This window comes from Theobroma cacao, chromosome 1 (genome assembly GCF_000208745.1).
Source record: "Theobroma cacao cultivar B97-61/B2 chromosome 1, Criollo_cocoa_genome_V2, whole genome shotgun sequence".
Classification (NCBI taxonomy): Eukaryota; Viridiplantae; Streptophyta; class Magnoliopsida; order Malvales; family Malvaceae; genus Theobroma; species Theobroma cacao.
The window spans coordinates 4,468,659-4,579,113 of NC_030850.1; the positions used below are offsets into that span (position 1 = coordinate 4,468,659).

The 110,455-nt window shown below is 35.3% G+C and overlaps 17 protein-coding genes and 2 non-coding genes across 24 annotated transcripts; 8 read left to right on the plus strand and 11 right to left on the minus strand.

Moving 5' to 3' along the window:
* Positions 2,074-6,021, plus strand: LOC18611441 (probable 1-deoxy-D-xylulose-5-phosphate synthase 2, chloroplastic). Its single transcript, XM_018114317.1, has 10 exons — positions 2,074-2,261; positions 2,476-2,640; positions 2,875-3,039; positions 3,146-3,296; positions 3,415-3,686; positions 3,784-4,057; positions 4,131-4,438; positions 4,564-4,845; positions 4,932-5,216; positions 5,457-6,021. The coding sequence occupies exons 1-10, from the start codon at positions 2,175-2,177 to the stop codon at positions 5,601-5,603; spliced, it is 2,136 nt and encodes a 711-aa protein (XP_017969806.1). The 5' UTR covers positions 2,074-2,174; the 3' UTR covers positions 5,604-6,021.
* LOC18611442 (probable 1-deoxy-D-xylulose-5-phosphate synthase 2, chloroplastic) lies at positions 13,164-17,830 on the plus strand. The gene is made up of 10 exons (XM_007047690.2): positions 13,164-13,312; positions 13,523-13,687; positions 13,912-14,076; positions 15,223-15,373; positions 15,496-15,767; positions 15,869-16,142; positions 16,219-16,526; positions 16,653-16,934; positions 17,021-17,305; positions 17,423-17,830. The coding sequence occupies exons 1-10, from the start codon at positions 13,223-13,225 to the stop codon at positions 17,573-17,575; spliced, it is 2,145 nt and encodes a 714-aa protein (XP_007047752.2). The 5' UTR covers positions 13,164-13,222; the 3' UTR covers positions 17,576-17,830.
* Positions 18,937-24,110, minus strand: LOC18611443 (KH domain-containing protein HEN4). 4 transcript variants are annotated; one of them, XM_018114063.1, is made up of 8 exons: positions 23,241-24,110; positions 22,210-22,653; positions 21,761-22,030; positions 20,899-21,165; positions 20,498-20,794; positions 20,326-20,387; positions 19,765-19,873; positions 18,937-19,640 (listed from the first exon to the last, which is right to left on the minus strand). In XM_018114063.1, exons 1-8 carry the CDS (start codon positions 23,772-23,774, stop codon positions 19,506-19,508), a joined length of 2,118 nt encoding a protein of 705 aa, XP_017969552.1. In that variant the 5' UTR covers positions 23,775-24,110; the 3' UTR covers positions 18,937-19,505. The 4 variants fall into 4 exon arrangements, with proteins under 4 accessions (XP_017969552.1, XP_017969553.1, XP_007047753.2 ...); XM_018114064.1 differs by having other exon boundaries at positions 19,765-19,876; positions 20,498-20,788; positions 23,241-24,109; XM_007047691.2 differs by having other exon boundaries at positions 19,765-19,876; positions 23,241-24,109.
* Positions 30,176-34,780, plus strand: LOC18611444 (pentatricopeptide repeat-containing protein At5g65560). The gene is made up of 3 exons (XM_007047697.2): positions 30,176-33,409; positions 34,326-34,435; positions 34,534-34,780. Exon 1 carries the CDS (start codon positions 30,382-30,384, stop codon positions 33,139-33,141), a length of 2,760 nt encoding a protein of 919 aa, XP_007047759.2. The 5' UTR covers positions 30,176-30,381; the 3' UTR covers positions 33,142-33,409; positions 34,326-34,435; positions 34,534-34,780.
* LOC18611445 (UDP-glycosyltransferase 91A1) lies at positions 35,099-37,728 on the minus strand. Its single transcript, XM_018113945.1, is given in 6 exon segments — positions 35,099-35,426; positions 35,428-35,652; positions 35,654-35,958; positions 35,961-36,108; positions 36,110-36,274; positions 36,277-37,728. Coding segments are annotated over 6 exon segments (1,422 nt in total). The 5' UTR covers positions 36,553-37,728; the 3' UTR covers positions 35,099-35,123.
* Positions 38,868-40,851, minus strand: LOC18611447 (UDP-glycosyltransferase 91A1). The gene has a single exon (XM_018115082.1). The coding sequence runs from the start codon at positions 40,669-40,671 to the stop codon at positions 39,067-39,069; it is 1,605 nt and encodes a 534-aa protein (XP_017970571.1). The 5' UTR covers positions 40,672-40,851; the 3' UTR covers positions 38,868-39,066.
* On the minus strand, positions 43,080-46,920 carry LOC18611448. Its single transcript, XM_007047701.2, has 6 exons — positions 46,530-46,920; positions 46,361-46,449; positions 45,187-45,971; positions 44,416-44,548; positions 43,651-43,988; positions 43,080-43,561 (listed from the first exon to the last, which is right to left on the minus strand). Exons 1-6 carry the CDS (start codon positions 46,840-46,842, stop codon positions 43,438-43,440), a joined length of 1,782 nt encoding a protein of 593 aa, XP_007047763.2. The 5' UTR covers positions 46,843-46,920; the 3' UTR covers positions 43,080-43,437.
* Positions 47,039-47,111, minus strand: TRNAR-CCU. Its single transcript has one exon. It is a non-coding gene; the product is annotated as a tRNA-Arg (tRNA).
* On the plus strand, positions 52,810-57,176 carry LOC18611449 (receptor-like cytosolic serine/threonine-protein kinase RBK1). Its single transcript, XM_007047704.2, has 8 exons — positions 52,810-53,204; positions 53,423-53,866; positions 55,246-55,503; positions 55,684-55,838; positions 55,936-56,015; positions 56,121-56,256; positions 56,354-56,503; positions 56,608-57,176. The coding sequence occupies exons 1-8, from the start codon at positions 53,192-53,194 to the stop codon at positions 56,764-56,766; spliced, it is 1,395 nt and encodes a 464-aa protein (XP_007047766.2). The 5' UTR covers positions 52,810-53,191; the 3' UTR covers positions 56,767-57,176.
* Positions 57,281-58,652, plus strand: LOC18611450. The gene has a single exon (XM_007047705.2). It carries the CDS (start codon positions 57,835-57,837, stop codon positions 58,483-58,485), a length of 651 nt encoding a protein of 216 aa, XP_007047767.2. The 5' UTR covers positions 57,281-57,834; the 3' UTR covers positions 58,486-58,652.
* On the minus strand, positions 59,063-63,991 carry LOC18611451 (AP2-like ethylene-responsive transcription factor AIL6). Its single transcript, XM_018114290.1, has 9 exons — positions 63,177-63,991; positions 62,246-62,825; positions 61,986-62,068; positions 60,741-60,749; positions 60,539-60,627; positions 60,336-60,409; positions 60,189-60,239; positions 59,984-60,060; positions 59,063-59,838 (listed from the first exon to the last, which is right to left on the minus strand). The coding sequence occupies exons 1-9, from the start codon at positions 63,325-63,327 to the stop codon at positions 59,390-59,392; spliced, it is 1,563 nt and encodes a 520-aa protein (XP_017969779.1). The 5' UTR covers positions 63,328-63,991; the 3' UTR covers positions 59,063-59,389.
* Positions 70,888-70,960, minus strand: TRNAA-CGC. Its single transcript has one exon. It is a non-coding gene; the product is annotated as a tRNA-Ala (tRNA).
* LOC18611453 (putative U-box domain-containing protein 50) lies at positions 73,661-77,337 on the plus strand. 2 transcript variants are annotated; one of them, XM_018127696.1, is made up of 8 exons: positions 73,661-74,024; positions 74,113-74,225; positions 74,365-74,492; positions 74,578-74,989; positions 75,395-75,535; positions 75,622-76,161; positions 76,269-76,985; positions 77,081-77,337. In XM_018127696.1, exons 1-8 carry the CDS (start codon positions 73,862-73,864, stop codon positions 77,276-77,278), a joined length of 2,412 nt encoding a protein of 803 aa, XP_017983185.1. In that variant the 5' UTR covers positions 73,661-73,861; the 3' UTR covers positions 77,279-77,337. The 2 variants fall into 2 exon arrangements, with proteins under 2 accessions (XP_017983185.1, XP_017983186.1); XM_018127697.1 differs by lacking the exon at positions 73,661-74,024 and having other exon boundaries at positions 74,124-74,203.
* On the minus strand, positions 77,680-83,893 carry LOC18611454 (nucleobase-ascorbate transporter 11). Of its 2 annotated transcripts, XM_007047709.2 has the most exons (10): positions 82,954-83,889; positions 82,142-82,239; positions 81,846-82,016; positions 81,466-81,566; positions 80,984-81,119; positions 80,796-80,846; positions 79,500-79,787; positions 78,993-79,227; positions 78,365-78,645; positions 77,680-78,175 (listed from the first exon to the last, which is right to left on the minus strand). In XM_007047709.2, exons 1-10 carry the CDS (start codon positions 83,606-83,608, stop codon positions 77,957-77,959), a joined length of 2,235 nt encoding a protein of 744 aa, XP_007047771.2. In that variant the 5' UTR covers positions 83,609-83,889; the 3' UTR covers positions 77,680-77,956. The 2 variants fall into 2 exon arrangements, 1 of the variants encoding a protein (XP_007047771.2); XR_001929507.1 differs by lacking the exon at positions 77,680-78,175 and having other exon boundaries at positions 78,554-78,645; positions 78,747-79,227; positions 82,954-83,893.
* Positions 87,352-88,118, minus strand: LOC18611455 (protein SKIP34). Its single transcript, XM_007047712.2, has one exon. The coding sequence runs from the start codon at positions 87,939-87,941 to the stop codon at positions 87,660-87,662; it is 282 nt and encodes a 93-aa protein (XP_007047774.1). The 5' UTR covers positions 87,942-88,118; the 3' UTR covers positions 87,352-87,659.
* On the plus strand, positions 89,557-93,886 carry LOC18611456 (protein ecdysoneless homolog). The gene is made up of 5 exons (XM_007047713.2): positions 89,557-90,739; positions 91,413-91,751; positions 91,938-92,068; positions 92,942-93,099; positions 93,449-93,886. The coding sequence occupies exons 1-5, from the start codon at positions 89,640-89,642 to the stop codon at positions 93,626-93,628; spliced, it is 1,908 nt and encodes a 635-aa protein (XP_007047775.2). The 5' UTR covers positions 89,557-89,639; the 3' UTR covers positions 93,629-93,886.
* Positions 94,801-98,353, plus strand: LOC18611457 (nicotinamidase 1). Its single transcript, XM_007047718.2, has 5 exons — positions 94,801-95,306; positions 95,446-95,629; positions 95,726-95,859; positions 96,005-96,190; positions 97,960-98,353. Exons 1-5 carry the CDS (start codon positions 95,166-95,168, stop codon positions 98,062-98,064), a joined length of 750 nt encoding a protein of 249 aa, XP_007047780.2. The 5' UTR covers positions 94,801-95,165; the 3' UTR covers positions 98,065-98,353.
* On the minus strand, positions 98,556-103,045 carry LOC18611458 (protein NETWORKED 2D). Its single transcript, XM_007047719.2, has 2 exons — positions 102,488-103,045; positions 98,556-101,767 (listed from the first exon to the last, which is right to left on the minus strand). The coding sequence occupies exons 1-2, from the start codon at positions 102,579-102,581 to the stop codon at positions 98,766-98,768; spliced, it is 3,096 nt and encodes a 1,031-aa protein (XP_007047781.2). The 5' UTR covers positions 102,582-103,045; the 3' UTR covers positions 98,556-98,765.
* LOC18611459 lies at positions 104,922-108,283 on the minus strand. Its single transcript, XM_018113904.1, has 2 exons — positions 106,945-108,283; positions 104,922-105,523 (listed from the first exon to the last, which is right to left on the minus strand). Exons 1-2 carry the CDS (start codon positions 107,411-107,413, stop codon positions 105,474-105,476), a joined length of 519 nt encoding a protein of 172 aa, XP_017969393.1. The 5' UTR covers positions 107,414-108,283; the 3' UTR covers positions 104,922-105,473.

Consider the following 110,455-nt stretch of genomic DNA (forward strand, 5'->3'; position numbering starts at 1 on the left):
AATCTAGGCTTCGGCAATTCTTGTTTTTTTGGTTTATGATGTAGATATTGCTAGTTTTTTGTTAGGAAAACACAAGACGTGGAAAGAGATCTTGGGTTGCTAATGCTTTGCCCATATACCAATAAATAATGAATATACAGTTATCGTCTCCTTCTTTTATTAGAATTATGATTATTGTTAATATTGTTGATTTAGATGGTAATAGGATGAGTTGAGTCAGTTTCAGGTTTAAATTATTTCGAGTTTTATCGGATCATATATTGTTTTGAGTAAAGTTATTGAGTTTGAGTTGTTCAATTATTACGGATTTCGATAATTTGGATCAAATTAAGTTAAATTCAAATAAATTCCATGTCGGGGTCGTTTTAAATAAAATAATTTCAAATCATTTTGAGATATAATTTTTAGTAATATATAATAATTTATAAAAATATAACTATAAGATCTAAGAATTACTATTTATATTTAACTTAATTTTTTCTACTTAAAAAAACTTACATATTAACATTAAATAAATAAATAATAATCAAATAAGTTTTATGCACCAACTATCAACTCTCTGAGCTTTCTCTCAAGATTCTTGCTTCAATTTCATTTGTAATTTGTGGTGCTTAGCTAAGTAGAGCATTTCAATTTCATTTCAACCGGTTATTGTCCGATGCATGTAAAATAAACCATCGATCCTTTGCAGTTTGCCCCAAAAAAAAAAAAAAACAAAACAAAACAAAGAAAATGATAAAAACTGGTAATGGATTGGGTTTACATCTATATATCATTACCAACTAGACGGCATCTTCACACTTTTTTAATGATTTAATTTTGTTGGACTAACTGGAAAGTAATTTTTTTCTTACCAAATCACTAAGTAGACAACTATTGGAATATTATATATATATATATATATACACCACTAATGTGATAATAAAATGGACGACGAATATGTTAAAAGAGCAATTATCTTGCAACTTCTACAAGGAGCAAAATTTTTATTTTTTCTTTTTCCCCCCTTTATGCATGTGTGCATGCACATATAGGTGTAGAATTTTAATCAATACAATATCTCAATTATATGGCCTTGGGCCAAAGTGTATTTAAGGAGATTTTTGTATTTTACTTTGGAATTTTCTTTTGTATTTATATACTATGGGAATTAGTCAAAATCACATTAGTTTGGAAACAGTTGCTTTTGTTTTTGAAAATCCAAACTGAGTAAAAATAATTTGGAGAAAGAATTAAACAGATAAGATGGTCCAAATTGAATTCCAAAAATGGAAATACGACAAACTCTGCGGCATGAGGAACAAGAAACATGCATGTGATCACGCAGCCAACTTTAGATGTTTTTGGGTGCCTCTGCCAACGAGCTGCTCCTTTATAAGATCATATGCATTTAATGTATTTAGCCGCCCAATTTGTACCCCAACATTAAATCCAAGCACGACTCTAAATTTTGGTAGTGTATTAACCCTCCATTTGTTTTTCTATTAAAGACAAAAGCAATAAATAATATTACAAATAAAACGTCATACATTATTTACAAATGATAAGAATATATATATAGCTTTATGTTCAGTTAAACTATAAATATAAAAATAGCTTAATTTATAATTCCATCTTTTCAACTTGTTTTTCATTATATTCATATATAACACATCCAAAACATTGAACGAAAATTATGTTTTGTGAAATTAAATCAACAAATTTATTTCCCTTAATTTCCCCTTTTGTGCAATTATTTAAAATATAAAAAAATCATTTTATATTTCTTAGAATAGTGAAACAAAAATAATCGAAGATCTAAAATTCCGAAATCTTAATTTAAATTAACCATATATATGAATAGAAAATATGATGCTATTTTAAAAAATATATTATAGTTGTCATTTATAATTTTTCATGATATTCATTTAAGGTGCCAATGAATTCACAATAATTATTCATCTTAAGAGTGAAACAAAGTTTTTGGAAAGGTATTAATAATTTTCTCATGCCAGTAACAAAAATACCCATTTTTCAGCCAAAAAGGCAAAAGCAATAAATTCTAATTATATATATATTTGACTGTCAATCAACCCTCCCTCTCCCCATCTCTCTCTGTCTCGATTACACTGTTAACTTGATTCCAGGCTCCGTTTATAATAAGCTTTCTGTCTACTCCTCATTTTTCTCAAAAAATGGCGTCTGGGTCTTTGGTTAGACCAAGCCAATCCCCTGCACCATTTCTGAAACCTACAAGGCCAAACCTTAGTTGCAAAAAACAGGTTAGTCAATCTAATGATAAGTTTTCTTTACCATAATTGCCATATTCTGTCTGCTTTTCTTCGTCTAAGATAAAGATGGTTTTCTGATTCTCATTTATTTTTGGTTTTGTTTTGTTTTTAAAACATTTCTGGTTTTGTTATCTGTAATGTGGGTTTTCTTTAATGTTCATGTCTTATGGATGGTGCAAATGATCGTTGCTCTTTGCGCTTTCAGTTTTGTCTGAGAGCCTCTGCCGGAAGCTTGGACGATGAGGAACGTAAAACGATGATAACGAAACAAAATGGTGGCTGGAAGATCGATTTCTTCGGGAAGAAACCGGCTACGCCATTGTTGGACATCATCAAGTACCCTGTTCATATGAAGAATTTATCCACAAGGGTAAACTAGAGGATCATCATGGGATCCTTTGTCTCTCTGTTAATCTGTTTACCGGATTCTTCATTTCTTATCTTATGATTAGCCAGCTTGTTCCTGTTATATGTTTTTTGTTCGCTTCCGTACTGTCTTTCTTCTGTCATAACCAGCTATCTGCACAATTCCCTCTTATATTGTTTTTGTTTTCTACATTTTCTGCTGGCTTTTTTGTTAATTTCAATATTGAAATACCTCTAGGACCTTGAACAACTGGCAGCAGAGCTTCGAGCTGATATTGTGCACACTGTATCAGAGACCGGTGGGCATCTTAGTTCAAGCTTGGGTGTAGTGGAGCTAACAGTAGCTTTACACCATGTATTCAACACACCTGAAGACAAAATTATATGGGATGTCGGCCATCAGGTGAGAGTCTCGAGCGACTCATATTCATATGCAAGTTCAGAAGTAGGTAGCATATTTAAATGCCTTAAAATCGTAGAAGATGGTTCTGAAAGCAATAAAATTGCAGGCATACGCACATAAAATTCTGACAGGAAGAAGGTCGAGAATGCACACGATAAGAAAAACTTCAGGGCTTGCAGGTTTTCCTAAAAGGGATGAGAGTGTTTATGATGCTTTTGGTGCTGGACATAGTTCTACAAGCATATCTGCCGGACTTGGTATATGGTTCTCACTCTAAACTCTTTCATTCCATGACCATGAGCTGTAAAACATAAAATTTAAGATACATAACTGAGAACTTGAGAATATAACCAACATTCAATGAAAAAAATGTAGGCATGGCAGTGGCAAGAGATCTTCTAGGGAAGAAGAACAATGTCGTTTCAGTGATTGGAGATGGAGCCATGACTGCAGGACTTGCATTTGAGGCCATGAATAATGCAGGATTCCTTGATGCTAACCTAATTGTCATATTGAACGATAATAAACAAGTATCTCTGCCAACTGCAACTCTAGATGGTCCTTCGACCCCTGTTGGAGCTCTCAGCAGGGCTTTCACCAAGATTCAAGCAAGCACAAAGTTACGCAAACTTCGTGAAAAAGCAAAAGTAAACCTCTAAGCTTTCTTTTATTTCGGTCTTCCATCCCAATTCTTCTCCCATCTTTGTATCAACAGAAGTCTGACCGGCACTACTTGTGTTGAAGGACCTCGCTAAACAAATTGGCGTACAAGCACATGAACTTGCAGCAAAGATAGATGAGTATGCAAGAGGAATGATCAGTGCTTCTGGCTCCACCCTTTTTGAGGAGTTAGGGCTATATTACATTGGTCCAGTTAATGGACACAATATTGAAGATTTAGTATTGATCTTTGAAAAGGTGAAAGCCATGCCTGCCCCAGGGCCAGTCCTAATCCATATCGTGACAGAGAAAGGAAAGGGCTATCCCCCAGCTGAGGCATCGGCTGATAAAATGCATGGTAAGATTCCAACTCGTATATAAATGGTGATGTTATGACCTATCAAAATGATCATTATTCTATATGCTCTCAGGTGTTGTAAAGTTCGACACCAAAACAGGCAAGCAATTTAAGCCTAAGTCCTCTACACTGTCATATACACAGTACTTCGCTGAATCGCTTATAAAAGAAGCTGAGGATGATGACAAGATTGTAGCCATCCACGCAGCTATGGGTGGGGGAACAGGTCTGAATTTCTTCCAAAAAAGGTTCCCAGAGCGCTGCTTTGATGTAGGGATTGCCGAGCAACATGCAGTTACTTTTGCAGCTGGCTTAGCCACTGAGGGTCTCAAGCCATTCTGTGCCATCTACTCATCATTCTTGCAAAGAGGGTATGATCAGGTGAGCTCACCACAATATATATACTAAATTGTATATGACCGGATTTCATTCTGAAGCAATATTCTCTCATTTCTCACTTTCTCCTGATTGGCACTTTTGTTGGAATATTTTAACTCCAATGGTAGGTGGTGCACGATGTGGATCTTCAAAAATTACCTGTCCGCTTTGCCATGGATCGAGCTGGTTTGGTTGGTGCAGATGGACCGACCCACTGTGGGGCATTTGATATCACATACATGGCTTGCTTGCCCAACATGGTGGTAATGGCCCCATCTGATGAGGCTGAGCTTATGCATATGGTTGCAACAGCAGCAGCCATTGATGACAGACCCAGCTGCTTCAGGTTCCCCAGGGGAAATGGCACTGGAGTAGCTCTTCCACCTAATTACAAAGGAACTCCTCTTGAGGTAAGCATAATGAATTTTAGGATATCCAAACAGATTAGTACAGAGCAAAAAAACTGATTAGTGTTTCTTCTTCAATGGTTCAATAGATTGGGAGAGGAAGAATTATCATGGAAGGCAATAGAGTAGCTATTTTGGGATATGGCTCTATAATTCAACAATGTATTGAAGCAGCACACGTGCTCAGATCTCAAGACATTTATATTACAGTAGCTGATGCAAGATTTTGCAAGCCTTTAGATAGAGATCTCATCAAGCAACTAGCACATGAGCATGAGATTCTTATTACTGTAGAAGAGGGTTCTATTGGAGGTTTTGGCTCTCATGTTTCACATTTCCTGAGCTTGACGGGTATTTTGGATGGATCTCTTAAGGTATATATATATATATATATATATATATTTATTTTTTTTTTTTCTTTAAATTAATTAAATTTACTTAGTCTTTCCTTTTACTAAAATTTAGTCCTTCTTCNATATATATATATATATATATATATATTATTTTTTTTTTTTTCTAAATATAAATTTCTAGCTTCCTTTTCAAAAATTTGCCTTCTTCACATTTAGGGTTTGTTTGTTCAGAATCTAAATAGTTTTTGAGCCTCATTGCAGTTGAGAGCAATGGTGCTTCCTGATAGATATATTGATCATGGATCACCCAAAGATCAGATTGAAGAAGCAGGGCTCTCCTCAAGACATATCGCTACAACGGTCCTATCTATGCTAGGAAGGCCAAAAGAAGCCCTGCAGTTCAACTAAGCACAAATAAACATCAGAATCTAGCAGTGGAAGTAATTGCAAAAACATTCAGTAGGAAGTTATCCACCACATTAAATATGATGGGAGACTCACCTAGAGTCCAAACTGACATTAGATCTGGACTCTGCTTTCCAGGCGTAGAGAAAATTGTACAAATCTGACTTAAAGATTCATATATGGGTTGTTGATATAGAAAGGTCAGAACTCCTTTCGGGATCACAAATGAACTAGTCAAAACCATAGTTTTTGTTTTTGTATATTCATCAACCCCTGCCCCACCAATTAAAAGTTTCCTGCAGCATAATGTATTATCAATAGACTAGTTTATTAATTCTAGTAGATTCTCAACTATCTCAGATTTTGTAAATAATTCATGTAGATAATCAATGCCCCAACAAAAATTTCCAACTGGAGTTAAGGCTTTTCTAAGAGGAGTTGATTTTTAATTGATAGATGACTTATCGTCGATCAAGCTCAATGAGCAGCAATTCAAATTGGATAGTAGAATTGGCAGCAAATTATTTTTCTTTTCTGAAGTGCAAGAAGAGGGAAAGAACTGGATGAGTCAGTTGAGGAGGATGGTTGCTGCACTTGAAAGGCATACGAACATCTATAGTCTGTACTAATAAACTAAATGAGGCTTTAGTTCACTCTTTACATCAACTTGACCTCATTTTAAACTTTTAAAGTGACCTTAGCCTCTCCCCATCAGATTTTATGTGAATTCCTTAGCATGTTAAAATTCTAAATTTTCCTACTTTATCTTCACTTTTCTCTACTTGTATGAAAAAACTCTTTTCTATATCCTATGCCAATAACAAGGTAAAACATATCACCATGTGAGGAGTTAAGTTCTGTAAGTACCCTATTATCTCCTATGTTCTGTTTGTTCAAGTTTAATCAGCAGCAAACCATGGCCAAAAAGCGTATTTACATCAACTTTCATAATACCACAGGAAAACCTTCTAACAATAGTGTAAATTGAAATAAAATTCCATCAAATTTAATATGCCTCTTTAATCCAGGTCCTCCGCAAATTGTTGAGGCGCATCCATGTCAATTGAAAGACAGCAGCTTTTGATCCACTAGTGTCAATCCACTGGTATGTAAAGAAAGAATCAGTTTAGTTGATCAGTCCAATATAATTGGATAGATCTGCCCCGGCTGAACCTAGAAGGAAGGATAGATATCATTTACAAAGTATGATTCACCATTAATCTCCACAGGAACAGAATCCATCTTTAAAATGATGAAATCATTTTGCATCTCGGGCAATTATTTCTCTTTGAACAACATTGGAGACCAATTTTATCTATGAGTGACAAACCCCACAAACTCTAAGGTTTTTAAAAATCCTGATGTTAGCAGTCCAGTTACTAGCCTTCCATCAAGCAAAAGCAACGGCAAGTTTGTCACTGTGATAATACAGTAACCTTTCCTTCTTATCCTTACCTATATCTTGCAACAAGAGTTTTGTATCAGGAAGATAACCCAAAATTTTGAACCCCTCAATCAATTCCTCAAATGTTTTAAATATCTCTGTTGAATTCGGGTGGGACCAATCCCCAGCCGTGAAAGTATGGACCTCCTTAATAACATCAACCCCACTCACTGCAGGATTCTTTTTCAATCTCATCTCCCTCATTGTGCTTTATCTCAATAACAAGGCTTCATTTACATGTTGAAGCATAGATGTTTGACAGCAGAACACGAGATGCTTCATCCCCATGAGCAAGCTCAAGCACTCTGTTTTCAATTCTGTCTGCCATCCCCTACCTCTCCATGAAAACTACAGGCACTGAGAAGTCTCCTCCATGATACCAAAAATGGATTACTGACCTGCTTTATTAAAGTTTCTGCTTCTTCAAGTCTCCCAGAACATCCCAGCAAATCAACCTTGCAAGCATAGTGATTTACGGATATATAATACAACTTAGTATTAACGTGTTAATATAACTCGTAAAGTCTAATCAACAAATATATACATATATAATATTCGATCTTCATTGATTTTATTGAATAAATTAATAACTCTATTGTATCCTATGAATTCAACTTATATACTATTTTGGGGTATTCAAGGTTCAGATTTACATGAAGGTAAATCAAATTTACCATATAACTTTGAGTAAGTGTAATTTTGTCACTATTTTTTTAATTTTATTCAAATGTAATCAAAATTTAAATATTTTATTAAAAATATCCTTTTATTTTCTTAAGATTATTTTTTTTGCCATTAACTTAATTTTAATTTTTTTAATCAAATTAAAAATATATAGAATGATAAAATTTCATATGTTCAAAAATATATGATAAATTTGAGTCATCATTATAAGTAGAGTGATAAATTTAAATTCTATCTCATTACCCTATACATAATAGTGCTCTCACAGTTTTTCTCCTGAATAAGAACTAATAAATTTAAAACAAAAAAAGTAAGACAAATTTACAACAAAAAGGAAAAAGAAAAATCATGATAAGAAGAAAAGAAATAACAATTTAGAAGTTTATATCCGAACATTTTACTCATTAATTGGTGTACGATCTCTCTATTTAAAAAGTAAAGTTTGAATTTTTTTTTCCTAATTAAAAAAAAATAATTTTAGAAGTTTAGTTGGCATTTCATTTAAATTTCTTTACATATTTCCCTCAATTCCAAAAAAAAAAAAACCAATTTTGGAAGTTTAGCCGGCATTCCATTTGAATTTCTTTACATATTAGAAATTTCATTCACGTGCTTTAATTACTGTACATAAAGCACCATGGATTATTTTTCCTTAAAAAAGTTAGATTCAAATCTAATTTTTTTTAAAGATTAATGCTAAATCCTAGCAATTGAGCATTTAATTCATTAGTTGATGAATGATCTCCTTATTTAAAAAGTAAAAAAATTAAAAAAAAATACTAAATCCTAAAAAATTTAAATTGACGGTTAATTTTTTCTTTTCATTTTCACTTTATTTTTATTTATACGGATTTATATTTGATGCATTGACAGTGTATATCTTCTTATACACTATCAGGCCACCAAAATATGAAACCTCATCAATGAGGTAAAATTAAAATCCATTAGGGATGTAAAACCAAATATTAATAATTTTTTTAAAAAAAATCTTTTTTTTCACTCTCCAACATCCTTTCAATTGTTTGTTTTTTGTTTTTTTCATCTCTCTCCAATTCCATCATCTTCTTCTCCTTTTTTTCTTCCATTAAGATTAAATTTGATAAAATTATACAATTTCAAGAGCAATGATAATTAAAAGTTTTTATTCTCTCTAAACTCTCCTTCATGAGTTCTTCCCCTTTGCACTATTATCATCTCTACTTGTCCCTAAATCGAGATCTAGGGCAATTGCAAAAACAATATAACATACCTAACTTATGTCTAGTACCATAGGAATTAATCAAAATGAAATTCTTGCGTGTTTCATGTTTTAAGGAATCAAGATTGTTAAATCAATCCATGAGTACTCTTTAGAAAAAAAAAAATCAATCCATGAGTTCCCTTGTTATAAAACATATAAGAAAGTAATACCCCATTATAGTCCTATAAAAATATCTAAGACTCAATCTCAAATCTCACACTCTAAATTGAAAATTTCATTGTTGATTTTAAATTTTAATCAATCACATGTAAAGTAAAGCTAAACTTAAATAAATTTTCATTTGTTTAAAGAGAAGAAGAGAAAGGTTAAAGGAAAAAGTGGATTAGAGTTTAGAGAGAAAGTTTCTCTTTCCTTTTGCACTTTAAACCCGAAAGAAAAAATAACTTTAAACCAAAAAAAAGAAGAAAAACAAAATCTTAAAGATTTTTTAGAGAGACATGGAAGATCTGTAAAAATTTTTGAGATTAGAAAAGTTAAAGAGAAACATGAAAGAGATTTTAGATTCAGTAAAAAAAATTTTAATTTTTTACCTCGTTAAATGTTAAAATTTTTTTAATATTTAGTTTTAGGTCCCTAATGAATTATAGTTTTATCTCATTAATGAGGTGGCACATTTTGGTGGCGTGACAATGTATAGCTTCTATACACTGTTAGTGCATTAAATATAAATCCTTATACAAAGGATTTCTATTTGATGCACTGATAGTGTATATCTTCCTATATACAATTAGGCCTCCAAAATGTGACATCTCATTAATGAAGTAAAATTAAAATCGACTTAAAACTAAATATTAATTTTTTTAAAAAAAATCTTATTTTTCTATCTCCAACGTCCTCTCAATTGTTCGTTTCTTGTTTTTTTTAATCTCTCTCCAACTCTATCATCTTCTTCTCCTCTTTTTCGTCCATTAAGATTAACTTTGATAAAATTATACAATTTCAAAAGCAATGATAATTAAAAGTTTTTACTTTCTTTCTAAACTTTCCTTCATGAGTTCTTCCCCTTTGCACTATTATCATCTCTACTTGTTCTTAGATCTAGATCTAGGGCGATTGCAAAAACAATACAACATACCTAACTTATGTCTAGTACCATAGGAACTAAACAAAATGAAAATCTTGCATATCTCATATTTTAAGGAATCAAGATTGTTAAATTAATCCATGAGTACTCTCCAAAAAAAAAAATCAATCCATGAGTTCTTTCATTATAAAACATATAAAAAAGTAATACCCTATTATGATCCTATGAAAATATCTAATTGAATCAATAACAAGAACATAAACTGAAGACTTTCAATCTCAAATCTCACACTGTAAATTGAAAATTTCATTATCAATTTCAAATCTTAATCAATTACATGTAAAGTAAAGCTGAATTTGAATAAATTTTTTATTGTTTAAAAAGAACTTGAGACAGGTTAGAGGGGAAAGTGGATTAGAGTTTAGAGAGAAAGTTACTATTTTTTTTTGCACTTTAAACTCGAAAGAAAAAAACAACCTTAAATCGAAAAGAAGAAAAACAACATCTTAAAGATTTTTAGAGAGACATGGAAGATCTGTAAAAATTTTGAAATCAAAAAGGTGAGAGTGAAACGTGGAAGAGATTTTAGAGAGAGTAAAAAAATATTAATTTTTTACCTCATTAAATGTTAAAAACTTTTTAATATTTAGTTTTAGGTCCTTAATAAATTATGGTTTTATTTCATTAATGAGATGGCACATTTTGGTAACTTGACCATGTATATATTAAATATAAACCTTATACAAAAGGTATAATCAGTCACTTTATTGGATTCCAATCCCATTTTTCTTAAAATTATAATTCTTTCTCAAAAATTTTTAAATTGACGTTAAATTTTCCTTTCCAATTTCACTTTATTGCCTTTTTGCGCAGAAGGATAATGATAATTTTGTTAGGCTAGTAATAAAAAATGATCAAAAGACCTATCCAATCCCTATACTCTTCAATTTTATTCAATTTAGTCACTGTACTCAAAATCGAAGCAATTTAATCCCTTGAGTTTAGAAATTGCGTCAATTTAGTTCCTTTCCTTAATAGCATCCAATTTTACCGTTAAATGATGATGTCATTGTTGACGTGTCACATTTTGATGATGTGACATTTAAGATGATGACGTGGCATGCTATATGGCACCAAGTGATGACGTGGCAATGGTAGATGGCACTATACGATGACATGGCAGTGCTGGCGTGGCATTAACATACTGACATGGCAATGCCACGTGGTAGATCAAAAAAAATTTAAAAAAAAAAAATCACCATGTCATAAGGACTAAATTGAACAAAAATATATAGTATAGGGATTAAATTGACCACAATTGAGATGTTGAGAGACTAAACTAAAAAAAATTTAAAAAATATAAATCTTTAAGTATATTATTGATATGCTTATTAATAAGCCAAATATTCAAGTGTAAAAGATTTATGGTGTTAAAAAATATATATAAATATTTTCTTACTTGATTATTTAATTCTAGAATATATAAATTAATTTATCTTTTTTACAAAAAAAAAATTAAGTTTGAATTCTCCTTCTATAAAAAAATTTTGAAAAAATTTCATACTTAAAGTTAAATTTAGATGAATAACTTACATTATATTAAAATAAAATAATATAAAATAACTAAATATGTTGATTTAGTTACAACATTCACAATTTACAAATACACATTCTTTTGAAATTATTCAACTCTTACCCAATTTACCTTTTATTTAAATTTACTCAAATTAGCAAAATATCTTGATTTAGTTACAATATCCACAATTTACAAATACATATTCTTTTGAAATTATTCAACTCTTACCTAATTTACCTTTTATTTAAATTTACTCAAAATTTCTTATAAAACGATTTTATTTAAATTCAAATACTAGAATCAAATTCTACTAAATTTAAATTTAAATTATTAATTTGGATCTACAAAAAATTTATTAACAAAATAAAATGGTACAAATATTTATAGTTATATTTTACTTTATTAACTATAGATGCAGTCTTTAATATAGAAAATTTCAACTTAAAAAATATAACTTGAAATTTTAAACAAAATAAAAACATAAAAAATAAATAAACAATTCAAAGGGTCGAGCTTAGATTCTATGGTTGTAATAAGAGGTTTGTTATGTCCAAATTAAGCAAGTCAGAATGAAAAATTATTTTTATAATCATCGCTAACTTTATATCTCCGTTCTTCATTTTTTTAAAAGAAAAAACTAAATCAACATATTTTTGACTTTAGCTCAAGTTAAAAACTAAGTTCAATAAATTTCAAATTTTTATACTATTATAAATAAAAGAAAAATAAATCTATTTAGTCATTTTATATTATTTTATTTTAACGTAATATAATTTATTCATCTAAATTTGACTTAAAGTATAAATTTTTTTTAAAATTTTTTTTATAGAAAGAGAATTCAAACTTAATTTTTATAAAAAAGATAAATTAATTTGCATATTCTAGAATCAAATAATCAAATAAGAAAATATTTATATATATTTTTTAACACCATAAATCTTTTACACTTAAATATTTGACTTATTAATAAGTATATCAATAATTTACTTAAAATTTTATATTTTTCAAATAATTTTTCAATTTAATCCCTCAACATCTCAATTTTGTTCAATTTAGTTCATGTGCTATATATTTTTGTTTAATTTAATCCCTATGTCGTGGTAAAATTTTTTTTGAAAATTTTTTTAAGCTACCGCGAGGCACTAACATGCTGACATAGTAGTGCCACGTCAGCATTATCATGTCATCGTATAGTGTCACGTGGCATTGCCACAACATCACTCGATGCCATGTGGCATGCCACGTCATCATCTCAAATGACACATCAACAAAATGTGATACATCAGTCATAATGTTATTATTTAACGGTAAAATTGGATATCGTTAAAAAAAGAGACTAAATTGACATAATTCCTAAAATTAAAAGACTAAATTACTTCAATTTTAAGTATAGAGATTAAATTGAACAACATTGAATAGTATAGGGATTGAATAGTCTTTTGACCAACAAAATACTCTCATTTTTCACTCAGAAGGAAAAAAAATAAATTCTAATTATATATTTGGCTGTCCGAACAGTTATGACAATCCAACTGCCTCTCTCTCTCTCGCTTGCACTGTTAACTTCATTCCAGGCTCCGTCGATGTTAAGCTCTCTGACTACTCGTTTCTCTCAAAATATTTTGATCAAAAAATGGCGGTTTCTGGGTGTTTGGTTAGACCAAGCCAATCCTCTGCACCATTTCTGAGACCCACAAAGCCAAGCCTTAGTCGCAAAAAACATGTTAGTCAATCTAATGCTAAGTTTTCTTTACCATAATTGCCATACTCTGTCTGCGTTTCTTCATCTAAAATAAGATGTTTGCTGATTCTCATTTATTTTTTGTTTGCTTTGTTTTTAAAAGATTCTGGTTTTGATATCTGTGATGTGGGATTTCTTTAATGTTCATGTCTTATGGATGGTGCAAATGGTGGTTGCTCTTCGCGTCTTCAGTTCTGTCTGAGAGCCTCTGCCGAAAACTTGGACGATGAGGGATCTAAAACGATGATAACGAAACAAAATGATGGCTGGAAGATCGAATTCTCCAGGAAGAAACCGGCTACGCCATTGTTGGACACCATCAACTACCCTGTTCATCTGAAGAATTTATCCACAAGCGTAAACTACAGGATCATCATGGGATCCTTTGTCTCTCTGTTAATCTGTTTATGGGATTCTTCATTTTCTTCTCTTATGATTAGCCAGCTAGTTCCTGTTATTTGTTTCCTTGCTCACTTTCGTCTGTCATAACCAGCTATCTGCACAGTTCCTTCTTATGTTCTTTTTGTTTTCTAAATTTTCTGCTGGCTTTTTTGTTAATTTCCATGTTGATAAACCTCTAGGACCTTGAACAACTGGCAGCAGAGCTTCGAGCCGAAATTGTGCACTCTCTATCAGAGACCGGTGGGCATCTTAGCTCAAGCTTGGGAGTAGTGGAGCTCACAATAGTTTTGCACCATGTATTCAACACACCTCAAGATAAAATTATATGGGATGTCGGCCATCAGGTAAGAGTCTCGAGCGACTCTGGTCTATTTCGTTATCGGAAAATAATTTTTATGGTAATTTTTTTATAAAATATTTTATTGAAAATTTTAATATTCTTTTGTAGTTTGAATAAACTATGAAAAATATTTTTTATTGTTAGAATAAATTGAGGGAAATATTTTCTGTTCACTTATAAATTTTTCTACCATAATCTATATTAAAAAATTTTCCACTAATAATTATAATAAACTAAAAAATAAATTACTCTTTCTCTTAATTTTTTAAATAAACAAAAAAAATACTAACCCTGACTTCCTTTTTATCATCTTCTCTATCTCTCCAATAAACACTTTCAAATACTATAAGCAAAAAAATTCCAATTATCTAAAGAAGAGAAAAAATGAAAGTTTATTATTTTATTTTTGCTTTAATTTTTTTTTTATTTTCAATTTTTGAGAGAGTTAGACTAAACTTCCAACAATGAAAGCAAGAAATCTCCATTTTTCACCTTTCATAGTTGAGTCCAATTCATGACTTGTTCTCCAAGAAGTCTTCGGATAATTTTTCATGAGGTCGATCCCTCTGCCTTTGCCGACGAAGCATATTAAGGGCATGCTTGCACGGTGGCACGGGTCTGTGAAGCTGAATGAGGTCACAGGTTCTGAAGGAAGCGAGGCGAAGCTGCGACCACGGGCAGAAGTTAGCGATACTGGACTAGATAGCAGCTTTTTTTTTTTTTTTGAGCCATTAAATTCATTTCCAGTGCTTAGAAGATCAATTTTACATATATATATGTATCTGACCAACATTTGGTTTCTTGACTTGCATCTCAACAATGTTTAATCTTTTCTTAATGCAAAAAATGAGGGTGGTTTTATTTTGTTTTCAACCTTAAGCACTTTGGGAGCAAGTATGAGTTTAGATAGGAGGGATTAAATTGTCTTACGCCCTTGGCGGGATTAAATCGTGTTTACTCGAAAATGTTTTAAACCCAACAAATATTTTCAGCCTTCCAAACAACAGAAAATGGTGAAAAAGTTTTCCGAAATGCAATTTACAGCATACCAAACTGACCCTCATTTCCATATGGAAGTTCACAAGTAGGTAGCAGATTTAAATGCCTCTTACAATCGTAGAAGATGGTCCTGAAAGCAATAAAATTGCAGGCATACGCTCATAAAATTCTGACAGGAAGAAGGTCGAGGATGCACACGATAAGAAAAACTTCAGGGCTTGCAGGCTTCCCTAAAAGGGATGAGAGTGTTTATGATGCTTTTGGTGCAGGACATAGTTCTACAAGCATATCCGCTGGACTTGGTATTTGGTTCTCACTGTAAACTCTTTCATTCCATTACCATGAGCTAGTTGTAAAACGTAAAATTTAAGATACATAACTGAGAACTTGAGAATATAACTAACATTCAATGTAAAAAATATAGGCATGGCAGTGGGAAGAGATCTTCTAGGGAAGACGAACAACGTCGTTTCAGTGATTGGAGATGGAGCCATGACTGCAGGACTTGCATTTGAGGCTATGAATAATGCAGGATTCCTTAATGCTAACCTAATTGTCATATTGAATGACAACAAACAAGTATCTCTACCAACTGCAACTCTAGATGGTCCTGCGACCCCTGTTGGAGCTCTCAGCAGGGCTTTAACCAAGATTCAAGCAAGCACCAAGTTCCGCAAACTTCGTGAAAAAGCAAAAGTAAACCTCTAAGCTTTCTTCTATTTCGGTCTTCTATCCCAATTATTCTTCTCCCAATCTTTGTATCAACAGAAATCTGACTGGGACTACTGGTGTTGAAGGGCCTCACTAAACAAGTTGGTGGACAAGCACATGAACTTGCAGCAAAGGTAGATGAGTATGCAAGAGGAATGATCAGTGCTTCTGGCTCCACCCTGTTTGAGAAGTTAGGGCTATATTACATTGGTGCAGTTGATGGACACAATATTAAAGATTTAATATCGACCTTTGAAAAGGTGAAAGCCATACCTGTCGCAGGGCCAGTCCTAATCCATATCGTGACAGAGAAAGGAAAGGGCTATCCCCCAGCTGAGGCATCCGCTGATAGAATGCATAGTAAGATTGCAACTCGTAAAATATATATGGTGATGTTCGGACCTATCAAAATGTTCATTTTTCTATCTGCTCTCAGGTGTTGTAAAGTTTGACACAAAAACAGGCAAGCAATTTAAGCCCAAATCCTCTACACTGTCATTTACACAGTTCTTTGCTGACTCGCTCATAAAACAAGCTGAGGGTAATGAAAAGATTGTAGCCATCCACGCAGCTATGGGTGGCGGAACAGGTCTGAATATCTTCCAGAAAAGGTTCCCAGACCGCTGCTTTGATGTAGGGATTGCCGAGCAACATGCAGTTACTTTTGCAGCTGGTTTTGCCGCTGAGGGTTTCAAGCCATTTTGTGCCATCTACTCATCATTCTTGCAACGAGGGTATGATCAGGTGAGCTCACAACAATAGATATGCTACATTGGATATGACGGTGTTTCGTTCTAAAAACAATATTCTCTCATTTTTCACTGCTTCCTGATTGGCACTTTTGTTGGCATATTTTAACTCCAATGGTAGGTGGTGCATGATGTGGATCTTCAAAAATTACCTGTCCGCTTTGCAATAGATCGAGCTGGTTTGGTTGGTGCAGATGGACCGTCCCACTGTGGGGCATTTGATATCACGTACATGGCTTGCTTGCCCAACATGGTGGTAATGGCCCCATCTGATGAGGCTGAGCTTATGCATATGGTTGCAACAGCAGCAGCCATTGATGACAGACCCAGCTGCTTCAGGTTCCCCAGGGGAAATGGTATTGGAGTAGCTCTTCCACCTAATTACGAAGGAACTCCTCTTGAGGTGAGGATAATGAATTTTAGGGTATCCCAACAGATTAGTACAGAGCAAATAAACTGATTAATGTTTCTTCTTCAATGGTTAAATAGATTGGGAGAGGCAGAATTATCATGGAAGGCAATAGAGTAGCTATTTTGGGATATGGCTTTATAGCTCAACAATGTATTGAAGCAGCACACATGCTCAGATCTCAAGACATTTATATAACAGTAGCTGACGCAAGATTTTGCAAGCCTCTAGATAAAGATCTCATCAAGCAACTAGCACATGAGCATGAGATTCTTATTACTGTTGAAGAGGGTTCTATTGGAGGTTTTGGCTCACATGTTTCACATTTCCTGAGCTTGACGGATATTTTGGATGGATCTCTTAAGGTATACATATATATATTTTCTAAATATAAAATTCTAGCTTCCTTTCCCAAAAATTGCCTTGTTCGCTTGTAGATTTTGTTTGTTCAGAATCTAATTAGTTTTAGAGCCTCGTTGCAGTTGAGAGCAATGGTGCTTCCTGATAGATATATTGATCATGGATCACACGAAGATCAGTTAGAAGCAGCAGGGCTTTCCGCAAGACATATCGCTGCAATGGTCCTATTTATGCTAGAAAGGCCAAAAGAAGCCCTGCAGTTCAAGCACAAGTAAACATCAGAATCTAGTAGTGGGAGTAATTGAAAAAGCATTCAGCAGATACATTATATGTGATGGGAAACTCACCTAGTGTCCTAGCCGATATTACATCTGGACTTTGCTTTCTAGGCGTAGAGAAATTTGTACAAATCCAACTTAAAAGATTTATACAAAGGTCAGAACTCCTTTTGGGATCAATCCCCCCCTCCAATTAAAAGTTTCCTGCAGCATAATGTATTACCAATCGACTAGTTTATTATTTGTAGTAGCTTCTCAACTGTCTCAGATTTTATAAATAATTCATGTGGATAATCACTGCCCATCAAAAATTAATTTCCAACTGGAGTTAAAAGGCTTTTCTAAATGGAGTTGATTTTTATTTGGTACAAGACTTACCATCCACCAAGCCTAATGAGCAGCAATTCAAATTGGTTGGTAGAATTGGCACTAGCTTATTTTTCTTTTCTGGAGTGCCAGAATAGGGAAAGGACTGGAGGAGTCGGGTGAGGAGGATGGTTGCTGCTGTTGCGCTTCACAGGCATATGATTATCTGTAGTCTGTACTTATAAACAAAATGAGGCTTTCCTTCACTCTTTACATCAACTTCACCTCATTTTAAACTTTCTAAGCGACCGTAGCCTCTCCCCATCAGATTTTATGCGAATTCCTCAACATGTTCAATTCTAATTCTTCCTACTTTATATGAAAAAACTCTTTTTATCTTCTGCCATACCAGGGTTAAGATGAATATATATATTGGGAGACAGGGTTAAGATAAATATTATATTTGTAATTTTTATTAAATTAATTTTGAATGCACCATCACAAGATATGGCACATTTTATCTTGCCCTGAAACTTTAACCTTCTTGAAATTTTGTTGACAAAAACTATGTAATAAACAATTATGATGATCTAATGTGAAAGATCGATAAAGGGAAACAATGTAAGTGATACCTTATTAAAGTAATGTTATTTTGACAGAAATCGAACTCACCTTTTGCAGATAACATGAAAATAAAATTAGTATTTTACAAGTACTTTTTATTTTATAAATTAAAAAAAAAAACCTGAAATTATCAGAAAATTGAACACTTTTAACATTTATTAATTACTTAACCTTTTTATTTTTTATTAAAACATTATAAATTCTTGAAGACATTGCTTTAAAATAAAGTATAGCAAACGTGTTGATCAAACAAGGAATAGATGTGATTTAACAGTCTAATTATGGATAGAACAGGAGGATGGGTTTAAAGAAAATATCCTTTGTTCAGGTTCCTGCTTGAAAACAACTAGTAATAGCATCCTCTAGCAATAAGTGCATGCAAAAAAGCCAAGTCAAGCGGCCAACCATAAGAAGAGCAGATTTAGCGATTTACCCAAATTGCATTTTCAATACATAATTGAAACTAATAGGAAGAAGAATTCATCCTTAAATTTCCGAAAACTGCCTCTTTCTTTAAATTTTGACAAGAAAATTTACTGATCCGTGAGGCTACAAATTGGAAAAGAGTAATGATCAGTGAGACTATACCTAGAGTCAAGAGACTGTAACAGCCACAGAGAAAATGACATCGTGAGAAATAAAACATAACGCTGAACTTGTACTGTTCAATAATTGACATTTCAAGACTATAATCTATTGTAGCATTTCCCAATAGAAAAAGTGTAATAACAAGCCCCCTCCCTATGGAAACAATCCTATGTGTTTGATCTTTGTTTTAAATATTTTTGCTAAGTTGTTAGTGGTTTTCCAATTTCATATCAACAGGTCACTCCTATACTCATCATTTTCTACATGGAACTACGATAGCTATGGGATAAGTAGTTCCCTTGGCCAGGACAGAACACAAACATCAATTCGAGCGAGCAACAAAATTCAGTTGTCTCCCATGCAATTAATGTGGTTACCAATAGTGAGATTGACTATCTGGTGATGAAGATTACTGGTTGGCTTGAATGAACGCTTGAAGCAAGCTTTGTGCTATCAGGGTTTGATCTGGAGTCCCTGATATAAAAACTATCCCCTCACTATCACCAGGACTTGGATCATGAACTTCGACTTTTGCACCTGAAATCTGATTCGGCGGTACCACGCACAAATTCATACCCAAAAAGATGTAGATAATTAAAGAAACAGTCAGACTACAATACAACATCCTGAGAGGTCAGTGTGTTTTTTCTAGGGTATATGAAAATTACCTCTTTGAGACGAGCAAGGTTGCAGCCATGTTTACCATAAATGGAGCCAAAAACATCTTCAGGAACTACAATCTCTACACTTGTATTTTTCACAACAGCAGACTTCTTACTGCTGCGTAAATGAGAGATAAAAAATCAGATTAAATTCTTCTATAAAACTTCGTAATATATATTTTTTTTTCCACGACAAAGGTAAACTGCTCATACTCAATAACTACCAAGAAACACAGATTGACAAAAGGACATCATTTATTGGAGTCTCAAAATGCCCTTTACTTGGGAAGGATAATTATACGTGAAAGGAATCAAGTTCCCTATAATCAAACTGTGTTGATGAACGCAGCTCAAACAACAGGTAAGCGGCTACCATGACCTGCTATCTCAATATTACTCACGGCAACAGCTATAAGAAAACCCACACAGTGAATGTCCTTCAATCACCCAAATTTTGATCTTCCATAACCATAAAGATACACAAGAAAAACACTTTGCTTACTTAACTGACAGAATTAACAGCAACAAAAAGAAACAGCTTTAATTTTATTTTTGTGTAATACTGACCTTTCAAGTTCAAGACCACCTGTACCCTCTGCATTGGCCAGCCCATGTCCTCTTCTCACAGTCTGAAATCACAGCCAACCCTAAACACTTAGGTCCTGGTGTCCTCAGACTACTATGGCAAAGGAAGCAACAAAGAATAGGGCAAAAGAATAAATAAACAAAAATCTTTCACCTCTAATAGTGGAGATTTCGGTGGACAGCCTACACTGTTAGAGAGCCCAAGATTACCCACTGCTCTTGTTAAAGCATTCTCTTGATCAGAATCAAGAGACAAGCCTAATGATTGAAGCAAGCCAGAAGTAGTCTCACTCCCTCCTTTGCAGGGGCTCCTTCCTCCCACTTCATTGAGCACTTCACGTGGAAGAAGAAAATCCAGTGACCTCTCAAGGTCTAAACTCCCTCCAAAGGTAGTTGAGCCTCTCTCTGCATCTTGGGTGGCAACTGTACACCCATTTCCTGTAGTCTGCAACTAAACCCAACCCAAGCATTGAGGTCCTTGTACAAATTCCTATAAAATTAGTGAGAGCAATAGTTTATGAGGAAAAAGAAAAGAAAAGGCAAAAGAGCTTTTACCTGTTGTGGCTGCAATTTGAATGGAAGAGGACCAGCAGTATTGTCTGAGAGCCCAGGTTGCGTTCTTTGAGCTAAATTAGGTCCTTGATCAGTATCTGATGATAAGCTTGTTGGCTGGTACGCTTGAGGAACACCTGTATCGCTTACTTTCCCATAACAGTTCCTCACTCTCATTTCATTAAGCACTTCAGGTGGCAAGAGATTATGCCTTAGCCTACTAGTTACTTGAAAGATCGCATTCTGCACGCTTTTATACTCACCAGTAATCTGCAAAGATAAAAGTTAAACGACAATGAAACCGCCTTCAAGCTGAAATTGATTATCAGGGTGGCACTCAAAAGTTCATCACCTACTGAAGTAACGAACAGAAACTGAAATTTATTTAAGAGCCTAAAAACCCTTGGCAGCAAGAAATCACAACTGTCATAACAACAGAAAAGATGGTGTGTTGCAGTGTTCAGGCTGAAACCCACTAATTTGAAGCATCATCAAGATATTGACAATCTTGACTCAAAAAGCAATAAAATTTTTCGTGATTCTAAAAGTCATAGCGTCAATTGAAGATTTGCTATCAATATCAAACACCAAAAAGATGGAAGCAGTGAGGACTTGGACACCCTAAGGGGAGAAATCACCTGTAGCGCTCAAAAAGATTCTTCTTATATTTATAAAAAATCATCTCTAACTGAAAATGTTAATTATACTAAATAATATAACGTATTTTGTTTCATTAATAAAATTGAATCACATTATCTACGCATCTACTTCTGTTTGACTCAAACACTAACAGGAACTCAGTGGATCCTTCCCGCATTGCAACCAACTTACACAATGATAATGCTAACAAAATTAATATTAGCACCTGCACTACATCCTCTGGAGAATGATCCAGCGTCAGGTCTCCATCTAATATTTGTACATCAGCACCAGTGACTTCTACAATCTCAGAAAGTACCCTGCCTCCTTTGTCGTTCAAGCAGCTGACTAGGTTTTTTGCAACCAGAAGCCTAACAGTTACAGCAGAACCCTTACTCAGGCCTGATGGAAGTCCTTTTCCAATGTCAGCCTCAACTGATCTTGCAAATACAAGAACAACAGCATTTTGTGCAGGAGAATACCATGATTCAAGGTTCTACAATAAACAAAATCCTCGTTCAATAACAAGGTAGGCATGGGTAATGCTTTTGTCAGTGACCACATGTTGCAAGCAAGGAAAAAAAAGAGAGCAAACGATTGAATAAAAAACAGTGAATAATGTCTGTAGAAACTACTGGCATTAGTAAAACCTCCACAATCAGCTTTGAGACTAACCTCCAATGCAGAAATGGTGACAACACGCTCACCAGACTCGGTTACTGGGGATGCAAACATTATAGAAGCACCTGTTTGATTTTGTAAAGCTCTGACTATGGCCCCCTTCTTACCAATTATGGCCCCAGCAGCACCATTGGAACAGAGCATCCTAAAGACTACTTCTTTTTGTGTACCATTTGAATCTAGGTTGGAATCTCCATCAGCATCCATAGATGAAAAGGTGGCATTTGATGATGCACTCACAGAATTTGCTGACATAGGTGGCAACAGCGAACTAAGGTGTGGAAAAAATTCTATGTGTGGCTCAGGGGAGGTCCCACGTGAAGGTTTCTCAGTAGGAACACTCATAGGTGTTGACTCTCTGTCCAAAGGTGGGCAAGCTTGAAGGCAGCCAGATACAGCAACCAGAGCTTTCTTGACAGCCAAAGTGCCACCAGTTATCTGCCATAATACAAAAAGAATCAAATAGACAAACTTTAGTGATATTAACCATATCCAAAATAAATCTTTCACTACCAAATTGTGAAACTGATTCATATATTCTTAATTCGATTGCCTCTTCAATTCCACAACTCAGAGACATTACCAACACAATCAAGCACAAGACCTGTTACTAGCTTTTTTCATATCATCCACATGATCAAATTCACAAACATCAAGACCAGTACAGAAGCTTCTATTATTAACTTAAATCAATATTCCTTTTTTTTGGGTACAAATGGAAGCCCACTAGACTTCGAACTACTCACATAAAGTAGCTCTCTCCCATCTCATAGACTCTGTCCTCTTTAAACTTGAACATGAAAGTTTCAAGTTATAAATGCAAGAACGTCGCTGAAAATGTATCTAATATTATTAGAATTTACACAAAATTTAAGTCCATAAACATTAACAATTTCGAAAAAAAGAAAATATATCATCAACATCGAAATATTTACACCCATACCTCTCTATTTCGCACATTATTATTATTATTTGATTTTCTTTCACTTTCTGGAGAAGTAAACAAACAAAAAAATAACCCTCACCTGAATTAACTCATCGTTTTTTCTTCCGCATGGCGGCGGCGGCAAAATCCTAATCTTAGCTCCAGTCTCCGCCCTCATTCTCACAATATTGTTCCCTCCTCTCCCCACAACGGCACCAATCTGTGTCGTATCAGCCAGCACCCCACAGTAAGCTTCTTCGTCCTCCCCATCACACGCGTTTCCCCACTCTCTCTCAGCTTCCACTTCCCACACGCGCTGGAAAACCCTAACCATCGCTTCCTGAGCACACGACACGTCACATTCTTCTCCCTCACCCAAACTAAACCGCCTCTCAACCGATCCCGACCCGACTATCAATATAACCCGGTGTGCCGACCCGCGAACCGGTTCCTCGCAGTGGATTCGAGAGGAAGTCTCGCGGCGAAGTTGAGAAACAACGGCGCCGGAGTTCCCGATGACTCCTCCGATGGATGACACGTGGCAGATAATACGAAATGACACCTCGCCTGGTAAGGGAACGATCGTTACAGGTGGGCCTTGGCGTCCCCTCCGACGGTTGTAGGGGTTTTGCATTTGGAAGAAAACAGAAACCAAAGCTTTGTCTTTCTTTTTTTTTTTACTGGGTTCGTTTCTTTCTCTTGTGCTGCCTTAAAAAGCAGAAAATATATATTTTTTAAACTAGTTTAATGTTTCCTTTGGGGGTGGGCGTGTGTTAAGGTTACTGAGAGTTGCAGCGTTTTTTCGCAGGTGGCGTACGGGTTGGTGTTATTGGCGTGGTGGGAGGTGCGAGGGTAAGTAGCGGTTGAAATTACGGGACGCGGTGTACGGAGCATGGGGAGTGTTGGGACAGCAGCAGCAATAGCTCTCTCAAAAGGGAGTGTTTCATTGTTTTCAGCTTTCAAACTTCACATTATTTTCTTTTTCTTACCTTCCTATGGTCAATTGACAAATATTGATTGTGGGACGGGCCTAATTATGGCGTAAGTGAGAATAATTGTCAATAATAATAATGGCAATAAATGACAATATGTAAAGAAAGGGGTGAAAATGGAAAAGGGTAATTCTTTTTCCTTTAAATTTGCTCCATTTGACATTATTACCGAAGCAATTTGATAATGTTTTCTATTTTTGGTATATAATAAGGGTTAACCTTTTTTTATTTTATAAATTACATAACAGTAATTATGATAATGTTTTCTTTAGTACTTGTTCAATTCTATATTCGAATGGGGTTGTTGAATTTTTCTTCTTTTTAAAGTGGTATAATTATGACATAAATAGTAAAATGTTATTTATTACCAACATATTCTCTTTTTTGGTAGAAATTTTTCCTTTTTCTACCTCCACTTGTGAGAAATTGAAACTAAAATATCTTTCTTCTCTTTTTTTTTTGTTTTATTATACCACGTATAGAAAGATATTTTGAGTTATTATTCATCTTTCTCATCAAACACAATAATAGTACAACGAAAATAAATCACAATATATATTTACAGTGATTTTACATTAAATTTCCATTGTCCTCCTCTCTTATCTTTCCTTAGCTCTATGCCATGAAACGGCATATGGTCCAAAGAGTGCACTGCCGTCAATTACCCCACTTTCTTTTTGGTGATTCATTCCCTTGTCCTTGTCTGACTGCCTACTTCCGAACACAGATAGTCTGAAATCTAACTCTGTTTTTTACCTCCTTTTCATAGGTTGTTCTTGAAACAAGGATTGAATCAGCCATGATTTTTCAGTTGGCTCCGACAACATTAGTCAATCGAACGTGGGAGGAATCTTCTTTCAGAATAGTCGCTGTCAATGGTTAATGATCCTTGGAGATGAGTTGGTGCCTACCTGCCCTAAGCAATTATTTGACTTGAAAAATGGAAATGAAGCACTTGCATGAAAAGGAATATGCCTGCCTTGAACGATTAATGGACTCGAAATTGCATTGAAAGGACACTACTTTGAGAATATGTTCTCTCCATTTATTTTTTAGTTGGTGAGATTTTGTTTGCTCTAATTTATGGAACTAGAATCTTTAAAGCTTGGCTTTGGGGGTTTCCATTACTTTGAAAATGAACCCCTTTCCTATTTGTTGTTTAATTTACTGGCAATAAAAACTTCAATTTTCACGTTTCTTGAATATTTAATCATAAATGTCCTAATTAAGCAAGATGTTTTTAAACTATTGAACTGTAGAATACTCTCTCCTAATCATTTGAATTTAGTTCAAACTAATAAGAATGGAATCCAATTTAGATAGAGATTTTAATTTGAATTATCACACTCTCCCTTTATACTATAGAAAAAAATAAATAAATGAATCTCAAGTTTAGTATTAAAACTATCGTTAGAGAATTATCATGATGTGATCATGAAGCATAAACTCAGTAGTACTGATGCAAAGATGATGATTTAGGGGATTTATTGTTGCAAATTGTGTTTGTGAGATCGGAGACCTGCAAGAGGAGATTTATTGCAACAAAAGTGTTGGTTGTAGCTGGAATAATTTTTAATTGATTTAATGGTACTTTAACGAATTTTTTAAATCAACGTAAGAATTTTTGTTATGGAAGATCTGAGATAACAAATGTTGGGTTTATAAAATAGAACACACGAAATATTTTAGAGATTTTCTCACTACTCTAGAGATATTAACACTTCTCTTGTAATATCATACTCTTACCAATGGTAAGCGATACATAATTTTTGGATAGTGTGACATGACTCAAAAATGTATTGTTAGTTTACTAAGGAAAGTACACACGACAAGATAATCCTAACTAGAAGAAAAGTATGGTGGTTTTGTTTGTGGGAGATTGGTAAAGAAAACAAAAGATCATGGCAGCTAATATGGTCTCCAGATGCAAACACAAGTGAGAGGTAACCTCAGCATTGTTGGAAAATCATCTCAAATGATTTAGTGGATGCAGAACTCGATTTTTTTTAATGGTGCATCGCTTCCAAAAGGGGTAACCTCGACTATTAGTGTTTTATTGCCTAAAGTTTCTAACCTTTTGCAATGAAGTGAATTCGGACCCATTAGTTTATGTACTGTATTTAATAAAATAGTTACTAAACTATTGACCAATAGACTTGCAAAAATCTTGCCTAGATTAATATCAAACAATCGAAGTAGGTTGGTTAGTGACAGATTAATTTCAAATAATATCTTTCTTGCACAAGAGTTAATTTATTAGATCGACAAGAAAACTCATGGAGATAACGTTACTTTGAAATTGGATATGATGAGAGCTTATGGCAGATTGAGTTAGGATTTTTTATATGCTATGTTGTGACAGTTTGGTTTCAATAAACAGTGGGTTACCATGATCCAAAAATGTGTTTCAAATTGCTATTTTTCGCTGTTAATTAATGAAACTTCAGTGGGTTACTTTAAACCCCGAAAAAGGATTGCAACAGAGGGGTTCTATATCCCATCTCTATTTATTTTAGCAGCGAAATATTTATCTAGGGGGCTTAATACTCTATATGATCAATTTCCCTCACTGCATTACTCTTCAGGGCGCTCCAGGGCTATAAGCTATTTATCCATTGCAGATGATATCATCATTTTCACTGATGGCAACCAATCGTTTGTGGGTAAAATTCAAAAATTCTTAGAAGAATATGAGGTGATTTCTAGGCAAAAAAATAAATCAACAAAAAAGTTGTTTTGTTAGAGGCAACAAAGTTGCCAATTCCAAGGTCCAGATTATCAAAGCGGCCACGAGATTTACTCATAAAAAATGGCTAATAATTTATTTGGGAGCACCGTTATACAAAGGACACAAAAAATCAATTTAATTTGATTCGATTATAACTAAAATCAGGGACCGCATCTCTGGTTGGAAAAACAAAATTCTATCATCAAGGGGACAGATAACATTTATAAGAAGTGTCCTGTCTTCCATGCCATTGTATTTGCTTCAGGTACTTCTATGGGGAGACTTTATATTTGTTAAACATATTCATTGGACTACTTGAAAGAATATGTGTTATCCTAGCAATGAAGGGGGACTAGATATTCGTAGCTTAATGGACGTTTTTGATGCGTTCACTATGTAATTATGGTGGCGATTAGATTTATGAAGAATAAACATTGTTATGGTCAAGTCCTAATGCGAGTTCAAATCAAGCTTCATGACTCCCCTATTTAGAAGAGATTATTGAGTGGCTGCAGAATTGCGGAAAAGAACATTCGATGGAAGGTAAGGAAAAGTGAAGTGCTTTTTGGGCACGATTATTGGTGGGGTATACAACCCTTGGTATGCTCATTCCCTTCCTTTGCAGGTTCAATGGTGAAAGTTGATTATTTTTATGGGATGTGGATAAATTAAAAGCAATGTTTCCAGAGTTAATAGCGGAGAATATAGTTGATACTCCCATTGAAAAATCATGTGAGGATATTGCATTTTGGGTCTCCAACTCCAATGCTGTTTTTTCCAACAAAAAGCGCTTGGAAGATAGTTTGTCAAAAACATAATGTAAGTGACATTTTCAAGCTAGTTTAGCATAGAAGTATCCCACTTAAAATCTCATTCTTTTTTTCGCGAGTGCTGCATGAATAGTTACCTATTGATATCCGGTTAGAAGCCAAGGGGCTTCCACTAGCATCAAAATGTCAGTGCCGCAATTCAGAAGAAACCTTAATGCATGTGCTTTGGTAAAGTCCTGTAACGAATCAGGTTTGGAATTTTTTTTTTTTTTGCCATTATTTTCAGATTTCTATCGTTCAACCTCAAAGTAATTTGCAAATTTTATAGGCTTGGTTTTTTTCTGGAGACTACACAAAGCAAGGCCATATCCATATTTTCATTCTCATTTTTATATGCTGGTCCTTATAAGTTGAACAGAATGATTCAAAACATAGGTGACTTGGAGTTTGCTCTCAACGTGTAATACGACGAATAATCAAACTTTTGATGCAACTCCATAAAGGGAATTTAATCCGTAAAAAGCAATGAAAAGATGATATACAAATTGCAAAATTGTGGAATATCAACTTTCCACATCAACTTCCCTCACCGCCTGAAGCTAAGCAGTGATGAAGTTAAAGTTGAATGTAGATGGAAGTTCGAAAAAAACTTCTAGCAATGTCGCAGGAAGGGGAGTGGTGCGTGACCATACAAATATGTTACTATTTAGGTTTTTAGAAAATTTTGAGCCAATTAATTCCTTGAAAGTCGAATTATGTGCACTTGAAATAGGTCTTCATCTATGTCGTGCCCATAACTTTAGAAAAATCTGGATTGAAATGAATGCTAAGGTGGTAGTTAATATGATATTGGAAGTGAGTTATGGTTCTCATGACACCAGGTATATACTGGCTTCCATTCGAAAATGCCTACAACACTTTAATTATAGAATTACTCAGAGCTATCGAGTGGGAAATCAAGCCACAGATTATCTCTTCAACAAAAGTTACACATATCAAGGACTCAAAGCATTCATTAGCCCAGGAAATGACTTAAAGGGTATTTTAAACTTAATAAAATCAATTTATTTTATGTTAAATTTAAATAAATATAAATGAGTAGTACTTTTTATTTATTTTTTTACCTCTAGTTCATTGTAAAAGAGATGTACTATTTATCCCTTTTTTTAAATTACATGCAAAAAAAGTAGTCCCTATGTTACGAATTTTTTCTAATTTTTCACATATAACTATAAAATAAGGTTTGTGACCCTCCTTAGTGTACTTCAATTTTCCACCTCTAATAAAACTTTAATAGAAGCTGGCCCCGAAAGCTTTTCCAGCATTAAAATAAAAAAGTGAGATGCAATTCTTGTCAAGAAAGGTTAGACCGAGGCTTCTCTTTGGAGTCAACAAGGGTAAAGTTGACGTGGTGGCAACACATTGGTACTGGTGGTGTTGTGTGATTTCGGTAGAGTGGGGAGGGGCTATTGATCTTGATTTCTTCAGGGTTAAGGATAAAAATATTTAATAGATAAGAGTTGCTACTAGCTAGGGTATCTTGATGACAAATGGCTCTAACACATATAAAGTAGGTCTTAACCTTTCAAATCATGGAAGAGACGCAACCTCTACGTGTGAGTTTCATAGATTTGCAAGGATGTGAGAAAGAGTAGACAGAGGATATTCAATGAGTTTAAGCTCTAGAGCATAAAACTAAGTTTTGTTTGGAAGCTCAATTTAGTATTTGTTTTTGGATAATCTGTATTTTTTTGTGTGTAATCTTTTTCTCTCTCGTTTGTAAACAGTAAATATCGGATTATGTTAAGTATTTTTTTTTTTTATAAATCATTTATACGCTAAGACTTTTTCCTCCAATTTTCTTGTCAACCTTGTTTCGTCCTTTTCTACGATTTTTCTCATCCTATGTTTGACGGTTGGTTTCGTGTCCTTTGACCAAAGTCTGATTCTTGTCTGTGGGCAGAGTTAGCGGTAGGGCGGGGTAGTTGCTTTTTCTGTTCATAGATAGTCTGTGTCTTTGGGTCGTCTCTCAGTCTACATTGACGCGTGGCACAGTTTCTTTTTCCTTTTTTTTTCTTTTCGGTGGTTTTATTCCATTTTTATTATATGCTTTCTCATTTGAACCCGTTGCCTTTATTTTTAATCTTTGTTGGCAGAATCTTTTTTTTTTTTTTCTTTAGCATCTTTGTTTGAATTTCGCTCTTGTTTTGGAAGTAATTAAGTCCTAATTCATTGAAAACCTTTCATCTTGCTTGTATATGTATTTTTTTCATTTATAATTCAAAATCGAGACTTCTAAAAATATCTCTGTAAAATTAAAAAAAATCATATTTTTGATATTATTAAATAACGATCTATATATTTTTTAAAAAAATATTAAGAGAAAGATTCATTTTGCAGCTTAAAGCACAACTCTTTCCATGAGCACACCTTCTTTTAACTTTGCGCTAAAGATATCAGCCTTAACTCTCCTCCTCCTTTATCAAAGCCTTTTAAAGGGGTAACAAAACTAGATCGAGTTTGGGTTGAAACCCACCATTTTAAGGAGGGACGACCCATGACAATGGCCGAAGCCCAAGACTCACAGCCCAAAACCAGCTGCAGTGACAGTGCTGCTCAACCCAAAAACCCAGAAGAAAGTTGCAGCGGTTAAGCCGCGTACTAGCATTTCTGACAAACGTTCAACTGAGCAGCAGCCTCCCCAAATATCCTCCTTCAGCTCCAGGCGCTTCTCTCCTTCCGCCTCCTTCCATGAATGGATCCCCTACTATCACCACCGTCCGAGCCCCCACAATGAGAAATCCAACAGCCATTATAAGTCCAGGTCAGTCCTTCCATTTCCTCTCCATCCTCGCAAAATCTCTCTCCTCTTTCCCTTCCTCTCTTCCCCTAGACCCTGACCCACCCGATCACGACATCCCTTTGCTCCTCCACCCCATCCTCTCCAAACCCAATTGGCAAAGACACCCCTCGCTCCCAAAACTAATCCCGTCCATATCCCCTTCCCATGTCCATTCCCTTTTTTCTCTCAACCCCAATCTCCTCCCCAAAACTGCCCTCGATTTCTCCTATTGGATCTCCAAAAAACCCAATTTCAAACACTCCGTTTTTTCCTATTCTGCCCTTTTAAACATCCTTGTCACTAACAAATTCTTTGGTCCAGCGGAGAAAATCCGCCTTGCCATGATCAAATCTTCTTCTTCAATCCATGAAACCCGGTTCGTTTTAGAGTTCTTAACAGAAATGAATAAAAACAACCAGCTTCATTCCACTTTTAAGCTTACCGTTAGATCCTATAATTTTTTATTGATGTCTTTATCGAAATTCTCGATGATTGATGAAATGAAATCTGTTTATAGTGGAATGTTGAACGATATGGTTTCGCCAAATATTTACACTTGGAATACTATGGTTAATGCTTATTGTAAGATTGGGAATGTGGTTGAAGCTGATCTGTATGTGAGTAAGATTGTGCTGGCGGGATTGAGTCCCGATACCTTTACTTTTACTTCATTGATATTGGGGCATTGCAGGAATAAAGATGTAGATAGCGCATTCAGGGTTTTTAGAGTGATGCCTAATAAGGGTTGCCATAGAAATGAGGTTTCATATACAAATCTTATTCATGGTCTATGTGAGGCTGGACGTGTTGATGAGGCTATTAAGTTGTTTGAAAAGATGGAGGAGGATTTTTGTTATCCTACGGTTCGAACATACACAGTGATCATTAGTGGCTTGTGTGAAGTAGGGAGGAAGACAGAAGGAATGAATTTGTTTGAGGAAATGTCACGGAAAGGGTGTGAGCCGAATGCTCATACTTATACAGTAATTATTTATAGCTTATGTAAAGAAAATAAGGTTGATGAGGCAAGAAAAATGTTAGATGGGATGTTAGAGAAAAGGCTGGTTCCAAGTGTGGTGACCTATAATGCTTTGATTGATGGATATTGCAAGCACGGATTAATGGAGGCTGCACTGGAAATTTTGGGTTTGATGGAATCTAACAATTGTTGTCCAAATGATCGAACATATAATGAATTGATAGCTGGGCTTTGTAAGAAGAAGAATGTTCACAAGGCAATGGCATTTCTTGATAAGATGCTTGAACTTAAGCTGGTACCAAGTGTAGTCACATATAATTCATTAATTCATGGGCAGTGTAAAATAGGGCAATTAGACAGTGCCTTTAGGCTGCTTGAGATGATGAGGGAGAATGGTTTGGTTCCTGACCAATGGACTTATAGTGTTCTTATAGACTCTCTTTGTAAAGTTGATAGGGTAGAGGAAGCTCGTTTTCTGTTTGACTCTCTCAAGGGGAAAAGCTTAAAAGCAAATGAAGTTATATATACTGCTTTGATTGATGGATACTGCAAGATTGGGAAAGTGGAAGATGCTCATTCTTTGCTTGACAGAATGCTTACTGAGGACTGCTTGCCAAACTCATGCACATACAATGCTCTTATAGATGGGTTGTGCAACAGGAAAAACATGAAGGAAGCGTTGTTTATGGTGGAAAAGATGGTGGGGATGGGTGTAAAGGCTACAGTACATACCTATACAATCCTCATTGAATGGATGCTTAAAGAAGGTGACTTTGATCATGCTCATAGGGCTCTTGACCAACTATTTTCCTCGGGATGTCAACCTGATGTATTTACCTATACTGCTTTTATTCATGCATATTGTGGTGTAGGGAGATTGAAAGAAGCAGAGGATGTGATGATTAGGATGAAGAAAGAGGGAATTTTTCCAGATTCTTTGACATACACATTACTTCTAGATGCATATGGATGCTTGGGATCAGTGCATTCTGCATTTGATGTTCTCAAGCGTATGTTTGATGCTGGCTGTGAGCCTTCTCATCATACATATTCTTTTTTAATCAAGCATCTCTCAAAGAAACAAGGGACAAAGGATGATAGCCCTGCAGTGCATTTGGTTTTAAATGCCACTCTGGTTAATCATGCTGATGTGTGGAAGACAATGGAATTTGACACTGCTTTGGAGTTGTTTGAGAAAATGCATCAACATGGTTGTGTACCCAATATTAACACTTACAGCAAGCTTATTATAGGACTTTGCAAAGTTGGCCGCTTTGAAGTAGCTCAAAGGTTATTTGATCATATGAGAGAACAAGGAATATCTCCTAGTGAAGATGTCTACAACTCTCTTCTTAGTTGTTGCTGTGAGTTGGGAATGTATGATGACGCAGTGATAGTGGTGGATCTGATGATAAGTTCTGGTCAGTTACCAAACCTGGAGTATTACAAGCAACTGGTTTGTGGACTATGTGCTGAAGGGAATAAGGAGAAGTCTAATATGGTTTTTGATAACTTGCTTCGTTGTGGTTATAATAGTGATGAGGTAGCTTGGAAGGTTCTTATTGATGGCTTACTGAAAAAGGGGCTTGCTGATAGATGCTCTGAACTCCTAAGCATCATGGAAAAAATGGGCTGCCAGCTCCATCCTAATACATATTCAATGTTAATTGCTGGACTTGAAGAAACATAGAGCATTTATTCTTGGTATTGTTTCCTTTAGATTCTTGCCTTTTTGTTACTCAAAAAGATGCCTTTGCGATGCTCTTCCTTGTCTAGATTGGCACTAGGATGTATAGATTGAAGACAGCGTTTTGGCTTGCCATCTCAATACGTAAAAGAGGGGTTGAAACATTCCAGTTGGCTGGCAATAAGGGAGCAGTGAGAAGCACACACACATCTGCTAATTGTGGATGTGGCCCTTCATCAAACAAACCATTTCACTGACAATCGAGAGGCAAGTATGCATTTCCTTTCTCATACTTGTTCATATAGTGGTGTTTTTTAGCCTCTAGTAGACTAGTAATTATGTTCTTTGCTTTTCATTTTTCCTCCCTAATGCTCATTTAAGAGGATTAAATTTTCAAATTTGCCTGCAGATGTATGATTATTTTCTCCTTTTAGTCTATGCATATTCTTTGTGCTCCTCCTAGTACCCTTAAAAATGCATGTGTCTAAAAAGCACAAGTGAAACCATTATTAGATTGTTATCTTTGTCTATCTAACAGAAATGAAGTGCTAAACTAAAAGATGGCATCATGTATATGTAAGGCAGGCATGTGTGAATACTTGCTGAAATTAATTAACCATTTATAAGTTGCAAATTTCTTTTCCAAAATATGTTGGCATGATTTTCCCTGGATGGTTTTGTTGGGCAAGATACTCTAAAACATAATAAATACTAAAAAAAATTTTTATTTTGACATAAAAATTATACATAGCAATGGTGTTATGTTTACTGATTTAGAAGTGTTGGTAGCCATCTAGGTAAATTTCTAAAAGAGAAATGTTGCATGAATTGATGTATACCACTTATGAAGTTCTGCCTTATTCTTTTGTTTTCTTGTTGAGTTCTGACATGTTCTTGACCTTGATATTGAAGGCGTAGCTGCTGACGCGCAATAGCTTACTTTTGCATCTTCTCGATGTTGTCAGAATTTTGCTGTTTTTGACAATCTGTTCACTGTTCTTATCTTATATAACTTGAATGGAATGTCTTAACAGTTACTTGATTTGCCTAGCAAAGATAGGAGAGAAAGTACCTTGTAATAATTTACATTTAACTTTTTTCTTTTTTGGGTTTATAGTTATATAAAGTTGGTGTTACTATAGTGTAAGAGAAGTTCAGAAAATAACTTTGTTCCTTTATGACAACAGAATAAACCATTCAAGATATGAAAGGAGCAAGAGTTTACTCGAAATGACCATTAAGCCATAACTTTTACCCTGCTTAGGAGGATTGACTGAACATATATTTTGCTTCACAGGTAATGCGATTAAATCTGCAACAAATTTATATTCCCCTTCTTGGTTTAGATTTGCTCATTACATGACAATAACAGCCTTTTTAATTTTTGTCATGCAGAAATCCTCAAGCGTCTACTCAGTTGGAAAAGCATCAAACTGAGCCTAGCTCAATTACTACTCACTAATAAAACCTTGTCGTCGGTATCAACATTAGAGATTATATCTCCATGCTAACAGCCTAACCACCTCTCACGTGTCAAAAAAGAAAAAAGAAAAGAAAAAGTCAACAAGAAGTAACTTCTGTACAGTGATAATTCCAATGAAATTGGAATAAAATAAATATGTAATTCTTTTGAAAGGGTTTGAGGATGATCTGTAGTGTTTGAAAGAATTTCTCCAATTTTTGCAAATGATTAATTATTGGTGTAAACCCAGAATTACCACCCTTGGATCTCGTAACAAAATCTGCAAAGTAATTTTGCGAAGACAGAAGCACACCTCATAACAATCACTAAAATCAATCCAGAATTACCACCAAGCAAACAACATTGTAATTCTATCAACAGAATCAGTAAAACCGAGCTTCCTCATTTCTAGATATGGAATTCTCAGTAGTACGCATGCTAGAGGGAATTTGTTCGATTTCTTCCTATTTTACACATCAAATAGGGAATTATTTTCAAACAAGCTAAGAGGACCCAGAGCTGCTTATTCTTCCATTCTGCTGCCTTTGATTAGATTCTTATTGGTGACAAGGAAACTCAGTAATTGATCAATGTAGCATTCTTGTTTCTCCCAGTCCCCAAATATCTCCTTCATTTCCTTGGCTTTGGCCCTGTAAATTTTACCCTCTTCCTCCACCATCACCAACCTAAGTGACTCAGCCACCGAGTCTCTGGTGAACGTTCCATCATCTTCATTCCTCGGTATTACATAACCCATTTTTTTCTCTTCCATAACTCTAGCATTTAACCCTTGATCAGCCAAGAACGTCAACAGTATAAGAGCTCTCTTCCAACTCAATTGCCTCCACAACAGAGCCCCACCCAGCGTGACTCAAGAATCCACCGACCAAGTCATGAGCTAAAATCTTCAGTTGAGGACCCCAACTCGTGCAAACCACACCACGCCCTACTGTTCGCTCCTCGAACCCATCTGGTAACTCAATGGACTCATTATCTGACACCCCTCGTCGAGTCATTAGCACCCAAAAGAAAGGTAACCCTGATAACTCTAAATCCTAGAGCTATCTCAGTCACTTCTTCTTGACTTGGTTTCGCCTCGCTGCCAAAAGCAACATAAACCACACTCCCTGGTTGTTGCTTGTCTAGCCATTCTTTTATTGGTTTCCAGATTTCATCGTCATGATTTCCATTATTATAAGCAGTCGGTGGAAGCAGACCAACTGGAATAACAGCTTTCTGGTGAAGTTCCTTTAAAAGATTCAAGTACTCGGTCTCAAACTCCCAACAGCTTCTTACAGCTATTGCATCGGAGCGTTCAATTGCTTTACCAAAACGGTAGAGATCTGAGGTGTGGGAACCTCTCCCGCTATAGAATCGAAGATTCTCAATATCTCGAAAAGCCGACATGCTACGGAGGACGGAAAAGGAACCCATTTGGGTGGCTTGGTGAAATCCTCTGGTTTCTTACGATCATCTTGAATATCAATGAAAGAAGAAGGCGGCTTAACTTGTGTTAAGACTTACCGCATTGAATATGGTAAAGTATGCGTTAGGGATGCCGAGGTTATGGGCTAAAGGAGGTAGCCAGTATGGAACAAAATCGAAAAGTAGCCAATCTGCGGATGATGTTACAAGAAACTTTGCCAAGGAATCTTGAAGACCATCGAAGGCTATATTTTCAAGTAAGAGACCTTTTCGTAAGGAAGATCAATGGTGGCCTCAGCGTTCTCAGGAAGATTTTCAACGTGAGGCTGAGGGAGTTTTACAAATTGTATTGAAGATGCTACATTTGGAGGGAGTTTCGGGAGACGGTCGACGTTTCTTGGGGTGGATATGAAGGAGATTTTGTGACCCTTTTGGGCTATGAGCTTGGCAAGTTCTAGGTATGGGATCATGTGACCAAAGGCTAGCCATGGGAACATGGCTATGTGAAGCTTGGTGCAATCAGCCATGGATGAAGAAGATCTCCGAAGATAATCAGCAGGTTAATTAAAACTGTGTTTTAGGTAGAGAATTTGATAAATGGATTGAAACATTTATATAAATATATAGTACAATAAAACACATCAAAACTTTTTGTATCATACATTCTCTCTACATAATCTATATCATGATTACTTAAAACCTCTTAAGGATATATGTAAATTAAAATGAGTTTCTTCTAGAGTGATCAATTAGAGAAGCTTAGGAAATGTGAATGTCATTGTAATTACACAAGATAATTTATTTATTTTAAAAAAAGAGAGTTGTTTTATGTATGGTAGTTTACATTATGAAAGGTCTTAATGGTGGTCTTCATTCACTGAGTTCACAGCTGTCACAACTCCTATGTCCCCTGTCCATTAATGGTGGTCTGGTTGGATATTTCTTAGGTGCTACAGGTGTCAGGCAAGGAGACCCCCAGCCCCCCATACTTATTTGTTATTGCAAGGCAGGTGTTATCCCAACTTCTAAACTCAGCAGCTGCGCAGGGAATTTTTCAAATACCATCCACGATGCCATAGGGTTGGTCTTACTCACTTGAGTTTTGCATATAATCTGCTTATTTTTTCCAAGGGCGCAAAAGACTCCATCATGGCCATTCACTCTAGATAAAAGTAATTTTATGAACTTTCTGGCCTCCAGCTGAATAGTGCCAAAAGCGAGCTGATTTCCTCTGGTATTTCTAAGCATATGTTTTTCTGATATTCAGTAGTATATTGGGGTTAAACTTGGTCTAATGCCAGTGAGATACCAGTCCCCTCATCACAAAGAGGCTCGTGATGAGGATTGTGCTTCTCTAGTTGAGAAGATTACAAACAGGATCGACAGTTGGACCTCCACGTACTTCTCCTGTGCTGGAAGGCTTCAACATATTCAGTCAACCCCCTTTACTATGCAGAATTTTCTGGTCAAAACGCGATTAAAAAAGTTTCTCAACTCTGCTCTTCTTTCTTCTGGGAAGGAAAGAAAGGTGGCCCCTGTCAAAACTGGGTCATTTTCTGCCAACTTTTTCGTTGTTGTATTGCTGAAACAATGGTGGTAATTGTGCTTGTAGTGGTCTGTTTTCATTTGTAGCAGGGTTTCCTGCTTCTGGGATAAATGAAATCTCATCATCTAATTAATTTATTACTGATATTTTTTGTTCTCTAGAATGATATAATTCTGCTATCTATTTTCTTCTGAACTAATCATGCAACACAAGGGCTGAGATGAGTTCAAGCATTTTCCTTTCCACCTGATCTATACAAAAACGGTTTCCACAAATCAAACAATAATTTATTTCAGGGATTTCTGAACTTTTAATTGAAACCCATTGCACTGCACAAATCTTATTGTGTGTGGGCATGACCAGATTCTTTACAAACAATACCATAATGCAGAATTTGAATGAATCAATCATTGCACTGCTGAAGCTTTTGGCTGTTGCAGACATAACAATTCAACATTTATTTCAAACGGAACAGTTTGTCGGGGTAGTTGCCCCTTGCTACGTACGGGGAGTCATCTCAAAATTATATCACTGTTTTTTATAAGAATTTAGTGATATTAAATCATCGAAAATAATTAAATTATTGTTTTAAAAGAATATTTTATTTCCATCCAAAAAGATGAAAAAATATTCATTGAAATGTGATGATCTTTAAAATCAATTACGAATAATTTTACCTTTCTCACCCAAATAAAATAACTTTCACCTGATAAATTTTTATTCTTTCAAATAATCTTTGTAATCAACTTAAAACATATTTTTGCTTGTACATATCTTTTCTTTTGGTTATGTCAATATTTGTTTTGGTGGCTAAGTCAAAATTATTTTAATAAATTAGCTTTATTTTTCCATTCAAAGGTATTCATTTAATTTTAAAAAGTTGAAAGTTATTTTATCAAAGATAAATATATCTATCATATTTGTTTATTGATTTGATTCATTATAACTTATTTTTGAAATAAAATATTAATTTTTCACACATTATTATGCTAATAAAATATTTAAAACTATTAATTTCTTACCTTGTTAAAACTGATTATTTTGATTTTATACAAAATAGTGTTTGGTTTTTGCGTGATACCAAATTTGATCATTTCTAACTTATGAATTAATAATTACTAAATACAAATAATATCAAACATGATGATATTAAATCATCAGTTAAATCTATAGAAGGTTTTTTTTTTTTTAATTGAGAGAGGAGGATTTAAATATTATTCTAAAAATAGAAGATCATATATCAATCAATGAATCAAATGTTCAAACATCCGAAAGTCTTGTTTTCAAGATTCGAAATCAATAATTTTAATAACATAACATAATTTTATTAATTTAAATACTCATGATTCTGAGTTTTTTCTCAAACCATCATATTGTTACCCTAATGAGCCTATGGAAGAGAAAGAGGGAGAGACCTAGAAACCTTGGACAAAAACCTTATTCTCATAGAAATACAAGGTTCATATTTCTTCTTCTTTTTGGATACTAAGCCAAATTAATTTTGATCAATGCCATCGACTTCGGGGTTCTTGAGACGCCTGTGATTTTCAAGGTAACCCAAGAAATTATCCAGGTACCAGTTTTGTTTGTCCCTGTCGCCAAAGACCCTTTTCATTTCCTTTGCTTTGTCCCTGTAAATCTTCCCTTCGTCCTCCACCACTACCAACCTCAATGACTCAGCCACACTATTCCTAGTAAAAGATCCGTCTTGCTCCTTCCTCGGAATCGAATACCCAATCTTCTTCTCCTCCAATAAGCGGGCATTGATCCCTTGATCAGCGAGGAAGGTAAACAATATAAGAGGTCTCTGAAATTGAAGTGCCTCTACCACTGAGCTCCACCCTGTGTGAGTCAAGAACCCACCGATCGAGTCATGAGCTAAAATCTTGAGCTGAGGTGCCCAAGTCGTGAGAACCACACCACGCTCTTTAGTTCGCTCCTCGAACCCTTCTGGTAACTTGATGGGTTCAGCATCAGTTGATCCGCGACTCTTCCTTAGCACCCAAAGGAAAGGCAACCCTGAAAACTCTAACCCTTGAGCTATCTCATTCAGTTCTTCTTGGCTCGGTTTTGCTTCACTTCCAAAAGCAATATATACAACAGATCCTTTCTCTTGCTTGTCTAGCCACTCTTTCATTGACTTCCAACCCTCAGTTTCCTCGCTGTTATTGTAATCCGTCGTGGGAAGTTCACCAACTGGGATAACAGGTTTCTCATAAAGTTGCTCTAAGAGTTTTAACCACTCAGGTTCTAACTCCATGCAACTCCTTACAGCCACCATATCACAATCTTTTAAGGTCGCACCAAAACGATAGAAGTCTGAAGTGTTGGTTTTGTCGCCAGTTATTCCGTTATAGATCTTCAAGACTTCATAAAGCTTCAACCTCACCGTTGAAGGAAAAGTAACCCACTTGGGCAAAACCGCATAATCTTCAGGTTTTTTGTGATCCTCGTCGCCATGCATAAGAAACGACGGTGGTCCAAGGTAGCCAAGGCAAGCTGCGGTGACTATGCTGAAGAATGCGTTAGGAATGTTGAGACTACGAGCTATACTTGGTAGCCAATAAGCAGCAAAATCTAAAAGAAGCCAATCAGGAGACAAAGATTGAAGTAGCTGAGCCATGGGTTGTTGGAGACCATCATAGGCCTTTTTGAAGTACCAAACGTCGTCTAAAGGAACATCTATGGTTGCTTCTGCGTTTTGTGGGAGATGGTTGATTTGGGGTAGTGGGAGTTTGATAAAATGGATTAGAGAAGCCAAATGGGGAGGGAGTTTTGGGAGACGATCGATGTTTTTTGGGGTAGAACTGAAGGAAATTTTATGACCCTTTTCAGCTACGAGCTTGGCAAATTCTAAGAATGGGATCATGTGACCGAAGGCCAGCCATGGAAACATAGCTATGTGAAGCTTACTCTCACCTGCCACTGTTATGGGCTTCTTTTTCTTTTGTTTTTCACTTGTGCTCGAGTCAGGAAGGGCAACTGAACCAGGTTGATTTATCATATAATCGGTTAAAACACAGATACAAGAGGGGCCCACAGCAATGTAGTTTCTTGTTGCTAATAACCACAAGTTTTTGAGACAAATTGGCCCACTCATATCATCGAAAGGGCAAATTTGAATGGTGGAGCATTGCGAATCGTTTGTGAGAGTTCGAGCTGGAGTTCAGTGGGGTCATTTACTAAGTGCATCCAAACTCCGCTTGTTGAATTTTGCTTCTCATGTCTCTTCTTTGTCTTTATTTGTGCCACCCTTTGGTGCAACTAGTCCTTGATAGACCTTTTAAGTTTCGAAGTTTCATCATTATTTTTTTTCTATTTTATAAATAAAGACTGAAAATTATCAAAATAAGGGTATCATGGTCTAAGATGATATAATTGTTTGGACTTTTCATTTCTAATTAATATCTATTGTCCCCATTAAAAAAAATTATCAAATGAAAACTAATTACTGTTTTCCTTCATATATAATGTACAACTAACGAGTTTTCATTTGTATTAATAAACATTAAGGTAATTAACTCAATCATGGTTATGTTTTATCTTGTCTTTAAATTGAGAGCATTAATTTAGCCTAATTTCCTATTTAATAATCCTAAATTTCACTCTCCTTCTCAAACTTTCAAGTTGTAAAATTTTAAATTCTAATTTTTTAGATTATCTTCTCGAAGTTAAGTAGAGGTGGAGTGTTATACTAAACTATCATGTATTAAGTGGTAAATTTTTACTTTAATTCTTTGTGGACATGGAGTCAATCATGGAGAGGGAAAAAATTTGGGACACATAATGAAACCAAGAAACAAGAATTGGACAGCCTAACGAGAGTACGAGGTGGACCACATGCTAGCCTTTACCACTAGCAAAGGCTCGAAAACCATCGGCGGAACCAGACAGGGTAGCATGTGGAGTCCGTCTGGACTTGGATAAAGCTTTGATAACTTCTTGTGGTTCTTATTAACAATCAAATATTCAAATTCATATAAAAAATTTTGAAAAAAAAATAATACTTTTTTAGATAGGTATTTTAAAATTAAAAATATAGCAGTTTTCAATTTACAATAAATATTAATCAAATTTTGAGCATAAACAATAGTTTTTTATAAATTTTTAACATATTATTGATTTCCTCGTTGAACTATATTAATTTATAAAATGAAATACATTAAGATTTTCAACTTTTGACTATAATTATATATGAATTTATTAATTTTCAAAATATACAATCCATTTCATAAAATATTTTCGTTAAACACATAAATTTTATTGTTGTCAACTGTCAATATTTTTATTAATTTGATGGTATAATAATTTTTTAAAAATAATTTTATTTTTTATTAATTTTAAAAATTACTGTTATATGAACTATATTTTTTATTTTTAAATTTATTTTTTTAAAAAAAAAGCTCTTTTAAGTCTTAACCCGACCACCTCCGCCGCCTCATGACTAGTGGAGAACCATGGGAGGCGAGCACTGGGGAGCATCGATTGGTGCTCCCCTACCTTAAGAAGCACCAGATCATACTCCCCTGGGGAGCATCAGGGGAGCGCGATACAGCTGGATCTGGCGCTCTTCGACTGCAAGATGGTCAATCGGTAAACAGTATGATGGAGAGAGTTTTTTTTTTTTTTTGAAAAAGAGTGAAAAAAGAATAAAATTGTTTTAAATATTTTATGTTTATCCATTAACGTTGTTTACGTACATCTGTTTCAAAACTAATAAATCAACATAAAATTATGATTAAAACTTAAAAATATTAATATATTTTAAATTATTTTATAACTTTTAATTTTCAAAATTAATTTTTATTTGATAACGTTAAAATAAAAAGTCTCATCATCTTGAGTTATGGTTCCTAGAAAATCTCGTTTGAATTAATTATTGATTTGATTGACCCTGATATCAATAATTTTGATCTCTTGATTCTTTTGGTAGAAAACTCTATCTAAGATATAACTCTAATTCTGATAACTTCAGATCTTATATTTAAACTATATAATCTCTTTTATTAATTCATACATTTTCTCTGCATAATTTAAATCATGATTACTTGCAACCTCTTAAAGATGCATGTAAATTAAGAAATGTGAATGTCATTGTAACTCCACAAGATAGTTTATTTATTTTAAAAAAAGAAAAAACAAGAGTTGCTTTATATATGGTAGTTTACGCTATGAAAGGTCTTAATGCAATGATCTGTAACTAATTTTGTGGTACATACGAGTAAATTAGAAAACAATAAGAGATTCAAACCTTGAATTTTGACTCTTCAAAGGAAGGATAAGAGCCATTAGACAAAGTTGTTTTATATATAGACATCTATTGGTTTTGAGCTAAAGATTGAGAAGTACTCTCCCATCTATGTTTTTGCTTTTGTCCTCGAATTCCAATTCCAATTCCAACTTCAGATTTCTAAATTAAAGTTTCAAGTGTTAACTGATAAAGCATTCCCTTAGGAATAGTTATTGACCCATGCATCTGAAAAGTGATATAGAGATAACTCAAAAATATCAGGAAAAAATAAAACAGAAAATTTGCCCATATGATGAATATGCCCTAACAAAGTTACACACTTGACTGATCATTTTGCCCTGACCTTGCTTCGTTCTAAATGCTACATACACCAGATCTCTAGGAAGAATTTTCAATATGTTATAAATATGCACAGCACCAGACGTTTCCATAGTTTGTTAATCCTCAAACAAGAATTGTATTTTTGGCCATCAGACTTTACACTTGATTGCACAAGGTAAAATTAGATCATATATAAATGTAACATCTTACCTTTCTAACAACAAAAAAAAGCCAAAATTTCGGTGAAACCGGTACTGGGGATACATATGCTCGCTGACAAATGTCCTTGCAAAACTATTTATTTGGTGGTGAGGTCAGCTTATTTTCCTCAGAATCATGCTTCAAGGTGGTATCCCCACCCATCAATTCCTGAAAACCTTCAACCTTCACCGGTGGAGCTCTAACAATACCCATGTTCCTGCATGCATACAAGATAGTGAATTTCAGCATATGATCAAGTTGACATAATCCCCAAGTAAAATTAATTCTCCAAGTTGTGTTTTTTACTGTGTTTGCATTTGATGAATTTGTGGAGACATCAACTGTCTGAATTGATTGCTGGGCTGAGCATGCAGATTTGATATTGCAGCAAATTGCTGCTGACGGAACTGCATTTGTGGATGTCTGGTGTTGATAGGATTAAAGGCATTGCTATCCATTGGCAGCTCTGATGGGTTTTCAATCTTAACTTGCACCATAGGTCGGTCTTTATCCATATCCATAACAGGACGAGGGGTGGATGGATGGCGCCTACGTATTCTTTCCAACTGCTGCTGCTGCTGAAAAGTTAAATTTTGTGGATGAACCATTTGCTGCATCTGTGGATGCATTTGTCTCATCGGTAGCTTCACCATCAAATTTATGGAATAAATATTGTTAGGAAAACCACAACATGAAAAGATCAAATTGAGGACACACACACGTACCATTAAATTAAAAAGAAAAAAATGCAATACAGGAGTTAAGCTAAAAGCAGGAGCATCTCTTCTAAATTCTCATCCATAACCCTACTAGCCAATGTGCTCTATATTCGAAGTATCCAATATCATCACCCAAAGACTATATCAACATCAAAAAAATAAAAATAAACCCCAGGACTATAAAGACCTCAGGAGAAAGTCTTAACCACAAAATCCAAGTCCAATGACAAAGATTCGTACAATGATAACACTAAAGGTGCACAGAAGGCTTTTCCATTGAGGACCACCTGGCAAGAAGTGTCCATACAAGCCATTCAGCAGGAGGCAAAAAATAAAATTAAACTCTACATACTTGCTGAGCCATTCGAAGAGCATTTTGGTGCTGTGGCTGCAATTGTGACTGGATTCCATGCATTTGTTGCGGAGTTTGTTGCACTACGTTCCTGGTACTATCCTTGACAAGTTCAGCTAGAGTCCCAAAGTTACTGCGATAAAGAAAGAAACATGTTAGATAATGCATGCAATAGAAAAAACTTAAATAAAAGAAAATAAAAACACAAAAATATACAAAAAAGAGAGAGAAGTATGTGTACTTGACGTTAAAAACGGAACCATCAAAAAGATGAGAATTTGAGAAGTTGTTCAAAAACTAAATACATACATATGTAGAACAACAGGCAAGTTTATCTAAGATAAGCAAGCTTTTTCCAGAAATTCTCCAAATTAGGCATGGTTTTGTAGTACATTAATAGTGAAATCATGATTCTCCAATCAAAATGAAAGAATGTCCATATTGTACAATCACTTCAAACCATAAATTTATTCATAGATTATTCTAAAAATTTGTTTAAATTTATAAGTGATGGGGAACCCATTTCAAAGGTTCTTCCCCTTCCACAATGTGCCAAAAATATTCAAGACAAAAATATTCAAGACAATGACAGTGTATCCATGCAACAATTTAACTTCATGGTGCAGAAAACACATTCTTCTTTACTAATTCAAGGCCAATTAACATCCTACTAGAGCACCCAAATAATTTTTTTTTTCTGGAAAGTTCAAAACATGACAGTGAATTAAAACCAATGCCATAAAATAAAGCAAACTGGATTTCAAAACTTACCTATATCCTGATGTTTGAAGAAACATCCTAATTAGTTCAATGGCTGAGCATTGTTTTCTGTAATTATCAGTAAGAACTTTTATATTACGACCGAGTCTACAAATGTGACAGCTGAGAAACTGAGAGAAGACTTCCACTGGAGCTTCTGTGGCACCTTCAAACCCAACACCATTTAGTAACCGTGCTATGACCTTTCGAGACATCTGTGATGCTTGTTCCTGACCAAGGAGCTTCCTGTTATTCTTCCCACGATGTGTGTTTCCACCTTGTTCCATGTTGAGGTACTCAGGCCTTATACCAAGCCTCTCAATCATAACAGGACTCCGGGTTGAAACTTGGGGTAGAGTATCAAGAACTCCGTAAAATTCTATTGTCTTCTTATCCCACACTCTGGTAGCTGGTGGAAGGGCACTATCAGGTACACAGTTCATCATAGACATTATTTCAGGGAAAAAGGGGATTTCATCATCGCCTGAGTTATTGCCATCTAGAACAGAATTTGATTCTAGACCAGTACTTCCGTATCCCATGTACTGATCTTCCTGAAATGCCACACGTCTTCTCTTATGCTTCTCAACAATTCTAAGATATGTAGTCATCTCCTCTGGTGTACGTTTTTCAGACTCTCGGTCCCCCAAAAACAACTTATAAGGCCTGGAAAGTCTATACTTTTCAATAAATTGATTATACCACGTTTCTGGCAGTTCTTCTTTCCTATATCTCTGGGATAAACTATCAAATTCAGATTCACCATATCTTGATCCAGCACTAAACGATGATTTAGACTGATTACCCAGAAACAGGGAATAGTTAGAAACTTTCCACTAAACATAGAGTAAAAAAATCGATACAATCAATAAGATTCAGTTTGGCTGTTGCTTTTACAACCACAAGTAAAAGGCAGAGAGCAAAAACCGGATTAAGATGCACGATTTTACTTTCATATGAAATAACCATACTCAAAGTGAAGTTTCACTTTCACCATTTCCTCATATTTTTCAAACACATTATATAATTTTGTTTAACTATTTACTGATACTTTATAGCCACTTTTGAACCCAAAATTAATCCTCTTAATACGAAAAAATTAGAGTACACTAAAATTAAGTAATTATATAAAAAAAGAAACCAGCAATTATGAAACTAAATATTGAAGTAAAGAGAAAAATCACACCTTTGACGGTGCCGCATTAGCTGCAGCACCACCATCCTGCAAGGAACCCTCCAAAGTAAAGTACACGTCATCACCGTGCAGCTGCAAATCTAACCAAAGCAAAATTGCATTAAACATTTTTTTTTCAAATAACTAAAATGCAAGTTAATTATTGGACAAAGTTCCTTACAGTTCGGATTAAGCTTTGAAACGGCAACTGAAGAAGAAGAAGAACTATTAGCGGGGTTTGAAGAGTTGGATCTGAGGAAGAGAGCGACGGTGGCTTTATCGAACAAGAGGGCGCGAGCTCTGAGCTGGAGATGGATCTGAGACCTAGACTTCGAGTCGTCAACTCGCATGAACGATTCCCAAGCCGAAGGAGACGAGAGGAAATGGATGAAAGAAGCGTAGGTGGAATCGCCGAGCCAAGCTCGCCAGACACCGCATGATTCTAGCCGCCGAGCTAAGTCGTAGCCGCGTCCGTCGTCGCCGAGAAGAGCCATTATTGGGGCAGGGAAAAGAGCCGGGAGTTTGAGTGTTTTTGGAAACGATTATGGGTCTGAGTGAGATTGGCTTGACAATTTTTGGGTCTGAGTGAGATTGGGTTGAGGATTTTTTTGATGGCAATGTTGGGCTCATTTTGAGCTTGTTGGGCCTGACGAAGGAGAATTATTAAAAAAAAAAAAAAAATTGAAAAACCGCGCCAGGTAGGGGTCGAACCTACGACCTTCTGCTTAGGAAACAGACGCTCTATCCACTGAGCTACAGGCGCTTCTTTAGAGTATTTGTTATTTTAATAAAAATTATCTTACTTTCTTATTTTTTATTACAACAAAACAAAAACCTTAATTAATACCATCACAAATCTAACATTAAATAAGAAACCGGCATCCGACAAGTAACTTCAAAAACAGGACACCGATGCACATATTTAAAGACATCTCATACAAGAGATTGTTCATTAATCATTCGACTATTTAATACTTCACTTGTTTGAACGTCTACGCTATTGAATCCATCCCAAGTTATATTCTGTTTTTAGGACTACCTTGTACATCTAACAACAACCCAAATGTGTGGAGCTTTGTCCTCATGTCCTATGGCTACTTTTGCTTTGCCCATGACTTGTATCATACCTCCACGCTTTGCTGCGGCTCTTAACTTATCAATGTTGCTTGGAAAATCATTTATATCATGCTGATGCATTGGTCACTACAACACAATTTCTCCATATAATTTTGTACAGGAAATTAACAGTAAAGTAACAAAGAATATTGAATTTAGACAAAAAACAATGTTTCCTTTTTTTAAAAAAAATGACATCTTTAATTCTCCCAATTTTGATGATCGTATCTAATTCTAGATATTGGTAGAATTTCCAAGTTAAAAAATCAGTAAAAATGAGAAAAAAAATTAGAAAACAATTCATAAATTTGCATCATGAATATTGGGGAGGTAGCCAAATTGAAATAATTTGTTCTTGAAAAATCTCCAATGTAATCTACTAAAAAATAAAGCAAACGCACTATTTAAAGCAATAATAGAGAACAAAATTAAAAAAGATAAAGAATATTAATTAATTAATCAAAAGAAAGCAAAAGTCAGATAGCAAATCAAGATCAATTAATTATAAAAAAACTCTTGGAGATAATTAACTAATCAATGAAATTTACACAAATAGTAGAAACATTAACTCAGAGCATTCATAACATGCTACAAAAACCAAATTGTAGCATTTAGCCAAATCAACCCCCAAAATTTATCTCTCCTCACGCCTCTTTCCCTTTCAAACTCTTTTATTTTTTTAAATATCCTAACTCAACCTTATAAATACTTATAACATCCGTGTAAATACTTTATTGCCATTCCTAACCATGTTAGCCCTCAAAAATTCATCCAAAAATAATAAAAAAAAAACTCAAAAAAACCCCTTCATTGTCCTTTTGGACAGGTGCCGGCCTCACATGAGCCTTACCTCATTTTAGAATAATGAAAGATTTGACCAACGCCCAAATAATAGTAGCAGAAGGTCACTTGAGCTGCAATCCTCTCCCAGCCTCATCTTGGGAGGCGACCTTATTGAAACAAAAGCCTGGAAAGAATTGTTTTTCACTCTACCAGGATCTAGGAGATGTAGCCCCTTATCCCAACCCCTTCTTGTCAGGGACATGTGGCCCATTACAAAATGAGGAGAAATACTAAATTGTCCGATAATCCAATTGTCGATTATTCATAAAAAATAAATATTTATAATTTTGTTATTATCATCTTCATATCATTTATAAATAGTCTACTATAACAAAGTTGAATAGCAATTTGTCGTGCATGATCGGAGTATTATCTGCCTTTCTATTTTTGGCTAGTTTAAACTGTTTGTTCTATTAGCTACCAAAGGCTATTCTTCCAAGACTTCAAGCAATTGCTCTTACTCCTTTTGCTTTTCTTGTATCATATCTCTTTTCCGAACTCTATCTGTTGCCTCCTTTCTCAGGAAACCATCAGCGAGCCTTTGTGTAACTTCATCTTTTAGATGACAAATCTTGTGTCACTTTTACATATCCAAAACTTGCTTTTCGATGTTATGTTCTTTGGACTCAAATAAAGAATCCTGGTAATGATCTCCCGTTAACATGTTGATACAAAGGAAACAATTGGCTTTATGCATGGAAAATGCACTGTTTCCAAGTAACAATTGTATATTAGAACCACAGGGAAAGGGGAAAATGAAAAGTCATCTTTACTCTTGGAATTTATATAAAAGGGATGAGTCAAGGTGGCAAGCAACCTATATTCAGGATTGTAGAACATAGATTACTTGCAAGTAATTTCAAGAATGTGATCGAATTGCATGTTCTTCAGATATGAAATTGATGGAACAAGTATAAATTCTATTGGTATTGCTTTTCTGGGAGTACCTCGTTAGAAAGTCTTCAGAATCACACTATCCAATAGGTTAAACAAAGTCATTGTCCCATAATTGCTTCTTACAAGCTTTTAAACATGTGAGCAAGGTGCTACTACTTGCTAGTTTTCAGGATCACTGAGATCCAGCCAACTTAATTTGTAAGCATCTCCACACAACTTTACTGCCCCTGCAATCATCAAAAATTTAATTCCAATCAATTGCTTAATGGAAGACTACTCTCCTCTCCCTTTCTTAGCTTCTTTCTTTATTTTTCCTTTTCTTTGTAGTTTATGTTTGATCTATCCTCTGGATTTTTCTAATTGAAAGCAGGGCTTTTAGGTAGGGAAATTTGCATCTAAGAAACTTGCCATTTTGAACATCGAGTTCTTTTAGCCCATTTTGATAGCCCTTCTTTATCTCCACCGTATATAAAACTTGTTATTTACTCCTTTTCCTTGGCTTTGTAACTCTTAAACTAACTCTGACCACCCCTATTATTCTTTGTTAGTTTTGCAAATTGCAAGCTGTTATGACTTTGGTTTAAGTTGCATGAAGAATATACAATATAAGTGGTTCTGGTTGCCCCAAAAACACCGACACAATCATCCGGAGTCGAATGTTTATTTTGACCCCTAATTATGAAATGGTTAAGTTTCTTCTATTGAACAATCTAATTAAAACACAACTCTGGGTAGGCCATTCCCTTCTCTAAGATTTGTTGACCTCAACTGATTAGCATTCTTGCTTGGATATGCCAGGCTCAAAAAATCTGGCTATAGAATTCCATGTCCAGGAACCATTCCCTGACAGTTGGATTGGTTCAATTAGCCCTCTTATTTAAAACACTTGCTCCACTTATCCATGAAAGATTTATCAATTGTTTGAATTGAATGGCGTGATGTGTGATGTCTTGGGTTTGCTCAATGCCAGTAAACTAATTTTCCTTAATTTTTGGGTGTTATATAATAATTAAACTACACTGATATTCAGGCGCATCCATCAGTTGGAGCAAACCGAAGCCCTTATGCACCTTCACCATTTCAGCATTCCTCAACTAACCCGCATATGTATCCTTCCCCACTCTCTATATTCAATCCCATATCTCCTTTCAGGGTTGTTGTCCCACCTTGAACTTTAGTATCAAATCCAAGTCAGAAACTTAGACAATGAAATTTGCACTAAAAAAAAGGAATTACACAAGGTCCTGTTCTGCTGAAGGTTTTTGTTTACGTAAGTTTACAGAAGGGTCCCCTTATTCAAAAATAAGTAAACTCTTGCTTGCATCAGCAACTGGCCCTGATAGTTTCTGACCTGGAAGGATCGAGTCTCACCTTGATTCTCGGGTTTGGAGTATCTCTCTTTTGTGTTTCCTTTTGACCTTTTTTATAGTCCAAAAGTTTTAAAAAGAACGTCAGTGAATTCAGTTAAACGCACTTTCCCTACCTGAAATGACATTGGTCATTGGTGAGGTTGGTGGGGTTATGAGGATTTGGATTATGTAAAGATGTTACAAAATTTTTCCCCCAAAGGTCATGTTAACGGGGTTTAGTTCACCCACTTAACTATGACTCTCTCCACTCAACATCTTTTAACACCTTTTTCTCATGCTTGTGATAGTGACTCCCCCTAGCTAATGGGAGATGACCCCTTGCAATCTCAATCCATCCCACCAATGTATCATTTAGTCTAAAAACAATTTGACCAGAGTTTCCATGAGGCATGACTTATTTTCGTTGTGCTCCACAGTAGAGTTGGGAATAGCAAAAATCTAGAGTTTGGGGTTTCTAATTAGTAAGTTCGTTATGGTAAATCAAGTTCTCAAATTCGGTTTGATTGTGATGGATTTTTACTTTGGGATATATTAGGCCCTCTCACCAGCCCCCTCTTTATTAATTACTCATGCTAAATTACAACACAAAAACAAGATGACTGATCTAATCATTTTCCCAAAGCTGCTCTACTTTCAAGCGGGTCATCTAAAGCCAATTGACTGTCGTTTATTGACAGTTTTTGGGTGGCCATGAACAAGGAAAATGCAATCTTTCATCAATGTTTTCATATTCATTACACCCCAAAAGATAGACCTGAAAGGAAAATAAACATGATTGTAGATTATTTCATGCTGTCGATTTCTTCCTCATTGCATGCGCAAATTATTCAGTTAAAAATCTTCATTTGGGGTAATAATGAACATTACTAAATAGCAAAATTGAGAGGAGGGGAACATACCATGTGTTTTGAAGTCCGAATTATTCAAGGTACGTGCAAATGATTCAACCATGTCGGGTCAGAACCAAAAAAGAGAAAGAGAGTATGCATTGGAATCGCAGGCAAACCAATTATGCTGCATTTCTCTCATTTGCTACAATAGTAAATGATAATAGTTGTAAATTCCTTCAAGGTACAACTTTTGTTTAATATATATTATTTCAAGTGCAATGGTTGCCCAATGAATAAGACATGGCATCTCCCTATCCCATCAAAGTTATCCACATTTCAAAATTTGAAGTGGTAGATATAATTAAACACAAGTTAGGTACCAGGTCCCAATAACCCAATAATCTTTGCTATACTATATTTTCTAATCTAAGAGAAAATCAATTGGAATTAATTATTAATTAACGATCTATTACCGAGCCAAATTCAAGTGTCTTAATAATTAATACTAATATTGAGATCATGCATGGTAGTGCTTGATTTTCATTTAAATTATTTGCATGCTCGACCTAGTCTACTATTATTTGCTATGAAAATCTTTACTTAGCGGTAAAGAAAAAGGAAAACCCTTTTTATTTTTAGGGAAGTTGTTGCCATAAATTGATGGAGAAAGATATCCGAAATTTTTGTTCGAATATTTAGCCTTAATCATTTGAATCAAACTCAAATTGGTCATAATATTAAATTCTTATTATTAGCTTTTTATTTGCTAGTTATTTAAATATTTTTATTTAGAAATATGTACTCTCACTAGCATAAAAAAATTCCATGCTCCAAACTTTTCTTGAAGAAATTTCAAATTACATTTCTTATACGAAAACCCATTAAAAAGGTAGACTTTGACCCTCAAAATCTAATTAGCAACAAAAACGTCCCTGTTAATATCCCCAATTTTGTTCTTACTCTTTAACTTTTAATTAATTAATTAATCTAACTTAATCCTTCCCGCCCTTGGAGCTTTCTTTTCATCGGGTATCGTACGGGCATGGGAGCCATCCAAGGTCCAGCCCCTCCACTAAAATTAAAATATATTTTTTAAGAAAAATATATTATTGAAATAAAATAATGTACTTTTTAATAATACAAAAATAAAATTCCCACCACATAAAAGGACAGTCCTTCATAATGCCCAAATTACCCTCCAAGAAGTGTACAAATTTACTAACCGTCGGTCGGGGGTCGTTAAGTTCTTTTCCCTCCTCTTACAAGCGTCAGTTGCGGCAGAAATCTCGAGCGCTGAAAACCAACGGTCTGGATGGCATCAGACAGACATCTGCCTCTGCATCAACTTAAATAAATAAATGGTAGTATATTAGTATTTTTGAATGACATTAAAAAGAGTGAAAAAGAAAAAGAAAAAGAAAAACATGGGGGGAGGAAAGAAAAGTTTGTATAAATATAGGAGAGATTCCAAATCATTCTCAAACTGGTTTTTAGCTTTGCTTTGATGCTTCTAAGAATAACCAACTCCCAAAGATATACCGTTTCTTAAAACCACTCTCCCTATCTAAAATTCTTTGGTTGCAAACCAATCTTCTCTAAGATTGGGATTGGAATTCCTCCTCATAACATGAACATGTAACTTTAGTTGAGTTTTTTTTTTTCTTTTTTGGGGATTTTCATGCTTGTTGATTGTCCAAGAACTTTTCAGGCTCCATGTTGAAGAGGAATTTGGATTGAAAATACCCAAAGTTTTCTTCATTTTTCGAGTAGTTGAAAAGCCGTGGATAATGGCTGTGGAAGGTGTATATTTCAGGCTTCATATTTCCGTTTTGGAATTTATTTTATGTTTTCTTGTTATTGTTGTTGTTTTTGGACACTTTAAATGTTTCCATGAAGTGGGGTTGTACTGGTTTTTTGATATAAAAGATAGGATTTTGCTTTCTGTTACCTTTGTGTCTCTGAAGGCTTTTTATTGATTGGTTAAATTGTTAGTATAACTTTTTGTTTTGCTTATGCAGAGACAGGAAGAGAGACAGAAGAGAACCCAGAAAAGGAATCGAAAACAGGGGTGATGAGAAGTAAATCACTAAATGATCAGCCATCGCCAAGGGGTGTTTTGGAAATCCCTGTTCTGGGATCAGACTCTGATACCAGCAGCTGCAGCAGCAATTCTAGCTCGTATTCTCCAAAGAAGCGTGTTTTCCAGAAAGGGAGCCGAGATTCTTCTGGTTTGCAATGGAAGAATATAATTGAAAGCATTAAGAAGAAATCGGTCAGAAGGTTCTCTGTTATTCCTTTGCTGACAAGTTATGAGATTTCCAGGAAGAACTTGAGGAGGAAATTGGCAAAACTTCAGGGCTCTGAGGAAGAGGTTGATATTGACTGCCTACCCGTGCCTAAACCATCATGGAAGAATTTTTGTTACTCAGAGCTTGCTGCTGCAACTGATAATTTCAGTCCTGGTAACCAAATTATATTTAACCTTATTCCTTTTGCTTTCTCCCAGCTAATTCAATTTTGCTCTTCAAATTTTAAGTTTTGATGTTTTCAATCCTTATTTTCCTCTCTGTTTTTTGATATGTTTGTCTGGTCCTTCCGCTTTTGAATTTTTTTTTTTTTTGGGGGGGNATAGGAGACATCATATTGGGAAAAAAAAAAAGTTTTGGATTAATGTCAATCAGTATTTGTTTGGCAGATAGAAGACTGAACTGAAGTGGGCTTGACTTGTGTTTAAAGAGATTTATGTAGCCGCCACTTAATGTTTTGTTGAGTTAAGTCAGAAACAAGGTCTTGTCTTTTCTCATTATTGCATTTACTACTAAACTAGTCAGAAAAAGTATGAAGTGATGTTTCTTGTCTTACCAGTTTCATATAATCATATACGGATTTTACTCCACATGAAAAATTATGGAAACTATTGAATTTCCCAGCTGAAGGGCCTTTGCTGCTTTAGCGAATATTGTTTAGACAGGTTGTGGCTTTTTTGTGTTTTTTTATTACATGTTTGGTTTAGTTTTTTTTTAATTTATTTATATTTTAAAAATAAAAATAAGATCAAACATGGTCTTTTGATAAATTTTTTAAAAAATATTTTTTTTAAAAAAAAATAAATTTTAAAAAGAGCTCCAAAGAATAATATTTTTTTAACTTTTTTTAAAAATATAAAAAAAATTATTTTATTTTATTTTTAAAATATCTTTATTTGTTAAAAATAATTATAATATTATTTTTAAAAAATACATTTTATGATAATTTTAATAAAAATTATAATTTATGAAAAAAAACTTATAAAAAAATTATCAAATAATTTTAATTTAATTTTAAAATTATTATTTTTATAAAAATTTATAATAATTTTTAAATTAAAAAAAAGTCAATTTTTATAAGTTTAGATAGATTAAATAAGCTTTTTAAAGTTGGATAAGTTTCAATATCGTGTATATATTTATCTTTAGTAAAAGGGTTAAGGGTTTCTCAGGGTTAGGCCTAATTTTCTTCCCGAGTTTCATATATATTTGATTATAAGTTATATCAACTACATCTTAGAAAGAAAGAAAGAAATACATCGGCAGCCAGACGGTCAAACTTGCCTACAATTGAAACCAACTTATGGGTTTAAAGAGAAGTTATTTTTGACTAAATGAAAGTTAAGATGGGGGGTTGAATGAAAAAGATGTGGGAACTGGCCAGGTTGACCCCTGCAGTTAGCAGCGTAACATCCATACAAATTTGATGACTTAATGGTTCCCTTTGATCACGGGGACATGAAGTTGACCGTTTACTGAGTTGGGTTTTCTGTATCTTTTGAGTACGATTTTGAATATGTATCAAAATTTGGTAGAGAATTTGCTGGGAAGAGGGGGCCATGCAGAAGTATACAAAGGGCACTTATCTGATGGTCAAATTGTAGCGGTGAAGAAGCTTACCAAGAATGACAAGGAACAAGAGGACAGAGCCAGTGATTTCTTGTCAGAGCTTGGGATTATTGCTCACATAAATCACCCAAATGCAGCTCACTTAATCGGATTCAGCATTGATGGGGGCATGCACTTAGTCCTTCAGTTTTCCCCTCATGGCAGCCTTGCTTCTGTGCTTTTTGGTACTGTGCCTATTTCTCTATTCCTATTCATCACACAATCAATTTTATCAGGAACAGGGGAAAACAAGCGAAGAATTAATTCTAAATGGCTGCGGTCATTCTATTTTAGCCTGTTAAATATACTTTTAGATCAACCATTACATATCCAATGGACTAACGAGGACATGTTCTGCACTGCAGGCTCACCTGAAAGTCTAGATTGGAAGACAAGGTTTAAGGTGGCTGTTGGGGTAGCAGACGGATTGAAATATCTCCATCACGACTGCCAGAGGCGCATTATACACAGAGACATCAAAGCTTCTAACATATTGCTCACCCAAGATTATGAAGCTCAGGTATTTTCAATGCACTGATATGTATATCTTTTCTCTGTTAATGCTATACTATTTGGTTGAATGACACCAACCTTCTAAGTTCTTCTACTCACTGTAGATTTCAGATTTTGGTCTGGCAAAGTGGCTCCCCGAGAATTGGCCTCACCATGTCGTCCATCCCATTGAAGGAACATTCGGGTTAGGCATGCAGCTTTTTGCCTTCTTGTCATTAGCATTGGTCATTTCATAAAGTCCAAAAATATTTGCCATATTGGGGCTAATGTTTATGAAAATTGACTCCAGGTATTTAGCTCCAGAGTATTTTATGCATGGAATTGTTGATGAAAAGACTGATGTATTCGCATTTGGAGTTTTATTACTGGAGCTGTTAACAGGTCGCCGTGCAGTTGATTCATCCAGACAAAGCCTTGTGATTTGGGTGCATTTTCTTTACCAAAATCATCAAATCAGCAAAAGCATTTCAACATTTTATATCCTCCAGAAGGATATAAACTTATTTTCTGTTTCATATACAGGCAAAGCCACTTCTGGAGTTAAATAAAGTAAAGGAATTGGTAGATCCTCGGCTAGAGGATAATTATGATCCAGCTGAAATGAAACGTGCCCTGTTAACAGCTTCCATGTGCATTAACCACTTAGCCACCATGCGCCCAAGCATGATAAGGGTATGAAACAATCTCGAAAACATCTCCTTTTTTTTTTCCTTGTCTAATCCTAACAATTCCTCCAAATTCATGCTATAAACCCCGAATTCTTTGGGGATTTACAGGTTGTAGAGTTGCTTAAGAATGAAGGTGGTCCTGTAGAGTGTCAGCAGAAGTCTTGTCGAGGGAAAGCTGTAATTGTAGACGGTTGTGACTTGCAAGATTATACTCGCACCAGCTACCTTGATGACCTAAACCGTCACATGCAGCTAGTGATGGAGTAATGCAGCGTGCTGCTGCTGCTGCCGCCGCCGCCGCCGCTTTTTGTTAGTTGTCTGTGTGAAAGTTGGAAAAATAGTATGCCTCTGGCCCTGAAGGGTTTGGCTAGTCGTTCTTCAGGCTTTCAGCTTCCTACGATTTCCTTAGAAAAAGGTTAATTGCCTTGCCTTACACCTGCGGAGAACATTGGGAAAACAGGCATTATAGTTCACAGCCATTGATAAAAGTGCTATGGTTCTGAAGAAAATGGGTTTCGATAGAAACCGGATGCCATGGGGCCATTGTACTGAAATTTACATACGCAAGAAAATCCTTTGTTAAAAAAAAAAAAAACTCAGCTTCTCATAAAACTCATCTGTAAATGTAACACATAGCGTGTATAAAGTTGTTGCAGCAACCTTATCCGTGAATACTATGAGAATTCAGATCAGATTGGCACTAAGGTAACAATCACAGGAAAGAATTATCTCAAAGCTTCATAGCCTCGTTTAAACAAAACCCTTTCTTCATTGAACCTACATTCGTCTAAATAAAGAAAGTTGGACGATTTTAAATTCAAGCAGTAGTCTTACAACTAACTTCCTGCATATAGATATTAGTATCGAATGATGATTTTATTTTTTTTATAAGTGTGTGGAACGAAAGTAATGTCCCATATGAGAATACTTTTGATTTGGCTTTTTTTTTTTTTGAAGTCAAAGAAATTGATGAACAAGCAGCACAGACCAAGGGTCCATATAGTCAAATTCAAAGGGGCAGAAAGTTTGGAAAATACGCAACTTCAGCAGCTTTTCATCTTGTTTAACCATTTCTTTTCAGACTTCTCATTTCTCGTGGTCCTCCAATTTTTGTCCTTACTATGCTACACCGAAGTTTAGATAATCATCCTCATACCAAACCTAAGTTTAATTAATCAGGTCCAGTTTCCTAATATAGTTACCTTAAATACCTTACCACTCCATTAAATTTGGACCCTTTAGGCCCAACAAACGGCCCAAATTAATGAACAGCAGAAACCTAAAAGACCTATTCCTGACGGAGCAAGGGAAGGGACAGGGAGAGGGAAATCAGAAATGGCAACTGAGGTTTTTCTCCAGGTGGCGATTTTGACATTAACACTCGCGATTTTCTTCGCGATTCGACACTTTCCCAAACAAGCCCTAACCAAGCACCGAATCGACCATCGAGCCACCACCCAAACCCAACGCCATCTCACCCGAGCCACCCACTTGCTGTCTCGAGCCAAATCCAATCCTCACAAAGACCAATCCCAAACCCTAGCCAAAAGCGCCATATCCGAAATCGAAAAGGCACTCTCTCTTTCCCCTCAAGACCCAACCCCTCACGTTCTCAAATCCCTAGCTCTCGACTTGTTGGGCCACAAGGGATCCGCCCTCCGATCGCTAGATTTGGCGCTGACTTCGCCGCGCTCGAAGTCACTCGCGGAAAGAGAGCGCGTGGAGGCGATGGTGAGGAGGGCGGAGTTGAAGTTGGCGGTTAATAAGAGAAGGCGAGTTGATTCGGCTGTTACGGATTTGGAGGAGGCGATTCGGGTGAGTGAAGAAGAGAGTGGGGTCAAAACGAGGGCGTTTTGTTTGTTGGGTGAATGTTATGAGTTAAAAGGGATGAGGGAAGAAGCTAAGAAGGCTTTCGAGGAGGCGCTTAATATGGAGCGTGGATCTAGCGTGGCTCGTCAGAGCTTGGAACGGTTGAGTTTGTCATGAGTTATGACTCCTCAACCTTTTTGTTGTGTAAAAAAACTAAAAAGTACGACTCAGATTTTTCTGTACGTGTGTGAGTCTACAAGTACATGGGAAATTTTGTAGGATAACAATTGTTATTACTGTAAAGAAGCCATTGAAATTCGAAATAAAACTATTTTTGTGTAATATAGTTTTTTCATTTACGAACTTTAAAATATTAAAATGTACAACACTAAAGCATTAGTCACGGTTTCCATAAACTTTGATTGATGTGACACATTAGACGGGACATTGAGTTTAAATGATGAAAGCAACACATTACCAGTCGTTGCCTTTTTTCATGCACGTAGATATTTTCCTTCCGTGTTTGATGTGACACTTGTATTTTTCTTTGAGTACAAACAAACGGGTAAAGAAAAGCCCAGGCCAACACAGTTAATGTCCCGTCGTTGATCTTTGAATTATATTCGGGAGAAAAGAAAGACTAGGAAACAGTTAATATAGATGGTTGGTCTGCCATTAAGATTATTATAAAAAGCTCATGCTTTTCTTAGATGAGAAGAGAACGGTGAAAATGTGGGGACAGAAGAGCTAATGATGGGGGCGCAAATTAAACTTGGAGAGCATTCAAAAACTTTTCGCAAGAAAAAGGATCGGATGTTGCCCATTTTTTTCAACATGCGTCTCATCTTTTAACATCTGAAGACAAGATACTTACAAAATCCAGCTTTCCTAATTTTTCAAACTAGAACCTTTAGCCTCCAAAAACAAAAACCCCTTACCTTAATCCTACGCTTGCCAAGGTTAAGAGGTAGATCAGGTGGTGATGGTCAGATATGGGGTCAGCTGGGAGCATGGCGCCTTTTACTACGACTTGTTAGCTGAAATTGCAACTATTCCTGGTTGTTAAAAGTTCTTGGTCATTTTAGTAAGTCTGGTGAGGCCATAAGAAGAACTCAGCTGGCTGCTGCATTACATTCAATTGGGTTGCCATTGCTGAGGAAGAGCCAGGTGGATCAGAAATGCCTATGTTGGCAGCCTGAAGCTGGTGGTAGAGATTCTGCTGATAAAATGCTGCCGCCGCTGCAGTGTCAAAAGGGATTCCGCAGGGAATAGCAGAAATTGGCTGCATGGGAGCAAAACTTATATTGTTGCTGTTGGAGCTGCACTGGGGTTGTTGCTCATGGTTTACTATTGGTTTTTGCTCCGATTCAAGTGAAAGCTTTAGGCGCTTGGCTGCCCCACCAATGGGAAGAGAACTCTTGGCAATGGCTTCAACATCATACCGGTTCATCTCAAAGTTGGTAACTGCATTCACACCCCTAAACTTTATGGCCGCAATATCATAGGCCTCAGCTGCCTCCTCTTCGGTAGCTGTCACCATACACAAGATGATTATTCACAGTTGCCAACAAGAATCTTATCTACTATTCTACTTTGTACAATACAATAACTTAATTCTACAATCAAAAGTTGTCAAGTGGGTGAGCCTGTTCATCAGCATTCCTGCAGCCCTTACCAAAAGTTCCTAGGTATAAGTCCTTATTTCCAGCAACGCGGCCTATCCTTGCTTGCCATCGCCCCTGTTGATGATGCCTGCAAAATTATGGTAATAAACTCAAGCTTCGGTCATTCGCCAGATAATTATGTCACATAAATAAACACATCATAAAGATTTATTTCGGATAGTGAATAATTCAAACTCTAAAACAAAATGTTCTAACCTTGTGACACCTCTGTAAATTGATGCTCCCCTTGAAAATCCGCTACTCTTCCTATCAAATATCAATTTGACAGAACGAAACATTAACCTACTGCAGCTGAAATAAAAAATACAGGAAGCCCAATTTATTATGGTCACAAAGTATTACCTCCGTAAGGATGCAATAAACTCTTGCTTGGTCACATGTTTCATCTCCTCTAACTCTTTCGTATAATTTGAAATCTAAAGCAAGCAAAACATGGATCAGTTAACAAGTTCATGCTCTAGCAAGGGCGCGTAAAATGTCATGCAGGAACAAGAGGACCAGTATATTGATTAGTTTAAAATACAAGAACTGTGCATATATAATACCGGGAAGTTGGTGGTTGCCGTGGGACCCCAGTACTTTAGAGCTGCCAAATCGTAAGCCCTAGCTGCTTTTTCTTCCTTATCATAGCCACCTGGCAAATCACAAGACATATTTTTAGTCTATAAATTTATTTGGCAAATACGAAATCGCAAAATTAAACTTCTTAATAAAACTACAAAATAATATATTGCAGGAGTTTCTTACCCAAGTATACTGTAGAAACACAATTTGAACATTGAATGGCAGCGAGACATCAACGAACGATCCCACATTGCGTGCAAAAAGTAAAGCAAGGATGTCAGTATCATATCAGGTAAATGTGCTGGTCAAAATTTTCCACTAGGAATCATTTCTATAAGCAATATAACGCCAAAAATAACACGAAGAACCATGTGCTTTTAGTTGGTATGGTGAGGTGGTTAAAGGAATAGAATTCTTTTGGTATTGAAACCAATAAAAACGTGATGATAAAACTTTAAAAATTCTTCAATCTTGCACAGTAAAATTGCCTTGCCCTTTAATTGAGCTAATCAATCTAAAAAAAACCCACATTGTACATTGACTATTAGGGGGAAACTCTAAGCAAATATCACCTACTTTATAAAATAATACTGCTTTACAAGTGTTTTTAATTTAATTGAAATTTTAAAGTACAGATTACGCTTGCTGGAGTGCTAGCTTTGAGTGTGAATCAGAACAAAGCCCACATTACCAGACTTCACGAGCAACACTATCAACAAGTTTAGGCAATAATCTTTCAAAACAAAATTTGCAGGCAATAATAGTGGGCGGGCACACATACTTTTTATCTTTAAATTTAAAAAAAAAATTCAAATGGGTGCTTTGGTCAAACCTAGACCCTCTCTCTCAGACTCTGCGGTGGGCTGTCTGTTTGGCTTGATAGCAAAAGCAAAAGCAAAAGCCAACTCAGTAGATATCAGACTGTTTCAGAGTTCAGACTTTCATTCAAGTGTAAATAATGTCTGAGACAGTGGTGGGTGTGGGTCGTGTCAAACAAACCCCCTTAGCAGAGTGAAACAGGCCCCAGGTGTCTGAGTGTGAGAGAGAGAGAGAAGAGAAAGAAAAACAATGAACAAAATGGCGGCACATCTGATCAAATCAATCAGATTTAAAAAAAAAAAAACCAATGGGATAAAAAGAAAGAAAGAGTTTTGCAGCAAAAGGATGTACCATTTGTACATATATATAACATCAGTGTTTCAATCATCATAAAAGACTGATGACAAATGCCCCCTCCCCCCTATTCCCACTGAACCCCTTATTAATGCACCTTTGAATGCATGCAAGCTTCTTTTCAGTGTCACAGTGTATCTATCTTTCTATCTTCCCTTCCTCTACATATTTGCATTTCTGAATATATTTTTTTGCCTTAGTTTAGAATAATTTGAGAAAGAGAAAGAGAAAGAGAAAGAGAAAAAAATAGAGGACCTTGACGCCCTTTTCTGGCTTGACCCTCTCTCCTACAGCTGTTATCCCATAGATGCGCTTCATATCTACCCGTCCATCTGTGTCTGCATTGGCCAAGCCAAGTAGCCAACAAAAAAATGAGTCATAACCAATAAGCATAAAATAAAAAACCTCCATATTTCAAGTTTACAGATATTGCTTTAATTAACTAAGTAACCAATAAAAATCAATAAAGCTAGAAAAATGAAAGGAAAATGAAGATGGATTGATGGGATGTTAACCTGGTGACACCTCTGTAAATTGAAGTTCGCTGACCGAAAGTATCAGCGATCTTCTTTGAGCAATCTGAGTCAACCGAAACAATGGCCTTATTATTATTATCATTAGTATTGTTATTATTATTATTTTCGCAACTTTGATTAACCCCGAGTGACAAAGCACCGGCAGTCGGACAGTTGGTGAAACCCAACTCGGTACCAGTCGACTCAATGGAGTGACCAGGAAACTCAACAGCTGTCAACTGAGTCCGACCCATTGAGGCCGAGTCATCAACTTCGGATCCCGAGTTCGTCGAAAACGCTTGAAACCCAGTAATTGCCTTGAGATCTTGGTGCTCATTGAAGTAAGCAGAACCGCTGTGATCATAGATTTGGGTCAAAGATGAGTCTTGGGTTTCGGTTTGGCTATCTGAATATCGAACAATCGATGAGGAATCTCCAAGGAAGTCTTCAAGCTTCGGTGCTTGTTGGTGGAAGCTTGTGAGAATGGGAGATTCATCAGTCATGGCTGGAGGATGAGCTTCTTTGCATTGGTTCTCCTCTCCTTCCGTAAAGAACACTTGATGTTTTGGATTTGTCCAGCCTTCAAAATAATAAAAAAGTACATGCACATAAACGAGTCGATTCAGTATTTCTTTCTTTCTTCCAATCCATGAGTTTTTTCTTAGCTATCAAACTTAAACAGAAAAAAAAATGGGGTTATTTTTGTATATATCACTACAGTGAGCTTTTCAAGTCGGTTTAATTCAGTAACCAGCTGGAAAATTAGCTCAAACTTTAAACTACACCATATTTTGTAAAATTATTTCATTTTAACCGCCTACAAAGAAAGATGGGACTTAAAAAATCGTTGGGTTCTCCCATATTTTCTTGGCAACAGAAGTTTATGAAAAGAAGAAAAAACAAAGAGAACAGAAAGAAGAAAAAGGTTTACCATTAGCATAGAAGTTATCGATCAAGTAATGAGGAGAGGACACAGCAGCCGCAGAGGATCCTTCATATGACACAAACTGAGGCTCAGATGATGACCTCAACATCTCCATCGGAGATAGTGAAAATGAGAGCCAGTTACTCGCTGGAGCCATTTAATATTCTTATGTATATATACTATAACTCTATAACCTTCAATAACTTTTTCCTTTCTCTAAAAATGACACTAAAACCCAAAACTATTTCTTCAGGAAACAAACAAAAATTAGCTCAGAAACTTTTTAACCTCAAACCATACCAAAAAAAATAAAATAAAACCGATGATATTTTTACCTTAACCGTTACTTAAAACTGCTCCATTGAGAAAAACAACTACGATAATCACGAAGCTTAGAAAGAAGAACAATTTTTTAAAAAACTTAAAAGAGCTTAAATGCACGCAAACTCATCTGGGGTTTCTTTGAAGAAGCTAAGTTTTCGAATTTAAGAAAGAAAAAGCAAAAAGAGAAAACTGCTTGTTTTGTTTTGCTAAGCGAGAGAGGAAAGGAAAAGAGAAAGCGTTGGTATTGGGGTTTTAAAGGGAGAGAAAGAAGAGAGAGAGAGAGAAAGAGCGCTTTGAGCGGTTTCAGCTGCCAACCGGCGTAAAACCAGAGAGGCCACTTTCAAAGAGAGAGAAAGTTTTGTTTGAGAGTAAAAAAAAAAATTAAAGAGTTGAAAATAATAAGAAAATGGGGAAGAGGGGGCTGTGGAGGGTGACTTTTAGCTCTGCGCGGTGAAGAAAGACTGTCTGAAACAACGTCGCGAAAGATCCGGGCTGGTGGAAATTGAAGAGAATTTGCTAGGGTTCTTTTCGTTTTTTATATACATTATAATCTTTGCTATAACTTTTGTTTTAACAGTTTTACTCAAATGACCTTTGTTTATTTTTCTTCTCGATTTTACACACTTGTCCTACATGCAGCTTTCCAACCTTTTACTACCATTGGCTGTTTCGAAGTGGTCGGTTATGAATTGGATCCGGACAACCCGGTTTTTTGTTTCTCTCCGGATTCCTATCCATGTCACAAGCCCGGGTTTTGGATAACTTTCTTATATTATAACAAGTTTAAAATAAATAGTTTTAGTATATCTCACCCGGTAATTTTCTTTTGTCAAATTTACAATTAGTGTCTATATCCTATTAAAATAATAAATTTAGTTTTTATATAATAATTTATAAAAATTAAGTTTCTAAATTTTTTAAAATTAATAATCTTAATCCAATATGTTGAAAATTTTCTATTATCTATAATAATATGATATTTGTATGGATTGATATGACATTAAATTTGATGACATGATAATGATAATGTAATATTTCATGAATGATATAATAATAGTATTGATATAACGTGATTAGGCATTAATATAAACTTTATAACTGTAGACATGAAATTATTTAATATGGGCTAATGATTTTAAATAGGATTGAAAAAAAGAGAGATAAAAATATTAATAGCTTTCAATGATTTAGGGAAAGAATGCTTTGAGATACAAAAGAATTGAATTTTGGTGCTTTATAATTTAAAAATGTGAAAAATTTGTTGTGAAATAGATAAAAAAAAAAGTCACATTATCATATTTATTGCAACATCAATAAAAAAATTTCATATTAGTATAAATAATAAAAAAATTAATATCGTTAATAATTGAATTGATATTGTCAATTTTAAACAATGTAGAGCTCAATTTTTACAAATTATTGTAGAAGAACAAAATCTACCACTTTGATAGAGTATAATAACTAATTTCATAATTTAACCTTTCTTGTTTTGGTCGATTCGATTGATAAGGTGATATTTTGATATTCAAATTTATTATTTTTAAAATATTATTAATGATTTTTATAAACATTAATATTGGATACGATAATAGTATATTTTGTTTTAGTTTAAAAATAACATATTCTATATGGTGCCTTGATCTAGTTAGACAAAATTCCAAAATTATCTAAAATTATAGGAAGTAAAATGCACCTAATAGATAATGAATCTCAATTATGGCTTCTATGATTGGAGAAAATTGATTGAATGGTAATAATCACATCATACCTAAAACAAACAAGCAAACTCAAATTCTCTTCTAATCTAATATCAAATATAAGAAAATGTGACTAATTACAAAAAATAAACCCAATGCTTGTAATACCTAAATGAACAAAAAAAAAACCACAATTTATTTAAATATAAATTTTCAAACTATTGTTTAGTTGTAATTTGTAAAATACCAAAAAATAAAAACAAGTAGTGTTGTTTAATATAGAAGTTGTACTATCTGCGTTTTGATATGGCTGAAACGAAGTTGCATTTATTATTGGATCGGAAATATACCATATAGTACTCCTGGTGAAGTTGCATTAAATAAGTGTTGCCTGTTTGAATCTGTACCTGCAGTCTGAAATGTGAACAACTGAGTTCAATGCACTTTCACTATTTATCAGGTGATTTGTTTCTATTAGATGGAGGGAAAAAGAAAAAGAAAAGCAGTTTGTGTTTGCAAAAGTGAATTATAAAATTGTTATTTAACGTCAATATATATATATATATATAAATTTTATTTAAATTATATAATATAATAATTAAAATGATTAATTAAGTTTGAGAATTTTGACCTTAGGTTTTACTTTGAGAGGGAAATACAAATATGATATCAGTAACTTGATTCCTAACCAATTGTCTAACAGTTGGAACCCTTTGTATATATTTTTAGTTTGAAAAGAAGAAGCAGCAATTTGCAGAATTGCGACGACCCATGCTGCGGAGAAATTTGTTTATGTAATTGATCTAAAGCTTTTTGTCCACTCGGAAGCTTTTGATTGGAAAAGTTGTCTCTCGTGCCTCAGCGCGCCCAAAACTATGACCTTTGGCAAACTTTTTTACGTCCCCAATTGGCAAAGTAAACAAGAATATTAATGAAATACCCAGCAAGACGAAAAAGAAAAAAAGATTGAATATGTACAAAGAGAAAGAGAAAGAAGGGATCAAAGACAAAGTTAAACAGGGTTCATATAAAAAAAGCCGAAAAAAGAAAAGGAAAAGTAAATGGGAGGGAATAGAGACAGAAAACACACTAGAGTTACCTGAGATTCGGTCAAAGGAATAGTATAGGTAGGTAAAAAACAAATGTTTTCCCGGGGTTTTTTGGGTTTGGAGGAAACCAATGAAGTGCGAGACCCGAAAGCGAGAAAACCGGGAAACAATGAGCCCCGATCACCAGGGCTTCTGCTCAAGCTTTCTTTCCTTCCTTCCCTCACAGTGAAATCGAAGCAAATCCGGCAATTAAGGCAAGCGATTTTTGGCAGGAAATGCGTATAAAGATGAACCCCCATAACCCCAAGTTTTAATTATGTATTTTCGTGTCCCTGCAGGGAATAACCCTCGTCCATACTACTGCTTGTAGACCGGCAAAAATACTGCCTAAACTTGTAAATGGCTAGACTGTAATACCACTGATGCTTAAGTCTTCTCAGGCATTAAGTATTTTATCTTCATTTTTTTATACTATAAAATTGATGTATAGGAATGAGTAGCACTTCCCTTTTGACACTCGCAAGTATATGTTACCCTTGCTACTTGCACTTTGATCACATTGATGTGTAACATTTACATCATCCTCACATGGAGAATTGTATGAAAAGGAGAAAAATAAAACTTCTCCTCATAATATATATATATAGAGAGAGAGAGAGAGATGCGTTCTAGTTGAGTTGGTTTGAGTTGAATTGAAATTCTCAACTTCAAGTTTATCTTTTGGTACATACGAAAGAAATTCAAAAGCCAAGAAAATTTAAAGTTAATTTAAATCTTAATTTTCTCAAGGAAGGGCAACAATATAATCACTAAATCGAGCCTTTCAAATGTTTGAATATATTGTATCATTAATTTATAAGTTTTATATCACAATTTTACATTTTCAAGTAAAAAAAATACATATTAAAAATATATATTTTATTTATAAATTTAAAATATATATATTTTAATACAAGATCCATAATATTGACATTATGTGACAAATATTATGTTCATAATTAATCAAAAAATTTGATCCACCTCTTGAGTTGAATCATAAAAGTTGTACTCTTTCACTAATTTATTCATGCTTGATTTTAAAAATCACAACAGAAATATTTTCCTTGCACCCCATTCTACAATTCCTTTTTTTTTTTTAACCAAGTTATCTAACAAACTTGAATGTGGATTGCAACTACAATAATTGGTTTCCTTTGTAATTTCCTTCCTTTGTCAATCTGACAGGGTGTGGATAATTAATGTTGGGACTCTGAAACGATCTGAATCTCAATTGAAATTTTGGACTGATCATTCATTCGCAACAGTGAAACGAATATGCAGAGCAGATTGGAAGGGAAAGAAAGATGACTACATACTATTATTTTATTATACTTGTAGAGACACGTAGGGCAGAAGCATTTGCTGAAAACTTCGGTGGCCAGCAGGCCGTAGCAGCAGCAGCTACGCTACGCAAGCCAGCCGAAGTAGGTTCGTCTCCACGCCTTTTTTTTTCTCTTGTTTGGTTTTGGCCATGGGCCCCAGCTGATTTTGCATGGGACGTGGCCTCCTGTTGCACTTCTTTGATAGGGACACTTGGTTGTTTATGGATATCCTCTCTTTCTCTTCCTTTGATAATTTCTTCTACTTTTATTTACTCCTTTTAATCCAAATTTAAGTATATATCACAAAACATGAAAATTTTAATCCATTATTTGCATAGAAGAACAAGTTTAACCTAACCAATAAATTTTATGTAAAAATTTTATTTTTTTCATCTAAATAATTAATTAAAAGATATAGTTTGTGTAAATTAAACATCCAATTGAACATAAAATAATTAAACAATAAAATAAAAGATCTTGTTGACATGATAAGTAATTTTTTCTTTCTTTTTTTTTGGTTGACATGATAAGTAAAGTTACACATAATGGTTCAAAATGATCACAAACGTAATACCAAATAAACTAAGATTTACACTCAAATATCCCAATTACCGTAAGCTTACTTTCAATTGTAAAGGTTACCCGACTTTATAATTGTAACCATAATTGCAATATTAAATTAGGTGTGACTTACTTCCCCTATTGCAACCGATGTTGTAAATCTCTAGACTTTGAAATGGGTATATTCTTTTCTTTTAACCTGGCAATAACTTGACAAAAAAGATAAACCAAGACCATATTGAATATGATGAGAGAGTACCAGAAAGCATATGTAGGTGAAAAGATGAATTATTTTCAATAGGGAGACAACAGGAAAAGAGAAGTATGATTGAGTCACATCACATCCTTTTATCATGATCAGAATTTTATTATTTAAAAAAAAAACAATTAGTTTCATCGTCGGATTGATCTAATCATCAAACCATCCAATTGTTTTCGAATGGCTTTAGGCTTTGGGATCAAAATCTTATCTTTGGATTGCACCAAGTTGCATCTTTTGCTGACTTTTGCTCATGCATCCTTTAACGGCATGTGACATCAGACGTGGTAATGGCTAAACCCATACAAATGGAATGTATAAATACATATTTTAATATCAATTTTAATTATTTCTCTCCCTCGTATAAAAACATAGATTTTTATCTAAATAAACGTTAAAAAAATCCTCCTGTATATCGTCCACTTCAGCCATCAATTATTAGACACGTGGCATATACGTGGCAATCAATGATGCCTTTTTTTGGATAGTAACATGCTTCCATGATCTCCATCTTGGCATGACTCGATATGATTATTATCATCTTCTCCACACGTGCATGTGCATTTATATTGCTATAATAATAGTTACACAAGTTACAAGTTATGTATATTCCCATTATTAATCATAAATCATGTCTATGATTATTTACAACTGTTATCTAAAAATAATTAAATAATTATTATATATGCTATATCACAACACTCTTCAAACTATTTTCATGTATACATATAAAATGATTAGAGGTATATTCCAGTATCCAGTGTAACTTGTTTACACTCATTATTAGTAATTGGGATAAAACAATTTTAAAAGAAATGGATGAAATACGAGTGAATAAAAGAGGAATCAAACCTAATGTAATGTAATGAATCACTAAAAATGAAAAATAATATATATATATATTTATTCATATTTAGGTCTTAAATATTGATCTAGATGAATTCATAACATAAGTCATATAAAATTGAACACTAAAATAAAAATATCTCTTGATTGATACACTATTAAATATAATATGTAAATTTCTTTCAATACACATAATATTTTGAGCTACATAATTTCTATCCAAAATTTATTGATATACTTAAATTTTTAATCATTCAAGCGTCTTTAAAAATAATAAGATAAATTAATCAATGCATTTAAATTATAAATACATAAAAAAATGCATAGATGACATAGAGTTATGCGTATAGTATGAGTATCACAGCCATCTAATTTAAATTAGCCATGCATAATGCATGTGATTATCATTTGTGATGGTACGAGCTATTATATGTAAGATGGTCCTACAATATCATATGTAGTAGTACTTAGAAAAACTCAAATGATGATGATGAAGGGCTTAGATTCCATGGAAGGGATCCTAATCATCGTTCTTATCTTGGCTTCTTCTTTGGGAGGGTTTTTTTTTCCTATATTTTTTTCCCATGTTTCTAACCATGATATCGATACTAACTAAATCTTTATTCTATAAGGTCCAAAGACTGGTGTAATCACTACTTTTGACCTTTGACTGAAAAGCACGTGCGCAGCATCTTTTAATTCAAATATTTTTGTCGATGATTTCGGCGTCGCACGTGCATTCTCTGTGCCGACAATATTATCATAATCATGTCTTCAATGTTTTAACCTTGCTTTTTTTTTGTAAAATCCTATTAATAAATGTTCAAAATTTTTAATGGTAAGAAGAAGACAATCGAGCTGTAACTAAGCTGTAACGGTGGATCTACTTGAATTCACATTCCTTTTTTTTTTTCACTTTCCTTGTTAAGTATCCAAAGCAAGTTGGAACCATTTCACACAGCACATACGTTGATCTCAAGTTTTCATTGAATTTTAAATAAAAGTTTTTTTTACCATTGACCCTGCCTGTTGCATTGTATCAGGAATGTGTACCCTGTACATCAAACAGTTTGCATCTTAAGTTTGATTTTAATATTGATTATTATGCTGGGGTTAGACTTAGCTTTGTTGAATAGTTACACTAGTTTGATTTCAGATTTGAACGTTGAAACTTATAATACTTCTTTTAGGAGAATTGCATTAAATTTAAAACCAAATTTAGACTAAATTTAAATGTATCTAAATATTTAGTTTAATGGTTGATGCATAATTTATTTACAAACTCTTTTTTTTTTTAATTTCCAAAAGAATAAATAAAAATCTAGACTCCAACTTGAAATCCTCTCCAACTATTTGTTCTCTTTCCTCTTTTTCTTTCCAGAAATCCTCTCTTAACTATGGAAGACGGGAAAAAAAGAATGTAGCCATTTCCTGAACAGGGCCAGTTCATCTTAGAAACCTAACAAGGCTGAAATTGAATTGGTCGCTCAATATTAGCTTTAATTGCAATGCATCTTTCCAAAAGGTTGGCCCAGCTCTAAAATACTCATTCAAACGAGTTCGTTGGGCTTGCGTGAGAGTTCCCAAATTTAGGAACTATTGCAAAATGGTATGTGACTGTGGAGGTGCGGGGAATCGAACCCCGTGCCTCTCGCATGCGAAGCGAGCGCTCTACCATATGAGCTACACCCCCACGGGTTACTGAGGTTTTTTGTTATACTTATTAAATATGGTTGGATTGTATGTAAGATGTTTCTTCCTCCAAAAGTGTAAGGGATTTTCTGTTTGTGCGTGGGGTGCTTGCCGCCACCGTTGAAAATTTTAATTTTTTATTTGTATTTTTTTCAAAAATCAGTGGCCCTCATTTTTTTTTCAATATTGTCAAAATGAAACAAATGTTATAGGCTTATACTAATCAATCATTTATGAGAATATATCAATATTTTAAAGACAAATCCACTAATACCTAATAAGCACTAATTAAGTGGCTCATAAAAGTGTGACCTATAAATCTAAAAGGTCAAGACAATGATGACATAACCTAAGATAAGACAAACTATGTAATAAAAACTACCAAAAGTAAATTACATTTAATTGATAAAAGTTAAAAAAAAAAAACCGTTCAATTGCAACAAGTGAGAAGTCATTTTTAATTATGATCATCATAAAAAACAAGCTTAAGAATAAAATGGAATATGGTTTTCTTATTGATTGCATGGTTATTTATATTAAAAGAAAGACTATCAAAAAGTTTAATATAGACTCAATTATTGATGAATTTTTTGACATGAAAGAACATGGTGTTTAATTTTAATAAATTACAAAAAGTATGTTATATATATACTTTTTAACGTAAACTTTTTATATAAATGAATATGTTAATTTTTTTTAAAATTTTTACTCTCCAATAGTTTAATCTTAAATCTGTCCTTGTTTGTGCACATAGATGTCTATGGTTTTTATTATAATTTAATGAAAATTTTTATGATAAAAAGATTGATATAACTAAAGGAAAGCATGAAAACTACTCCAAAGAAACATAAAAGCAACCAAACAAAACAAAAATTAAAATACTAGTAGGAACAGAACAAACCCAGGATAAAGTATTTCATCGTCATCAATGAGCTAAATGCATTCATAAGTCATAACTTAGACCCTAAATTCTAACAGAGTCCTAATGGAAATTGCTTCCTTGGATATCATCTGCCATCGGTCGAAATATGGCAGCGTAATTAGGAAAATCGAGGCTTTGCCTTGTTCCCTGTTGTTCCATTCTTTTCAAATGAAACAAAGAAGACCTGACCAAGCAAGCCTAAAAAATATTCAAAAGTCAAAGATTGAAGGCAGAATGGGATGGAGAAAGGGTCAAGACAAAAAAATAGATCAAGCTCTGCATATTTGCATGCAAATGGCATTCTGTGGAGAAGAAATCCTCATTCAAAGCTTTGACAAGTAAGGAAAACCTATTTTCCATTTTGCATATGTATCTGGACATTATTCATAGGACATCAATTGCAACTGTAAACGATGCGTGAAAGGAAATTTAAAAACAGACTACGAAGTCAAGAAAGAAGAGGTAAAGTTCTACTGATAAAAAAATGTACAGGAGATATATCAAGATAGAGATCCTTTAATAAAAATTCTAAGGGAAAACAGAGGAAGATACAATATTTGATCAGATATTCTCCTCTAGAATCAGCTCAACCAAAATCAAACCTGTCCGAACCCTCTTGGACAAATCAATTATGCCTTTGAAGACAATTGTTAATTAGTTGGATTGCAAAATGAGGTATATCAATTTCTCACCCCTTTATAGTTCTCTTACCAACATACGTCTCAAACGTTTTTGGGTCTTGAACAAAGAAATGCCATTAACTTATAGTTATTGACCTCATACAGTGAATAATCCGGCTCTTTGTGATACACTGGGACATCTTAAAAAAATTGGTTAGCATATTTACATATTAATAACTTAATGATATTCTCTTACTCTTCATGTTAACTTAATGACAATTAATTAACCATTAGTCATAAAGATTTATTTAATTCAAAATAAACATATATCGATTTGATTGAATATAATAAAAAAATTAAGGGTTTATTTATATTTTTTAAAATAATTTAAAAAATTTAAAGTATTATGTTTTTCTTTTTATTGTTTTGAAGATATAGTATATGCTCTCATTCTTTCTTAGTCTATTTTAAGGCATGATAGTTAACGTCATTTTTTAGTTAAATAAGATGAATAGAAAGATACCGTTGAAAATAATAATTTAAGCTGTCTCTAATTCTTCAGTTGAGCACTTAATCTATCCTTAATTACTTATTATCATTATTTGTTTATGTTTTAAACAGAATAATAAATTTATTACATGTTATTAGTTCAAAAAGTAAGCAAAATATGTTAATTGCAATGTCTTAATCAAAATTTAGCAATGCTTGTCATTCATGACAGCAACCTGCTTCCAAAGTGTCAACCCAATTGACTGTTAATTGAAGATTGCACATGGTCGTTCACCAAAATCATCGCCCTGGCTGAAAATTAATCTGTCGGTTAGCCGAGGAGGAGGAAAGGATAACCTGGAATCAATTCTTTCATAAATCCTGCCTCTTTTCACAATTATGATTATTATTATGGACAATAATCTTTAACTATTTCCTTTAATGTTGTATCTAATTAAGTTAGATCAAACACTACACCATGGGAAATTTCAAAGTTCAAAAATCATATAATTGAAACAAAGAACAAAACAATCAAGAGGACCCAATGGGTAATTTTGCTTACAAATCCACAAAAGAAAGTCCAAACTCTTCGTCTTTGTCTTGAGAGACACCCAAGGCATAAGAGTCCCCGCCCGGTTCCTTTTCTTTTTTGACAACTTCCAAGTGATCCCAACAAACCTTTGACAAAAATGAAATTCAACTTTCCTCGTCTTTAATTTCCTTACCATGGATTTTTCACATTAACCCAGTTTATCAAGGTTTAGATATATGCTTACCTTAACAACCGATTTTAATTGCCTTGATTAAGTAATCAGGATCATTGGTTTTCCAAGCCCTGTTTCTTTGAGACCTGAGTCGTAAGAGCTTACCAATGGAAACTCAGACGGAGAAGGTCTATGTTGCAGTTGGAAACGATATACAAGATGGATTTAAGACCTTGGCTTGGACACTAAGAAGGTGGAATTCTCAAGCAATCTCCATAGTCCTCCTCCATGTTGCTTACAACATTTCCAAGGACTTTGTTTACACACCATGTAAGTTCAAACATTTTGGATTTCAATTCTCTTCCGTCATCTGATCAGAACTCATACACGTTTATATACATTTCATCTTCTGCATCAGTTGGAAAGCTTCCGGTAAGCGCGGTGAGTGAAGAGAAGCTGGAAGTCTTGAGGAAGTATGAGCAAGAGAAGACAGACAAGTTACTGTCCAAGTATATAGCTTTCTGTGGCAAGGTTTTGTTTATTTGCTTATTTGCTGTGGTGGTTGCTGAGATTAGTTTCACCCTGTTGCCATCAGTCTGACTATAATTAAATTTCATTTTGGTATAGGATTAGTTCTGCGCTAATGGTTTTTCCTACGTTTTTTCCATAGGTAAAAACTGAGATATTGAAAGTTGAGAAATATGATGAACCTATCCACAAGCTCATAGTAGATTTGATGTCAGGACTCAGAATTGGGAAGCTTGTCATGGGAATGACATTCATGAAATCCTCATCATGGTATGGGAAATTTCTAAAATTTGATTCAGGGAATGGATCTTTTTTTTTGCTTTTTGATGATTCACTCTAATTTCTTCCTCCATAGGAGATCAAGGAGTGCAATAAGTGGGTCATTCTATGTTCATCAGTACAAACCCCTTTTTTGCGAGCTTTACATTATCTGTGGGGGGAAATTGGTGGTCCTCAAGGGAAATATCGATGAAGGGTTCATGGAGGATGATCAAGGAATCATGGTTGCAAAAATAGGAGAAAAGCCAAGTCTTAGAAATTTGTTAGGAAAAATCTTCAGTGAAAATTCCTCTAGCAGACGGCAAAAATGTTCCTGTCCTCCGCCATCAAATCAGGATTCACCAAAGAACCAGTGGGAAGATAATGTGAAAGAGCTTGACAACTATTTCCAGCATTTATTGTCTTTAAATTTGGATGAGGAGAATGATCATCTGTTGCAAACTAATCCAGTGGAGCCAGACTCACAAGAAAACACAAATTCCAACATGGTGAGATCATTGTCACCTCACTGATATTTCTTCCAAAAATATATGTGGTCATAATAATGTTGCAGCAGTTGGGAAAAGTTTTGTTTATGCCTAACTGATCCTGTTTTGCCAACAATATGCTCATATCTTTTGACTCTAGTGGCATATGATAGTGATAGGATGTGATGATTCATCATTTTTGGTCTCTTAGGGATGTGGAGTACCAAAACCACTTTCAAGACTAGTCCTCCATCTTGTCTGGATTTGAATGTCCTGATATTACCTTCTACAATTATTGAGTTTTTGCCGGGTAAAAAAATTATTGAGTTTTCCATCATTCCATGCCATTCTCATTGCATCCAAGACAGTAGTTTTCTAACAATTATGTTAATATCTAATTATGCAAAGCTTTGTCCCAATGATTAGAATGCTGAAGAAAAAATGGAAACTCTGCAAAGTAAAATAGATGAAGCTCATGAGACTATTCAGTTGAAGAGGAAAGAAGCTAAGGCTAATGCTGAAAGACATGCAAAAGCTGAATGGGCTATAATCTTATGCAATACCCGGGTATTTTAAGCTCTTGAACCTTGTTTAATTAATTTCCTTTTCCTTTTTGTTGGGTGCCTTGAATTAATTCATTCATGTTGTTTTAGGCTGAGGAACTTGAAACTCAGATAAAAGAAGAGGTCACCAAGCGGTTGGAAATAAGAAGAATTTTGGACATTGAAAAAGAACAACTTCATGAAGTTATCAGAGATGTGGAAGAGAGCAAAAACAGGCTAAATTCACTCATGGAACTCCAAGCTGAGCTATCAAGCAAACTCCAGATATCAAGTATGGCAAGGGCACATGCCGAGGCTCAGCTAGAAAAGGCTGTAGTTACAAGAGCAGAGATGGTAAGGGAAATTGAGGAGTTGAGGCGACAAAGAGATGTTCTTCAACGTAGAATTGAGTTCTGTAGAGAAAAAGATGCACTCGGGATGGTTGCAAGGTTGACTGAATTAAGCTGCAGCTACAGAGAGTACACAGCTGAGGACATCAGGTTGGCGACTGATGGTTTTTCGGAGCGTTTGAGGTTGAAATCAGGAGGGGATTGGTTGAATGTATATCGAGGACGAATCAATCATTCAACAGTTGCAATCAAGACACTCGTTTCTGCTAATAGATTGTCTCAACAAGATTTTCAAGCTAAGGTAAGACTTACTTCTGGCTTTATTAATATTAGCCACTTAGTCCAATTTAAGTTTGGTTTTGACACTGCGTTTAGTTCAATGAAATATGAATTGTGTCTTGTTTGTAGGTGAGGCTTCTTAACGACATCCGACATCCGCATTTGGTCGCCATGATGGGTTTCTGCTCCGAGCTACAATGCATAATCTATGAATACATGCATAATGGTAGCTTGAGAGACATTTTATTTGCCTCCCAAAGAAACTGTAGGAAAACGAACAGAAACAGGGTCCTTGGGTGGCATGACCGGATCCGTATAGCCCACGAGGTTTGCTCTGGCTTGGCCTTCCTGCACTTGGCTGAGCCCAGGCCTATTGTTCATGGTCAACTCACCCCGTCCAACATCCTCCTGGACCGTAATCTTGTTGCAAAGATTAGTGGTTATGGCATGACTCAGCACCATGATCAGTATGATCTGAGATCAGATATTCGGGCTCTCGGGGTTTTATTGATGCACATGTTAACTGGGAGAAATTGGGCCGGGCTGATTGAAGATGACATGATGATCCAGGGGGCGGCCCTTGCTCGCGTTTTGGATGAGAAGGCAGGGAAATGGCCCTTGGATTTGGCAGTGGAGCTTGCAGGGATATCCATGAAATGCTTATCTGTTAGCCGTGGGCTCAACACAGATTTGCAGATTGCAACTGTGATGAAAGAGTTAGACGAGCTGAAAAAGAAAGCTGATGAGCTGGTGGCTAGAGGAGGACTTGAAGTGGTGAGCAAGGAAAATGTAGGCATAGAAGATTCAAGTGATGTACCAGGTGTTTTCCTCTGCCCCATATTCCAGGTTGGTCTCAATGTCAACATCTCGAAAAATTTCTATTCATTACCATGATGTTTAGTGATGTTTTGATATATTTGAGCTATGGTGGGTGAGTGCAGGAAGTGATGAAAAATCCACATGTGGCAGCTGATGGTTTTTCATACGAATTGGAAGCCATAGACGAATGGTTCAAGTTGGGGCATGATACATCTCCCATGACAAATTTGAGTCTTAAGCACAAATTCCTGACCCCAAATCACACCCTCCGTTGCCTCATACAAGAATGGCAGAATAAGGGATCAAATTTGCCTTGTTGATATAAAAACATTATTGTCTTTACTTTGCAGATTTGAAGATTTACATTCGGGTTTCCTCATTCGTTGTTGCTTTTGCCTATGACCAAGTAACAGTGCTAGCCAAAGCGTACATGTCATTGCAAGAAATGTTGTATATGCATGAGAGAGAGAGAGAGAGAGAGAGAGAGAGAGTCTNTACATGTCATTGCAAGAAATGTTGTATATGCATGAGAGAGAGAGAGAGAGAGAGAGAGAGAGAGCTGTTTGATATGTTTCTTGTATTGCAGCTCTTTGAAACATACACTTGAGATTTTTCGCTATCTTTGGTACCATTTCATGTCCTTGCTCTATATGAAAGGAAAAAGAAAAGGAATAGGTGGCTTATCATCAAATACACTACCTTCCCAACTTCAAATAAAAAATACATAAAGGAAAATATTTCATTAAAAGAATGTAAAGTATTTTTCAACTTGAACAATCAGTTACAAAGATGCTATTACTAATTCTATCCTAAGAATTTCGTGTTGCAAAAGAATTACTAATGTGTAATTGTAACTCTATCATTGACCCAAACCATCTCCAAGCTCTGTTATGCGCAACATTGAGGACGTGGCCTTTCAACAAGGAAACTTCAAGCCTTAACTTTTCTTGTCCTGAAAGAATCTTCAAGCTGAAGCACAAGCTATCTTCTGCTAAATATTATGCACGTAAACATCTTGAACTACAGGGTGAGGCAAATTTTCCAGGCAGGGAGTAATCTGCCTGCGAAGATGGATCCATTGACACATCTTCAGCACGAGACCAGATATACACCCCTCGTTCTTGCTGGCTGCCTGGCACAGTGTTGTCAAGAACAAATGCTACCAAGAGCGTAACCACCATGCTCATGGACATGAGTGCATTTATTGTAAAATCAAGCTGACACGCATTAATAAAACATAATGTTAGTCAACTCTTTCATACAATAAGGAAAAGGAAAAAGAACGAAATAGATCACAAAATCATATATTACAGGATAAGTGTGTATGCATCTACATTGCAGTAGCTTAGACACTAGAGCGGTGGCATCCCACGTGATTCAAAAACATATGTACATCTTGAACTTACTTGTTTATTACCAGTGCGGACTGGTCCATCTGATGCAGCTGCATATGGAACAAAATAACTCGGCAGTATCAAGCTCGACTCAGGTTGGTACTGTTGGAAATAGGCAGGAATGGATAAACCAAGAAACAAGGACACCCCAACTATGGTTATATTCCTAAAACTTGTGGTTTGAGTATATTGCAACGTTGAGAGGCCTAAAGCCACAACAAGGGCCCACATAAAGCACAAGATGGAAGCAGCCAGAGACAAAGGTATTGAAGCAAGAATTGCTCCCACTTTTGCTGTCAACCATAAGTCAAGAAATCAACATAATATCTACTTCATTGTATGAACAACAAATAAGATAAATTACCTAGCAAAACATATTGAATGCATATCTAACCAATGGATACTGCATCCAAGACTTCAAAGAGGTATCAACCTGTAATATTGGTTTGGAGGAAATCTAATTGATTTAATCTAGCCAATGCTTCTTTTTTTCTGGAATGCATCATTTAGATTAGATATACAGCTAGTAGTACAGATTTATTTCACCAAAACCATATTCATATGCATTGAATAGCATTCTATCATCTATCGGCCATGCACAAAGAAGCTTTTTCCAACGAAGGATGAATTCTGACTTTACCTACAAAAGAGAAAAGGATCAAAAAAAGTGCTCCAAACACCACAGCTCTTCGGCTTGCCATCTTTGTTATGTTGATCGTATGTGTATTTTCTGTCAAAGTTGTTGAGCCAGTACCAGAACCCCAAAGTCCAGCCAGCATGCTACAGAAACCTTCCAATGCAATGCCTCTGCTGACTACTGCTGGAGTTGGAGGCTTTGAGCTGACCAGCAAAGATGCAGAGTGATACGTTCCAACCTGCTTAGACATTGTATCATGAGCAGCGGTGTCAGGGCTATTACATAAACTTTTTTCTTAATCAGTGGCATCCAAACAAGTTTGACATCAAATCAGATTGGCTGTGCAATTTTCTTGATCTCATTTCTTTTTCTACACCTAGCTATTAGCATTTCATAAACAGAATTATACAAGAAAGATGTGGAGGGTAAAGTTTTCCAAAATAAATTACTTCCATTATGCAGTTCATTTGATACTGATATTTTGGTGCATCTGTATCATAAACTACTAACCGAATCCACTGATGCAACTAGTGACACAATGATCATGATCAGAGACGTCCTAAAATGGAAGATAGGGACACCCCACTGTAAAGGGTAGGGAATTCTGACCCATGCGGCATTTCTCCATGCATTTGAAACATCAGTTCTGCAATGCTTCATGGTATATGCATGTTTTTTACATTCATCAACTAAAATGTTTGAACTGGGAATGTCAGGGCTGCAGCCTTTGTAATCATAAGCTCCTCCAGTTGTCAGAAAGAATGCATATATCCATGTAATCATAACACTGAGGGGAACCTGTGGTGATAAAAAAATGAAATCATGATCAATTATCAATACCCTTACCAAAAACAAAGAACCTCCTGATTACCCTCAGACTGAAAGTCAGAATTCAAGGGAAACGAGGTAAAATTTTGGAATACTTATTATTTTAATTCTACTTCTACTGTGATAGGGGTAAGAGGGGTCTTTCTTCAGGAAGCATTGCTTATCAGCTTTTCACCGGTGAAACATTCAGCTTCAGGTCATAGCTTATGGAAGAAAAATAAATGAATCATAGAATAAGGTCTAGTGCAAGAAGAAGAAAGATCATTCACATGGTACTTTCAATTGTTTTTCTCCAAGGACAATGGGACCTTAATCATTCTTATGAGGAACATTTGAACTCAAGCATCTAGGACAAATACTATTCATATCCTGTTTCCTCCAAAGATGGTTCTGTTAGATATAATGTAATATCAGGTGCACTATTTAAGAGGTGGTATGAGAAGAAAACTTCAAGAATAGTTAAAGCTGATGTCATGATGGAATGGTGCTGATATACCATAGATAGATGCAATATATTCATAAAGTGCAATGCCTGATAGTAAAATAAAAATCAGTTTTTTAAGGAAATGAATTTAGATAGACTTGTGAGGCATTTAAAGAAGAAAGAAAAAACAAACGATTCCTTTGACCACACAGAATAACTAGAACAAAACACCATCACTGATAACAAGAGGTAATACAACTTTCAAAAAAAAAAAAAAACAAGAGGTAATACACAAATTGATATTTAAGGATATAAAAACACAAGCAGTGATAACAGAAGCAACAATTAATCTTGGTGTCGCCCAAAGTTAAGGAATTCATCTTTAAGGAAGTAAAATTGTTAAGGTGCATAATAAATGGTTAAATATTAACTCATTACCCCCAAAGGAAGAACTGAAGGAGGGGTAGTTTGTGGGTAACACTAGACATTGAGAAAAAATTCTTTTGAAATAAAGTTTAGAAAGAATAAACAAGTTGAAAGGTGAGAGTACATACTGCATATATTCGGAAGAACCGATGCCCAAAAATGGATATTCCTCGAAGATACTGGAAAAAAGCACACAAAAGTGAGCAAGTGTTTGAACACATACATCCTTAAAAAGAATACTAAAGATATTATCAAATATATTGTTATACTCTTAACTACTCAATATTCAACTTGTTTTGCTCAGGAAATCACTCACCAGGGTACATATAAGAACTAACAATATCAAGGGAACACTGACTTCCACACAGCTACCAGCTCGTGGAAAACCATAACTAAAGAATGCTAAACCCACAGCAGCAACAGTTGGTGCAACCACAACTGGGTTAATCAATCTGCAAAATGAGAATACATAAAAAAGAAACAGTTAAGTCCATAGATGATTCCAATTTATATCATTTTACTAAATGGTGTGCAGACTTTTGGCATGGTAATTGTAATTATCATTCATTTTTAAGAACCAAGATCTCTCCCTGGCCATATAAGATTGTAGAGAACATCGGAAGAGAAGAGCTTATCAAGCATTAAATTCCTTTTAATTTACCACAGCATTGTACAGTGAGAATGAATGATAACAATTCCAGATAAATGGTATGATAAGCAGGACATAGAAGTAGTATAACTAATACCTGTTTTTGCTGAAGAAATAATATCTAAGAACAAGCAATCTGATAGAATTACCTCAGTAAAAGAGACATCAAACCACTGAATCCCAAGATACTTTGGAATACTGAACCAATAATAATAGCTCCTTGGAGCTCTCTCATTATGTGCCTGAATTTCTACAGTAAAACAAACATGCATTATGGAAACTGGAGTCAGATTGTATTGCAAGAAATACATAGTTTAATGTTTGCAAGCCATGAAATAAAAATGCCCTTAATTCTCCTGACAAATAGGGGCAAAAATTGGATGAAAACAAAGAGTCATTACATTCATATATTTGACCGGAATTTAGAGCATCAAAGCCATTTATGATGAGGTTAAATATATATATATATATATATATATATAACAGACAGCAGAAGGGTATTACACTTATTTTCTTTTACTTAACTTACATGTTCTGTGAGATTTCGATAATCCCGAGCATTGATGATAACTAGTGCTGGTGCCAGATATATGAATGAGCTTCCTTGAACTAATGGAAGCCGGGTACCAAAGTAGGAGTGCAGTATTGTAGTAATGCCAGAAACTAGCAGCATTGTAGAAATCACAGTGGCAGTATCTTTCTGCAGCGCATATGCAGAAATATCAATTCATTCATATTCAAATTGTGTTAGATGTTGCTTTTCAAAAAAAAAAAAGTTGTGCTAGATGTCAAGCAATCAATACTTCTATGGAAAAAGAAGCTTACATCTGTTCCACCCATAGCTGGTACCATTACCAATGGGATGAATATAAGTGAACCTGCCAATGATAAAAAGTGCTGCAGGCCGTAATATATAAGTGCTCCTGCAGTTAAAGTTAGTCAGATGAGAATCAGGAGTAGGTACTAATTTCTTTCTACTTATCCAAGACATATGAAAGGATTCAGTTGCAACTAAAAGAGTCAAGAACCCTGTAATTGTGGAAGTGATTCATGATTTTGGTTTTGCATTTTGTAGGCTCAGGAAAATCCATGATATTATCTCCTTCCAATTGTTTAAAGCATCAAATATCTCCGTGATATAAATATGAACCATGTTGGAAGGAAACTTCATATAAATATTTGTCAAAATTCAAAGCTCAAAATGCATATTGTAACTCCAACAGTACTTTCAGAAATAATAAGGGTTATCCAAGTCAGTACCTAAAGCCTAAAAAAATAGAACCTGACTATCCTCAGAAAGGAGAAGTTTCCTACAGAAAGCACAAAAATCATCCAACTTTGTTTCTATGAACTTCTCATTTGTGCAGGCCTGCTTGTAACTGCCGTTTCAAACTTTCACTACCCTTTTCTACGCTATTGATCAATACATCAACTCCAGCTTCTGGCTATTGGAAAAACTCAATAATATAATTACATAGTAACATCTTCATAGCTCAATAATGTAATGTAAATAACTGCCTCCTTCAACTCTAAACTGACGATCCTCGATGCAACCAGTACTAAGAAAACAGTAATCATCAACAATGAAGAAAAAAAATAAAGAATATTATGTATATATAAGGCGGAAACAAACTAACCAAAGCCAGGATTATCTCTCAACCCAACCTTCATCCCCGGATGATGACCACTCCACCCTCCATGACCCTGCTGTTCACCTCCTGGATACATCCCAACTTCCACATCCCTTTCACCCTTTCCCTCCCCATGCTTCTGTTCACTGATAACTGGTGTAACACCTGGCACTCCATTCCCATTCCCATTTTCCACCACATGCAAATTCCCATTCCCAATGCCCTTCGCATTTCCATTCAACCCAGCTTCCCTTTCGTCAACTTTGTCGCCCAAAGCATTCCCATTCTCATCTGGAACTGCCCTCCTTCCCTGCCCGGAACCAGAACCGGATCGAGACCCCGAGTCCGCTTCAATTTCAATCCCTCTATTGGGTTTAGTCCGGCCCAAAACCGGGTCAATCTCGATTTTTGGAGATGAGCCACCTGCTCTTTGATCACGGCCACCTCTTTCCGCATGAAACCCAGTGGAACTAGCAGTGCCGGTTTCTCCAGATAAGTGAGAGACAAAACCTGTTCTTTTAGCCCAAGATCTTAGCTCTCTTGGGTTATGATCTCTTTTAGGCACAAAGGGTTCGATCTTTGGTAACATTGAACCAAGCTTGTTACCTCTCCCTCTTGAAGGCTCTGCTTTTTCCAGTGAATTGCTTGACCTAGTTTCCATTTCAGCTTTTTCTCAAATGGGTACAAAATCGATTCCAGGAAAGAAAGAAAGACTGATATAAAAACACCTCAAAGAACTACTAAGAGTAATTCAACAACCAAAAAGAAGAAAAAAAAGGGGGGGAAATGTAGAAGCTAAGTAAAGGTAGATTGGTGAAGGCAAAGGTGAGAATTTGAGAAGAAATTATTTGGCCTTTTTTGTTTTGTTGTGTAAGTAATGGAAGGTGGGAAATGTCAGTGTGAGAGTGAGCTTTGAGAGGCATCTTTCTCTCTCTTTTATTTTTCTTTTTCTTCTTCTTTCATCTTCATTTCATTAGTCATTACCGCTCGCCTGTTGCCATCAGTTGTTATTTTCAGTATTTGTTCAGAAAATGACGAAGTTGCCACTATAACGGCAAAACCAACAGCCACTTGGATACGGTCGTCTCTTGTCGTTTTTTTTTTTTCTTTCTTTTTTTGATAGAAAAATTCGGGACAAGTAGATTTCCCTAACCTCAGTCCAAAGAGTATAATGAATAAATTTCTCACTCTACGAGAGATGGATTATCGATCCTTTTGAGTATAAAATCCAACAAAAGTATTAAAATGCAGATAATTCTAATATCCGAATACTCATAAAAAAATATAAGTAATATCTAAAAAAATTATAAATTTTTTAAATAATTTTTTATTTTTTAGATCAAGTTTTTATATTTTATTTTAAACCAAATAAATTTTTATAAATAAAAATTAATTAATTGTTATTAATTAAAATATTATTTATTATTTTATATTATATAATATATTAATATATTATAATATATGATAATATATTTTATGATATATCTTAAAACATTTTTCACCGTCTATATCAACATCATATAAGACAGATGGATATAAAATGACAATTGATTAATGATAATTATTTAACCGTTAATCACATAAACTTATTTAACTTGAAATAAAACTATTAGATATTGATTAAAAATAAGAATTTATTTAAATTTTTTTAATAGTTTAAGAAAATTTTTATATGAATTATATTTAAATTAAATAAATATTTTAAAATATAAATTATTTTGTTGACATTCTGGATGTGAAGTGGAGACTTTCTTAGATTTCAGGTTTTGTAAAAAGTGAGCTTTTTGATTAGCAAATGGGGTATGATGATAATAGGGTGGAAAAACAAGACTATGGGTCCCAAATTATATTTAATTAGATAAAAGACTCTTCTCCAAGTCAGGATCATTTTGTCATACTTGTATGGACATTTTAGCTCAATAAGGTGTTTAACTTTTAATTAACTAATATTATAACATGATTTTCCAAGGTGGGGCTTGGAACACAATTATTTAGCTTGAGACTTTTTTCAGAGGAAGAGATAAGATTAATGGTGAGAATAGGATGTTTTATTGCATGCTTTAAAGTTTGGGAATAGGTGGAAGATCAAGGGCAGGCGGCTTTCAATAATATTAAGGAGGTGGGTCACCATTAATAGGATTGAAAATCACACAATGGACTGGACTGGAGGTTAGCATGTTGAAACTCATGTGAGCTAAGCCATTGTTTTTGATTCTGACTACTAGCAATAGCACCATGCAAACTCCACAAACCCCAACTAAAAGAACAGAGGTAATGCAGAAAAATCAGTGTCAAATAATTTTACACTGATTTTTTTTTTATTAAATGACATTAAAAAGAAATGGGAAGTTTTATTCGTTGCATACATCAAAATGTTAAATTTTCCTTCCTTTGAAACCTTTCATGAACAGGAGCAGATTGAAAATGTAGGGATAAACCAAAAGATTGAGCTTCTATTTCAATGGATTGATCAATGCAGACATAGATAACGTTGAAAAGAAAACAAGATTATTTCTTTGGCTTCATGATTACGACACCACTACTGACTTTGTTTGCCTTCAACATGATGGCTGAAAGAATAGATGATGTGCTTGAGATCAAAGGCTTTGAAATAAGTAGCAGCAGTAACATTGTACAATGTATCGTACACTACTTAGGAAAAAGAAACCTTTTTAAAATAGCCAATGGGAAAGCTTTTTAACCAAAGATGATAAAACCGAACAAAGCAAACACGTGCATCCACCTCATTCCTTCTTTCCTCCCAACAAAGTCAGACGCATCCCCAAAACATATCTCTGCGTAAAAGTTTCCCATTGACATCTTGGTTTTCAACTTAACATTTCTCAGATATCTTGGCTGCCATGTTATCACTACTTTATAAGGCAACCGCTAGCAATCTTGGTTCAGTTCTCTATTCAGAGTAGAAAACCACCAAGGCATTGCAAATTACCTGGGGCCACGGCTCTCCAGTCATTTCTGTGATAATACAAAACACATATTGATGCAGAGTGAAATGAGAGATACCAGTATGTCAATTGCAGGTTAACAAAATGTCAATCTGAAACTGAAACCAGAAAATATTGGGTGAATTATTGGTTAGTGATCAAATTTTGCTAGCTCCACTATTATATCAGAAATCATTAGACCTTGACAACATTCACATTGGCTGAAAACTACAGAGAGAATCCTTAAAGCAATGGAAAGATTCAACCAATGAAACATCAACAGTGGCGTATTGCTTACGACTATGGTAGCTCTCACTCATAGACGTTGAATCATGACACTTAACCGGTAAATGCTCAAAGATTGACATCGCAAATAAGCATGCTTGGAGCACTTTCCTTTTCCATTGTGACATTATACAGTCCAATCATTTTCATTGCAATCAACACACACTAGAGGGAGTACTTCCAAGTTCCAAGTCCAACACAAGTCCTCACAGGTAAACATATATAATTTGCTCATCCTTGCTTAGGATCATTGCCTCTCATAGAATACCTGGATTTCTATTCTCTTCTTAGGATATGATTTGAACTGGCATTCTAGCACCACAATAAGCTAGCCATTTCTAAAAGTTTAATACCATCTGAGGTGGAAGACTCAAAGACTTGAAGAATGCCCTACAAACTAGCAAGTCCTACAAATCTAAGTTCTCAAAATCTATCTTCTATGTTCACTTTTCACAACACTCCCATATTCAATCAAAAGGCTTCTTCCTTGACATATAGCAAATAACAAAAGTTACCATCAAGAAAGGAAGTTAGTAAGCTAGAAACATCTATCCATCATATATCATATATGAGAGAATTAGGTCCACAGGTTATAGGATTGATGCAGATAACTTCTTTCAAATTGTTTCGGGAGATACTTGTTCATATTACATCTATATAAAACATAATCCTAGCATTTACATCCAACAAGCAACCTTCCCATCCTCTCTATCTATTCTTTCTTTGTGCCTCTGAAAAGCATACCATCTCAGGGGAATTGGTTCATTCACATTCGGTCAACTAATACTCAGCTGTTCATGTTTCAGCATCCTAACTTAAATCTTTAAAGACAACCCTTAGAAATAATCTATGGGCATGATTCCATCCACTAATAAGTTGAAACAGGCCAACAAAAACCCTGCCCCCTTGCCACTCTCTCTTTTTCTCTTTTTCCTTCTCCTTTTGCTAATAGCATAAGCGTTCAAACTTAAATCCATAATCAAATACAATGTAAGCAGGACAGATGATCACAGCAATTAAAGCCATTACTAAAATCAGATAATATGATTTAGCCTCTAATGCCTAAAACTTCCACCTCAACATAAGGCTTCTCTAATCAATTTCAAGTTTTCAACTAGCCGATAAAATAAGATTAAAAAAAAAAACATAAACCAATATACAAAACTCACTCACGTAAGCAACTCCAAAGAGTTTCCAAATTTACTAATTTTATAGTAAACCCTCCATTTAAACAAAAACAACGAAACATCTAATGAAACAATTTAACGCAAAAATTAGTGATTCACTCGATTTCCATGACTTCCAACTAATTTTAAACTCCACAAACCCTAACAAGAAGAAACAGAAATATTTTACATTTTCGAATCATTTAAAAAGTAATTCTTTCTATCTATCAAACATAAAAAACACACAAAAAATTTCCAAAAGGAAATATTGACAAGAGATACTTTTTGTTAAAATCACCGAGGGTAAAACGTTTTTTCATTTAGCAGGAAGCGAAGAGAAGATGCGTGCAACGTATTCTTGTTGCTCGCGAAACCGTTGTTTGAGGTAACACTCGAGGATCTCCATGACGGAAACGAATCGCTTCATTTCTTCGAGTCGTCGGGTGAGTTCGGCCTCTCGAGCCCTGGCTCGTTCGAGTCGAGCTTCCGTCTCGGCGAGCCGGACTCGGAGATTATCCACCACCAACGCGTTGTCATTTCGAGACGGGGGGTCTAAATGGTGGTTCGGTGAGAGAGATCGCTGATGACCGTAACACATTTTTTGACAGAGAAAATAAACAGTTTCGGTTTTTTCCGTAGAATCGAAAACGTTTCGAAGGATCGAAGAATGGACAAAGAGATTGATTTTGTTGCAGAGCAGTCGCCTATCGGCCAGAGAGGACGTTTGGTTTGGGATTAACGGTTGCTGTCTGCTGGTTGATCTGGGCCGTTGGATGTGATTACTAATTTCCCAGAGATGATTTGATGGGAAGGGTTGACCAACCCAAGATCATTCCACTATTCAGTTCTTCCAACCCAACCCAAGATATGATATGGGCCCGCTGTCAACAGGCATCATAAGGGCTTAAAAAAAATGATATTGTCCCAAAAAAGCACAAACAATTGTAGCAACTTTAATTATTCTTTTTTACATCTTTGTTATTATTACTATTTGATGCTATTTAAAATATTTTTACTACTTTTTTTTTCTTGTTAATTTTTTGTTTATTATGAAAAAATTGTGTATATTATCAATATACTCCTAGTCTATACTTTTTGCATGTTTGACAAGTGTAAATAATGTAAAACAATTACGACAAACAAAATAAAAGTAAAATCTTTGAATAATTTATTATTTGTTACTCAAAAAGAATAAAAAATTTGATATTACATTTCTTAAAATCATTGATAATTTGTTTTCATTCGTTAAGTTATTATTTTAGTTACAATATATATATGTATATCTTTTGTCCCTTTTTATAAAAGACAATAACAAATTTTTTTTATTAGAAAGTGTGGCGTCGTTAAAATGTCTTCATGAAACGGTTACTTTACAATAATAAAATATATTTTTTATTCAAATTATGCAACGTAATCATATTAACTATTTATTACATAATAAATATGCATAATTTAAATGAAAACAGATATAAATTGAGTGAAATAACATATTGGTAAAATCTTTTCTCTTAAATAACCTTAACTACGTTCTATATAACATTTTTATATTTGGCAAGGTGATTAGGATTAATTTATAGTATTATTATGTTGTATGATTGTTGCTATCTTTTTTGATGGCTTTCGGTTGGTGTAAACAACAAAATTCAGTAAGCTAATGATACTTACGTGCAAAATGTGAGACAGACTCACATAAAAAGCTTAAATTATATCTGTTATTCAAGGATTAAACAAATGATGATTCCTTCCTTTTAAGTAGCAAATAAAAATAAAAGTGGTCTCCATTTTAGCTTTGCAATCATATCTTCTTATTGTTTTATAATGCATTCAAATGTCTAATTTAGTGCTTAAAACTAAAAAAAAAATGCATTTTTATCAAATAAATAATTAAAATAGATTAAAGAAAATCGTAAGTCGTAATTTCGTAAGGANTAAGGTTGTTGATTTTTTTTTTTTTATATAGTTATAAGGAAAGGAAAAATGAATTAGATTTCGTGTATTTTTGTTTTAAGGTAAAGGATCCAAGACAATAGAATCGAATTTTATCTGTTTATTACTAAGTTGGATTTTTGAATAAGGGAAATATGCATAAACCTAATTTATTCTCAAATTACGTCATTAAAATCCACAAGAATTTGGTCAATTTCATATTCCAAGGGGTTTTCTATTTTTTATTTTAACGAAAAAACCTGAAAACTTGGCCTTAGCCCGCGTAGTATGTATGCATCTCACGCGGACTGCGCTCAACATACTTCAGGAGCATTCAGGACGAACAACTTAGCCAGTACAACCACCGTCCATGGAGACGCCTCCGCCTCCTTACCTAGACCCAAACCACCTCAATCCCTTCTCTCAAGCCTCCTCTCGCCTCCCAGAAGACACCGTATTTTACTCCATCTACCCAGACAATTCCCTTTCCCAAGACTCCCTTCAATCCCTCCACCTCCAAATCCTCAACTCCATTTCCCCTTTCACTTCCTCGTACGTTTGGCAGCATGAACCCTTCACTCTCACCATTTCCTTCCACCCTTTCCCTCACCTCCACGGCCACGTCCGTTACGGTGACAACCTAAACGACGAATGGTTCACCGTTTTCCTCCTCTTCCAAATTTCCCTCTCTTTCCCTTCCCTTTCCATCCATGTCCACGACTCCGACGGCGAGTTCCTCTTAATCGAATCCGCTTTCCACCTCCCCCGTTGGCTTAACCCCGAAAACTCTCAAAACCGCGCGTTTATCCGACGCGGCAAATTCCATATCATCCCCAAACGCTCCCTCCCTAATCCAACCCTGACCGAATCCCTGAACTTTCTAATAGAAAATGAACAACTTGCTCGGGCGCCAGATTCCGTTCAATCCGTCATTCGTAATTGCATCGAGGATTACCCGGAGAAAGCGAAATTGAACAGTCATACGGTCCGGGTTCGGGTTCCGGTATCGGTTGCGCACGTGTTGAGACACGCGCCGTCGTTGATTTCTGTAGCGGTCGAAGGGTTTTACGACCGGGATATTGATTCAATGAAACACGCGGCGAAGATGGAACGGTTTTTAAAGGGAGGGAAAGAAGTAGAGATGGTTACCGTGGCAGTTGAGATGTCGAGGGCAATGTACGCGCAGTTAATGCAGCAAAACTTTCACGCGCCGAAGTGTTATCCGATGCCGAATAAGGGTGACGTGGAGGCGGAGCTGGGGATGAAGATAGCGTGTGGGTTTGAAATGATGTATGAAGAAAAGAGGAAAGAAGGGGAAGAAGGGAAAGGGAGTGGCTGGAAAAAGTATAAGGAGAGTTTGGAGAAGAGTGGGTATTTTAAAGGGTTAATTCCTGGGTCTACAGAGTATAAGAGGTTGATGGAGAATGCTGAGGAGTATTATCGGAATAGTTCTTTGTTTTCTAAGACCAGGTATTTCTCTAGTTTCTTACCTGAATGTTTTATTAGCTCTTTAATTTAAGTTTTGCTTGATTGTTACTTGTCACTGTTTAGGTTTAGTTTGGTTGTTAATTTATTAGTATTTCCAAAGGCTAAAAGTTAAAATCTAATATTGATATAAAAGCAAATATTAACAATTTAAAAAAAAAGGGAAAATAAAGATTTGTTTTTCTTTAATAACAAAATGCATGATATTACTTTTATATGAAAAGATTATGTTAGAATTTATGTTGCATTTCAGTCAGTTGTTCATTTTTAATCACTTTCTATGTTCTCTTTTCTTTTTACTTTTAATTTTTGCTTTATAGGAGTAACTTTTTAGCTCAGTTGGGAGGATGGGTTTTTAAAAATCAGTTGTTCGGATGTTTTTGATGGCTTAAGAGAACCTTTGCTTAGCAAACTTGGATAGCACTCTCTTGGATATCCTGCTTGTCTTGTGGAGACAGTGTAGTTGTATGTGGAAAAAAAACCCATGTCTACTTAAATATATTAATATTATAGAGACATTTAAACAATTTATGAACATGGTCTGGATAAATACGTATTTGCATTTGTTGGGAGGTCAGAGTTAGCATTTTCTCTCAAAAGCCTCATTTTTCTTATCGCTGTTATAGTTGTATGACTGAGAATGTGGTGATTGTTGCAGTGAAATGTTGAATGCTCCTGTGAGACAAATAGATGAGATTCTTTCTTTAACCTATTCAGCTGATGATTTCAAGAATCATGACATTCCACCTTCGGATGACGATTCTTGGCTTTACAGTGGAGAGGATGAGTTGAACTCTGTTCTCCAGGATAGACAAAAGGAGATGGAACTTTACGAGGTTAATCGTAAAAAGAAGAAGAAGTCCAAAGAGCATCAGGATACTGGTCCATCCTCCAGCTCAAAGGCTGAAGGTTTTGATCTTAGTGATATTGTGAAAACCATGCAGGGGTTTATCCATAAGATGTCAAGCTATGAGGGAGCTGAGGTTCCTGAAGACAGGTTGGTGGACCTTTTAATCAAAGCTTATTCTGCTATGAAATTTGTCGCTGATTTGCTCGTTGATATTGTGATGTGTTAATAATCCAGTCATAAGGGATTTTCAATTTTAAATTCATGTGCCCAACTTTTCAGTTAAAACATTGCATAGTTCACTTTTCCTTCTGATATTTTCACCTCCCTTTGCAGGGATCCTAAGGAAGTGGAACTTGATGTGGAGCGCTTTATTAAGGACATGGAATCAGTAATAAAAAATCAAGGTGGAGAAGATGTGGCTAGCGATGTGGATGATGATGAAGGTTCCTCAGACATGGATTTTGGTAAGTTCTTCATCACTGACAATTTACACTTATAGGACCACCTAGTTGCAATCTATTTTTAGCAGACAGAGGTAGCCTGTTTGAGAAATAGATACAACCCTTTTTTTTTTATAACCCAAGAAATAGATGCAACCTTAACCATATATCCCGCACAGAAAAACTATCATCTCTAGTGCAAACAGGATACACTGCATGTTTGCTCTCTTCATGACCTTTATGCAAGAGTTTAATTGCCCAGAAGTTGCTTGAATGATGGTAGTCATCTATATTTCTCTGATATGGATATATATTCATTTTTTTGACCTGAAACTTGTATGGATAATTCACTTTCTCTCTTCCCAGCCCTTATTCTCAATATATTTCTGGAATCTATATGATTTAAATATCTGAGAAACACTGCTTTACCTGTTACTAGGATATATTGTTCAATGAATGAAATCTGGCTCCTTTATATATGCTCCTTTTTTTTGTCTTTTTGAATTGTCATAGTAAAGTTAAAAGGCAGTTTGGGTGATTTGTGCTATGCAAGGTGGCTTATCTTTTGATGTTCTGACATTTTAAAGCAAATTTATGTCATACTTTAACGCCCTCAAACTCAATCCTTTCATCCTCTTCCCTAAAAGGTACACTGACAAAAAAAAAGGCTGCCCCTTTTCTTTGTTGATGAGGTTTTGGTTATTGATCATGAAGCTGCCCCTTTTCTTTGCTGATGAGGTTTTGGTCATTGATCATGAAGCTGCCCCTTTTCTCTACTTTATAAACACTACTATATTAATCAGGGACATTAGCATATGATCAAGGAATAACATATCTTCTCTGTAAATGTTGTGGGGGCTGATACAGATTAAACAAATTTATTAATGAAATCTGCAGATGAGTCTGAGGATGGAAGTGACTTATCTGATCATAATGCGGATGGAGAGGATTCCTTCATGCATTCCTATTCTGATGCTATGAATTACGAACTGAAGAATTCTACACTCAAGAAAAGCTTCATTCATGCAAATGAACAGTCCTCCCTTAAAAATGAGGTATCTTTCATCTTTTGTGTAGGGATACTATACTGGGCTTCACATGACATGCCAATGTTTAACTGTTTGTAATCAATGGCATGAGTTGTATTGTTGAGTAGAGGATCTGCGAATATAACTCATTTGTTGGCAGGAGAGCTAGTGACTTCTGCACGCTTGAATTCTTATATTGAATTTCGGGCATTTGCCATCCCAGCCTTGCTCTAGACAGGACAATGCTAGCCAAACATATAGAACCCTGTCAATCCAGACAAGCTTTATGTTTTGGGTAGCCAACATGGCCTACCAACTATCCATCGCAGTTTATGGTTTTTAATGTGGTCCTTAATGCATGAATATATCGTTGCAGGGAACATCAAATGCAACAGAAGATATGGATGAAGAGTTTACTCCTGTGGACGTGGATGTCAACCTTGTTAAAAACCTTCTTGACTCTTTTTCTTGTCAACAAGGACTTCCTGGCCCAACTTCTAATTTGCTTGGGCTGATGGGTGTACAGCTTCCTAAAGATGACAGTAAGGGCGAGTGAGATCTGTAAGCTTTGGTCTCATGCTCAATTATTTACTTGTATTACAGGGTCCATGGTTTTGTGGGGAAACTCCAATATGGAGATTGTACCGAGAAATCACTGGAATTCACTGTATATATTGTAGCTTCATCATCCTCCTTGTAACTTAAGGTAGCAAGTTGCTTTTGAAATCTATTATCTATTGAAACTCTGAAGTTGTGTTTCAGTTATTACAATTATTGTGTCATTTTTTGAGTCATAATTTGATAAAATTTTCAAGTCCTGTGACTTTGCGGGTTACCCTGCTGTCTAAAGAGCGAACTGTGAGCAAAGAGACTTGGAGTTTTTACAAAGCCTCGTGCTAGAGTCAAATTTTTAACAGAGCTGAGTGTTAGAGTCGAGCATACTTGATACAACAGATGATGTGCTATCAGCACTATGTAGAAAGATGTAAACTATCGGATCAAAATTAAAAAAAGGAAAGATGTATACGAATCAACGGGTATTGAAGAATGTAGCATCTTTGGCATACTTACCGAAAGAAGATGAATCCTTCTAGAAAAGAAGTGGTCAAAAGATGAGATCTTTCTGGTAAAGAAGGGTTTCCTTCTTCGTGAAAATTCTTGGATTTTTCTGTGTTTGAATCGACAATAAGACAGCCTAGGTCGAATAGTTTGCTTTGTTATTTAAAGAAAGTTAAGCTGTTGGCTTGATTAATCCAGAATAAAGGAAAGTGTCCTCAAACAATGGAGGAGACAATTTTGTGTACCTTTGCATGAAAACAAGCGTTCCCTTTCATATAATGTCTTCCAGTATTATAATTTTACAACAATGTAACTTTTCTGAATTAACACTGAAAAGGAAGCAGTCACTATACAAGACTTAAATGAAACCTGACTCTATAGTTATAGAATTGAAAATTAACAAAATAAAACATTATAACTTGGAGATGTCAATGTGCCCATGGGACCTATGAAAGTGGAAGTTAGGCGGCCTTCTTTCTTAAAACAAGGAAAGCCCAGGTCGGAGGTATTGAATGAAAATGATGATTCGGTAACATCTCATCCTTCCTTACCAGCCATCAGCCTCATCACTCGATAGCAACAACAACAACCACGACAATATTGGAAAAAATATATAATCCCAGCAATCCACTTCGCTTAATAAATAAATAAATAAATAAAGGTGGAAAACAAGGTCCATGGGGATGGAGGAGACACCAGTGACCAAAAGCTAACAAATGGGATCTCAGTTTTCTTTTTATGTGGCTCGGTTTGTTCTGTCTTTTTTGACATCTGCTGTTTTTTTCTTCCAAACTTGGACCCACCCCTTAAAAATCCCGCAATCGTCACTCACCTCCGAGGAATCCATATCTTCAACAGTTGTTGTCTGATCCAACGGTAATCATCGAATCTCTCATATATTCAACGCCGTATTTGAAGTGGCCAAAAGCACATTCAACCACTGCTTTACAAATATCTATGTGAATTCTTGGCCCTTCTCTGTTCCTATTCATTGTCTCTTTTGGGTTTGTTAAGCAAAGAATAATAAGAAGAAGATGGTGTCAAAGACAATTGATTTGTTGAAGAAGGATCTTCCTGTGGAACAAAGCTCTCTGGTTCTTTCTCAAGATGTTAAGACTGGTCTTGTTCTTGTTGACGTTGTTAATGGCTTCTGCACCGTTGGAGCTGGAAATCTGGTAACTTTCCCAAACTTTCTTTTTCCCGTAATACAATTTTGTGTCATTGCCTATATACTCTTGCATGCTTTTGATAAGCTAAATTAATTTTTTCTTTTATATTTTGGATAAATGGTAATGTGGGGTATTGTTTCTGTAGGCTCCAAGGCAACCTGATAAACAAATATCTGATATGGTTGAAGAGTCTGTGAGACTAGCCAAGCTGTTCTGTGAGAAAAATTGGCCTGTTTTTGCTTTCCTTGATTCCCATCATCCTGATATTCCTGAGCCTCCTTACCCTTCTCATTGCATTATTGGAACTGATGAAGCAAGATTGGTTCCTGGTACTTCGCTATTTTGATGACTACTTATTATTCATGCTCATTTATTTCTTCCTTTAAAAATATGAATTTAATGGCATGCATGTTTATGTATTTTAGCTCTCCATTGGCTAGAGAATGAGCCTAGTGCAACACTTAAATGCAAAGATTGCATTGATGGGTTCCTTGGTTCAATTGAGGAAGATGGTTCAAATTTGTTTGTTGATTGGGTTAAAAATAATCAGATTAAAGCTGTAAGTATTTCTAACAATTACAAAGAGACAGTTCAGTTTTGATTGTTGAGTTTTGCTCTTCGGTTGAGTGTATCTGGGAAAGACTTAATGTATGGTTTTACATAAGATTTTGTCTATTCTGATCTACCTTTTTCGGATTTTGAAGATCCTGGTTGTAGGGATATGCACAGATATTTGTGTATTGGATTTTGTATGTTCCACTCTATCTGCCAGAAATCGCCAAATTCTTACCCCTCTTGAGGATGTGATTGTATACTCCAGTGCTTGTGCAACTTTTGATCTTCCAGTTCATGTTGCCAAAGATATCAATGGTGCTCTGGCTCATCCTCAGGTAGTTCAAATCATAGATAACAGATTTTAAGATTTTAATCCTTGTTTGGTTCAATTTTGATATGCATTAAACTTAAAAAGCTCGATATTTAAGAAAACATTTCTCCTGGTGAAGTAATTCAGTGAGTTTAATTTTCCAAATCTCACATCATTCTACTTTTAATTATTGAATAAATAATTCATTACGTCTTGAACATTTAGTTCACCATCAGAGAGACTATAGTGGTATCATATGGATAATAGCTCTTGGGATTCTTGGAAGAACAGTTCATAGAAACTTGGCAAAAAAAGTATGAGCTGTCTTGAATGCTATACTAAGTGACAGTCTAATAACTTACAGAGGTTGGTGAGAAGCAGAAAAGTTAGTATTAAGTTACTGATGCAAGCGTAGTTCTTTTGAGTTTTTTTATCCACAGATGCTTTCTTTTAAAACGCTTCGTTTGGTAACCATTTTCATTGGAAGCCAATGCAGTCCATGTGTCAGGAAGTAGAGAAAATAAATAGTCAATAACAACAGCACAATTGTGGATAGGATGATTTTTTTTTTTTCAGATATAAACTTAAATCAGTAATGAATACTCAGCCAATATCATATTTCATAGGACATAGGCATCATGGAGAAAGTGATTGATCACCGAATCATCTATATGACTTCACTCTGTTTTTGGAGTTTCACTTGTATATCAATTATCCAATTCTTCTTCTGGTTTCTCATAGGAACCACAACTAGATGGCATGAAAGAACCATTTGATCTGCTATGGTGTTTGTACTGATTTTTTTTTTTTACTATAAATTATTTTAAATCATTGTTTCTAAAATTTCAAACAAACTGATTGCTAATATTTTAATCTTGATTCAAATTACCTTCCATTTTTTGAAGGCAGTAACGCCTGAAGTTAGATAATTTTTGTTCTTAAATTGGACATTAGATTTTTATCATACCTTCAGCCAAAAGTTGTACATAAGAAACCAAGTTACTATGGATGCTTGCATGAATATAACCTGTTAGGCTGCACAATGGAAATTGGGATGATTAATATCAGACACGGTGGAGAGAAGTATTAAGGAAAGTATTTTGGAGAAGTGTTGAATTCCCCAATGAGCTTGCATTAGCATTAAAATTCAGTACTTGAGGATGAATTTGCTGTGTGTGTGCAGAAAAGGCTTTGCTTTCTAGCTTTTAGTTTCAGCAGACAAGAAGATATGGTGTGAACTGGATATTGAGAAATGCAAGTGAGGGGAACGCCTAAACAGACTTACACGCACACATATGTATATACATAGAGAGAGTCATTAATTCTCTTAGACATCATTTTCCCTTGGTTACTACATTAATGTGAAGGTGTTTCTACAGTAACTAATCTTTTTTTTTTTTTTTGATTGCAAAAGTGTTTGTGATCTGAGATCAAGTACAATAGTGATTACTCGTTGACTGTTTGCTTCAGCATACTAGAATAAGGTTGAGACTGGACATTGAGAACGTAATTTAATACAATGGATAAAGTACTGTGGTTATAATTGCAGAATGATAACCCATAATAATACCGAGGCAATGCTTAAAAAGAGACACTGCATTACTGTGAAGATGCTTTTTAAGTTACTTAGCCTAGAATGAATTCAAAAGATTTTTTTTTCAAGGTTCCTTCATCAGCCACAATAGTTTTTCCTTTACAAATAATAAAAAGAAATGTGTAAAAAAAAAAACAAAAAGATTGGGCTGCTTGTTTTCTTTTTGATAAAAACTCTTTTGAAATTTTTTCCTATGGCAGGATCTCATGCATCACATAGGTCTGTACATTGCCAAGGGAAGGGGAGCCAGGGTTGTATCAGAGGTCTCATTTGCTGTGTGTGTTGAAAGTGATACAGACCTGTAAACAAAGTTAGTTTGGCTCCAAGTTTGAAATCAGTGTCCAAGAAGAAGAAGATGATCACGATGTGAAGGACACATGACTTACCAGAGCCTGTATGCATCGTTTCATTAATAGGATACTTACTAGTTTATTATATGCTTTTCATTTCTGTTAAGCTTTGTCAGTACCAAGCCACGTGTAGGCTACTGGTTTGTTTAGTTTGTACTGTAAGGGAGACAAATAGCTGTATTTTGAAGATTCACTTGGCATCTGTTTCCCATAATTCTTATATCCTTACTGCATGCACTCCATAGTTCAAACCTCCAGCCGGCCCCTAAGGAAGAAGAATTGGGGGAAACCATTAGATAAGTAGACTCTGTTCTTATCACCAACTTTTCTTACCTGTCATTGGTGTAGAAAATAACTTGAAATGGCTGAGATCCCATCACTCTGATGTTGAATTGAAACAAGCAAGGCAATTTTGCTTAAACTTCTGGATGAATGAGAACGAAGAATACAGATAAACAAAATATTCCTTTCACGTTGATAATTACAGACTATAAAACATTTACAGCCGACAGAAAACATGCTTTTCCAGTTCATAAACAAAATGAGAATAGGAAAAGTGTTGCCTTCTGTGAAAGTATCACTAAAAGGAAAGTAAGCAACTTTGAGAAGAGGGACGAAACCATTATAGTATAAGCTAACACACACAACCAAACAGTTTACCTACTGCTACCAAGTCCTTGTCTTAAACCATTGTACTTCCGATGCAGTGCAGGATGTACGCAGGAAAAGATGGATGTCCTTTGCTTCTTTGGTTTGACACCAAAGATAAATGACCTCAAAGGAACTCGAGAACGACTATCTGAATGTGGCAGTTGGCCACTTTGACGGCTCCTAGATCCAGAAAGCCCCCAATCTTCTGTCAACTTTGCCAGAGTTCTCTCAACTTCAAGCTGTAGTGTTGTTACATGATCTAAACCTGCTTGCAATTCATCTGCTACTTTGTTGTTCTCTTGTTTCATGTTCAAAATCTCTCCTTGGAATTTCGCTGCTTGGTAACTTGTGAACTTGAAGTCGTCATCTTCAGCACTTGCTTTCAAAGCCTTTGTTATTTCTTCCTGAATGTCACACAAAGATGAGAATCGGTTCTTCAGTTCTTCTTTTAGTAATACACTTTTTTCCACCCAGACAGTCAATTCAGTCTGTATTTCTCTGAGGTGTTTGTATAATGGTCGCACATCGGATTTTAGAGAGTATTTTGCAGTGCTACTTCCATCTTGCTTTTGTCTTTCCTCTAGTTTTGATGCCTCAGCTACTAAGTCTTTCACTGCCGTTTCAAATTTCTGTACCTCATGGAATGCAGTGCTGAATCTTAACCAGAAATCCAAGTTCTCCTCTAGCAGTTCATCAATGTTCATCCGGAACTTTTCTTCAACTGCTGAAGTAGTTTGAGACTGGTTAATTAGCATTACTCCAAGGTCTTCTTGTAATTCTTTCTCTGGTGTCGTGGAGGTTTCAGTCAATATTGATTTCTCAGAACTTACTCGAGTTTCAACATATTGGTCAGTATTGCTTTCACCAAGACCCGTTTGGAAAAGGCTTAGTTTCTGACGTAAGGACCGAATCTCTTCATCTTTCATGGCGTTAGTGCTCTTCAGTTCCCTTAACTGCAATGTTATCTCAAACAGGCCATTCTGGTTCTTTGTCTCCACTTCCGTGAGCTTCTTCTTGGTGTCCTTGTAGTTTCGAAGCATTGTAGTATACTCCGTCAATAGATTCTTCTCTCTGTCTTCCATACCTTTCAAGAACAACTTCTTCCAGTCTGGCTCATCCTCTTGGCCTCTTTCCTGTTCGTTTGGTTCAACTTTGGCAAGAGTGTCCACTGTCTGTGAAGAAGCTTGCTCATCAACTTTGTCTATCAGGTCTTCACAATTCTCTGAAGGCTTAGAAGCTTCATGGCTAACACCTCCATTTACAGAACTTGTAATGAAATCATGTTCTTTTGCATCCTCCCTCTCTTTTACTTTCACCTCTTCCTTCCCTTCCAAGTTTGCATCCCCACCCTTTGTAAAGCCATCATCATGATCAACTTTTTCTCCTTTTTGTTCTGGCTCTTTGGATGATTCAACTTTAACCAGAGAGTCCCCTTCCTTTCGTAAAGAACTTGAGGCTGAGACCATCTCCTCTGGTTTTGCACTCTGCAGAATTTTGCACCCATCACTTGGATTCCGATTCTTGCTCTCTTGTTCTTCAGACTCTTTTTGGGATTTGACTTCAGCCGGAGAGTTCTCTCTTCCGGATGCATCAGCGACCTCACACTCCTTGCCTGCTTTCACCTTCTCTGGCTTCTTGTCACTATCTTTGATCTTCTCCTTTGACAATATCACTTCCACGGAACAGCTCTTCTCTCTTTCAAGCTCCTCATCTGGCTGCACACTATTCATTTTCTCAGAAAGGTGATCAAGATAACAATGTGCTTCAGTAAAATGTGTTTGGAGGTTGTTGTTTTGGTCTTCAATGCTCTGGTTCAAACCCTGAATCCCGTGCAACTTCTCCTCCATCTCCCTTAGCTTGTTCCTCAAATCTTTTTTTCCATCAATCAGCGTGGCCTTATCATCTTCCAAGGTCCGAATCTGGGCTTGGAGCTCATCAGTCTCTGTTCTTAGTCTTTGGATAAGAGCTGTCTGAGAAGAGACTGCAGTTTCTAAGTTGATCACCTTGTTCACAAGTTCATCAATCTTCTCCGCCATTTCTGTCACAGTCAAAGATTCACCAAGGCCAACTTCAAAGTGCTCCTTAATCTTCTCCCTTAAAGACTCCAAGTCTTTTTTCTTTTGGGTTGTGTCACTCACTTCCTGTTCCAATCTTTTAGACTTTTGCACTGCTATTTCTGATTTATCTGCGCCAGATGGCTTTTCCTCACTGACTTCGTTTAAGAGAAATGCGTTCTTGAGAGAGTCCAACTTATCCCTGGCATCTTTGATCCTTCTCTGCTCCACTTCTGCTTCTATGACTGATCTCTCCTGTTTCTCCTGCAGCTGATCCAAAGTCTCTTTGCATGATTTCAAAGCCGTTGCCGCCATCAGATTTCGAGCCTCATCATCTTCAATGACCCTACCTTCACCAAATTCATCTCCCAAACTGCAAACTCTCTCTTGCATTTCTTTTATCTCATTCTCTATTTCCCAGTACTTTGCCAGCCCACTCTCATAAGAGCTCTTAACAAACTCCTTTTCAGTCTGCAATGCGAGAATTCGTTTCTGAAGCCTGTCAATCTCCTCAAGTCCCTGAGCCTTGGTCAAACCAGACTTAGGAACTGCAGTGGCAGTGGCTTTTTTTGATTTCTTAGGTTGCATTTTCTTCGTGGCTGATGTTATTAAACCCTTTAAATCTTTGATAGGAAGCTTCGGAACCTTGGGGATATTGGCTTTTGAGTTTTCTGAAGACTTCTTTGGAAATTTTGGTGAGCCATCTTCCTCTTCATCATCCATCGCAAACTGGACTTGCTCTGGAAAAACAGAAGCAATTGTGTTGTTTGCATTTTGCAGCTCTGTTGATATATGGTCATACCGTTCAGCTAAGGAACGGTAAGCTCTGTAGGATTCTTCCACAAAATGTATCAGTTCTGGCCTCTTTTTGTAGTACATTTCTGCTCTCTTGGCAAAGGAGTCTCCATCTTCTTCGATGAGCTTAAGCACGCTAGCTACTTTTTCCTCCATATCTGCAATTCCCATTGTATTTTCTCATAGAGTTTTCCAATTGCATACAGATACAGCTTGAGTATTTCAAAGCTAAAAACTAGTTGATCATTGATAAATTATAGCACCAACTTCATACGTATTCCTAAGCTGTTACCACATATAATCATAAGTTTGGTGGATGGATTCTTTATCTTTTCTTAGATTTTCCTCTTAAGTTTTACCATTTCAATAATATGGAAACAGAGATTTGATCAAAATTTAACCTTAGGTAGATCATGGACTGAGTAAATTGAGTCCCTGCTATTGATCTAAACTAATTCATGATCAGAAATATAGACTTTAAAAGGGAATTAATTGTAATAAGGTTGTACAAAAATAGATTTTTCTGACTGTTAGGAGATCATTGCTTCATTTAATTGTGCCAGAAAATAAATAATAATATACAAATTTTTAAAAGAAAAATAAAAGAACATGCAATGAAGATGCTGGATCATAAATCACAATGAATTTAAACTCCATCTGTCTACCTGCATTTACAATGTGTCATTTGCATCAAAATTATCAGAAAGGACTAAACTATCTATATATGATGATGATGATTTTACATCAACCAGGCCAAAATTTCAGCTTTCATTCATAAAAAAAATCCATTCAAAAAGGGAAAAGCAAAGAGAATCAAAAAACAACAACAAAAACCCAGAAATGATTATGCTTTCAACATAAAGGAAAAACATAAATACCTTGAAGGTTTTGTTCCAGCCATTTTGACTGCTTTGTTCTGATGTGGCTAGCCCACCACCACGAATACGCATTGCTTGCAGCTCTTTGCAACATATTTTTACCTTATCACCCTTTTCTTCTCTATTGAAAGAACTGCAATACCAAAAACATGTAGAAACAAAAAAGTCTCTGTTCTTTGTTTCTGTTAAGACCCCAAAAGCATGCAAAACTCTACACCTCTCTCTCTCTCTCTTTAGCTTTAGCTTTGTATCTTATCTATCTCTCTATAAAACAAAGCGAAGACATGGAAGCCAATAAGGAAAAAGCGAAGGGAAGAGAAAGGCAAAAGAAGAAGAAGCAGAAGGAAAAAAAAGTCTTGGTTTTGACAAGGAAACGTGCAACAAAAAAATCTGTATCTTTTGTTTTTGTTATAAGATCATGGAGGGGAGCAAACTTCGCCCGAATATATTGTTGAAGCAATGGAAAGCCTTATTTCTTCTCTTTGCATTAAAATAAGCCATGAAAGTGGCATCGCAACTTAAAAAACAAAAACAAAGCAGTTCAAAGGGTTCAGCCAGTGGTCCGTCTCCACGTGGCATTCTTGTCTGTTTCCAGGGTGTTTAGGGCACCCCACTTTCATGCTTTAGGATACTTCTTTTAACCGACTTTTTCCATTTTCCATAGGGGAATGAATTACAAAGGTTTTCAAAGGTGTGGGAAAACAATCCATTTTTATTAGGAAATAAAAGTTGTTTAAGCCAAGTAATCTGTCAGTCTGTCACCGACTGGACTTGGAATCTCCTCGTCTGAAAGACTAAACAGCTTTTGTAAAAGGATATGCTTTTAATAGGGGAGTGTTTGAAGATCAAAGTTAGGTGCCCTAATCAATTGAATAAGCAAGTACAGGTATCTCTGTTGGTATATATTTTTGGGAGGGGACCCATTTTTTGAGAATTAAAAGCACAAAGCGTTCAGCATTTCTAGCTAATTGCCCTTTAGGCCTCCCTGGCTTCATTTCGGTAACCAAATGAAAACTTCCAAGTCTCCCATGGTAGAAACGTTGAACTGATAAGAACAAAGAATCCCTGACTATTAAAAAATTTAATATAAAGATAAATTTACGTGAATGATTTGTAACAAAACATAACGTATTTTTTTGATAAAAGTTTGATTTTATCATAATATGAATATGATGATAAAAACATCTTAATTATTTAAGATTAATGAAAAATTTATTGAAGAGAATTTTGATTATGACATGGATAACAACGTTTACTAACTTTGGATCTTCAAAAATTAGCACATTGTCACATTCTTGCCTTAAATAAAATGGTTATAATATTAGCAATGGTCTCTTTCGAAAGGAAGGGAGAACAGACACAACTTCTCTAAGATTAACAATCTAGTTATTTCGTTGTCATCCGCAAGCCAAGCTCCTGATACTCTCATTGCAATAGCTTTATGTTGATCAAGGAATTGTAGCAATAAACCGCTTCCCCTTCTTCCTAAATGAAAGGGACTCGTCTTTCAATTAAAATAAAGTGATAATAAGGACAAGAAGTGAAAATCTATAAAGATTATCTTGAACAATAAAATGATGGCAAGCCTGGTAGCAGCAACCTAAAATTTTTCAACAATAATTTGAATCATGGCTTGCATGTCATGACTGCCAAAAGATGGGAAGACATGGGACTGGGGAGGGGGCCTTGATTACTTTCCAGACATGGGGCCAAAAGAGGCAACCCATAGAGCACAGCTTTTCTTTCCAGACAAAACCATGCTCTCAACAACACTTTACCAAAGATTACTTGAATCGTTGCTTAGAGTAAAAGCTAGTGGGCGTCATTGCCAAGGCAAACTGGTTATGTGGGGTTAGACATGGAATGGTAAAGGTGAGAATGAGACTTGGGACTGCAAGATCAGCATGTAACGCACGCTCTCAAGAAGCCCCTCCTTTTTTTAAGCTTTATGGCAACAACTGCAGGATCTTCATGTGATCACAGCAAGCACCGAGAACTGATTTCATCACTGCACGATTTCATCATATTAAAACCGCAACTCAAGTGGTCCATATGCAAGGCCCACTGAGCTAGGAGCCAAGAATAGTATTTCCAATTTTTTTTTTCTTTTTATTGATGGTATGAAATTTGAGGAACTCATTTGTTATTGCAATTCAGAATTACAGAACCATGTGGACCACCTTCACAGCGTGAGGTTGCTGTTGAGAGGAAGAAAAGAAGCAGCAGAACAACTTTGAGGACCCGCTCCGTAGCGAGAGACGAAACCTTGGGCAATATTTTTCTGTCAAAAGAGTGAAGTGACACCTCTTTGCATTGCTCATGAACTCTCCCTTTTTCTGTTTCTACTGAACAATTGCAGCTGGGGACCGAGTGTTCTAGATTAATTTTAGCTATCATCGACCACAAAGCACAAACTCTTGGAGCTCTCATTTACATAAGTAACTACATGACACAAACTAAACAACATGCAATCGATCAATACAAGAATGCAGCAAAATATAACAGAAAAATAATCCTCATGGTAGAGGTCAAAAAAGGATTTACAGAATTGATAGGACGGTAGATTACTCGAGGAAAATATCAAAATTATTCACAGTAGCGGTGAGCTGAAAAGCAAGGATCGTATTCACAGTAATACTATTTACTGAAAACAAAAAGACTCTCCATCATATCATTGTTTTTCCTGATATCAATTCAACGCATGTAAGCAGGAAGGATGACTAACAAAACAGAGTAAAATCCTGAGAACAAGTGTCTTCTTGAAGCAGAGAATAAAGCATCCTCTGTGCATCTCCATTCTCCATGGATGTCGGTCCTCTGCATTCTATCAGAAGTTGATGCAGATCCTACCATTCATCTCTACCATCGCTTGCTATTCTTTTTACATTATTCTCTGATACTATAATAAGATTACTTCTTCAAGAGTACTCCAAGGCTGAAATATTAACAGAAACTTATCAACATTCAAGCAGCCAGTTCTAGGCTTTCAGAAGTTCTGAAGAGAAGAGAACCACTGCTGCATAGAGTTGCTTCCCTCTGCATATTTGACCAAAATGCAAATAAAAGTTAAAGTGTGCATGAAAAAAATCTTAGGCCCATGTAAAAGAGCAACAAAGTTAATGGCAAGAAACACCCAATGCAGCAATTTCTGTCAAAAGAACATGTATAAACATCTTTTATTAACTAAGAAACACCAAACTCATAAGTCATAAGTAGGGATTATGGAATTCAACAGAATTTAAAGAGATAAGCTAACAAGTCAAAAGCCAAACCCCCTACCATAAAAAGCTATTCACACAGACAGTTCATCATTGATCGACAATGTTTGCAATATTGTCCAGAGGCATACTACCAAGCAGCTCCCTATGGTTACTTGTCTGATATTAATAAGTGTATGCAAACTGCATCAAATAATAAAATTATAGTATTGGGCAAACTCATGTCTGTTCTCAGTTAGACTAAGGTAAACATGAACTGCTGCTGCCTAAAACTACAAAGGGCCACTCAGGAAGCAGCTCGCAAGAAATAGGTTGGAAGAAAGAAAGGTTGGCCCTAAAATGGCAGCAAGAATAACTAAGACTCTGAAAATTGATCCTGCAAAGTTTTCTAAATCATTTGGATAAGTTGCATCAATGATACCTACCAATTATCTCAGAAGGGAGATACCTCATAAAATCCTAATTTGTAACACTCTTTTCTTGGCATTCTGTGCCCCCCACCACCACAACCAAAAAAAAGAAAAAGAAAAAATGAGGATACAACAAAAGTTCTGCATGTCAAAGCACATCATCTTATACTTTTCCTATACGTTGTTTAAAAGGAACGAAACTAGAGGCTGCATGTAGTCACTTGAACACTCTCCACACTACATCAAGTTTAAAGCATCTAGTTAACAATTGCAAGTGTGAAGTTCATGTTTCATTAAAATTTAAATTCCATCGAGGCTTTCTTTAATTGAAGTGATGTATGCTGCAAGGATTGAGTGCAGTGAACATGAAAGTATGCTATAAGTTGCAGCCAAATTACATGATATTGCCTTGTTAAATGGGCTATAAGGGACCTAATTTCTAGAAAACAAGGCAAAATTCTCGTTAAACTATACTTCTCCAATTAGCTTCCGAGTACAGAACAGTGATATTTGTTTAATAGAGATAGCAAAACCTTACAGTTAGACACAGAAAGGCATGAAGAACAATCTTAACTTCTTGACAAAGACAGATATGAAGCCTTTTAACCTGAACAAGTTAAAACTGTAGCTTCCAAGACAGACGAGCATTTAAGATGCCATAGAACCAATCAATTCTCACAAAACACCGTGCCATAAAATTCAATGGCACAGGTTAAATTTGAACAGTTCCACTAACAAGCTGATTCTAGGTGTCAATGCACAATCAATCAAAATAATATCATAAATGAACAAAGGAATTAAATAGATTTTTATAGGAATAAGCTCTTACCAGAAGATAAGCCATTAGGGAGGTTCCTGATTGCACACAAGAGCTGGTTATTAGAGGCCTCTACGATTTCCTTGCAACCAGGTCTATAACAAGGAACCAGCACAGCAAACCCACCATCATCTTCACCATCACCTTGAAAGCCAGGACCGTGGGGCTCTTCCCACCCAATGGACCATTCTGGACCATCTGATTCATATCCAGACAAATGCATGCCATCTGATGGAACTACCACGATATCGCATTCTTTATCAACCACCCTCCTCTCTTCACAACTTTGCCACTGTCCCTTTCCCTTCTTTGGGGTTATTTTTGTCTGGAATTTAACAGTTTCAGACTCTCTCAACCCCAAGCCCCAATCAGAAGAAGAAGAATTCAGAGAATTTAAAGAAGACCCATTTGAAACAGGTTGTTTCTCTTTACTTCCACCACCCCAAAACCACCATGGAAAACCAGGAAAGGAAACTGCCATTTTTTTGGAACAACCTTAAAACTACATAAATCCTCTTCCTTTTTAAGTCAAAATGGTTACTTTTTCTTGCAGTTAACCACTAAATTAGGAAATGATCAATTGAGTTTGATAATTAAAAAAGAAGATCAAAATTTGGAAAGATTTTAATTAAATCCAACAATTTTTTGAATAACAATTGAAGCAAAAAAATAAAAGCTTCTAAATTAAGCTCAAGCAAACTGTCTTCACTATAGATTTTCTTCAAAAAAACTCAAGCCCAAACAAATTTATCCAATAAAATGGGTCATTTTCTAATACCACTGTTTTCTTTTTTCTACAGTTTAATGACCCTTTTTTCTTTCCTCAAAATTGTGCAACCAAAGTCACCAAAAACACAAAAGCCCTTAGAAGTCCCAAATTTAGAACCTTTGCTCCAAGTGAAAAAAAGACAAACTTTTTTAAATCAAATATTTTAATTTTACAGAACTGAAACGCCGCTAAAAGCTCAAAATTTTTAGAATCGGCGATTCGATTATGATTCAAAGATATTGCGTTCCGGGGAAAATCGGGATAATCCGGGATCGGAAAAGGATCAAACGGTCTACCGAGGAAACCAAAACCGAGAAAAAAATGTTTCACCGGAAAATCAACAAAACCGACCGCTTCACCAGAGGAAAACGAAAAATCCAAGCTTTTTAGAGGGCAAATAAAATACACGGTTGAATTCACTGATAAAAATAGGGTTAAATTCAACAAACTGTAGAGAGAGAAGGAAAATTTTAATCGATTAAAAATTGAAGGGATAATCGAAAACCCTAAAATTTACTATCTCTCACTCATCTCCATTTCTTTCTTCACTTTCCCTCTCTAGGTTTCTCGCTCTACTGTGACAATCAAGAGTCAGTGTCCTTCTAGAATTTATAGAGACATTTTTTTAATTAGTATTTTTTTCTTTTAAGTATGAGTTTTTTAGTCCAAGCACATCGGACGGCCCAGATGCAATGGTGTGGGGGAATGATTAAAGGATATTTTTACTAAACAAACAGATAATTGGTTAAAAATTTATTTAACCTTTGATCTGGCGACAAGAGGGAGCGAGAACCGTCCAGATTTTGCTTACGTGGGTGTCGTAAAATCCAATCATTGCGTGCTCACGGCGTTGTAGCGGTTGACACGTTAGCTCAGCCCTTGTTAACCTATAAATAATTAGTTTAGATTATTATTATAATATGTTGAATTTGGGCTTTGCCTAATTAAATTTTGTACGCAATCTTTTATTAATTATTAGTAGCTTCTTTAGATTTTTAATTACTTACAAGCAAGGTTTTGCCAAATAAACCATGTTTTATTTGGTTAAATGATATACCAAAAAATTATAATTATTAACTAAATTACTTTAATGTTCAATTATAGATTAAAGGTTGAAAATGAAATTAATGTGAATTGAAAAGGAAATAAAACTGAAAACACTTATCTTACGTAATTTAAATGTTTGATAATAATTATATATATATATATATAATTTAAAATTAAGTTTGACATATGATTAGTTAAATTTTTGTCTGTTTATTTGATTTACTTATATTTATTTTTAAAAACGCTAACAAACTAAATAAAAAACCCCCACTTGGGCAAAAGAAAGATGAAAACTTAGTTGAACCTTAGTAAAATTACTTGAATGATTTTTATTTTATTTTTAACTCTTTCATGGCTTCATAATATGATTGAAGTACTTTTTGTTTCCTTTAATAAGTGAAGCAATGTTTAGCAGTAATCAATGACTTGACCTTTCACATATTGTAAGGATGATTTATCCTTGAGATCACTTCTCCTTGTCTTGTGGTTCATTCATGTCAACTTGTTCACTATACCAATTTATGAAGACAAGTTTTAGGCTTGAGGCATATTAGCCTGTGTGCATGTGCTGTCCCTTAGATTTTTTTTTTTCTTCTTCTTGTGTTGATGGCGATAAATTGTTTGGTTCTGCATATATGGTACTTCACAGGAGAACCGAGTTTTCAATATTGACATCAATAAAGAGTTGAGGATTAGGTTAGAAGACTCGAAATCAAGTTCAAGTATTAATATGGACAAATTGAGTTAGTCTTGTGGTATTTTATTTTGTAATATATATGAATGTGATTATTAAAAATTTAAATTAATTACTATTAGTAATTTAAATTTAAATTTAAGAAAATTATTAAATTATTAGTACTTAAACTTGAATCGTGACAGGCAATTCATTGTTCCATTCCTCCTTTTGTTTAGATGATTCTTCTTGAACTCTACAGACGTAAGAATTCATTGCTTTTATATTTTTAGGTGCTAATTGGATAGAAAAGTTGACAGCTTTTGTGCCTGCAGTCCAAATATTTATTTCTTTTGTGTGGGAGAATGAACCTCATTTCATAGGGTGGTGATTGCCCTTTCTGTTGCGATTCTGCAAATGGTCCACTGGTTGGAAAGCATCATTAGTTTTTCGGCAGCATGAAGAGCAGCAAAAGTCTTTGTATAGCAGTTCATGGACACGGAGATAAAATAAAAGATAATGCTTATATTTTTAACCTTCTTTTCCTTACCTTTTGCTTTCTTAATAAAAAGATAAAATGTTTCAAATCTTAAAGTAAGCAGATTATTTCGTTTACCGTCCCACCCACAAAGTCAAATGCACTCGTAAACTTACTTTATTTTCATAATTGAAATGATTAAGTCTTTTCAATTTGAAGACCATATTGATTTTCGGTAAACAAAAAGAGAATAACCAAAAACACAAGCAATTTCCAAGAAGCCATGGGAGCAGTAACTTGATGTCCTGTTAACCCTTATTACACGAAATGGCTTCCTCTTTTCCTAACCCTTTCTTTGATATTTCAAAAGAGATAATGACTAGTAGATGGATAAACAGGAAGTGGGAGAATAAAGGAAAAGATGTCATTGAAATATCTTTATCTGAGAGAAGTCATTTACGCGGAAAATATTTAAGACGTAAGAAAAGTCTTGGAGCGAATCTGCTTTCTTTTTCTCTTTCTTTCGCTATGCACCATTTTTCTATTTGGAAATTTT

Bases quoted from the DNA above. Each gene is read 5' to 3' on its own strand.
- LOC18611441 (XM_018114317.1), top strand. From the start codon at position 2,175: ATGGCGTCTGGGTCTTTGGTTAGACCAAGCCAATCCCCTGCACCATTT. The intron at 2,641-2,874 runs GTAAACTAGAGG...AAATACCTCTAG, and splicing joins TGAAGAATTTATCCACAAGG to GACCTTGAACAACTGGCAGC. The intron at 4,058-4,130 runs GTAAGATTCCAA...ATATGCTCTCAG, and splicing joins ATCGGCTGATAAAATGCATG to GTGTTGTAAAGTTCGACACC.
- LOC18611442 (XM_007047690.2), top strand. From the start codon at position 13,223: ATGGCGGTTTCTGGGTGTTTGGTTAGACCAAGCCAATCCTCTGCACCA. The intron at 16,143-16,218 runs GTAAGATTGCAA...ATCTGCTCTCAG, and splicing joins ATCCGCTGATAGAATGCATA to GTGTTGTAAAGTTTGACACA. The intron at 17,306-17,422 runs GTATACATATAT...GCCTCGTTGCAG, and splicing joins TTTTGGATGGATCTCTTAAG to TTGAGAGCAATGGTGCTTCC.
- LOC18611443 (XM_007047691.2), bottom strand. From the start codon at position 23,774: ATGCAAAACCCCTACAACCGTCGGAGGGGACGCCAAGGCCCACCTGTA. The intron at 22,031-22,209 runs GTTAGTCTCAAA...TGTTTATTGTAG, and splicing joins TCACCATTTCTGCATTGGAG to AACCTTGAATCATGGTATTC. The intron at 20,795-20,898 runs GTAAAAGCTCTT...GGTTGGGTTTAG, and splicing joins TCAAATTGCAGCCACAACAG to TTGCAGACTACAGGAAATGG.
- LOC18611444 (XM_007047697.2), top strand. From the start codon at position 30,382: ATGAATGGATCCCCTACTATCACCACCGTCCGAGCCCCCACAATGAGA.
- LOC18611447 (XM_018115082.1), bottom strand. From the start codon at position 40,671: ATGAGTGGGCCAATTTGTCTCAAAAACTTGTGGTTATTAGCAACAAGA.
- LOC18611448 (XM_007047701.2), bottom strand. From the start codon at position 46,842: ATGGCTCTTCTCGGCGACGACGGACGCGGCTACGACTTAGCTCGGCGG. The intron at 45,972-46,360 runs GTGTGATTTTTC...CTGGGTAATCAG, and splicing joins CTAATGCGGCACCGTCAAAG to TCTAAATCATCGTTTAGTGC. The intron at 43,562-43,650 runs GTAAAAAACACA...GTATGCATGCAG, and splicing joins ATTCATCAAATGCAAACACA to GAACATGGGTATTGTTAGAG.
- LOC18611449 (XM_007047704.2), top strand. The intron at 55,504-55,683 runs GTACTGTGCCTA...TCTGCACTGCAG, and splicing joins CCTTGCTTCTGTGCTTTTTG to GCTCACCTGAAAGTCTAGAT. The intron at 56,257-56,353 runs GTGCATTTTCTT...TTTCATATACAG, and splicing joins GACAAAGCCTTGTGATTTGG to GCAAAGCCACTTCTGGAGTT.
- LOC18611450 (XM_007047705.2), top strand. From the start codon at position 57,835: ATGGCAACTGAGGTTTTTCTCCAGGTGGCGATTTTGACATTAACACTC.
- LOC18611451 (XM_018114290.1), bottom strand. From the start codon at position 63,327: ATGGCTCCAGCGAGTAACTGGCTCTCATTTTCACTATCTCCGATGGAG. The intron at 60,410-60,538 runs GTATTATATATG...TGCTTGCTTTAG, and splicing joins CGGCAACCACCAACTTCCCG to ATTTCAAATTATACGAAAGA. The intron at 60,061-60,188 runs GTTAGAACATTT...ATAATTTTGCAG, and splicing joins ATTTACAGAGGTGTCACAAG to GCATCATCAACAGGGGCGAT.
- LOC18611453 (XM_018127696.1), top strand. From the start codon at position 73,862: ATGGAAACTCAGACGGAGAAGGTCTATGTTGCAGTTGGAAACGATATA. The intron at 74,990-75,394 runs GTGAGATCATTG...CCCAATGATTAG, and splicing joins AAAACACAAATTCCAACATG to AATGCTGAAGAAAAAATGGA. The intron at 75,536-75,621 runs GTATTTTAAGCT...ATGTTGTTTTAG, and splicing joins TAATCTTATGCAATACCCGG to GCTGAGGAACTTGAAACTCA.
- LOC18611454 (XM_007047709.2), bottom strand. From the start codon at position 83,608: ATGGAAACTAGGTCAAGCAATTCACTGGAAAAAGCAGAGCCTTCAAGA. The intron at 81,567-81,845 runs GTAAGTTAAGTA...GTTTTACTGTAG, and splicing joins ATCGAAATCTCACAGAACAT to AAATTCAGGCACATAATGAG. The intron at 78,176-78,364 runs GTAAGTTCAAGA...AATGCGTGTCAG, and splicing joins TCCGCACTGGTAATAAACAA to CTTGATTTTACAATAAATGC.
- LOC18611455 (XM_007047712.2), bottom strand. From the start codon at position 87,941: ATGTGTTACGGTCATCAGCGATCTCTCTCACCGAACCACCATTTAGAC.
- LOC18611456 (XM_007047713.2), top strand. From the start codon at position 89,640: ATGGAGACGCCTCCGCCTCCTTACCTAGACCCAAACCACCTCAATCCC. The intron at 90,740-91,412 runs GTATTTCTCTAG...TGATTGTTGCAG, and splicing joins TCTTTGTTTTCTAAGACCAG to TGAAATGTTGAATGCTCCTG. The intron at 93,100-93,448 runs GTATCTTTCATC...ATATCGTTGCAG, and splicing joins AGTCCTCCCTTAAAAATGAG to GGAACATCAAATGCAACAGA.
- LOC18611457 (XM_007047718.2), top strand. From the start codon at position 95,166: ATGGTGTCAAAGACAATTGATTTGTTGAAGAAGGATCTTCCTGTGGAA. The intron at 95,860-96,004 runs GTAAGTATTTCT...CGGATTTTGAAG, and splicing joins AAAATAATCAGATTAAAGCT to ATCCTGGTTGTAGGGATATG. The intron at 96,191-97,959 runs GTAGTTCAAATC...TTCCTATGGCAG, and splicing joins GTGCTCTGGCTCATCCTCAG to GATCTCATGCATCACATAGG.
- LOC18611458 (XM_007047719.2), bottom strand. From the start codon at position 102,581: ATGTTGCAAAGAGCTGCAAGCAATGCGTATTCGTGGTGGTGGGCTAGC. The intron at 101,768-102,487 runs GTATTTATGTTT...TGGGAATTGCAG, and splicing joins GCTGGAACAAAACCTTCAAG to ATATGGAGGAAAAAGTAGCT.
- LOC18611459 (XM_018113904.1), bottom strand. From the start codon at position 107,413: ATGGCAGTTTCCTTTCCTGGTTTTCCATGGTGGTTTTGGGGTGGTGGA. The intron at 105,524-106,944 runs GTAAGAGCTTAT...TCAAATATGCAG, and splicing joins CCCTAATGGCTTATCTTCTG to AGGGAAGCAACTCTATGCAG.